Below are 144,179 nucleotides of genomic sequence, written 5' to 3'. Positions count from 1 at the left end.
AAGTGTTATTTAAACAATGGCCAGCAATAGACTCCTTCCACATAATGAGGCAGAGATGGCTAGACATGAGGTTGCTAAAATAATTGAGAATAGCAAAGTTCCAAAAGTAAATATTAGCTCTAACGAGGCAAAAGCCTTAAGAGAGCTGCGTGTAAATAAGGATATCCAAATCCTAGCAGCTGATAAAGGCCGCACTACTGTAGTGATGTCACGAGCCGATTATGATAATAAAATTAGAAATTTACTAGAGGAAAGTACCTACATTAAAATTAAACGAGATCCAACTAATACTTTAGAACGTAAGACCACTGCAATAATTGCAAATTCATTAATCCCTAAAAATGAGCAATACCTAATTAAGCCAAGGGCCTCAAAACCACCTAGACTCTATGGGCTACCAAAGATTCATAAAATCGGCATCCCATTACGACCCATAGTCAGTACAATTGGCTCTGCCACATATCAATTAGCAAAATATATAACCAAACAAATACAGCCCTACATCGGTAAGACATCTTCATTCATAAAAAATTCAGAACATCTTGTGAATGTGATTAAAGATATTAAACTTACTCCTGATGATATTCTGGTAAGTTTTGATGTGATTTCTCTATTCACTAAGGTTCCAGTGGACGAATCGCTTAAATTACTTGATACACTAGTAAAGAATACCGGTTTACAAAAAGATATTCCGAAACTTGCTGGCCATTGTTTAAATAACACTTACTTCTTATGGAGAGGGGATTTCTTTAAACAAAAGGAAGGAGCAGCAATGGGTTCTCCTTTATCCCCTGCTATAGCAAATTTGTACATGGAAAACTTTGAAATAAGAGCACTTGCCTCGAGCACATTAAAACCATCCTTTTGGTTTAGGTATGTGGATGACACTTTGGTTGTCTGGCCACATGGTAAAGATACACTTAATGATTTTCTAAATCATCTCAATGCACAAAACCCGGCCATCCAGTTCACCATGGAAATGGAGGTGAATAACACACTCCCATTCCTAGATATTTTGCTTGGACATGGCCTAAACGGTAAAATAACACACAGCGTTTACAGAAAGCAAACGCACACTGATGCCTATCTGAATGCAGAATCACATCATCATCCAGCTCAAAAATCCTCTCTTATCAAGACGCTCGTACATCGGGCGAAAACAGTGTCAGATGGTGAGAGTCTAGTGAGAGAGATTAAACACGTTAAAGACGCACTACGACAGAATGGCTACAATAATGCTCAAATTAACAGAGCACTGAATGCCAAATCACGATCGCAAAGCAATACTACTGAAAGCGACCAGATTGTTAAAACAATAAAAATTCCATATATCTCAGGAGTAACTGACAAATTAGCCCGCGTTTTGCAAAAGCAAAACATTACAGTAAGATTTGGTACAGTACACAAAATTCAAAAACTAGTATCTTGCACTAAAGACGCATTACCTAAACTATCAACAGAAGGTGTATATCGGATTAATTGTTCATGTGGCAGCTGCTACATTGGGCAGACGGGACGTAACATCAGCGTAAGACTAAAAGAACATCAGAGAAATATTAAATTATCTCAAACACAACTGTCGGCAGTGGCAGAACATGCTTGTCAACAAGGACACTCAATTGATTTTGACAATGTTGCAGTGGTGTGTAAAACTAATTATTACTGGCAAAGACTAATTAGAGAATCCATTGAAATTGAGAGGAACAAGAATAACTTTAATCGCTCTGACAGCTACCGGCTTAGTGCGGCCTGGAAGCGTATTATTAAATAATACACATTACATTTTGATTTAAAGAATTACTAACCTACAACTCATTACTAATCATAACCAATGACTGATTACTAATCGATTATATAATTACATTACCCCCCCCTCCGCCTCTAATCACTGCACCTGATGAGTTAAGTGATGACGTCACCCGGGAGCAAGCGAGGGCTTTACCATTCTGGCGAATTGCCCGATGATGCTGGAAGTATTTACCAGCGAAATGTCGTACTCAAACTGTAAATGTGGATTAACTCTTCAACACACCGGTGGGCTGAAGTAGTGAATTATTTGTCTTTTGTCAACGTGACACTTTTTTTTTGCTGATTGGCCGTGTCGGGTGGTGGAGGGTTACGACACATTTATAAATAAACGCGATCTAACCCAAAAACCTTTATTATGAATAATATTGGTCGCGAAAGCCTACGTGTTAAACTGATCATTTCTTTGTCAGTGGGCAAATGTACAAAATCAGCACTGTATGTGTTTAAATATACATGCACAACCCATAGTCGTAGGAGTTTGAACATGACCACCCTGGTCTCTGGATTGATGAAGGCATGTCGCATAGACTTGTGAGCATAGAATAATCCAACAAAGCATTTTTCTGCATTACTCTCTTTTACCACAATATACCACAGCTTCTCAGCTGCATGTCAACTAATATGTGCATGGTGGTCACTCATCTAAGCACTATCCAGTCTTAATTCTGCTTTGCTTTTGAGGCCTGATGAGATTGGGCTAATTTTTGGGTGATTTGGTAATAGGCTTGTGTGCATATATGTAGTGTATTTTTGTATGTAGCCTTTATGAACCTACACAAGTGTTGAATTCTCTTGCAGGTGTGTTTGAATGCGTGCTGAAGAGCGAACATATGCTGGTGGTGCAGCGAATGTACGCGCACCGCTCCCGTAGAAACCTGCTGGTGCACAGCGTGCATATGCAGCGCACTGGCCCGGACCTATCTCCCCTCCACCTCAACCTTTCCAGCAGCTTCACACCTTTCAGCGAAGATATTGACTTTAAAGAAGGGTCTGCATTTCTTGAAGCAAGGTGGGATGCAGCGTATGATTTAATTGCTGCTTTGCAAAGGTTATACATTTTAACCTCGAGGGAGTTTTAAAGGAGTATTTTTTTTTTATAGATGTACATTTCAAAATGAATGCACACAGGAACAATTGTTTTAAAAATCAACCAAAATGAAGAGCTCATCTCGTCATCGATGCCACCACACCTTGCCGTCGCTTGCTTCCACAATTTACACCCGACCTCCATAAACCACAGTTACTCTATCCATCCATCTAGCTTTGCGTGTTCCCCTTAGTTGCTGATCTCGAGGTGCAACTGCAATGCTTGTGTAGGGACGTAAGTAGCGTCCCTACAAGGTGTATGCAGTAAGCACCCACGATTTATGATTGAGGGCACATACCTCTGCAGGGAGTCGACGGAGACATTGCGGGAAGCGGGCCCTGCTTGGCGGGGCCCCGTTGCTGGAGAAGAGAGGGGATGTGCCGGCTCAGGGGAGTTAAGGGGACCCGGATGTGAGGGCCCGGGGACATGTGACGCTGGCACCTGTTCTTCTCAAGAGACCGAGCAGGAGGCGTGGCCGGGGGCGGCATGGGGCCAGGTTCGGGGGGGAGGAGAGAGGAACGGGGGCGGAGAGGAGGGCTCAGTCCAGCGTGGGAAGCGATCGGTGCGGCGGCGCGGGGAGCCCGGGAGATCGACTATAGGGGCTGAGGGATAAGGCGACCCCTTCCAATGGGTCTAGTATAGATTCCCGTTCCCAACTGTTGCCTTCTAGTGTTGTGTTAAGTGTTGCGTTATCCCTAGGCTAGATGTTATAATAAAGTGTGGTGCCTCCAGATTTCTGCATGTGCCTCGTCTGACACACTACACTTGTCTCAGTAACTTGCTCTCCTCCATCCACAAGTATTCTTCATTTGCTACATATCAATAACCTTACTGTCACCCATTTTCAGGTGGGGAGACAGACATTCGTTATCTTGCTCTTTACTTTCCCAATGTTTGGCACCACCTTGTTAATACAGAAGTAGTCTTTAACTGTACACCCATAATGTATCGGTATGTACGTTGAACTTCTTTCACACCGTACATAGCCAACCATGCTTATCCGAGGTGCAATTAATGTGTCCGCATGTGGCATGGTTGTGTTTATTATGTTATCAAAATTATCTAACAGCGTGTTGACCCATTTAATGTGAGGTTATTAAACATTTAGTATTTTGGTATTTTAAAACATGCTTTTCTTGTGTTTTTTAAAATGATTTATTATGATAATATAATTGTGACATCGGTAATACATGAGAACATATATTCACATCCATTTGAAAGCTGACCAGATGGCCTAGGGGCTCAGAGTGCTGAATTGGCATCGCTGAGACTTGAGTTCGAATCTGTATCTCGGCATTCCGTGAATCTGGGTTCTGAAGTGTCGTGAGTGGAGTTTGAGCTGAGTAACCAATGACTGCGCAGAGAAACATCACATTAAATTTGGTTTTTAACTTAATTGGGTTAAATCGCAACTTTGAGTGTTTCAAATATTGTTTAAAGCTTCATGTGGTGAACATGTGGGGAAGTGTGCTACCTAGTGTGTGGATAAGAAGACTTCACATGAAGTGTTATCAGAAGTGTTATACCTTTTAATGTGAGCTGTTATGTAACACATGGTATTCTGCCACCAATAGCCCAATTATCAATACGTTGGCAAAAATACAAACATACAACATCCATTTGAATGTTGAAGTCATTCTCAAATGTAACAGGGAGAAAAGTTTAGGAGCATCCTTTTTTAAACTATAAATTTATAGATCATGGGGTTTAATTGACAGCATGTTGTGATGCAATGGCTTACGCACTGCGATACGAACTCATTAACCTGGCTAACATCACTGGCGAGTAATATCTGAACCAGTCTTGGGGCCCCCCCATTCACTATCTCGGATTGACCGGTGTGGGGAAGTATGGGCAAATAACCCCCATGCCTGAGAAGGGTAAAGAGTCCTTCATACAACAGTGGATTGACAAAGGGCTGTAAATTATTTCTTATTAGACTGATAGAAAATGCATTGACTTTCTCAGGGACTTTCTCATTGTACATATGATTATCTGCAGGTACATCTATGGTGAGATTCATGCGCCGGAAGGGAAAGAATGTTCAAAGACCACTGTGCATATGGTCTGGACACCAGTCCCCACTTGCTTGGAGCTGCCCGCTGGACAGATCGTGAAAAAGTGGACATTTCTAACAGCCCTGAGCACGGATGAGAGTGAAGCCAAAGCCGAATACCGTGCAGGTCTGCGTGCAGCTGAGACACGCGAGCTGTACCACACCCACAAGGCAGCCTGGTCCCAGCTGTGGGCCGCAAGCTGCATTGACATGACTGGAGACTTTTACCTTACCCAGGTGTTGTATGCGTGCATGTTCTACATGCTCAGCGCATTGCCGTCTGCGAGCACGTTGGATTATCCCTTCTTTGGAGTGAGTCCTGGTGGGCTGTCCAACGGAGAGAGAAACGAGGACTATCTTGGACACATCTTCTGGGACCAGGTAGCTTTGCATGGCTTGTAACCTGTAATAGTGGCCACTTTGGTAGTGTTACGTAAAATTATAATCACATATTTAATGGGACCTCCCTTGCCAATATCAAAATATAAGAATGTTTTACCCTTTCTGTTAATAAACATTGCGAAGGGAGGTCACATGGGTAGGGACATTTATCAAATGATCTATGGAGAAGTGTGAAGGTTCCCTCTAAACCTACTTTCCAATTTGTAATTCGAATTTAACGTGGTTGACGTAAAAAGTGGTTTTGTGTGGTCACATTGTGTTTTCAGGAGACATGGATGTATCCCGTAGCGCTGTTGTTCCACCCCAGGGTTGCGCGCACCATGCTGGAGTACCGTGTGGCACGGCTCGGCGCCGCACGTGAAAATTCTCGCGCCGCTGGACACAGGGTACCGAAACTGCTTGCAGGCGTGCTTTGTTTACTATTTATTCATTATGGATGCATTGTTTGCACTAACTTCACTCCTTTGAATTATAACGTCACTCTATCCACAATAGAGGTTTTTGGGTTAGATCACGTCGTTAAAACTCGCCACCACCCGACACGGCCAACTAGTAAGGGTTGTCACGTAAACCGAACATGCCAATTTGTCACTAGTACAGCGCACCGGTGTGTTGGAGAGCCAAGCCACAACATTTACAATCTGAGTACGACGTTTCACAAGCAATTACAAGTAGCTTCATCAGGCGACAGCTAGATTTGTGGAGAAGTCTTAACTTGCGTTCCTTATATAGAGGCGTAGATGTGGTGACCACGCTTCTGTGCTCTTGCGCAAAGTGGGGTGGGGATGGATTACTGAGTCAATGTACATTATGCATGTGCATTATGCGAGCTCTTTCATCTTGTCCTTCCTGTCTCGCATAATGCACATGCATAATGTACATTAACTCAGTAATTCATCCCCTCCTCCACTTTGCGCAAGAGCGCAGAATTGTGGTCACCACATCTACCCTTTTATGTAAGTGTAGAGGAGTAGTGTGATGACGTCATGTCATGAGCACTGTAAGGAGACAACCTCAAGAAAGGGGGTGGGTTTGAGTGAAGGGGAGGAGCCGCCCAAGGGGGTGCTTAAAGGGGACCCTGTGACGTGAGCGGGGTCGTTGTGGGGAGCCAGAGGTGGATCGGCGGCGAGAAGTCTCTCCCGCTCGTGACCGGACGGTGTTGGTTTAACCCCCATCTGGGGTCGACGAGTGGGTGAGCCGGGGAGATAGCCGAGAGTAGCTCTACAAGACGTCTGGGAGAACCCGGTCGTAGTGAGAGAGCCCGAGGGATAGCCGAAGTTAGGGCGAGTAGAGCCTGGGCGTCCACGGGAAGGACCGAGTGTAGAGAACACCTACCTCTGGGGTAAGCCGAGTGTTACCCTTGTTAATAAACGGCGAAAGTCCTTATATGAAGGTCCGTCTCCGTGTGGTTCTACGCCTCAACATAAGGAACGAAACAGTTAAGACTTTTCCACAAATCTGGCTGTCGCCTGATGAAGCTAGTTGTAATTACTGGCGAAACGTCGTACTCATTGTAAATATTGTGGCTTGGCTCTCCAACACACCGGTGCGCTGTACTCGTGACGAATTGGCTTGTTTGGTTTACGTGACAACCCTTTCTGGTTGGCTGTGTCGGGTGGGGGCGGGTTTTAATGATACATTTATATATTACGCGATCTAACCCCCAAAAACCTCTATTCCGGATGATATGGTCGCGAAAAGCCTACGTGTTAAACATAACTCTAACTGGTCTGTTAACGTGAGCCATCTTTTTGCAAATGGAAACGTTGCTCATTTTTTGTCAACAGGGAGCAAAGTACCCCTGGGAGAGCGCTGTGGCTGGACATGAAGTTTGCCCGGAAGACATTTACGGGCAGCAGGAAATCCACATCAATGGAGATGTGTCCTTTGCTTTCCAGCAGTACTTCCTTGTGACTCAGGTACCATACACAGAACCCAATGGGAGCACAGTGATGGTCCAAACCAGTAACTTTTGTATAGCATGTACAGTTATGTATATTTTCAGAAACATAACGTAATGAATGTCCTTTTAAATTTTGATTCAAAGCTTTCGTGACTGCAGTAATTCATATTCTTAGCTCTTTCGGTAAAGTCACGTTGAAGGGAAACAATAAAATAATAAAATATATATAAAACAATAAAAAATATTTTATTGTTTCCCTTCAACGTGACTTTACCGAAAGAGCTAAGAATATAAATGTCCTTTTAGGCAATGTTTTCCAGTTATCTTCCGTGAAAGACAGACATTTGCCTCTCAATCACCTCCATTTTACAAGTCTATGGTAGGGATCACTGTCTTTAAATATGTAGTGTTTTTATTTCATGCAGACAACTTCTTTCTCCGGTGTCACTTTTATTAAACAGAACTTCTCGCGTTCAACACCACACAACTCCGTCGAACTCTCCCGCCGGCGCTGCTCGCCTCCTTCGCTCTGCTTGCTCCGCTCTCTTAACCTCTCCACTGCTAGCCTGTTCTCTCTCTCCCTCTCACTCTCCTAGCCTCTCCACTGCTCGCCTGTTCTCTCTCTCTCTCTCACTCTCCTAGCCTCTCCACTGCTCGCCTGTTCTCTCTCTCTCTTACTCTCCTAGCCTCTCCACTGCTAGTCTCTCCTTGTTCTTCTGCTGGCTCTCTTCTGCTAACCTATCACCTCACACTCTCCTCGCTGCTTCACGACTAGCCTTCCACTATATATTCTGCTAGCTTCTCTACTGCTGGTCTTCCTGCTATACACTCTGCTAGCTTCTCTACTGCTAGCCTTCCGCTATTCACTCTGCTAGCTTCACTACTGCTAGCCTTCCGCTATTCACTCTGCTAGCTTATCTACTGCTAGTCTTCCGCTATTCACTCTGCGAGCTTTTCTACTGCTAGCCTTCCGCTATTCACTCTGCTAGCTTCTCTACTGCTAGCCTTCCGCTATTCACTCTGCGAGCTTCTCTACCGCTAGCTACACACGCTCACACTTAGGATTCCGCTAGCTCCTCTACTGCTAGCTTCTCTTCCCTCGCCTCTCCTACCTCGTCCTTGCCACCCGTGAGGGTTCAGCCATCACCACGTGTGAGGGCCAGGTGAGGAGAGCGGGGCTTGGGACTTCCCTTGTCTGTGTTTCTGCCTTCACTCCAACCAACTCAACTCCTCTGCCTCACGCTGCCGTATATATTATCCGTCTCCCTTCCGTTGCTCTATCGTCGCACCTGTCTTTCCCGATGCGACCTCACTGTCCGTAACTTCGCACATGCATGCACACAGCTTGCAAGCCCCCGCGCGCGTTATTTCACTACAAATATAAAGGCAACTGTTGACTGCCTGGCAATACGTTAATTAGCCTCTCCAGATGGTTCTAATTTTACCAACCAAATAATTAATGTGCTATTAGCCATAACTTTCCATTCTTCTCACTGATGAAGCTTCACACTCAGGTCAGGCAGCCTTGGATACACATTCTCTAGCTATTGCAATATGAGACAGTTTGTTGGGTTTTTTTGTGTTTTAAATGTCAACATTTTCAGATTACGTGAGCCCTTTAAGGTTTTCTCTTTTGTAAGAAAGACCTGGGTGACATAAGAAAAATATTCTGAATATTTTGCAGCATTGCAGATGCACATCTGTACTGATTGTCATTGTACTGTCACAGGATTTAAACTTCTTTTCACAACTGGGAGGATGGGATGTGGTGAAGTCTATCGCGGAATACTGGAAAAGCCGTGTGGAGTGGAATAAGTCTGAGAAATGCTATGACATTAACAGTAAGTCTTCTGTACACATAAGTATGGACAAGCTGCATGGGGAATTTGAGGTTGTTATTGAATAACAAAGACGTGCATTGTTAGATAATGGTACTGTACATGTGTACTTGGGAAGGCTAAGCAATAGCGTTACCGCAAATGGTAGCAATTGTCCAGTCTATTCGAGGTACAGGCAGTCCCACTCAATCAAAGCTTAGATTGTTGATTTCCTTGCACCTTCGCAAAAGTAAAAAAAAACTAAATGCAACAATCTTTAGTATTACTCTTTGGTTCTTTCGGTAAAGTCACGTAAGGTTTGACAAAATAATAGATCACGACGTTTCGATCACAACGCAAGCGACCGTTCTCACCTCACCTGAGGACGGTCGCTTGCGTTGCAATCGAAACGTCGTAATCTATTATTTGATCTACCTACGTGACTTTACCGAAAGAACCAAAGAGTGGATTCCTGCAGTCACGAAAGCTTCAAATCAAGGTTGAATCGTTCGTATTTTTGTGTTGTCTTTCATTTAAATAGATGTTTGTGTTTGGTGGCAAGCAGTCGTAATTTTATAGATGTCATTGTAACTTTAAAAAAGTCTCCACATATTTTAGCATAAACGTTTCTCTATCAATGGCAACTGACTCTGCCCACTTTGGGCCATTCTGCAAGTGTGCTGTAAAAGTGGAATGGGAGTGTTTGTGTGGAATTTGCCACATGGGTTACAAAATGTGGAATGGATCGAATTTTATCCCAAATATTAATAAAAAAACAGACGCAATTTTTTTCCTGATCCGGTAATTAGTGCAGTGTTATTAAAAGGGGGGCTTTGAGGATGTGTAAAATACAGACTGGTTGGAGTCAACAAGGCTTAGTAGGAATCACACATCATCCATTTCAGAATATATTTCCTCATCAGATTTATTAACTCTTTTACATAACCTGTGACCATATTTTTTAAAATCAATATTTTGATTACAACCATGTCGTTTTCTACAAATCACCTTTTTCACATTTTATTATCACTCCTGTTCTTTGTTACCAGCCTGCATGCATTTTTCTGTCGGATGTGTTTCTCATAATCTACAGAAAGTGTTTAAAAGTGATTTCGAGATATGTTTGTTTAAAGTGCTACATCATATCAGGGGCAGAGAAAATGCTGGAGGAAGTTTGGGTTGTTCAGGGGTTTTAGTTGTTTCAATGCAGTGCAAAGGGTGGGAATGTGGTGTTCAAAATCGGAACCATTTGAATCTGTAAGCCATGGTTCAAAGGACAGTATGAAATAGCAGTAGCTTCCAGTTCTACATAATATGATGATTTGCTTGCGATCGAAGAGGTTGATCCCACTGAGCCACTTGGGCACAACTGCTCTGTCACATTGAATGTGTTCTCTTTATAGATGTGATGCCTCCAGATGAGTACCATAATGGCGTCAAAAACTCTGTCTATACAAATGTCGTGGCTAAATACAGGTAAGGCGCTACTAACTCACGTAGGTAAAGGTGCAGCCTTGCAATTGCTTGCTCATGTCCCCGCTGGCAGAAGGGCCTCCACGAAAGAGAGCTCAAGATACCTTTAATCGAGAGTATTTTGGTCTACTCTTCCACACTGGCCAGACATCTTGAAAGAGGTGGAAATGTATACCCATGTTTTCCTCCCACCACTTTTGACCTTCCACTCAACTAACTTTACACCAACTCACAGAAATATTCTGCAGACCTTTGTATTGTTGTTCATCTATTTAATTTTAGCCTCTGAAATGTACAACTTCCATGAGTGATTAATGACAATGTGTAATGTATTGCTTTGATTAATCAATTACTTATTTCTAAAGCTCGCAGACAATTCATATGTATTAAAGCTTTCGTGACTGCATAAAATTACTCATTGTTTTTTTCGGTAAAGTCACGTATGTAGAAATACAATAAAATTATATTAAAACCAAAAACAATCACGACGTTTCGATCACAACGCAAGCGATCTTCATCAGGTGTAAAGAACAAATCACGGAGGTAAATACAACAAAAAGATGAGAGACGAGAATTCAACAAACCTGAAAAAACATTATGTGAAGCACATCCAGTCAGGCCAACAACACAGTTAGACACTTCCTGGCGGACCACGAATTTCAGAAGAGTGTTAAATTTCGTGTTCAACATTGGATTGCACATACCAGCATAGATAGAATGAAAAATACGAGGTACACGGTCAGTAGAAATACATATACAAGTCCACCAAGAGGTAAGGAGGGAGGAAAGACGGACAGGGAGGCAGAAAGGGGGGGCGGAGGGATGAACAGAAGCTTAAATAGGAAATACATAATGTTTTTTTCAGGTTTGTTGAATTCTCGTATCTCATCTTTTTGTTGTATTTACCTCCGTGATATGTTCTTGACACCTGATGAAGATCGCTTGCGTTGTGATCGAAACGTCGTGATTGTTTTTTGTTTTAATATAATTTTATTGTATTTCTACATATGTGACTTTACCGAAAAAAACAACGAGTAATTCATATGTGTTGTGGTGTAGGACTATCACACAGTAAGGTTCCAAGAACACTATCGCAGATACAAGAAATATGAGATTAAAATTTTAATGAGATTTGAAGGAACTGCCTTGGCAGTGGTATAGGCAGAGGATCCTATTAATTCATAATAACTATTCTGGCAAATTGCCCGATGATGCTGGATGTAATTACCAGCGAAACGTACTAAAAAATTGTAAATGTTGTGATTCACTCTTCAACACACCGGTGGGCTAATGTAGTGAACTATTTATACTCTTTGGTTCTTTCGGTAAAGTCACGTAGGTAGAAAAAATGATAGATCACGAGTTTTCGATCGCAACACAGGCAATCATCTTCAGGTGAAAAAGAAGGGGAAATCTGATGAGGCAGGGAGCTTTTATAAAGGTTTAGAGATGGGTGGGGCAGCTAATGTTAATATAGGAGCGAGTAGGAGAGAGACATTTGCTTGTACATGTAAGCTCGGCGAGGGCTGAGCTCGGCCAGGGCCCGGAAATTTGCTTGTAAATATAAATGTAAGCTCAGCGAGGGCTATTTGTCTTTTGTCAACGTGACATATTTTTACTGATTGGCCATGTCGGGTGGTGGAGGGTTGCGACACATTTATAAATAACGCGATCTACCCAAAAGCCTTTATTATGAATAATATTGGTCGCAAAAGCCTACGTGTTAAACTGGTCCTATTAATTACTACAATGTAACACAAAGTGCCACGTAATACTAAATAGCACCAGAAAATACCACATAGTACAACATTCCTTGAATATCATACACAACAATGCATTTTAAATAAATAACAGACACAACATAATTCGAGGTAATTATTTCAGTACTTTGTGGTACTTTGCGATACTTTGTGGTAATTATTGAGGTGCTTCGTGGCACTTTTTGGTAATTAGTGGGACCCCATTAACATTAAGTGTACAAACCTTGAAGTACAAAACTGCACTCAATACAGATTCTAATTTGAGCATGCACCTCCTAAACTCTTGACATCTTGCTGGCTTTGAGCACGTGGAAGCCTGGAGTTGTCTCTTGCCACATCTCAACTTTGCAGGATCTCACACCTCTGCTTGGTGCAACAGCTCCCGAATCCACATCTTTTGTTGAGACATATAACCATGCATTCGTGTGTCTATACTCCCCTGAAACTTGCTTTTCTCAAGACTAATTCTACAGCATGCGACTTATAGATTCGCATCACCACCATACTCAGATCCCTATGGCTCCTAATTCAACTATGTATCAACTGCAATAATGTTGTGGTCAATTCCGTGGTCTGTGTAAGACACACCTACGTGTTAAGCCTACGTGTTAAACTGACACCTAATCAGACTTGCCATCCCATGAAGTCTAATATTAAATAAAAACTCTCTCTTTACTTTTCATTTATTTTATTTGCTTATGTTATTTACTACTTAGATTTCTTGTGCTATTCGCTGCGCACGGTTGCAATTGACTCTGCTCAGTCAGTGTTAGCCGCTAAAAGGCGTGACGGGTTTCTGTTCTCAATCCTGTTGCTCCGTGCCTCCTGTACTGCTCCCATTCTGTTGCAATGTGTACTGATGCCGAATTTATTGAGGGTGATATTAGCACTTAAAAAATTTTTTGATTTGCTTTACTGTCTTCAAGATCCGTGTCGATTGTAATTTTAATATCCATTTTGCCACAGCCTTGACTTTGCCTCGGATCTGGGAGAACTACTGAAAGTTCCCGTCCCTCCGAAATGGAAAGACATTTCAAGCAAACTAAAAATTCCCATCGACCACGAGAAAAACTACCACCCAGAGTATGATGGATACAATCTCGGTAAAACATCCAAACTGTTTTCAGTATTAGAGGCATTCGTAAATCTTTGTTGAAAACTAGGGGAGATGCTATTGCGATGCAGATTATATTGTCCGAGTTTATCAATGAATTTGACACCTTATCCAAGTGGAAAAACCCAGATAAAGTGCTTAAATTGTTTTTCTTGATACGTTTCAATTGTGCAACACTTTCTGGCTGTTAGGGCCCTATGAAGTTTAATTTGTTCACTACCGCTTTACACAGCCTGGTCTATAATCTGAGGTTGCCCATTCTCACCTGTGATCACACTTTTTTGGGGTCCTTTCGATATGTTTGGCAACTTATGCTTATTTGTGAAAGAACATTACTTTTTATGTTTTGTTTTCTACCACTGCGCAAAAGAGAGCGGCTCGCAATCAGAAGGTTGAGCGTTTAAATCCTGGCTGGGGGTTGACTCAGCCCTTCATCTGCCTGGGGGTCAATAAATGAGTATCAACTTGTGGAAAATCAACCGTGGTTGTCCTAAGGATAGTTTCACTCCTGCCATAAGATTCTGCAGTTTCCACCACTTGCTCAGGGTTGCAAACAGGAGATGAGCACCAATGCCTAAATGTTCATTTCAGCAATAATTGTTTTTCTTTGTCCAATTATACATCTATTAATCAGATTGCTTTCCTCAATTTGCCACATATCGTTGCACAGAAAACTTATGAAAAAATATAGCAATAATAATATACGAAAAAAGTAAGTTCATGGTGAACAAAATAATAAAAAAGATTATAATCTTACCATAGAGACATCAACTTTGAAAACAGGAACAATAACACGTCTGAAAGCACTTTACGTTGAGACATAAATAAATAGCAATCAATGGTTGTGTGTGAAACAGCTTAAAATAAAGTTGATACATTTGTCTACAGATGTGTAAGCTAGGTTTTAAAAATGTTTTAAATCTTGAAAACCCAGTGTTTTCTCAAGCCAGAAGATGCTTCTTTAAACCTAGCTCTTGCGACTCCTACATTAGTCCATTTAAACATGGAGGTGTGTTTGGTGCTGGCCACCCACCCGCTCGTGTGCTGTGCCGACCTTCATAGGTGCTCGCTAACAGCACTTGCCCCAACAGTCTGTTCAGGCTATACGGGGATCTTTGTCTTTGTGGGGAGCGGTAATGTAGCGGTTAGCGCACTGCACTACGAACCCAGTGACCCGAGTTCAATTCCCGCTCACGGCCAACACCAGTGACGATTATCTGAACCGGTCTTGGGCCTCCTCTCCATGGTCGACTCAGCTTCAAATGAGTACCTGGTACAATGTGTAAACATCGCCACTCGGAAGACAGAGGCAGTCGGGCGTGGTGCTGGCCACCCACCCCCTTGTGTACCATGCCGGCCTTCATAGTTGCTCGCTACCAGCACTTGCCCCAACAGTCTGTTAAGGATATACAAGGGATATTTGTCTTTGTTTCGTGTAACATGGCAGGGCTTTAACAACTTCAGTATCGTTTTCACACAGAGGCACGTTCACGGTTGTTTCCTGGTGTTTTGACTCTCAGGCGAGTCTGTGAAGCAAGCCGATGTGATCCTCCTTGGCTTCCCTTTGGGGTTTCCCATGAGCGCACAGATGAGAAAGAACGACCTGGAATTGTACGAGGAAGTGACAGACCATGATGGGCCTGCCATGACCTGGGTACGATTAAACCTGCAGAAATTAACTTTCCATGAGTGGTTTGTTATTAAATATGTACATATGTTTCTTCGTCGGAATCGCATCTTGTACAAGTGGCCAAAACAGTTGCCTTGGCAATTAACCACAATACTATACATATATCATGTAATGTGGGAAAACTAACGATTTCAGTTTCCATCCATTTACCGGCATAGATTAATGCTTTCTTGCATGGTTATTTGCCTAAAATGTACCTGGAACATTGTACAATGTTTTTAAAACCCAGACACGTGAAGCCTAATAAGATTATGTTTAAGTACAAGTCCTTTCAATATTCGATGAGAAACAAGAGCATTGACATTTTGACTTAAAATTTTAGTGACTGCAGGAATTCATATTCTTTGGTTCTTTCGGTAAAGTCACATACATAAATAATAAAAATAAACATCCTGGTTCTTAATCTGAGTGAGTGTACTGGCGTTCTATAATGTAGACTGCAGCCTCGTTATTAAGTTTGGTTAGTGTACTGGCAGTCTATAATGTAGACTGTAGCAATGGTTATTCAGCTGGGTAAGTGTACTGGCAGTCTATAATGTAGACTGTGGCCTGGTTCTTAACTTCGAGCATACTGGCAGTCTATAATGTAGACTGTAGCCAAGTTCTTAACCTCAGTGAGTGTACTGGAAGTCTATAATGCAGACTGTAGCAATGGTTCTTAACCTGAGTGAGCGTACTGGCAGTCTATAATGTAGACGTATTCTTTGGTTCTTTCAGTAATAACGTTTACTACTACCATCACTTATATTAACATTAGCTGCCCCTGCCCATGCTGCTACACCTGAGCTACGCCCATGTTAAACCTTTACCTGGCAGCCCTTTAATTGGTGGAAACCCACCACCAGCACCATCGTAGCCCGCGACTACCATCAGTTATATTAACAGCTGCCCCGCTCATGCTGCTGACACTTGGGCTACACCAATTTTAAACCTTTATAAACAGTTTGCCTTCAGAGGCTAAACCCCCCTTTTCCTGATGACCACTTGTGTTGTGATCAAAACGTCGTGGTTTTTATCTTTTTGTTATTACCGAAAAAAACAAAGAATAAGTCTACATTATAGACTGCCAGTATGCTCACTCAGGTTAAGAACCAGGCCCACAGTCTACATTATAGACTGCCAGTATGCTCATCGAGGTTAAGAACCAGGCTGCAGTCTATATTATAGACTGCCAATACGCTCACCAAGCTTAAAACCAGGCTACAGTCTACATTATAGACTGCCAGTAAACTCACCGAGGTTAAAAACCAGGCTACAGTCTACATTATAGACTACCAGTACACTCACCCAGCTTAATAACCATTGCTACAGTCTACATTATAGACTGCCAGTACACAATCAAATTAAGAACCAGGATTTTTATTTTATTATTTTATTCACTTTATTTTTCTATCTACGTGACTTTACCGAAAAACCAAATAATATGAAAAGCTTTGACAGTTGAATCTAATTAAAGCTCAAATCATTATCTGCAAAGAGTTTGAAAATATAATAGTAATACATGAGCCGTTAGTAAATGTCTCAATCAAAAGCAAATCGCAGATGTGTAAATGTGTTTTAACACACATCACGTCTTAACAGCTTTGCAGTCATTAGATACTGTAAAAAAAAATATGTATAAAACACTCCAGGTGTCTCCTTATGACTGTAAGTGCTGTGAGTAGAGATTTAATTTCTGTCGATGATGTATGTGAATGCTTTTATGTTGCAATGTGTTGTTGTTGCACACAGAGTATGTTTGCAGTGGGGTGGCTTGAAATGAATGATTCCAAAAAGGCCAAGGAGATGATTACGAGGTGCTATCAGAACATTCATGAGCCCTTCAAGGTAACCTGAGCAAAATTCTGGGCTGCTTCCCATGGGAGCCACAGATAACCACAGTCAATTGGCTTTGCACGTAAACTCCCTTTTCGTCAGCAGCATCCGGGCATTCCAGTACTTTCCAAGTGCAACTTTTAATGCAAGTGGTAAAACACATGCATGTTAATATGCTATAATACATTATTTTTGGTGAAATTACATTGGAAGTGGTGAACACTTGCAAATAACCAAACACACGTTTCACACATTCATCAATCATGCTGCCTTAATTGTAAAAATTATATAATGCTAGCGGGAAGTACCCGGCGTTGCCCGGGCGAAAAATATATTTGACAACTTATCTTAAAAACCTTACATATACATACACATAAACTAAGCTATTGTGAAAGCCCGGTGGGCCGTATGTCCATTTCTCCACTAACAAAATTATAAGAGGCTTGCAGAAGTCCAAAAAGTTATAGAAAGTGGGGGGTAAATGGTTGATCTAAAAGGTTACCTAAAATTGTCAACCCCCTCCCCTCAAAATATATATTTACCCCCAAATAGGTATATATACCTACACACCCTATATACAACAGAGCAAGTAGTATCTATTGACTCTGTAGTTGTATCTACTGACTATATAGCAGTACCTACCAACTCGGTAGCAGTATCTACTATCACAGGGGTCGGGAACCTTTTTGACTAAGAGAGCCATGAAAGCAAAAAATTTGGAAATTTATTTCAGTGAGAGCCATATAATATATTTTAAAAGTGAATTCAACTTAATGTCAGTATAATAAGCCTCTGAATTTATTCTTTTAAATAATGTTGTTATAACACTCACCATTAATGCGACTTCTGGTGCTGCATGGATTTGCTGATGTCTTTGTAGTCGGGTTGGTACTTTGTAGTCGGGTTGGTACTTGGTGAGGTTAAGCTTCATGCAAGCGTTGAGGCTTTCATCCGTTAAACGTGATCGTAGGTTGGACTTGATGTTTTTAAGATGTGAGAATGACTGCTCACATGCATACGTAGATCCAAACATGGTCAATACAGCAATACTCACACGCTGCAGTGTGTGGTATGTGACAGGAAGCGCATTCCAAGTTTTGAGAATCAGCTGGTCTTCGGGTTGGAGTTTTTTCATTTCTGTCCACATGTGCTTGCTCGCCAACTCCGCTTTCTGTCGTGTGATTCTTTCCAAATCTTCATTCAGTGACTTGAACTTATTCACCCACATGTCTGAGGCCTTCAGGTCAGCCACTTCTGCTTCAAAATCTCTGACGGAGACACCAGGGATGTAATTCAGGTCGGCTGTGTTCAGTGAACACTCGTTTGGATGGGTGATGAACTTAAAAAGACGAGTGTGCTCACGAAATTCTCCAAAGCGTGCTTTGAAGGACTGTAGGAGACTAGATGTGCAGCCAGCTAGCTGGTGGAGATCAAGGTTTTGAATGGGCTCACTTGCTGTGCATGCATCTTTAAATTGGCTCAGTTTTTCAAAATGTAGTAAACGACCTGTTTCAAGATCCGTGATGAAAAGCTCCAGCTTGTTTTCAAAAGCAAATACAGCCTGTTGAAGGGATAACACTGTATTTCCAATGCCTTGCATTTTCACGTTGAGCTGGTTCAGATGTTCAGTCAGATCTACGAGATAGTAAAACTTGAGGAGCCACTCGGTGTCGGCTAGCTCAGGATGCCCGACGCCTTTCATTTCAAGGAAAGTCCGGATTTCGTTCAGGCAAGCCGCAAAACGGCTAAGCACCTTCCCTCTTGACAACCAACGCACATTGCTGTGCAAAAGCAGACCAGGATAGTTATTTACAACTTCATCCAGCAGTGTTTTAAACTGGCGATCATTTAAGGCTCGGGCAACAATAAAGTTGATCACACGAATGACCAGCGACATCACTTCGCCAAACTGCCTGTCACACATCTGAGCACAAAGTGCCTCCTGGTGTATAATGCAATGGAAACTTAGGATGGGTCTATTTTCATGTTCACGGAGAAGCGCCACAAATCCTTTGTTTTTCCCCACCATACACGGAGCACCATCAGTACACACTGAGAGAAGTTTATCCATAGGTAGACTTTTTTCTTGAGCAAACTCCATGAAAGACTTGAATAAATCCTCACCTCTTGTGGACCCTTTTAATGGCAGAACAGCAAGACTTTCTTCGCGCAGTGTGTCACCAACAGCATATCTTGCAATCACGCTGAACTGCGACAAATGGCTCACGTCTGTTGACTCATCCAAAGCCAGAGAAAAGAACGGCGCTGCATTTATGTCCTTCACTTGCGTTTCCTCCACTTTGTTTGCCATCACGATGGTACGATCATGAACAGTTCTTGCCGACAGAGGCATGTCTTGTATCCGTTTGATTATCTTGTCTTTGTTCGGAAGATCATCAAAAAGTTCATTGGCTACATCCAGCATGAACGTTTTAGCATACTCGCCATCTGTGAATGGTTTTCCGTTCCTCACTATTGCTAAAGAACCAGCAAAGCTAGCCGAATTATAGTCACCTTGCCGGGTCCATACGCGGAGTTGCTGCTGGCTAGCTTGCACCCTGCTCAGAAGCTCTTGGCACGCTTTCTTTCTGCTGTCTCCCGCAGGGTATTTTGATGCAAAGGTAGCGTGGCGCGTGTCGAAGTGCCGCTTTACATTCGACCGTTTCAACGATGTAATTTTGTCATTGCAAATTAGACACACCGCAGAACCCGCTCTCTCCACAAAGGCGAATTCTTCGGTCCATTCGTCCTGAAATGTACGATACTCGTCGTCTTTTTTTCTTTTCGCCATCTTCTTCGTCGAAGGGTTAGCTTTGAGCTAATGACCGAGCAGACGCAGTCTCAGACTGATTCAAAAGGGGGCGTTTACCTGTTTTACCCAGCAACGGCAAACGTAGGCCAGTATCATCCAATTAAAATAATGGACAATTGCTCCTGCAGCCCTGAACAGGACATGCGCAGTGAAAAATCGATGGATGGATTAAAACAAGTGAGAATATTTTGTTTTATCTGTGAGCCATATGCAATCATCAAAAGAGCCACATCTGGCTCGCGAGCCATAGGTTCCCGACCCCTGTACTATCACTACAGCAGTGCATAGCGACTGTGGTGGAACCTGCTATCATTGCAGCAGTGCATACTGACTGTGGTGGAACTTGCTAGCACTGCAGCAATGCATACTGATTGTGGTCGTACCTGCTATGACTACAGCAGTGCATACCCACTGTGGTGGTACCTGCTTTCATGACAGCAGTGCATACTGGCTGTGGTGGTCCTTGCTTTAACTACAGCAGTGCATGCACACTGTGGTGGTAGCTGCTTTCACTACAGCAGTGCATACTGACTGTGGTGTGACCTGCTATGATTACAGCAGTGCATACTGACTGTGGTGGCACCAGCTATGATTACAGCAGTGCATACTGACTGTGGTGGTACCTGCTATGATTACAGCAGTGCATACCGACTGTGGTGGTAGCTGCTATTACGACAGCAGTGCATACCGACTGTGGTGGTACCTGCTATAACTACACCAGTGCATACCGACTGTGGTGGCACCTGCTATCACTACAGCAGTGCATACCGACTGTGGTGGTGCCTGCTATCACTGCAGCAATACATACTGACTGGTGGGCCCTGCTTTAATTACAGCAATGTATACTGACTGGTGGAACCTGCTATCACTGCAGCAGTACATAATGACTGTGGTGGGCCCTGCTTTAACTACAGCAATGTATACTGACTGTGGTGGAACCTGCTATCACTGCAGCAGTGCATACTGACTGTGGTGGTACCTGCTATCATTACAGCAGTGCATACCGACTGTGGTGGAACCTGCTATCACTGCAGCAGTGCATACTGACTGTGGTAGAACCTGATATCACTGCAGCAGTACATACTGACTGGTGATACCTGCTATCACTACAGCAGTGCATTCCGACTGTGTTGGTACCTGTTTTGACTACAGCAGTGCATACTGACTGGTGGTACTTGCTACGACTACAGCAATGCATACCGGCTGTGGTGGTACCTGCTATCACTGCAGCTATGCTTCCCGACTGTGGTGGTACCTGCTATCACTACAGCAATGCATACCGACTGTGGTGGCACCTGCTATCACTACAGCAGTGCATACCCACTGTGGTGATGCCTGCTATCACTGCAGCAGTGCATACTGACTGTGGTGGAGCCTGCTATCACTGCAGCAGTGCATACTGACTGTGGTGATACCTGCTATGACTACAGCAGTGCATACCCACTGTGGTGGTGCCTGCTTTGACTGTGGTGTTATCCTGCTATTGCTACAGCAGTGCATACTGACTGGTGGTACCTCGCTTCACTGCAGCAGTGCATACTGCTGTGGTGGAACCTGCTATGATAACAGCAGTGCATATTGACTGTGGTGGTACCTTCTTTGATTACAGCAATGCATACTGACTGTGGTGTTACCTGCTATGATTACAGCAATGCATACTGACTGTGGTGGTACCTGCTATGGTGACCAGCTAACTACACTATACGTAGGAGTTACAGCTACGAAGGGTTGGACCCTCACTTGGGTCCCCGGCCACGTGTTGATGCCTCGTAGGACGTAGAGCTTCCAGCTTGTAGACGGAGACCTTCCAGCTTGTAGAGCGAAGAAAGCCCGGTCCCTCTCAGGGACCCACCTTATATCCTCCCAGGTCGGGGCCGGCTCTGCCCTCGGCCCCGCCCACCTTCTCGAGCGTTCTAGCTCCCTCTCGATCCCTCTCGAGAGCTCTCCCCGGACACGTGATCACCCCCTAGCCCCCCCCACTTGGGGCCTTCTCTGTGGACACTCCAGATCACGTGTTTACGGGGTCAACCAGAGTGCCATGGCCCGGGGCAACCCTGTCCCTAGGCTGACATTCTCCCGCTCCCCCCTGTGGGAGCCCACACCACACGCTATGCGTGGTGCCCGCGCTATCCCAGCGCTCACCAAGCCCCGCTAGGGCTGGTACTACACCCACCTACGGGGTGTACGCGATGACGTTGCATCGCACGCCGTGCTGTGCTAGAGCCGGCCTCACAGAGCAACCCACACGGTGCTGTCCACGATGTAAGTACATCGCACGCCACGGCCCTCCCGGGCCGGCACTATACAGTGACATCCTTGATGTCACTACAGTTACAATAATCACCTTGCAAATATTACATTTATAATGTTTGTGTGCAGACAACTCATTTCTCTTTCAAGCTTCTTTCGCTAAACTCATGTACATAGAAACTTATTATTTTATTTATCATCTTCAAAATATTACCATATTTTTGTTTGTGTGCTGACAACTAATATTTCTCAATTTACTTGATTAATATTAATCTAATTATTATTGTGTCTAAGTCCTTGTGTGCGTGAGTCCATGTGCGTGTCTGCCATGATGTCTGTCTGTGTACGTCTGTGTGTGTGTGCGAGTCGATGTGTGTGTGCGTGAGTTGATATGTCTGTGTGTCAGTTGATGTGTGTGTGTTAGTCAATGTGTGTGCGTGGTGTGTGTGTGCAACTAATATTTCACAAATACCTTGCTAAATGTTTAAATAATAATGTGTGTCTAAGTCCATGTGTGCATGTGAGTCGATGTGCGTGTCTGCGTCAATGTGTGTGTGAGTCGATGTGTGTGTGTGTGTGAGTCGATGTGTCTGTGTGTGTGAGTCGATGTGTCTGTGTGTGAGTCGATGTGTATGTATGTCGATGTGTATGTGAGAGTTTGATGTGTGCGTGCATGAGTCGATACGTGTGTGTGTGGGGAGCGATAGTGTAGCAGTTAGCGCGCTGCACTATGAACCCGGTCCTGGGCCTCCCCTAGGTCGGCTCAGCCTCAAATGAGTACCTGGTGCAGTGTGTAAACATCACCACTAGGGAGACAAAGGCGGTCGGGCATGGTGCTGGCCACTCACCCCCTCGTGTACCGTTCCAGCCTTCATCGGTGCTTGCTAACAGCACTTACCCCTGTTAAGGCTATATGGGCCATCTTTGTCTGTTTTTAGTGTGTGTGTAAGTGATATTAATAAATAAATTGTGCGTGCATCGAAATCGATGTGTGTGTTTCGATGTCTGTGTGTGTGAATCCATATGTGTGTGTGTGTAGGGCGTTGTGTGTGTCAGTCTATGCATATGTGTGTATGTGAGTCGATGTACGTGTGTGTGTAAGTCGATGTGTGTGTATGTCTGTGTGTGTGTGTGCAAGTCTATGTGTGTGTGGGGGGGGTCTATGTGTGTGTGTGAGTCGATGTGTGTGTGGGTCGATGTATGTGTGTGTGTGTCAGTCGATGTGTGTGTGTGTGAGTCGATGTGTTTGTGGGTCAATGTATGTGTAAGTCCATGTGTTTGTGTGTGTCAGTCCATATGTGTGTGTGTTAGTCAATGTGTGTGCGTGTTATGTGTGTGTGTGCACAACTAATATTTAAAAATTAGGTTACTAAATTTGAAAAAAAAATATGTATGTGCCTCAGTCCATGTGTGCGTGTGAGTCCATGTGCGTGTCTGTGTTGATGTGTATGTGTAACTCCATGTGTGTGTATCTAAAGTCAATGTCTGTGTGTGTGAGTCTATGTATGTGTGTGTGTGAGTCGCTGTATGTGTGTACATCGATATGTGTGTGTGTAACTCCATGTGTGTGTATCTAAAGTCGATGTCTGTGTGTGAGTCCATATTTGTGTAGGGCGTTCTGTGTGTGAGTCTGTGGTGCCGAACGGGCAACACTGTCGTGGGCAGTGTTGTGGGGGGAGGGCCAATTCCGGCCTTTCCCCTCATGGAATTTCTGACCACCACAGCGGCCAAATGGGGGCTCTGGATGGATGTGAGGGGCTGGTAACTCCTCCACCTTCAATTAATTACTGCTAAACCACGACGGAAAATTGTCATTAATAAGCTTGTGCCGGAGGCCCCAGGGAGACAGGTGTCTATGACGTCTCCTGGCCAAACCCCATTTGGTGGAACTAGAAGACTTCCTTACCCTCGGGGCTCCTCCAGAAACAACAAAAAACCACTACGTGTTGTCACGTAGAATGTTCTAACGCTCACTGTGGAGGAGAGGCTGCCACTCCTCTGTCGGGAGCTGGACCGGTACCGCTTGGATATCTGTGGTATTCAGGAGGTCCGGTGGACCAGCTCTGACTCCTGCCACCATGAGGGGTGGACAGTCCTCTTCTCGGGGCAGGAGACTGCCAAACAACAGGGAGTGGCTCTTCTTTTGAACAAAAGAATGAAGGAGGCATGGGAGCGTGGCGGTGAGGTGTGGGAAGCTGTAAGCCCCAGGCTACTTTGGGCTCGCCTTCCTATCAACCAGAGGCGAGGAGTGGTGGCCGTGGTTACTTATGCCCCCACTGAAGACGAACATCTGTGGTGGGATGCAGGCAAGGCCGATGAGTCAGATGCCTTCTATGACCTCCTGTAACAGGTGCTAGCTAAAGTGGCCCCTCGGGATAGAGTCATCTTGTTGGGTGACTTGAATGCCCGAGTTGGTCATGATACTGGCACCTGGTCTGGAGTCATTGAAAGGCATAGGCCAGATCAGCTCAATAACAGGCAGGAGGCTGCTAGATTTTTGTGCAGCCCATGGGCTTGGAATTACCAACACACTGTTCCGGCATCGGCACATCCACACAACATCTGGATGCATGCCGGGTCCTAGCAAGAACATCTGCTGGACTACATAGTGACGGAACAGCGGATACGGGCCCAAGTCCTTGACACCAGGACCTACCATGGAGCTGATCTGCTCACTGACCATCGACTTGTCATCTGTAAGATGTGCCTGCCATTCTTCCACTCCAGTGGTGGGTGTACACCCAGGACCCCATTCAATCCCTTAGTGGCATGGTCTCAGCTAGCTGGGGTTGGCATCGTCCCCCACTCCTGATGTCGAGGGGAAATGGGCGAGGTTAGGACTGTGGCTCATGCAGCTGCAATGGCTGCTTGTGGTACACGGTTCAGACTTCCCCAGAGAACCCTGGCTGAGAGAAAAGGTGTTCAAGCTGGCTGAGAAAAAGCGATAGGCCCACTCACATCGGCTACAGCATCCCACGTCGGAGAATGAGGAGGCTTACCGCAGCCTTCGCTCGGAGGTTCGGAGAGCCGTGAGATGCTGCAAGGATGGTTGGTGGTCGCGGGTTGCTGAGGAAATGGAGTCTGCCTTAATGGCCCGCGATCACAAATCGCTCTTTAATTCCATATAAAAAGTAACCTGCAGCGCAACACCTATTACCATCACTAGGGGAAAACGGTGATCCAATCTCCGACCCCCAGGAACAGGTTTGCAGATTTGCTGAGCATTTCTGTGAGGTCATGGGGGAGGGGACATCCCTCAGCCTGAATAACGTGGGACAAAGTGGGGATGACCCTGCCGAGGCCGCGGTGCCTCAAATATTGGAAGAAGTCACCCCCTGTGAGTGGCTGGCTGAGGTGCCATCTGTTGAGGAAGTACTGAAGGCGATCCGGAGTCTGAGACCAGGAAAGGCACCGGGCATAGATGATCTCCCAAGCGAAATGCTGAGGGAGGGTGGCGTTTGTGCACAGACTGCCCTACATGACATCATAACAACAGTCTGGACCACTGGACGGGTTCCGCAGGACTGGAAGGATTCCTTGGTGGTCCCCCTCTTTGAGAAGGGGGACCGCACAGACTGTAACAACTACAGGGGCATCTCACTCCTCAGTGTGCCAGGAAAGGTCCTGGCAAGGATTATTCAGCATCGCCTTGCCAGGCACGCTGAGGAGAGGCTTGCGGAGCCCCAATGCGGTTTCAGGAAAGGGCGGTCCTGCACAGATGCCATATTTTCTGTCCACCTGCTACAGCAGAGGTGTAGGGAATTCCAACAAGACCTACATCTCTGCTTTATTGACCTGGTCAAGGCCTATGATACCATCAGTAGGCCTGGGCTCTGGGTTGTTCTTCGTGCTTTTGGAGTACCTGACCCTCTGCTCACGATCATTAAGGACCTTCATGATGGTGAGCGGGCCCAGGTAAACTACGTGGCCGGGAGTCAGAGCCATTCCCTGTACACCTTGGGGTGCGACAGGGATGTCCTCTTGCTCCCACATTATTTAACATCTATTTTGACCACGTAGTTTGTGAAGCCTTCAATAGCTGTACCGGGGGAATCTCCATATGGTACAGATATAATGGGAGGCTGATCGATGCCCGGGTGCGGTCAAGGGATGGCTCCCTATTGCTCAACCACGTTATGTATGCTGATGATTTGGTAATAGCTGCTCATTCAGAGGAGGAGTTGGAGATGCTGCTGCTGAGACTGGAGCGTGCCACTAAGAGGTGGGGCCTTACCATCAGCCCCACCAAAACTAAGCACCTGCCTGGGTATTTTGTACCATCGGACACTCCACCCCCACAACTCCCAATCGATGATGGGGCAGTTGTGGAGAGAGTGGAGAGTTTCCCCATACCTGGGCAGTGTGCTTATGACTGGCTCCAGTTTAACAGCAGAGGTCTCACTCCGAATCAGTCGAGCGGCAATATCTTTTCATCGGTTGCGTAACGCTGTGTGGAAGCTACCTGGTCTGTCGCTCCGCACTAAGCTTCAGGTCTTCTCGGCCACGGTCATTCCCTCCCTTCTCTATGCTTGCGAAACGTGGACCCCCCTAATGGAACATCTTCGCCGGTTAGAAACATTTAGGCTGGCCTGCCTACGATCCTTCCTGGGTTTAACCAGACTGGATTGTGTGAGGAGCTCACAAATCCTTGAAAGATCTGGGCAAGGTCCCATCGGTGAGTTCCTCCGGCGGGGAAGGCTGCGATGGCTGGGTCATGTAGCCCGCATGCCCGGCCACCGGATGCCGAAACAGCTTTTGTTCGGCCGGATTGAGGGGGCTAAGCGGGCGCGGCACGGGCTAGAGAAGAGATGGAGTGATGTGGTACAGGAGGACGTGGAGCTGAGTGGACTTGCCGATGACTGGTACGAGCGGTGTCAAGATCGGCCTCTGTGGAGGAGGCTCGTGAAGGACGCTACTGGGCAAGGAGGTAGTCGCCCTCCAACAACAACGGAGGGCGGAGGAGCGACGCTCAGAACAACGAGCGGAGCGCCGGGTGGCTAAAGCACAGCAGGTTGGCACAGTAGGGGGCACAGGTGGTGCATCAACCAGTCATCTCAGTCAGTCGACCTGTGACACCTGGGTCTGCCCCGTGACCTCCTGCCAGCGGGCGTTCGACACTTCACGTGGCCTCAGGGTGCACATAGCCTGGCACAAGCGTCGTGGTGACGTCACCGCCACTTAGTGGCGAATGGCGGTTGTTGTGTATCTAAAGTCAATAACTGTGTGTGTGTGTATCTAAAGTGAGTCCATATGTGTGTGTGTAAGTCTATGTGTTTGTGTGTGTGGGTCAATGTCTGTAAGTGTGTGCAAGTCGATGTGTGTGTCTGTCTTTTTTGCCCGGGCAACGCCGGGTACTTCCCGCTAGTAGAGTATATATATTAAACAACATATATAAACAGAGATGTCGATTGATTGAGTGACTTTAGAGATGCTAGAGACTCTAGCGACTGACTCTTACTCGAGTCACTCTACCACTCTTCCTCTCTGGCCTGTGTGGTGAAAAATTAACATTTCCCAAAATGTCACCTATTATACATTTTTATATTTGAGGCCACAGTTTTATTGAAGAATGTGATGAGTTTGTTTTCCTTGTAATAGACGAATGTGTGACTAACACAATTTTCTGATCGAGTTACTTTGGAGCTGGGCAAATTGTGTAAACGTTAAATCAATCCCTGTGTCCCTCTGTCTCACTATCTGTCAGTCTCAATCTCATCTCTCTCTGTCTCTGGATGTATGTGTGGGTTCTGTCTCTCTGGTTTTCTGACTCCCTCTGTCGTTCTGCCTATGTGCATCTCCCTCTGTCTCCTTTCTGTCTAACTTTCGCCACCTGTGTTTGATACTCTGCCTCTTTCTCCCCTATTTACAGCAAAACTCGAGCATACATTCTAAAAATACAACAGTATAAATAAAAGCATAGAGATAAATGTTTAAAGTATTTATTATCTCAGATTTGCTGATGACATTATTTTTCATAACTTTTGTCATGAATGACAGAAATTGATTGAACTTAATAAAAAAAAAGGCTGCAAAGTGCTGCTAAAAAAGTAATACGAACAAAACTGGAAACACAGTATGCACAACCGATTAGCACGGTTGGTTATGTGCGGCGCAAAAGAAATTCAGCATACAGTGAGGGAAAAAAGTAATTGATCCCCTGCTGATTTTGTACGTTTGCCTACTGACGAAGAAATGATCAGTCTATAATTTTAATGGTAGGTTTATTTGAACAGTGAGAGACAGAATAACAACAAAAAAATCCAGAAAAACGCATGTCAAAAATGTTATGAATTGATTTGCATTTTAATGAGGGAAATAAGTATTTGACCCCTCTGCAAAACATGACTTAGTAGTAGGTGGCAAAACCCTTGTTGGCAATCACAGAGGTCAGACGTTTCTTGTAGTTGGCCACCAGGTTTGCACACATCTGAGGGATTTTGTCCCACTCCTCTTTGCAGATCTTCTCCAAGTCATTAAGGTTTCGAGGCTGACGTTTGGCAACTCAAACCTTCAGCTCCCTCTACAGATTTTCTATGGAATTAAGGACTGGAGACTGGCTAGGCCACTCCAGGACCTTAAAGTGCTTCTTCTTGGGCCACTCCTTTGTTGCCTTGGCCATGTGTTTTGGGTCATTGTCATGCTGGAATACCCATCCACGACCCATTTTCAATGCCCTGGCTGAGGGAAGGAGGTTCTCACCCAAGATTTGACGGTACATGGCCCTGTCCATCGTCCCTTTGATGCGGTGAAGTTGTCCTGTCCCCTTAGCAGAAAAACACCCCCAAAGCATAATGTTTCCACCTCCATGTTTGACGGTGGGGATGGTGTTCTTGGGGTCATAGGCAACATTCCTCCTCCTCCAAACACGGCGAGTTGATGCCAAAGAGCTCCATTTTGGTCTCCTCTGACCACAACAATTTCACCCAGTTGTCCTCTGAATCATTCAGATGTTCATTGGCAAACTTCAGACGGCCATGTATATGTGCTTTCTTGAGCAGGGGGACCTTGAGGGCGCTGCAGGATTTCCGTCCTTCATGGCGTAGTGTGTTACCAATTGTTTTCTTGGTGACTATGGTCCCAGCTGCCTTGAAATCATTGACAAGATCCTCACGTGTAGTTCTGAGCTGATTTCTCACTGTTCTCATGATCATTGCAACTCCACGAGGTGAGATCTTGCATGGAGCCCCAGACCGAGGAAGATTGACAGTTCTTTTGTGTTTCTTTCATTTGCGAATAATCGCACCAACTGTTGTCACCTTCTCATCAAGCTGCTTGGCAATGGTCTTGTAGCCTATTCCAGCCTTGTGTAGGTCTACAATCTTGTCCCTGACATCCTTGGAGAGCTCTTTGGTCTTGGCCATGGTGGAGAGTTTGGAATCTGATTGATTGCTTCTGTGGAGAGGTGTCTTTTATACAGGTAACAAGCTGAGATTAGGAGCACTCCCTTTAAGAGTGTGCTCCTAATCTCAGCTCGTTACCTGTATAAAAGACACCTGGGAGCCAGATTAGCTAGTGACTGGTCACAGAAATGACTATGTTGAAGTCAAGGCCTACACATCTGAGCTATTCACAGTACTATATAGTGAACCAATAAAAACTAAAATATAAATTACCTTAATGTTATCAATAAACTCTATATTCTCCAATCAGCTAAGCTACCAACAATAAGTCGTTATATATCACAATGCTAGATGGCGAAAAAATGGGTGGATTCTTACCCTCAACTTTAGCACCACGGATAGCTACGGGCCCCGTTCAGACGGACGAGTTCGTCCATGGTCGGAACAGAGGAGGGGGAGAGAGACAGCTGCGAGGCGCTATTATGCTCCATGTTGACAAACCATACCATTAACCGTGGTGTGAGAGGTATTAAGAGTCAATGCTGGCGAAGGAGCTGCGGTCTGAAGGTCATCGTAAAAATACAATATAACAGTCATTTCTGTGACCAGTCACTAGCTAATCACTCAGTTATTTCAATGCTAAATTCGCCTAGTTATTTCAATGCTAAATTCTCCGTTTTATTTGTACTAAGTGCCTCGGTGAATGTGTATGCTCTGACTTTAACGTAGCTATTTCTGTGAGCAGTTACAAGCTAATCACTCAGCTATTTCAATGCTAAATTCTATGCTAATTCCATTGTCAAGGGGTGCCTCTGCGGATGTGTATGCTTTAACTTAGCTATTTCAATGCTAAATTCTATGCTAATTCCTTTAACAAGGGGTGCCTCTGCGGATGTGTATGCTTTAACTTTTAACATAGCTATTTCTGTGACCAGTCACAAGCTAATCATTCAGCCATTTCAATGCTAAATTATATGCTAATTCCTTTGTCAAGGCGCTTTGTTCCTCTCACACAGCTTAAAGGCCGTGATCTGAACGTGGCTCTTTCACTCCAGCGCTGTCCTACCAGACAGTCTCGTCCCTTCACCTGATGAAGGCCGCTTGTGTTGTGGCCGAAACGTCGTGAGAATATTATTGTGTTATTTTATTTGATCAATTAATTATTTTATTCTCATTCTACGTGACTTTACCGAAAGAACCAAAGAAGATGAATCATTGCAGTCACGAAAGCTTTAAATCGAAATTTTCCCTACCGCTCACGACCCCGGCTCCTCGCGAAGTCCCCGAACACGTCACCGGTCCTCCCTCAAATACCCCGAGGGGACATGACGTCACTCCTCCCGAGGCGAGTGTGACATTCCGTCACCCCTCTACTCCTCAACATCACCCCGCCCCTGTAAAAAAAAACTCAGCCGACCCGGCTGCAACTACTCCGTGAGCAGTGCCTCCCCCCCTTTTCGGGAACCGACGATACACAACGAACGTAACACAACTAATGCAACTCCCCAAACGTAGAAGCTTGACCGGCAGCTAGAAACCGAACATTAGGGCACGCCGGTACAAGCCAAAGTCCGGGCATAGACGCCACCCGGAACGGCAAGTGGCGATAAGGGCGGGATGGAAGAGGACGGCATCGCCGTCCTTCAGCGTATGCGCCTGCCCCGCGAGCGCATGCCCGCCGCCGGTCCACTCCCTCGCGCGGCGTCAGCCGCCGGAGCCGGCGTTGCACCGTCCCGCCGCGGCCCAGATTGACCCTGGCCAGGACAAGGCGCCGTAGGTGACGCCGCCGCCGGCGGGCGATGCAGCCGGCGCCTCCACCGTCGGGCCACTGCCCCCCGCGGCGGCCGTTTCCGCAACCGGCGGGATCAACGGCGGTAGCTCTGGGGACACACAGGAGGGCAAGGCGACAGTAACATCCCCCCTGCCCCCAGGACCCGGCCCGTCGGACGCCTCCACCGCCGGCCGTCCCGGAATTGGGGATGAATCAGGGAAGGCGGGCGGCACCACCCGCTTGAGCCGCGATGGGTGCACGATCCAGTGACGCTGGCCCAACCGGATGCGGACACACTGAGGCCGTTGGACCCCCACTACCTCGACAGGGCCCTGCCATGGCCGATGTAGTTTAGGGGATGTGCCTACCGGCACCTGAGGGCAGTGCAGCCACGCCAACTGGCCCTTTTTCCATGGCAACCCAAAGGCTTGATGTTTAGGCAAGCGCTCCGTGGCCGCCTGCCGACTGGCCGAATTTTCTAAAGCTGCCTGCCACGCTTCGCACAGCCGATCCAGCGCGATTTTCATCGGAAGGGGAATGGATGACCCCTTCTTGACTGTGCCAAGGTCCAATTGAACGAGCACCGGGGGCTCAGGCTCCCTCCCATACATAAGGAAAAAGGGGGAGAACCCCGTCGAGGCATGAGGAGCCAGTCTGTACGCGGCCAACACCCCCAGGATGAACAGGTCCCAGTCCGATTGGGACGAGCTCACGTGATGACACAACATGGACGTGAGCGTGCGGTTCAATTGTTCTACCATCCCGTCGGACTGGGGATGGTAGGGCGAGGTGCGGACTTTCTTCGTCCCAAGGAGGTCACAGACCTCCTTGAGTAAACGGAACAAAAATTCCGCCCCTGATCAGTTAAAAGCTGTTCTGGTGCCCCCTTATCGAGAACATACCCCTGAACGAATGCCTCCGTGATGGACGAGGCCGATTGGTCCACCAGGGGCCACGCCATGGGCCAACGTGTGAGGTATTCCACCCCCACCAAGAGGTATTTGTGTCCCCGTTGGGATGTAGGGAATGGTCCCAAAATATCAAGTGCCACGATCTCATTTACACAAGAAACCCGGATGGACTGCAGCGGGGCCCGATCCTGACCCACTGGGGCCTTCCTCCGCGCACAGTCATGGCAACCCTTCAAAATCAGTGCCACATCATCCTCCACGCCCGGGCAATAGTAGTCCCGTTTAAGGGTCAAGAGGGTCTTGTGGTAGCCGAGGTGCATAAGCTTCTCGTGAATGGCTCGGGTCAATTTACCTCGTAAGCCAATGGGCACCACCACACAATATAATTCCAATTGAGCATCCCAACGCACGAGGAGTCCGTCATGCATGGCGACCACCGGGCCAGCCGACGGAGCCGAGCTCCGGGGCTTAGACCCAACCCGGCGTCACAGCCGCAGCAGAGAGGAATCCTCCATCTGCATCTGGGACCATACCTCCCGGGGGAGTCCCAGACCAAAATCCCCAGGCAACGCCCCACCCGGAGAGGGCGCCGCATAGGCCGATACAACCAACTGGGCCACGGTATCCACTGGGGCCTTACAGCGGCTGGAACCCAGGGCGCAGGCGCACTCGCCCACCGGGGGCCGCCTGGAAAAGCCGTCCGCATTCCCATGCAGAGTCCCCTTCCTGTGGATGACATCGAAGGGGTACCCCTGGAGAACCTCGAGCCAGCGTGACAGCTGAACCGAGGGCTGGTCAATTCGGAGGGAATATTGCAGGGCTGCATGGTCGGTCCGGACGGTAAACCGGCGACCATACAGATATGGCCTGTACAATTGGACGAAGAAAACAATGGCCAGCAGCTCCCTCCTGGTCACACAGTACCGCTGCTCAGTGGGGGACAAAACGCGGTTGCCGTAGGCCACCTCCCGTTCTACCCCATCGACAACCTGAGCCAGGATGGCCCCAATGCCCGTGTCACTGGCGTTGGTGTCGAGGAGGAACGGCCGGGAGAAATCCGGGTACCCCAAGGGCGGCGCATCTGCCAAGGCCGTGCGAAGCGCCACAAAAGCGGCCTCCTTCCCCCAGCGAAATTTCTGTCCCTTGGCAGAGAGTGCATGTAGTGGCTTCGCAATAGTCGCAAAATCGCGGACAAACCGGCGATAGTACGATGCGAAGCCCACAAAGCTACGCACCTCAGCGACAGATGTAGGAGTCGGCCACGTCCGGACACAAGCAGTCTTTTACGGATCCGTGGCCACACCTGACGCGCTAACAATGTGGCCCAAATACTTCACCGATGGTTGCAGCAGGTGGCACTTCTGAGGTTTGAATTTTAAGCCCGCAGTGCACACTTTGGCGAACACCGCCTCCAACCGCTGCAAGTGTTCGTCAAACATACGTCCAAAAACGATAACGTCGTCCAAGTAAATCAAACAAGACTCCCACTGCAGCCCTGCCAAGACCAATTCCATGAGGTGCTGAAAGGTGGCCGGGGCCGAATGAACACCAATAGGGAGCCGATTGAATTGGAACAGCCCCTGGGGTGTGTGGAACACGGTCTTTGTCCTGGAGGCCTCATCCAATGGTAACTGCCAAAAGCCCGAAAGCAAATCGAGGGTCGAAAGGAACCGCGCACCCGAGAGGGCGTCGAGGGAATCGTCCATGCGAGCCAAGGGATATGCATCGGCCACTGAAATCTTGTTTAATTTACGGAAGTCGACGCAGAAGCGGAGACTCCCGTCTCGTTTCTTGACTAGCACGATGGTGGCTCCCCAAGGGCTAGTGGAAGGAGAGATAATGTCTGCCGCCAACATGTCATTAACTGCGGAGCGGACATTATCCTTTTCCGCTGGGCTAAAACGGTGTGAATTCAGTCGAATAGGGGCCGAGTCGCCCGTGTCGATATGTTCCAGGAGAGTGGTACGGCCCAAATCGAATTTGCTCTGGCTGAACACATCGGCCAATCTGACGATGAGATTGCGGAGCCGCTGGCGCTCCTGGGAGGACAACGAGGCGTTCTCAATGCACATCGCATGATGCGTCGGCCCCCCCCATGGGCAGTACTCCCGCCACCACCCCTCCCGGTGGCTCAAGGATGCCGGGAGGAGGGCCTGGGGTGGCATGCGCCAACACAGCACCAACAGGGACAGCGATCGGCGCGGGCCCCGCAGCTCCCCCAGCCGCCACCTCCCTCGGCTCCAGCCGGGCCACCTCCACGGGGCACGTATCCGGGGCCCCGACCTCCGGGATCTTCGCCAGGGCCACGTCACCGTCTTCCTCTTTGTGCGCCGGTACACCAGGCGCGGTCTTCCGTCTCACGCCAGATTTGGACATGGTCGCGAGCACGGAAGCCACTTCTGACACCAGTTGTTACGGTGTAAATGACGACACGGAAGGCAGACGTTGTCAGGGCTGACGCCAACAGTTTATTAAGGGCTGTCGCCTAGCTTTTGAGGAAGGGCTAACACAGGGCTTGGTGGTTAAGCTAAATCTCCCCAGGGGAAAGGTACTGGCAACCCCTACGCCCCCCCAGGCTAACGGGCTCTCCCCACAGCGCTGACCAACTCGGCCAGCCGGGTCAAGTAGCCCCCCTACCCTGGGTCCCCACTTCCCTACCACTCACGACCCCGGCTCCTCGCGAAAACCCCGAACACGTCACCGGTCCTCCCTCAAATACCCCGAGGGGACATGACGTCACTCCTCCCGAGGCGAGTGTGACATTCCATCACCCCTCTACTCCTCAACACAGGTTAACAAGCTGAGATTAGGAGCACTCCCTATAAGAGTGTGCTCCTAATCTCAGCTCGTTACCTGTATAAAAGACACCTGGGAGCCAGAAATCTTTCTGATTGAGAGGGGGTCAAATACTTATTTCCCTCATTAAAATGCAAATCAATTTATAACATTTTTGACACGCGTTATTCTGGATTTTTTTCTTTGTCAGTGGGCAAACGTACAAAATCAGCAGGGGATCAAATACTTTTTTCACTCGCTGTACATGCACATGCATGCCAAGGACAGTAGTTGAAGGTGGACCAGGTTAACAATGTTGAAATAAAGAGGTCGATGAGAACAGAATGGAGTTATTTTTTTTAACTGAACTTAGTCATGAACAGCAACATAGCAATGTGCATAAAACAAGTAAGTGTTTAGTCATTGTATATTACTCTTTGGTTCTTTCGGTAAAGTCACATAGAAAAATAAAAGAAAATAAATAATATATCACGACGTTTCGATCGCAACACAAGCGGTCGTCCTCAGGTATAAAAAATTATCCAGTAGTGGAACTGCTGAACCAGCGAGAGAGCTGTTACAAGAAGAGGTTAAATATGTGGCGAAGGGCAAGCAGGCGGGGTCTGAGCTGGAAAGGAATTCCAGCCCCGGACGAAAGCACGTCAGTTGTGTTAATGGGGGAGCTTAGGGAGAGAGAGATTAGGGAGAGAGATTAGCATGAAATGAGCTTCCGTTGCCGCATAAGAGTATCGTCCCCGCATATGCGCACAACAGCAGTGTTAATGGGAGATTAGCACTATGTTGATGGGAGAGATTAGGCAGAGCGATTAGGGGGATTAGCAAGTTAATGTCATGTCTATGTGTAACACAAGCTGCTGCGGCGCTGCCAACTGTGCTGTGAGAGGCAAGCGCGCCCACGCAAGAGAACCACCGCAACGGTTTTCGCGCCAGTGAGACACACAGCCCATCACACAGCCAGAACCATCGATACCTCGAGGCTAAGGGAGGAGAGGTGGCCATGTTAGACCCCAGCCCGTTAATGCAGAGGCACCTAACAGGGCAATGCAACTCAGAGAGTCGGAGATAACAGCCAAATGGCAGGAAGGATGGAAGCACCACAGCAAGTTACGATTTTACTTGGTTAATAACGTCCTTCCAATGATTGCTCAGCTTATACCCATCTTCTCGGTTCAAATTGTCTCTGTGTTTATATATCTGGATGGCTTCATGGACAAATCTTTCATGGTAGTCCGAAGGTTTGCAGAGTATCTTGGTCTCAGAAAAAAACAATATAGTGCGAGCCCACTGCGTTATAACAATGATTAGCCACGGCAGAGATATGGGTTCTGCCGTGTTGTATATTACTTTCTATAATATACGGATCATTAACATGGATCCTTGAGAAAGCATGTAGAATGAAAGCAGAGGCGTACAGAAGGAAGCGTGCAGAGGTGTATACTTGGTATTGCATGAGAGGACATGAAGATAGAGCAATGAAGATCGGCTTTTGTGCAGGAGCCAGATAGATTTGTGGCATCACAGAAGCATGACGAATGGAAACAATGAGGGAAGGTCTTCATTCAGACGTGGATTGATAATGCTGACGATTATGATTCAGTGTGGGCATTGGTTTAACGCCTTCTTTAACGTTCATGGGATTTCTCTTTGGAAAGTGTAGGTGTGGAGTGAAAACCCGGATGGCTCTGGAGCTGTGAATTTCCTCACAGGAATGGGAGGATTCTTGCAGGCAAACCTCTTTGGATACTTTGGAATAAGGTACATGTCATGCACGTTACACACTTCTCTGGCAGATGTGATTCAAGCTCTCGCGCTTCCTGTGGAGATGTGCCCCGTGTTGCACGTATGAGTCGCATCAAGCAAGGGACATCCATGTGCACAAACTCACCAAACAAGGGAAGAAAATCTCATGTCTACATAGGCTTGCAAATAACAATTTGTAGGTGTAATAATTTACATTTTTTGAGTTTATAAATAATATTTGACAAATGAATAGTAACTGTAGTATTGTTTATAAAATATATGGTCATTTATTAAATACAGGTTAAACTGACGGTCACGTGCAAATCATGATTACTAGCAATGGCAATATGGATTATTTTAGATCGAAGTATTTTTTTTTATAGGAAACCGGTCACCTAGGTGATGGAGGGTTGTGGGCCAAAGAGGGGGTAGAGCAAGTTGCAGGGCTGTTGGACAGGGAGTTTACAATGCAAGTAGGAAGGATAACACTTCTACCTTTCTCTCTGGTTCTTTCGGTAAAGTCACGTAGATAGAAAAAAAAAATAAACCACGACGTTTCGGTCGCAACACAAGCGTCCGTCTTCAAGTGTGAAAAAATTATCTACTGTTGTGGCTTTATATAGGCACGAGAGGGGAGAGGGAAGGGGGGTGGAAGGAGTTTGGCTGTAGGGGGAGGGTTTGTGGCATGCATGGACAGGTGGGGGTAGAGAAATTAGCAAGTAAATGGACTTGTAGTACAAGTCGTAATCAGACGACGACACCCGGGTGGGTGAGTGAGGATGACGACACCCGGGTGGGTGAGAGAGGAGGACGACAACCGGGTGGGTGAGTGAGGATGACGACAACCGGGTGGGTGAGTGAGGATGATGACAACCGGGTGGGTGAGAGAGGAAGACGACAAGCGGGTGGGTGAGTGAGGACAATGACACCCGGGTGGGTGAGCGAGGACAATGACAACCGGGTGGGTGAGTGAGGATGACGACAACCGGGTGGGTGAGAGAGGAGGACGACAAGCGGGTGCGTGAGCGAGGACAATGACAACCGGGTGGGTGAGGACGATAACCGGGTGGGTGAGTGAAAATCATAGCAGTTAAAATTTGACGTGGTTTATCACATCCTTCCAATGATTGCTCAATCTGAAACCATCTTCTCGATTAAAGTTTTATCTGTGTTTGTATATCTGGATGGCTTCATGAACAAATCTCTGAAGGTGGCCTGAGGGTTTGCAGAGCACCTTGGTCTCAGAGAAAACAATGTCATGTGTGCCCACAGCATTGAAACAATGATCCGCCACCGCCGTGGAGTTGGTTCTGCCGTGTTTCAAATCCGCTTTGTGTTCACGAACCCAGACCTTAATTGGCTATTAATGCATGCCCAAGTAACACCCTTACACCCTAACCTAGTACATTAACAAAAAATTCAGCGCTACTGCATTGGCAGTGGTGCAAAAGCACAAATCACATAACAGTAGTAGTAATAGGTTTTTACCCTTTTATCTGGCACAAAAACTGACACCTTTATACAAGGGATCATGTTTGCAATAACCACAAAACAAGCAGTCAAAATGCAAACAAAAAGAGACAACTCTGATAATGCACTGTCCTTGAATTGATTGGTCCACACCCGAGACAGCTTTTCTTAGAGCCTAGTCTCCACTGGTGTTGGACCAGAAGACGCCAAAAGGCGTACAACTCAAAAACAGCGGACTATCAGAGTATTGAGAGCTCGGGGTAAGCATTTACACTGAGACCCCCTTTGCCAGTAGCACGATATAGTAATAGGTTTTTACCCTTTTATCTGGCACAAAAACTGACACCTTTATACAAGGGATTATGTTTGCAATAACCGCAACACAAGCAGTCAAAATGCAAACAAAAAGAGACAACTCTGATAATGCACTGTCCTTGAAATTGATTGGTCCACACCCGAGACAGCTTTTCTTAACACTTCGTCACAAACCACTGCCTTTAAAGGATATGCAGTGGACCTTCATCGCACGTGATTTAATCGAGTGCATTTCTTATGAGTGACATTCATGGTGAATCACAAAAAGTCTATTAATCGCAGCAGATGCGGGTGGAAGATGAATGTCGATTGTAATGAAAGTTACATTTTGACTCATGGAAATTGTAAAACATATTCAAGGCTCAGTGATATGCATATTTAAAACTGCAGTGGTAGCATTTAACATAAGTTTATATTTACATATTAAGTAGTGATTTTAGACCAGAATGAACATCTCATTTTACTCCATTTCTCAATTATCAGCAACATCAAACTCGTGAGAAATTATATAATTTTGACTTTTAAATACTCTCATTTTATTTTGCTGTCTAGGATAACAAAGGAAGGTTTAAAATTCAACCCGAATATTCCCGAAAACGTTTCGGAGGGTGTGGTGACTGGCTTGGCTTACCTGGGCAACAAAATTACGTTTTCTGCAACAGTAGCCAATGTGGTGCTGACGGTGACTGCAATAGACGAAGCTTCACACACACAACTGGAGGTGGTGGTGAGCAGCACTGAGAAAGTCTTCCCTCTGCTCCTGAGTAAGGCCACACTATTATGCACCAGATATATCTTCACATCTTAGATGACGTATCTTCATCTTTTACTCGGCACACCCTGTTGATCTGGAATGCACATTTTTTCATCATGTTTCGCCATTTTTCTCTCATCATTTTAATAAGGTTCAATAGTTCACAATAGATATCTATATTAAGCTGACCACAGATTAAAGCCATTACCAAAGTATTGTAAAATATAAATTTCATTATCATAGGCAGCGTTAAATGCATTTAGCAGTGTGAAAAGTGAAAGTCCGATCATACATTATTTTTGACCATTAAACCTTTTTATTTTATTCACGGCAGTCTTGAAACTCACAATTTATTGTTACCCAAGGATTTCAAGTGTACAGATAAATCAGATGACCGTTTGGCATTAACTTCTCAACTGTTGTTGTGGCCAGAAACGAAATCCCACACTGGAGCACAGCCCCCATTACTTTACCATTGGTGTTTGGTTTGTGGGGAATCACACTTATCTGTCCACCTCAAATACAGAGCAGTCGTTGCACGTAAAAAATGGGTGACATTGCCCACTTTGTGTATCATCACAAGGGCATGACTCACTGTCTTTCCAGCGACAGAGCAATTGGGGCAGTTTCCCACAGTTTCTAAAGTATAATAGTGACACCCCTCTGATTTCTGCTAATATTGGGAGGATTATCCTATTATCCTATTATTTGTTCTCCTATCCACACATGAGAGAGTGTAATTAAGTAATAGGTTTAATTGGCTGATACTTCCATGGTATCCACACATGAAACCAGACAATAGGATGAATGACGTACATTTGCGGTCAAACCTATGGACAAGCGCAGATAATAAGTCGACTTTGCCACAACTTACAGGTTAGGTGGATATTCCAGAATCTCCATTGTCCGTCCAGAGACTCCCCATTAATATTAATGGAGATTAAATTGAAGTCGATTGGATTTTAATGGCGATTCCACATCACATACAGTGAGGAAAAAAAATATTTGATCCCCTGCTGATTTTGTACGTTTCCCCACTGACAAAGAAATGATCAGTCTATAATTTTAATGGTAGGTTTATTTGAACAGTGAGAGACAGAATAACAACAAGAAAATCCAGAAAAACGCATGTCAAAAATGTTATGAATTGATTTGCATTTTAATGAAAGAAATAAGTATTTGACCCCCTTTCATTCAGATTTCTGGCTCCCAGGTGTCTTTTATACAGGTAACGAGCTGAGATTAGGAGCACACTCTTAAAGGGAGTGCTCCTAATCTCAGCTTGTTACCTGTATAAAAGACACCTCTCCACAGAAGCAATCAATCAGATTCCAAACTCTCCACCATGGCCAAGACCAAAGAGCTCTCCAAGGATGTCAGGGACAAGATTGTAGACCTACACAAGGCTGGAATAGGCTACAAGACCATTGCCAAGCAGCTTGATGAGAAGGTGACAACAGTTGGTGCGATTATTCGCAAATGAAAGAAACACAAAAGAACTGTCAATCTTCCTCGGTCTGGGGCTCCATGCAAGATCTCACCTCGTGGAGTTGCAATGATCATGAGAACAGTGAGAAATCAGCTCAGAACTACACGTGAGGATCTTGTCAATGATTTCAAGGCAGCTGGGACCATAGTCACCAAGAAAACAATTGGTAACACACTACGCCATGAAGGACGGAAATCCTGCAGCGCCCTCAAGGTCCCCCTGCTCAAGAAAGCACATATACATGGCCGTCTGAAGTTTGCCAATGAACATCTGAATGATTCAGAGGACAACTGGGTGAAATTGTTGTGGTCAGAGGAGACCAAAATGGAGCTCTTTGGCATCAACTCGCCGTGTTTGGAGGAGGAGGAATGTTGCCTATGACCCCAAGAACACCATCCCCACCGTCAAACATGGAGGTGGAAACATTATGCTTTGGGGGTGTTTTTCTGCTAAGGGGACAGGACAACTTCACCGCATCAAAGGGACGATGGACAGGGCCATGTACCGTCAAATCTTGGGTGAGAACCTCCTTCCCTCAGCCAGGGCATTGAAAATGGGTCGTGGATGGGTATTCCAGCATGACAATGACCCAAAACACATGGCCAAGGCAACAAAGGAGTGGCCCAAGAAGAAGCACTTTAAGGTCCTGGAGTGGCCTAGCCAGTCTCCAGTCCTTAATTCCATAGAAAATCTGTAGAGGGAGCTGAAGGTTTGAGTTGCCAAACGTCAGCCTCGAAACCTTAATGACTTGGAGAAGATCTGCAAAGAGGAGTGGGACAAAATCCCTCAGATGTGTGCAAACCTGGTGGCCAACTACAAGAAACGTCTGACCTCTGTGATTGCCAACAAGGGTTTTGCCACCAAGTGCTAAGTCATGTTTTGCAGAAGGGTCAAATACTTATTTCCCTCATTAAAATGCCAATCAATGTATAACATTTTTGACATGCGTTTTTTCTGGATTTTGTTGTTGTTATTCTGTCTTTCACTGTTCAAATAAACCTACCATTAAAATTTTAGACTGATCATTTCTTTGTCAGTGGGCAAACGTACAAAATCAGCAGGGGATCAAATACTTTTTTCCCTCAGTATGAGAAAGCAAGCTTTAGAAAATCCTCATAAAAGATCCTGGCGATTCTACGTCTACAAAGATCCCACAATCCCTTTAAGAGTCTTATTCCAAGAATTAAAATTAGTATTACAAGATAGTCATCTTGGGATACGCCCAATACGAACACTCATGTGTTAGTAACAAGTTGATACACTTGTGGGTCGTTCTGGTGATGCGGTGCGGAACCCAAACCACCACAGTTCAGATAACATAGCCCAGGAATAATTGACATGATCAGAGGGCAACTCTCCTTGCTTGTGACTTTTCTTATCCTCGGTCTCATTCATTCGCATTATTGTTTTATTAATGAATTACTAAACACCTTTTCATTGTTACGAATAAATGTAAGTCCAAGGACTTGAGTTTATAAAGTAAATGCTAATATGTTTATAAAATGTATGTTTTTTTTCAAATGTGCTGCGTGAGAGATTCCAACGCAGCCACCTTTGATGTGTTTCAGAGAAGCCAGTTGCCTTCCCGACGTCTTCTGGAAGAATTCAGATGTTGCATTGAGATTATAATTCATGAACATTTACATTTTATGACAAAGTACACTTTTAATTCCTATGACAAACATGCATTGAAGAAGTCATTGGATGTGATCTTGGTATATAAGTTCAAGTCAATATGATTTTGTCTCATGCCTTGCATTGGTTGCAAAGTTACAATCATAACAGTATAATGTTTGAATTTATATGGTGCTTAAATGCCTCTGCAACTCAAAGAGCTTTACATCGTATCTCACGTTATGTTTTTATGGGAGGATTACATTTATGTGTGTACAATATGGAAAATGTATCCATTGTGCCACAATCTTCATCGTGTTATTTTTTTTACAAAAATGTAGATTACTGTTTAACATTCAATACCGTATATATCATGGATAGTCTTTCACATATTTTACATTAACGTTTTATCATTTAATTGTTTAAATTGATATATTATATCAATGATATTATTTGGGTCTTTCGGTAAAGCCACGTAGATAGAAAAATATAAAAAAAATATCACGACGTTTCGATCACAACAGAAGCAATCGTTTTCCTGCTTCAGCAGCTCTCCCGCTATATTTTTTTCACCTGATGATTGCTTGTGTTGCGATCGAAACGTCGTGATATTTTCATTATTTTTCTATCTACGTGGCTTTACCGAAAGACACTTTGAATTCATGCAGTCACGAAAGCTTTAAGTCAAGATTTTTTTAAATCAATGATGTATGTGCTGAGGGGCCGTCCATAAATGAAGTCACGCGATTTTGTCCTATTTTTGATCCCCCCTCATCACACGGCGTCACGAAAAGTCAGACCCCCCTCAAATATGGCGTCACAAAGGTTTGCCCCCCACCCCCCCAAAACACCATATTACCATTTTGAAAATAAACATGCTTCAAATCACTTTAAACTATTGTCATTGTAGTGCACTCTGATGTTGTAGGAGAAAACATGTATTTAAAAGGAGGCGTTAGAAAGCTGAAATTTTGCATAAAATTCACTTGAATATATTAATCGTCTAACTAAAACTGCAGATGTTCAGAATATTACATTGGAATTCTCTTATAATTATCAAATATTAAAAGTAATTATAACTATGAAAAATACTTGAAACTTTGTCGTAGAACGAAGCTAAATGGGGAGTATAATTATAAAAATCACATTCCACAGAATGAAAAGCCCTGGTAGAATCATTAAATTTAAAATGTTTCATAACAATCATTAAACAAATTTACAAAATGTACGCTTCTCCATTCTCCCATGGAGAAGCAAAATGCTCCTTCAAGGAATAAATAGGGAGAGCATGGATCTCTTCATCCTGTGGAATGGATATTCCATTCAGATCAAGTTCTTCGTCTATCCAATCTACACTCTTTATTTTTTCTTTTTCGCGATTACAACCATTAGTTCACGTTGCCGACTTTCACCGACTCTCTGTGGCCTGATGCGTTTGGGCCCTCTGCAAAACATGACTTTGTACTTGGTGGCAAAACCCTTGTTGGCAATCAGAGGTCAGACGTTTCTTGTAGTTGGCCACCAGGTTTGCACACATCTCAGCAGGGATTTTGTCCCACTCCTCTTTGCAGATCTCCAAGTCATTAAGATTTCGAGGCTGACGTTTGACAACTCGAACCTTCAGCTCCCTCCACAAATTTTATATGGGATTAAGGTCTGGAGACTGGCTAGGCCACTCCAGGAGCTAAATGTGCTTCTTCTTGAGCCACTCTTTTGTTGCCTTGGCCGTGTATTTTGGGTCATTGTCATGCTGGAATACCCATCCACGACCCATTTTCAATGCCCTGGCTGAGGGAAGGAGGTTCTCACCCAAGATTTGACGGTACATGGCCCCGTCCATCGTCCCTTTGATGCGGTGAAGTTGTCCTGTCCCCTTAGCAGAAAAACGCCCCCAAAGCATAATATTTCCACCTCCATGTTTGACGGTGGGTATGGTGTTCTTGGGGTCATAGGCAGCATTCCTCCTCCAAACACGGCGAGTTGAGTTGATGCCAAAGAGCTCCATTTTGGTCTCATGTGACCACAGCACTTTCACCCAGTTTTCCTCTGAATCATTCAGATGTTCATTGGCAAACGTCAGACGGGCATGTATATGTGCTTGCGGGTGCTGCAGGATTTCAGTCCTTCAAGGCATAGTGTGTTACCAATTGTTTTCTTAGTGACTATGGTCCCAGCTGCCTTGAGATGATTGACAAGATCCCCCCGTGTAGTTCTGTGCTGATTCCTCACCGTTCTCATGATCATTGCAACTCCACGAGGTGAGCTCTTGCATGGAGCCCCAGGCCGAGAGAGATTGACAGTTCTTTTGTGTTTCTTTCATTTTGCTTATAATCGCACCAAATTGTTGTCACCTTCTCACCAAGCTGCTTGGCAATGGTCTTGTAGCCCATTCCAGCCTTGTGTAGGTTTACAATCTTGTCACTGACATCCTTGGAGAGCTTTTTGGTCTTGGCCATGGTGGAGAGTTTGGAATCTGATTGATTGATTGCTTCTGTGGAGAGGTGTCTTTTATGCAGCTAACAAGCTGAGATTAGGAGCACTCCCTTTAATAATGTGCTCCTAATCACAGCTCGATACCTGTATAAAGACACCTGGGAGCCAGAAATCTTTCTGATTGAGAGGGCGTCAGATACTTATTTCCCTCATTAAAATGCAAATAAATTCATAACATTTTTGACATGCGTTTTTCTGGATGTTGTTATTCTGTCTATCACTGTTCAAATAAACTTACCATTAAAATTATAGACTGATCATTTCTTTGTCAGTGGACAAACGTACAAAATTAGCAAGGGATCAAATACTTTTTTCCCTCACTGCACCTTGTTGCAACACCATATCGATATGGGCGACGCAGCTCCTATTCGACAAAGCTCATATCGGTTCAGTTCTGTAGAAAAGGAACATGTGCAGCAGGCGGTGGAGGAAATATTGGCGGCTGATATAATTTCACCATCAACCAGCCCTTGGGGAGCCCCTGTGGTGTTGGTCAAAAAATATGATGGAAGCTTAAGGTTTTGTATCAACTTTCATAAATTAAAGTTTCAGTGGCAGACGTTTATCCGCTTCCACGTATAGATGATTCCCTGGACGCATTGTTGGGCGCTCGGTTCTTCTTCACATTGGACCTATTGTTGGGCTTTTGTCAACTACCCCTGGATGAGTCATCTAGACCAAAAACTGGGTTCCAAACGCCTCAGGGACTGTACCAATTGAATTGTCTCCCGATGGGATTGCATTCAGCACCTGCTACTTTCCAGAGGCTTTTGGAATTGGTCCTGGCGGGACTGTAATGGGACTCCTGCCTCATTTACTTAGATGACATAATCGTGTTTGGTCGCACATTTGAGGAGCATTGCAAAAGTTGCGGGCTGTGTTCTCTAAGGTACGGTCGGCTAATCTCAAATTGAAACCTGCTAAATGCCATTTGCTACAAACCTTTGTGCGATATTTGGGCCACATTGTCAGTGCAAAAGGGATCGCTATAGACGCGGACAAAACAGCATGCGTACGCGATTGGCCAACCCCCATGTCGGTGGGTGACGTGCACAGTTTCGTTGGGTTTCCTTCATATTACCGAAGGTTCGTTCCGTAGTTCGCGATGGTTGCAAAACCCTTGCATGGCCTGATGGCTAAAAACCAAAAGTTAAAATGGGGCCAGGAGGAGGACACGTTTGTTGCACTGCGAGATCGCCTTTCCAACGCGCCTCCCCTTGATTATCCGGATTTTTCCCTGCCGTCCATATTGGATATTGATGCTAGTGACCTGGGCATCGGAGCTGTCCTCTCACAGGTGAAGAACAGGGTGGAAAGGGTAATTGCATATGAAAGTCACGTCCTGTCAACCGCTGAGCAGTGGTACTGTTACCCGCAGGGAACTTTTGGCCATGGTGTACTTTATTCAGCAGTACAGGCCTTATTTTTATGGCAAGGACTTCATCGTCTGCACGGCCCATGCGGCCCACCAGTACTCTCTGAGAGTTGACCAGCCTTCTGGCCAGCTTTCACGCTGGCTGGAGGGACTCCACGAGTAATGCACTGTAATGCAGATGGATTATCCCGCTTACCTCTAAACGAACGTTGCGCATGCTCGTCGGGCGCGGGCTGGTGTAAACCACCAGCGGCTGGGTCACTAGGGGTTGTAGCAGAATTGAGTGACCCGGCATCAGCCGGGGTGGTCACACACAGGGAGAACACTTGGGCCTCACGCATGCCGAATGGGGCCAGCTACAGATGGAGGATGTTTCCTTGTTGAACTTGCGGCGCCGCGCTGAAACAAACCACAAAAACCCTTCAGGAAGGACTGTTGATGAGATGGGATGAGGTTTCACAACATCGGTGTATAGTGGTCCCCACCTCCCTGCAGGGTAGGTTAACGTGGGTAGTACACGAATATAAATGTATGCACTTCGGGCATTGAAAAACATTGCTAACCCTGCAATGATACTTTTATTGGCCGGGAATGTCAAATGATGTATACCATCTGGTCAAAGGTTACACTGATTGTGCATGCCGAAAGCCACCATCGAAAAAGTCTCAACCCCCATTGCAGTACATCACAGTGTACCGTATGAACAAATTGGTTGCGCTTGACATCCTGGGACCTTTTTCGAGTACACAAAGAGGAATACATTTCTCCTGCTTGGGGTAGAATATTTTTCCCAGTGGCCACTGTCTTGTCCATAGCCCGACCAAACGGCTGCATCCATTGCCGATGCATTTTTGCACGGCTACGTGATGGACAAGGGAGCTCCCAAGGAGCTTTTCACAGATCAGGGTTGGAATTTCTCGTCCAAGCTGCTGCGCAAAGTGTACGAAAAATATTAGAATGTCGTCATACCATCCTCAAACAGATGGTATGGTGAAAGCCTGCACAGAACCTTGACATCGATGGTCTGTCAGGCAGTTAATGAGGCGCAGACAGATTGGGACTTGCACGTTCCGGGAGTCTTGGCAGCATACAGGATAGCCCCACACACCTCTACGGGATTTTCCCCATTTTTTCTTATCTATAAGCGGTAAAACGAACCCCCCATAGAGGCTCAGTTGGGTATGACCCTCGGGGAAAAAGTGATCAGCCGTGCCCCTACAGGTTATGCTTGGTCGTATTTCTGAAGCTCACGAAGCAGCTCTTTGACTTATCCTGGTCCCAACACCAAGCCTAACGGTTACTCCCTCGTTGAAACAAACTCAGGTTACCTAAAGGTGAACCCACCAGGTATGAAGTAATCACATAGAGTTATAAATAGCAGATGCCTCCAGACATAATGGGCACTCCTTTTCACAATGAACAAACACGCTAAATTTGAAGATGTCTCACCTCAGTATAGGTAAACTTCAAAGAAGACATACTATTTTTGAATAGACAACCATCACAATACTATATCTTGCAGGAGGAATGACAAGCCAGGCATACAGCATCACTGTTTAAACATATGGGGAGATATTGTAGCACCTCCTCTTGTTTAACACGTAGGCTTTCGCGACCAATATTATTCATAATAAAGGTTTTTGGGTTAGATCGCGTTATTTATAAATGTGTCGTAACCCACCACCACCCGACACGGCCAATCAGCAAAAAAGTGTCACGTTGACAAAAGACAAATAATGCTGTACTTTAGCCCACCGGTGTGTTGAAGAGTGAATCCACAACATTTACAGTTTGAGTACGACGTTTCGCTGGTAATTACACTTTTTTGCTGATTGGCCGTGTCGGGTGGTGGAGGGTTACGACACATTTATAAATAACGCGATCTAACCCAAAAACCCTTATTATGAACCTCCTCTTGTGTTCACCCCACCACTTCCCGAAAAGTATTTTCAAAGTGAATCCAGAGCATGCGCACCAGCTGGAATGTTGTTAGCAGCTTAGTTGGCTTGGGCTTACGGCACTCCCTAGCCCCTCCCGGAAACTGCTCTCCACCTTTATATTATTTTCGCCACCTAAAACATCCCTGGAGACTCACAGAATGGTGTAAATACGTTCTGGTGAGCCATGGTTGTATTGACATTCTCCTTGTAATCATGCACTGTTTTGCAGGACCCCTGTTACAGCCCTGCAGTGAGCGCCGTGTGAGCACATACATGTAGTTCATCGGTGCTGCCACCATTGTAATGACCACGCCGGGAGCTTGTCAAAGTGGAACAGGTCCATGTTTATTTCATGAAAGGTGTGCATGCTAGAAGAAACAACAGGAGCAGCCCTGGCTCAATGACACTCTACCGCTGCACGCACTATGGCCATACCTACCTCTGCAGGATTGAACTAAACAGCCACTCCGGGCACCACCGCTGACTTACAAGCAATGCGATATATTTTGCCATCTTCGTTTATGATGGACTACCAGGAAAATCACTTTGCTTAAGTGGGGTTGTGGGGTGGAACCTTCACATAGACTCCATCACTCTGCTAGGTGTTTTCATAGCCAACAGTCGGCTTTATTGTTATCTAGCTTCCGTTGTCGGTGGTTTTGCGCAAGACTCTGGACCAATTCTCTCCTCCAAGGTAAACTTGAGCTTTGGATACACACTAAGCAACCTGCTCAGACAAACTATGATGGCGGGGTCTGATATCAGGGGCTATTTAGTAGGTAAACAAGCATGTATGGCATATATACGGTATAAGTGGTGTCGGGGGTGTCTCCTCTGGGCAGCTCCAGTATTGGTCTTCATCCAGCAGTGAAGAGATCATGCCTGATGAGTGACTTGGACCTATGCCAGTCTTGCCCTGATTTCCTTGGCCGGGGAGGTATGGTGTCCTGAAAATGGAAACAAGCGAGGCAGCCTTGTCTCGAGGGCACTAAGTATCAACTGCATTTATGTTTAAGAAAAAACAAGCTTATGTGAATTATAAACGAGATCATATCACCCAATCTCAATTCTTGTTTTTCCTGCCGAGGTCACCGCACCTCCCTTCCCACAGGGACATTGGCGAGGCCCAATTCACCCATCAACACCAGCCATTTAGTGTTTCTTTTCTTTTCTTTAATCAGCTCATAACTCAAAAGATTATGCTAGTCTCATTTGCAAGGGTGACCTGAGACATTAGTCTGCCAGTAGGGGGTAATAATTGCTGAATGATCTCAATTGATTCGTGAATAATTTTCTAATTTGACAAATTAGGACATTGCCGTTGACACAATGGCCTACGCTTGCAAATAACGTCAGGGGACCTTTAATGCTGACTATGAAGCAGACAGCGCATATTATGGTTATTACACCCACAGTGACAATCAGAGCAGCCACTGCATTCGGACTATAAACCTCTGCAACAAGTGGTTAATGTGTTCCAGCTAAGCATCGTTAAAGCCCATAGTGTGGGATTTATATCATTGATTGAAGAGGCACAAGTAATTACAGGTTGTCCCCGATTAACACAATAGCTGCGTTCTGCTAAATATTTGTGAAAGGTGAAACCGTGTTAATCGAACACTAATTTCCCAGTAGAAATAAGGTATAGAATTGCGAGATAAAACACACACACACACACACGTCTGAGTTAGCACGAAACGGAACAAAGACTGAGTGGGGTGCCTCACTGCTGTTGCCCGCTACGGTCATGTTGGAACATAGCAGAAAAGACCGCGTCTGGAAAATTCCACCAAAATTGAGTGAAAAATCGTGTTAAGTTGAGCGCGTTTATCGGGATCTGTACCTACTTTGTAAATTGTGTAAAACGAACTCGTGTTCATCGGGAACTACCTGTATAGTAAAACTCCAGGTAGACAGATTTCACACAATTCAACATTGGTCTGATAAATAATCAAATAGTTATGCGCAACCTCCACTCAGTCTCTGTGGCCGCATAGAGCACACAAAAGAACTGGTATTGCATGTGGAAGTGTCATGCAATGGCTCAGTTTCTGGCCTACTCCGCCTTCTACACTTAGAACGCGGCCTCCCACTCAATAAATAACACCAACACCCGCAGCCCCACTAATACAGCAACCTTAAAGACCGCCGCGCGCGCACACACAACCAGGTGCTCCAATTGCGCTTCGTACTGAATGAGTGGGGCTGATAAGCAAACTATTCATAGTGATACAAAACGTATGTTGTATTTTCTGAAGATAAAATTAACAACTAATTTTCTAGCAGGTTAGGCCCCTTCTTACTATTGTCCTATGGTAAAGGAGGAAACGAAACCAGTTTTGTAATGTTCACAAACTATTGCAAAAGCACATGAACAAAGAGCTGTTTGCTTGCTATGCCGGAGTTGCTACAATAAGTCAATACAATTGTTGGATGCTTACTTAGGGGCATTTACTTAAAAAAAAGATTTACGTAATACCGTTGAAGCTACCTTACTGCAAAGAAGACAATTTGTTTGATTAGCCCTAACTCTGCTACACCTCAGAGCCATTGCACTGTTTGTAATCGCTCTCTGCAGCTCAACACTTCAACATGTTTCCTCATACAAGTAATTTGGTGTCTTAAATCGTTTGTCGTCTCAACTTCAAATTTCATATTTAAAATTTCTATTCAAATTTAAGAATTAATATGGGAACTTTGTAAAGAAACAAACCCTGTTTCTCATCTTCTACAATGGAACATGATGTCCCGAGGTGCTACTTAACCCAACACTTATAACAGGTAATAAAAAGGCATTTGACTTATCAGATTTGTCTCTTCACCGGTGTTCTTCATTGGGAACATAAGTCACCACCACCACCAATCCTTGCCTCTCGTTGATGGGGAGGTGAGCCAACAGTGGAATGGGACTCACATCTTCCCACACCTCACCATCACGCTCCCACAACCTTTTCAATCATTTGCTCAGAAGAACGTATAAAACGACGTGAACATTAAAAACCAAAAAACGTAACGCATTCATCAATAACACTGCCTTAAATATAAACAGTATATATTAGGCGATGATTTAGGGAATGGCATTTCTTCACATGCATTCATATGAACATCTTCATCAACACATGTGGACACACAGTACACACACAACACAAACCCACAATCGCACATGTTCAACGCTGGACCTTGTTAAAATCCACCCAGTTTGGGCATTGAAGTGCAAAGCACATTTCAAAGATATACTTGATAAATGGTGGGTTATTGGATGTTCCGAGGTGTTTTGTAAACATGTCAGGGTCAAAATGTTAGAAATTCAGATTGGCGATAACTTTTCGGAAATGTCCTTAGGGGCCGTCCATAAATGACGTCACGCGATTTTTGACGATTTTTGACCCCCCCCCCCTAGTCACACGGCGTCACATAAAGTCAAACCCCCCTCAAATATGACGTCACAAAGTTCTGCCCCCCCCCCCCAATTTTTTACATGCTTCAAATCGCTTAAAACTATTGTCATTGTAGTGCGTATTTAATGTGGCGCTGGCGCTGCACTGTGATGTAGGATTTTTTAAAATTAAAACGTATATTTAATTAAGTAGAACGTGCCTATATTTATTTAAAGTTGCGAATTTTGATGTGACGTCACATTTCTCAAACCACCCCCCCCCCCCTCGTCACACATCGTCACAAATGTCTCACCACCCCCCCTCCCCTAGGTGCGTGACGTCATTTATGGACGGCCCCTTAGCAAGATAATTGTTTCTGTGTCATTCTGCTTTCCTCCAACGAACCGTTTAGGAGTTGCAGAGCATGACAGATGGACAGACAGACACTACTTATTTTATATATACGATAATGCACATTATTGTATATGTATCTACATCTCGTAATAGTTATTCTTGGACCGAATCCAGCTCTAGGAATTTTCTGTGCCTATGGTAGAGACCAAGTCCCCCTCACTGAGTTGACATGAACTTAAAACATTGCTTTGGAAATGTCAAATCATGTGAAGTATATCCGGTTTATACAGTGACCGACTAATATCAAGGCTACAGTATGCCTGTAAGTAGAAATATCTGAAAACCAACATCTTTGATCCCCCCCCCTATCACTTCCCCCTGAATAATGACAATCATTTAAACGCTTTTGTTTGTGAATTAATAAGTGCAATACTAAAATATCTTAGATGACATTTGATTGCCAGATGCTTATTGAAACTGATGAGGACACTCAACCGGTGTCATTTACAATAAATATTTGTTGTATAACAGATCATGCTCGACAGAGTGATATGGTTACTTATTTTCAACATTAAAAAGTTATCTACGTACTTCTATACATGTTTAGTTCCCAGTGTAATGAAACAAGTTGTTTAATATTGTGTAAGTCACCTTTGTTTCCTTGGCAACAATTGTATTGAGCTGACGCTCGTTGGGTTTGTGTTTATTCACCTTGTATTACCCTTGAACATTATAACAGTAGTGTTGATATAAACTGCCGCAACCTTCTGGAAAGTCCTTGCGAATCAAGGATAAAAGTCGCCCTCCCATCCATCAGGACCTCAATACCGTCCCTCGTCATCACTTGACTTCACACAAGCCCTTTTGGACCCATGCGCTTAACCTTCAACAATGCGAGTTCAACCCCTATGAAACTTGGAGAGCTGAATGGAGTTAAAATAACTCGCAAACATACTCTTTGGTTTTTTCGGTAAAGTCACGTAGGTAAAATGGAAATAAAATAAATTAAAACAACTAAATTAAATCACGACGTTACAGCAATTTTGCTGTGACGGTTTCCACCTGAAGACGGAAGCTTGCGTTGCCTCCGAAACGTCGTGATTTAATTTAGTGGTTTTAATTTAATTTATTTTTTATTTTACCTACGTGGCTTTACCGAAAAAAACAAAGAGTATGAATCCTTGCAGTCACGAAAGCTTCAAATCTAGAACTCACAAACACCTTGTGAAAGACCCAACGCAGAAAATCCTTGGATTTATCTTCCACGAAGCTCATGGTCCACCGTAAACCACATCCACAGAATGCATGGCAGATGCGAATACTGGATGCACAAATGGAAACTTAAAACTCTCCAGTGTGCGACTGTGGTCATTCAGAACAGACCATACAACATATAATAATACAATGCCCGATCCACAAATACAAACAAGACATCATAGCGATACACTCTGTTTTCCTGACATGGTTATCTTGCTTGACCACCTGAATGTGAAATTGTAGTTGTTACTCTGCGTCTACTTCAGCCATACGTAAAAATAAGTTATATACATTTACTTTTCAGTTCCACAATTTTGTCCATTTTTATCTTAATCATTTTCCTTAACATTAATTTTATGGTTTCAGACAATGTTCTCCCTGGTTTCTTTCTAGCCTTTCTCCACACTTTAAATCCACTGCCCATTATTATGGCAGTTCTTTACTTAAGGTGGTGATATCATAACATAATTTTTTTGGCCATCTACATTTCTTTCTTAAAGTCAGTGTCAAATAACCTACCTGATTTTGGTGTTAACTGTCTTGGTTGTGCCCTTGGTTGGTGTTATATTTCTGTAATAAATACAAGTGTTACTTGAATGGTGCATGACTTGAATGTTGTTTCCTATATTGCGTTTGCTACTCAATCTATACAATGTTAAGATTGATATGCTGCAACTACCTTTTTTCACCAAGGTCCTACGTGGATCATTCTTGTAAACCACCTTGAGGCTGAATATGTTTACCCATGCAAACAAATGCAATGAAGCAATCACTCCTCCATAATTGTTATCAAGACTCCCTCTATGGTAGAAAAGGTTTCCACTCTTCGAACGTATGGAGTTCTCCCCTTTCTTTCTCACCCTGCTGAAATCAACTATGTTGAAGTTTCAACAAGGTTTAATTATTCTAGTTGTTATTTATATAGAGTAACCATGGATATTTTTTAAGCAGTAGAATTCGAGGTACTTGGGTTTTTTTATTATCAGAGAATGACTAAGAACTATATATTTCCCCCGAATGTGCTTGTGTCATTACCCCATTGTCACATCCAAGAAACCTAATATGAAGGAGTGGAAGATGGCAGCCTTCACGCGGCCCACTCTGTTAAGGGACACGTCACAATTCATGCTTCAACGCGGCGATCAAACATCGATCATCGATCTCCTGGTCTCCAAAGCAACAACACAAACCGCACCAACGGCCCTCTTTACTGCCAAACTGTTGTATCTATAGGCCTTTTTACAAAATGTGTATTAATAATAATATTTGCCGACAATATTTTTTAAATAAATAAATAACACCAGCTACGACAAGGACCAGCAAACAGCAGCTGGAGATCGTAAAAAGGCCATTAAAAAATAAAAAAATTCCGTGGTCCTCCCCTCACACACCACCGCCAGGAGATGAGTAATAAAGTAATATAGAACCCAAAATCAAAGGAGGAAAAGGGAGGGGGGATTACTAATGAAGCCGAGGGGGGAATTCCTCTTGCCGAGCAGCGTCCAGGACGGCGAAAAACCAGACAGACAGCATTCGATTATTTTTAATTAACGGAAAGTCCAAGGAAAACTCGACAACAAGAATAAGCTGACATTATACGAATAATCTCGGGAAACATAAACCAAAAATGATAATGTGCAGTGTTAAACCGAGGGCCAGAGAGAGAGAGCCTCCCGGCCGTCTTTGTCTTCCCACAGCACTTGAGAAGAATTTACATACGCTCGAGATAGCATCGCCTCTTGAAAATAAAAATTAAATACCACGATGGAAAACCACTACAACATACAGAATCATAACTGCAGGTGTTAACTTTAAAAGCCTTAACCCACCCTTTGTGCGTCGGAAAATATGACACACCGGGGGGAGAGGGCTCGACCGAAGGAGGCTCGCCCCCTCCCTCCAGATTGTATAATGCAGACAAGGGACGCCTTCGGGACGAGTTTAAGCATCTGTTTCCTTTTGATGGTTTATGGCTTGAAGAAGGCAACGAACAGAACCATGTAATAAATGACACACACACGTACACATACACGGACACACACACAAACGGACACACGGACCATTCCCCACCCCCACCAACAGCGGAGATTTTACAGATATAACAAGGGCTCTCGACAGTTCAACTGACAACAGCTCGGCGAGCGCCAGAAGAGGGTGGCAAGCGGCTGGCTCCAAGGGGCCCCGCGATCAACTGAGGATGGCGAGGCTCGCCGAGTAGCGATGTGCCAACGAGCGTGAGGTCAGAGCCGAAAGACGAAGTATCGCTCAAAGACTTTAATTTCTACATCGAGTGCCGGCTCCCAGCTGCAGCACGACCAGCGCCACCAAGCAAGAGCGCCTGCTGCCAGCGGCCAAGCGTGTGCCGACTTGGCTCATCCAGCAGCGGAAAGAGCCTGACCAGCTGCCCGTGAGCAAACGAGTCAGCGAACCAGCGAAGAGCACGTTCGAGCATCTCCACAGAAAGAGCGCGTGCGGCACAGCTACTACAGCAGCGGAAAGAGCCTGCTGCTGCCAGCGAACCAGCGGCGAGTGTGATCGTTCGCATCTCCACGGAGAGAGCGTGTGCGGCACAGCTCATCATCCAGCGGCGAGCGTGATCATGCGCATCTCCACGGAGAGAGCGCGTGCGGCGCAGCTCATCATCCAGCGGCGTAGAGAACCTTCAGTCAACGTCCAATGCTGAGCGATAGAGGGAACCAACCGATGTTCGTATACCCCTCCCCCACCTTCACAAACCCATGACGCTTACGTCATCTGCTCGCACAAGAATTTACCAAGAGACAATCCACCGCACCCACATGATATTAAGACTAATTATAAAGTGCATTAAAATATCAACTGATCGTGAAGAGCATTGCTGCCATTGAGTTACATGGATACGGTCACTTAGAAGTATTTGAGTCGTTCGTTTTTTTATTGCATAAGCTTGCCGATGAATCTATTGACATATATTTGTGCCTTTGGGTATAATAATTGTTTGATTTCCTTTTCGTATGAATATCGTCGAATAATTTTAAGGACTTTTTATTCGTATTTTCCGTATGCTCGTGGTACTCAGAGGGAGTAATCAATTGTTCCGTTACCCAATTAACAACGTGATTATTGAGGGTTGAAGGGATGGATCAATGAAATGAACATTGCCTGTAGTACTGTGCTGACAATTTCAAGTATAAGAATTTGCATATTATAGTGTTAAGGTTTTTGTTTAGAATAGCATGCATGCATGTTTTAACGACTCTCCCTAACATCAATTAGGCTCGCGTTACGCGGTGGTTGCCAAAGTGAAACAACACAATCGTTAATGTTTACTGTGTTGATACTGTGTTGAAAATTCCTAGCTTGAGAGTTCGCACATCATAACGTTAAGGTTTCGTTTAGAATAAAATTTATTAACTCAGGAGTGGTTGCGTGTTTCTTGTCTGAAGTTCATAATAATCTTATTTATAAGAACTGTATTCTGTGTTGAGATCTGAATTTGGAGACCTGACATAAACACACTAATACACTCAGTAAATGTTAAAGTGAGAATAATTGTATTACCGAGCGTTAATACAAACCTAGACAACTAAGCAGAGCCTACTCTGGCATACTTGCATCACACTGGCATAACTTCATACGATTAATTGTCTTATCCCGATTGATAATCCGACCCTCGTCAGCGAGGCAGGGCCTGTTTATAATAACGGCTTTCATTAGCATAATCACACCCACTCTCATAAATCTCTCGAATTAGCATAATTGTACATAATTACATCAATTATGTGCATAATTACATCAACTAACATAATTTAACATACATATGTGTTTCTTTAATTCATTTACCTTTTATTATTTTCATCAACATTTTCACAACCGACATATACAACAAAACAACGCCCCGAGTAGGCCCTGGGCAAGGATCCTCCAACTGAACATTGCGGAACTCTTCCAGGCGAAATGCGAGTATCTTGCTATCATAATGAAAATCTGACATCTGGGTGATGCTAATCCAACAAAATACCGGACAACAAAAGTTATGCCCAATTATATAGCCTCCAAACTCGTGGATAACACGAAATAATCGCCTGACAAAAACATCTAGCGAGAGATCCATTGCCAATTACACCAGACATTGACCTAAATTTCTTTACAAGACTCCACTCCATCAGCACAGAGGAATTGAGGGAAGGTATGGCTGCAACGAAGAAAGGCAAGGCTGCTGGCAGAAGTGTCCCCCAAGAATTCTTCCATCATTTAGGCCCTAGGGGACTCTAATGGTTGGCAAACCTTTACACCAAAACCATGAAAACTGCATACATCCCAAAAGCATGGTGGGAGGCGATGGTCATTGCAATACCCAAACCGGGCAAGCCAACTGACAATCCAGGAAGCTATAGGCCAATATTACGTCTGCGCACGACCTATAAATTGTTGGAATGTATCATCCTACAGAGAATCAGCCCTTTTGTCGAGTCAGTTATCCCTCAAGAACAAGCGGGATTTCAGCCTGGACGCAGCTGTTGTGACCAAGGTGTGGGCCTTGCGATGCACAATGAGGTCGGATTATAGGAGAAATCCGAGAACGGCACGGCCTTTGTGGACTTGTCATCGGCCTACAACATAGCTTAGATAAAGGGCTTGATGTTGAAGCTTGCAAGGACCATTCCTTGCCTTGAAACAATATAACTGATGTAGACGATGCTGAGCGATAGGCTACTGCGTGTCTATATGGGCGTCAAAGTCAGCTCATCCCGGTTGTTCAACAATGGTTTGTCACAAGGTTCAGTACTCGCACAAACGAGTCAATGTCTACACCAGTGACATGCCACCAACCGGGTCATGCAACTTTGTATATGCGATTACCTTGCCCTCGCAACACAAGCAGCCACTTTCAATGACATCGAATCAACTCTGAACAAAGACCTAACACCATAACGGAATATTTCTGGAAATGGTGGCTCAAGCCAAATACCCACAAAACAACGGTCACTGCAATTCATCTTGATAATAGGAGCGCCAAGCGCACTCTGAAAGTGACCTTCTGCGGCAACACTGTGCAACATGACCCCACTCCAACCTATCTCGGAGTGAAGATGGACTGTACACTAACCTTCCATGATCAATTGAACAAGGTTTCCGTCAAGACCAAAACAAGAGTCAACCTGGTCTAGAAACTGGCAAGAACAAGATGGGGAGTATCAACACCAGTGCTACGGAAATCCATGATGGGTCTTGTGTACTCTGTAGCTAAATACTGTGCACGAGTATGGACCAGAAGTAGTCACACTCCACTTGGTGATGTCGAACTGAACACTGCAATGTTGTCTTGCTGTGGTTTGGGATTGTTTTTGCTTTGGTTTTACTGCCTTGAAGCTTAAGAATTGATTAAATTATATACTTTATTATTTAAAGGGTGCCACGGTTGTGTGATGTTATCTTCCTTGCCTGGTATGTAGTGTGGGGGTTTTATCCCAACTCTTACGCCTGTATAATGGGAATTTGCATGTTCTCCCCGTGGTCGCATGCATTTTTTCTTTGGGTCCTGTTTTTCCCTCCACATTTAGAAACATGCGTTTAGATTATTTCGATTATTTTGCTGCTATACATTTACACACAAGCCATTTCGTTGAGTGATCATATGTGGCCTGGTCGCTTTTGAAAAGTCTCATAGCTCAGTGATCGTTACCTGGTAAGACGACAAACATTCTTTAGTTTTATTTGTATATTAAGTGATTTGTTTACCTTTCCTATGCATTGCACTCCAATCGTGTTTTGTATTGTTTGTTGTTGTAAGGTTGTGACATGGCCCTACTGGACCCATCAGATTCATTCTACAGTATAAATAAATATTCTGATTCTGTATTGTGTAGCATCAAAAACAATTTAATAGGTAACGGCCGAGGTTATGTGTGTATGCATTAATGATCTTGGTTCAGTTAATCTACCTCCGAATTGAAAGTGAGTAATAACCAGTCTAGGAGTAAGGATAACCGTGATGAGTAGATTATTAAGCTTCATGATAAAGCATGAAGCAGATACAAAAATGTATTTGGTAAACCCAGTGGTTTTAAAGCATGATTTAAGTTTGATGTATGCAATACCTATGAGGCATAAAGGTAGTAGTCATTCAATTTGTTTATGTAGAAGATGAGAAACAAGATTTGATTCTATAAAACGTTCCCTTTGATTCATCATTAAAACTGTAAATTAAAAATTTGAAGTTCAGATGAGAAACGAATCAGATATTGAGATACTTGTATATGGAAACATTTTCAAGTGTTGAGCTGCAGAGAGTGAATATGGACAAAGTACAATGGCTCTAAGCTAGTGGTTCTCCAAGTGTAGTCCCCGGACTACCCGTGGTCCACGACTGTTCTCTAGGTGGTCCGTGGGCTGTGATGCAAATGCAGGTTGATGTGGAAATCATACTGTTTGTTTCGGACATTCATATTTTACTTATGAAGTTAGGTAATGCGTTTTGTCACCAGGGCTGAGTAGCAGGGCGGTCCGTGAAAATGTTTGCATCAGCTGAGTGGTCCGTTGGCCAAAACAGTTTGAGAAAATTGCTGTAAGCTGTATCAGAGTTTGTGATTCTAAAGTATGTTTTTGTCTTATTTTCATTCAGGTAGACTTTTAAGGGTATTGTTTTTTTCATAGTTTTGAAGTCACTTCGTATTTTTTCTTGCAATGTGACCTTGTTTCCAGAGTCATGAAATAAATTGAAATAATGAAGTAAGCACCCAGCAACTATACGTATGGACAAGCAGTGATGTATTTGTCCTGATGCAACCTATTTTGTACTTGGGAATTTGAATACCTACATTTATACAGTAGCTGTAGCAACCGTGGCTTAGCAAACAAACACCTCGCTTGGTGCAACTACATTTTCAATACAAATATACTTCAATACAGAACATTAAGGGGCTTAACTAGCTAAAACGTTCATTGTTATTTTCATGTACGGAAAATACAATGTACGTTTTGAATCGATATTGTTAATTTGCTTAGCAATGAATAACAATGAGTAATTTCACTGATTTTTCATCCAGATAATTTTGAATATGTTGATGACATTTTTTATTATATTGGATGAGCTTTTCACAGAAAAGACAAACACACAAAATACAGTGCATTGTAATAGGCCTCTGAATATCTTCATATTCATTGATGGACATGAGCTATGTGAGAATTTTCTTTGCTATAGTGGTAACTAAGTCTCCCACATTGAGTCGAGATTACTATGGAAATATATTACTATGGAAGGTTAGTTACTCTCAAAACTATTATTATAGTGATAAATATAGTTACATCAAAATGCATGAGGTTGTTTGTGTTATATTTACGCGATCTAACCCAAAAACACTCAATTCTGGATGATATTGGTCGCGAAAGCCTACGTGTTAAACTACATACATTTTTTTACAAAGTTACTCTATTAATATTCTTGAAGAACAAGAAAGCTGAAATGTGGAACATATAATTACTTCTACGTTTATAACTAGAAATAATCTGAAAAACAACATTTTTCATCGTATGCTCCTCCTGCCATCCTACAAAAGTTTGCATCAGCACTAAGATTTTGGTTAAAAAATCCCAACCATCCAACGTCTAACCATGTAAATTCCAAAGCGTTCAGCAGATGTCAGTAAGACATCATACTAATGTCTATATAAGGTAACATGCTTCAAAGACCAAACAACTATGAAGCAGAGCTCTTGTCAAATGGAGTTCCTATTCCAGAGTACTATGAAGTGAATTATAATTTTATTGACGACAAAGAGCTGACAAGCTGAGTAGACCATATACAGGAATTTAAAATTAGAAACCCTTTCAAGTGTAAGTCAAGAACTCTAACCAGTGCCACCAGACAGAACTTCTGCACAAAGTGTGATGTAACTGACTTGCATCGATTAATAATTTAAACACCAGGGTCCATTTAAGAAGACTTACAAATGGATAAGAACCACAGGGGAAGAAGAGACAGAGGGGGAGACAAAAAATTACAAAAAACAAACAAGCAACGAAAGCAACTCAAGCAGTAACCAAAACACTGATAACAAAATTAATAATTTTAATCATTTATTTCTGTAAATTATAATTTAAGAACTGTGTGTAACATTCATAACACAATTACTATCAGTAGATGACCTTAGATGTCAATTGTCACTTACAGAAATATTCAATGTTCATAGTGAAAGGGATTTGATATGTTTTTATCATTACAATACATGTTAACATATGTAGAAGTAGCAATACAATGCAAAACTCATCACATATTATCCAATCGCCACTTGACAGAAAATAATGAACTGATAATGTACTGCAATTATGGATGGTATTACCAAATCAATGGAAATCAGTGACTCTCATGATTTTTTTTAAAGATGTAGCAACATATTCTTAAGTCTAAAAGATAATTTGCATAACAAATATTTAAGAGTAAACAATTTGTGGAATCGAAACGTGTGCAATCACCCAAGTTGGTTAGCTAACAGGGTCTATGCTTCCTCATTCCGTAACCCCTATATAACTACAAAAAGGTGGGCACTGGAAATGCTCAGGGCAGTGATTCATTCACTGCTCCTCTGATTGCAGCAAATCAAGACCGGGATTCCAGGTGAATTTCACTGAGCTATAGAGGCAACCCTGTAATGTATGGGCATACACACACTTGAGGGGTGGGGGAGACGGGGAACAACGACAATGTTATACACACATCTTGAACACATTTTAAAAGAGACACAATGGGTAACGATATGATTAAAGTTTGTCTACCATGCATTCATCTAGCTCTTTCCCCCATGTATGTGATGAAAAGCTGTGATGTCCATTGCTACACTCTAGGAATTTAGAAGGGGGGCTGAGCGTTCAGCAGTGGCGCTAGGCCCCGTTCAGCCCCCTGACGCTATGGGGCTGAATAGAAGTGTCTAATAGAGGTGTCTAATAGAGGTGTCTGATATAAGTGTCTAATAGGTGTTTAATGACATCCATTTTGGGACAAGAGCTGTAGAACAAAACAAGACTACCTTCAAGGCAGACTACGAAATGTCATAACCAGTTGCATGTCAGAAAACATTTCCACAAAACCTAATGCATAGGACACAATACCTAATCCATGATCGGCAAATTCACTCCACCCCCCATATTCACACTGGCTTGAATTGCTGGAAATAAAATAAAATAGTTTTAAATAATGTAAGTTAAATGTTGCTCTGTTGCTCAGCTTCTTTACTGCTATTGTTCTAGGATCTTGTGCACGTATGCAAGATGAAGCTCTTTATTCTGCTGCTGACAGCCACTGTTGCTCAAAGGTAAGTTTTTTTGGTTTAAAAGTATATTTAATCAAACGCACATTTCAGCTAATCTGTGAGTACATAAATGTGAGTACATAAAAGATTCTCCATGTGTCACATGAATATCCTGGTAAACATAACTTTTCCACGAAAGATAGTTGAAAGCAATTGCATTTTAAAGACAGTCTTGATTTGCTGTTTTATGCTGAATATGTATTTTTCATGATTTGCATTTTTTATGCTTAATATGTATTTTTCCTAAAACATTTAACATTATACAAGCAGTACTGAAGAGATAACCATAATTCAATGGTTATTGCACTTTGTTATGAACACAGTGACCTGAGTTTGAATCCCGGCCTAACAACGCTGGAAAGTGTTATCTGAACCCGTTCTGGGTCACCCATTCACCCACCAGCAGTGTCCATTGTGGTTAAGTATGGTCAGACAGCCTCACGACCAACACCCCATGGGGAGGTCTTCATCCAGCAGTGGGTTAAAAAGGGGCTCTTAATTCTGCTAAATAAAGAATTACTATTAAACAGCACTGAGAATGTTACTTTTACGTAATATATTAGGTTCTGAAAAGAACGTAATTTTTTGGTATTTTATGAGCCCATAAAATGTTATTGTCTTTCCAATATATTTTGTGTGTTGTTCTTTAATTCAATGTTTAAGTCTTGTTGTATTTTCGGTAATTTGGGTGTTCATTAGTTTCTAGTTTAATTCTTTATTGAATGCTTTAAAAATAAGTGGAACGATGGTTAAACATGTTTCATGAGTCCAATTAGCTGCCTACAATTCAAATGACCAACTACTTCATATGTAGTGACATAAAATGGGTCACTACGGTGCGTAGCGCTGGTTACTGGCAGAGAGGGGAATTGTGGGCATAACAGCCGACCTGCCAGCAGAGACGGGTGTAGCAGCCGTTCAGCCAGCAGAGCATGCAATGCCACGGAATGGGTCACTAGGGTGCATAGAGCTTGTTGCTGGCAGAAAGGGGCATATGAGGGCGTAGCAGCCCGGCCGGCTAACAGGGCACGTGATAGGCCGGGGTAAGGGATGTGGGGCAAAGGTGACTGAGGGGACACATGGGGTATAGCCCAGAACCTTCTGGTAGGTTGCAGAGGGCGGAGCCAGGCCACGCTGGGGGGATTAAAGGGAGGCCCCAACTCAGGGTCGGGGCTGTCATCTGGAATGGAACCCGTCGTGCTACCAAGTCTTCATCTCCGTCTTTGTCCTCACCTTCACCTCCTCAGCGTTGTTGGTCAGGCAGTGTGCTAGCTGTCCTGACCATAGTATAGGTATTCCCTGTACCTGTGATGGCTAGAATAAACGAGAGTGCTTCCTACTGTTAGTGCCTCTGAAATTATTCACTACATTTGGTGCCAGAAGTATTAAAGATTAAACAAGAAATATCTTTATTTTATATATAGGGAAATAAAAGATTGCTTTATAGTGTCAAAGTCAACGAGGAGGAAAGCTTTTACGGTAGCGTCCTCGGACAAAGAAGACGATATTGAGGTGATTCCCCAGAGAGCCCCGGAATTCACGACCCCGGTAACTGGTCCCGAAGAGGCCATCCCAGCGGAGCAGCGGGTGGGGAACGACGACTCTGTGCTGCTGCCGTTCGGAGGAGGACAGCGTGTACACAACACGCGCCTCGCGGACCTACTGTCCGCGGAGGTAGCGCTGATTGCGTAGCTGGAGGTGGAGGAGCTAGAGGAAGACACAGCGGTATGGGGGCAGTGAGCAGACAGCCCCACCATCGCCGCCGACCAAGCGCGGGAAACGACGGAGCACCGGCACATGTGAGCGGCCGCCATTTTGTCGATCGGGTGGGAATCGCCAAATTCGACCTGCCGCCAACATCTCGCCCGACGGTGCCTTCCCTCAAGAAGCGGCTGCCATCCGTGAGGGAGTTTGCAGCTGCGGGGGGCGACTGGGCAGCCTTTCAGCACTGTTTCACCGTTACATGTTCACTTGCGAGCTCTTCCTACCACCCTGGATGACAACGCCCTGGCGGCGTTCTATGCTGTTCCCCCAGCGGACAGGGCGATGCTGTCACAGGTGTATGCCCAAATGGCGGCAATTTTCGATCCACCATCCAATGCGTGACAAAAGTTCGTGATGTGAAGACGGGGGGAGGCCGAGATGCCCCTCGCCTTTCGCAGTGCGCTGATGTCACTAGCCCAAGCCGCATACCCAAAGATGGAGCAGGCGGGCCTGGACTCTCTGGTGCTGGAGAGACTGTTGACGTTGGCCCAGGAAATGGATGTTTTTCTGCCCACCACGGAGGATGACCGACTTCAATCAAGTTAGCTCGATGCATCCAGGTCCATTGTAACCTGTGACGGTGAGCCGGGGTGGCCGCCTGAACACGACCCTCGGGGAAGTGGACGAACTGGAGCGTCAGGAGCCCCCTCAAGTCTTTGCTTCGCTCGCCGAGAGTCCACGTAGGAGAGCCGACACGGGACGGCAACTGGAGTGGGAACAATGGAGCGGTACCTTCCCTTCACCGTGGAGGGCCCCCGTCTCCTGTTTAAAGTGTGGCCTGCGGGGCCACATCTCCAAGGGATGCCGCGCCGAACCTGAACAGTTCTTCCCGCCTTTGCCGTCTTCCACCCTGCCGACCTCTGCTCCTCCAGGCCCAAAGGCGAGTCGTGATGCATCACACACCCAGCTGACACAGCCACTTCACACACCTTTATCTTAGACTGTGTCGGATTTGCACATCGCCACTCCTTGTCGTGTCACGGTGCGTGAAAGTCGGAGTTGGCGGGTGGCGGATAGCCACGGGGTCCGGGCCAGTGGACTGCATTGGCACACCGTATTGTGACGGCGGCGGGATAATCCGCGATTGTTGGGACTGTGCAAGGTGTCGAGGTGTGGGTGCTCATCGACATGGGAACATCCGCTACCATCATTTTTGAGTTTATTTACAGGACCTTGCTGCCGAAATTGAGTTGTCTTAGTCCGGTGGGAAGGTCATGTGTCGCCACTAATGGTGGGATTTTAGGTATTGTGGGCCAAATATCGACAACAGTACGTATTGGGGATATTTAACTGACGGGCCCAGTGTTGGTTTCGAAGTCGTTGGTGGTGCCCTGTTTGTTGGGGACTGATTTTCTTGGGAGAATGCCCCTGAAGATTTTGGTGGTTCAGGGATGTGTTGAGCTGCCATCAGGGCGTGGATTGCCATTTTTATCATCCCCAATTCGGTTATGTATGGTCAACGCCACGGTTCAGGCCCTCGTAAAAGAGACTGTTAATTTTCGATTTAAAGCTGTCGTGACTGCAGGGATTCATCTTCTTGGTTCTTTCGGTAAAGTCACATAGAATGGAAATAAAATAATAAAAATAAAACATAATAAAATAAAATTCTCACGACGTTTCGGCCACAACACAAGCAGCCCTCCTCAGGTGAAGAAGCAGGACTGTCCAGAAGACAGCGCTTGAGTGAACACTGCCAAGCATGGATCACGTCTTTTAAGCTGTGTGGGCGGAATTAACATATGAATTAGCATGTTACCCAGCCCCACCTCTGGAGCAGATGAGGGGGGCGTTTGTGCACACAGAAAAAGAAAGAAGAAGAACAGCCAAGGTGCGCTGCTCTGTCCAGTGTTGCGTTATAACTATGCTATAAAATGGACTACTATATAATACAATATTATACCTTCCAATCTAAATTACATGGTATAATATCATATCCATAGACAAATTCCACCTTTAAATTATAAATGCATTACTATACACTACCCTATACTTTAGACTGTAAAATATTAGACTTGTAATATTACACTATGTATTAATCTACCAACCCTACTGTATACCACACTGCTGTATATTCACTATACAATTACGATACTATATATTGCCTTATGAATTATGTTAAACATTGCAATGTTATACTATTTATTGTTATACCACATGCTATAAACCATACCATTGACCGTCGTGTGAAAGGTATTAAGAGGCAGTGCCAGCGAATGGACTGCGGTCTGAAGGTCACCGTAAATACAATCAATTGTATAATTCAAAGGTGGAATTTGTCTATGGATATGATATTATACCATCTAGTTTAGATTGGAAGGTATAATATTGTTTGTATAGTAGTCCATTTTATAGCATAGTTATAACGCAACACAGGACAGAGCAGCGCACCTTGGCTGTTCTTCTTCATTCTTTTTCTGTGTACCCAGCCACCCCCTTCATCCGCTCCGGAGGTGGGGCTGGGTAACATGCTAATTCATATGTTAATTCCGCCCACACAGCTTAAAAGACGCGGTCCATGCTTGGCAGTGTTCACTCAAGCGCTGTCTTCTGGACAGTCCTGTTTCTTCACCTGAGGAGGGCTGCTTGTGTTGTGGCCGAAACGTCGTGAGAATTTTATTTTATTATGTTTTATTTTTACTATTTTATTTTCATTCTATGTGGCTTTACCGAAAGAACCAAGAAGAAGAAACTGTTAATGTTCCCCCCGGTGCACAGATGCTTGTGCCCCTGCGGCTGCAGAAGCAGCTCGATCGGGAAGTCAGAGTGGGAGGGATTATTTTAACCCCTTCAAACAGAGCGGTTCGTGGCCTCACGTTGGTGGGGGCCCAGACGATGGTAAGAAACCCTTCCTACAGGTGTTAAATGCTGGCCTTGGCGCCGCGGTTATACAGGCGGGTACGGTTCTGGCCCACGCGATGGCCGTGTGTTGTAGGGAGACCAGCGATGTGACTGCACAGGTCGTGGCCACAGTGAAGCGAGGAGGGGAGCCGGATGAGTTGTGTATGGATGCACTATGTTCCGAAAGTCCTGATTTATCCAGCGAGCAGCGGGGCAAGTTGCATGCATTGTTCCGGGAATTCTCGGACATTTTTAGTCAGACAAATATTGGTCGCATGTCCTTGATGCAACACCACATTGATATGGGTAGCGCCGCTCCTATACGCCAAAATTCATATAGATTTAATCCTAAGGAGAAGGACCATGTTTGCCAGGCAGTCGACGAGTTGTTGGCCACCGATATCATCTCCCCTTCCACCAGTCTGTGGGGAGCTGCCATTGTCCTTGTTAAGAAGCAGGACGGGAGTTTGCGATTTTGCATAGATTTCCGCAAATTAAACAGTCTTCGTGGCAGATGCGTACCCGCTCCCACAAATGGACGATTCGTTGGATGCCCTGTCAGGTGCGCAGTTTATCTCGACCGTAGACTTGTCAGGGTTTTTTGCAGTTGCCTCTGGATGAGAGCTCCAAACCAAAACCGCGTTCCAAACGTTCCAAACACCACGGGGGTTGTTTTAGTTTAACTGCTTTCCGATGGGACTCCACTCGGCTGCAACCATGTTCCAACGGCTTATGGAACTGGTGCTAACGGGCCTCTAATGGGATTCGTGCCTTATCTATTTAGATGACGTGGTCGTCTTTGGACACACGTTCCAGGAACACCTGCAGCGGTTGCAATCGGTTCTTGTCAAAATGCAGGCGGCCAATCTCAAGTTTAAACCACAGAAATATAACCTCTTGCAAAAAGCGGTTCGCTACTTGGTCACATTGCTAGCGAGTCCGGGATAGCCATGGACCCTGACAAAACTGCGTGCGTGCGCACGTGGCCAACCCCCACGTCGGTGGGTGAAGTTCGTAGTTTTGTTGGGTTTGCGTCGTATTACCACCACCACTTCGTGCCCGGGTTTGCAAAGATCACGAAACCGCTCCACACTCTCACTGCGAAAGGCCAAAGATTTCGGTGGTGGGAGGAGGAGGCTGCATTTGTTGCGTTGCGCGACAGCCTTGTTAACACACCTCCCGTTCGGTACCCCAATTTTTCCTTACCTTTCGTGCTGGACACAGACGCCAGTGACACTGGAATCAGTGCTGTGTTGTCACAGGTGGTGAACGGGGTGGAGAGCGTAGTCGCTTACAGGGGCCGTGTAGTCCCCCCCACAGAGCAGCATTATTGTGTGACGCGCCGCAAATTATTGGCTATTGCTAATTTTGTGCTTAATACCGTCCGTACTTTTATGGTAGACAGTTTGTTGTACGCACAGATCACGCGGCTCTTCAATATGCGCTGTGAGTTGACCAGCCGTCCGGACAGCTCTCCCAATGGTTAGAAATTTTCCAGGCTTATTTGTTTACAGTCACCTACAGGAAGGGTACATGCCACTGTAACGCGGAGGCGCTGTCGCTATTGCCGCCAAAAGAGCCAGTGTGCATGTTTGATAGATGCCGGCCATTGTAAACCTGCAAGTCCAGGATTGCCATGCACCATTGTAGCATTGGTGGACACTCCACTACCCGCAGCAACCATCACTTGCGACAACGTGTCACGCATGCGGAATGGGGATGCATCCAAGCAGAGGACGCCTCCCTGCTAAAATTGTGGCGCCACGTCGGAACGGCAGGGGGAAGAAAGGGACCACAGGGAATGTCCCTCGTGGTCGTCCAGGATGGGCTGCTGATGAGGTGGGATGTAGAGGTGCAGTGTTACTGCATCATTGTGCTGACTGCTCTGGGTGGTAGAGTCACTCGGGCTGTCCATGTGCAGTTGATGCACCTTGGGGTACAGAAAATCTTATCAACCATAAAGCGCGACTTCTTTTGGCACGAGATGTTGGAGGATGTCCATAATGTGCTTAGGGGATGTACTGAATGCGCTCACCAGAAGCCCCCACCGAGGCAGGCCCGACCACCGTTATAGTCTATCGAGGTGTCCCGTGTTAACGAGCTCGTTGTTCTCGACATTCTCGGGCCATTTCCCACCACTCCGAGGGGAAAAAAAATAATTGCTCGTCGGGGTGGAGTACCTGTCCTGGTGGCTGGTGGCATGGCCTCTGCTGGATCAATTGGCTGCGTCCATCACAGACGCGTTCCTTCATGGGTATGTGTTGGATAAAGGGACCCCGGAATGTCTTCTAATGGACCAGGGTCAGAATTTTTCTTCTAAATTATTAAAAGAGGTGTGGGATTTGCTGGGCACTAAAAAAATCAGGACTTCGCCCTACCATCCCCAGACTAACAGGATGGTAGACGGCTTGCACAGGACTCTCACGTCCATGCTGTGCCAACAAATTAACGAGGTGCAGTCCGATTGGGATTTACACGTTCCGGGTATTCTCCCCACCCCCCCCCCCCCCCCCCCCCCCATGGAGGCTCAGTTGAACATAAAGCCAAGCAATAAGAAGGTCGCTGTGCCCGGACCCACCTTACCCTCACTTGACTGACGGAAGCATGGGAGGCATCCTGAAGAAATGCGGCCAAGCGGCAGGCCGCGAATGAAAAGCTTTCAGGGCTCCTGGGATCCAAAAACCCATTGAAACCTGGGGACAAGGCATGGCTGCATTGCCCCCAGGTGGCCCTGGGCAGGTCCCCTAAATTGCATGAGCCATGGCGGGGCCCGGTTGAGGTGATTGAGGTCATGAGGCCACAGTATGTACGAATCCAGGTCGGTCGCAGGCGTTGGTACGTGCACCCATCACGGCTGAAACCTTATTTCCCACCTTGCAAGGTCGGTTTATCCTCACTACCCGAAGGCCAGGTGTCTGATGTATCTGAAAAGCCCGGGAGTATGACCGTGGAGGTTGTGCCTCAGCAGATTTATATTCTTCCGCCCACAGGATCCCAGCACCTGACACCTGCGGAACCGCCAGTTGCGCCGTCTACAAGCCGGCCTGGGAGGACGGAATGACCGCCACCCACTTCCTCTTCTCATTCCCCTCCAAGTCGTCCACGGGGTTTCCGGAATATCCGCTCTCTTCTCCAACCTGGGGGTCCGGCGACAAGGACCTCTTCCAAAACTGTTTGATGCAAATAACCCGCCTTCAGTCATCCTATTTATTCCAATGCTGTCTGGCGGGTAGTCACAGACGCAAGCCGGGCTGTGGTTACCGGTTGAACTGGGGCCCTTCCTGTGCTCGTGGGCTGCGGCATGCTGACGGTCGTTGGGAGTTGTATATATTCTTGGGGGGTGGGGTTATTTCCATGTGTTCGCGAATTTTTTCTTTTTTCCACTCTATCGTTCCAGTTATTTATTGTTCTTATTATTTGACTCGTGAGTGGGTTGATGGTTGTTGTTATTATGGTATGATCCCGCTACGCGAGGTATGGAGGTCAGCCGGGACGGCTGCTTTTTCACGGGGGGGGGGGGGGGTGATGTAGTGACATAGAATGGGCCACTAGGGCGCGTAGCGCTGGTTGCTGGCAGAGAGGGGGATCTAAGGGTGTAGTAGCCCGGCCTGCCGGCAGGGTATGTGATAGGCCGGGGAAAGGGATGTACGGCAAAGGTGACGGAGGGGACACGTGAGGTGAAGCTGGGAACCTTATGGTAGGTTCCAGAAGGGGGCGTGGCCAAGGACGGAGCCAGGCTACGCTGGGGGTATGAAAGGGAGAACCCGACTCAGGGTCGGGGCTGTCGTCTGGAATGGAACCCGTCGTGCAACCAAATCTTGGTCTCCGTCTTTGTCCCCGCCTTCACCTCCTCGGCGTTGTTGGTCAGGCAGTGTGCTAGCTGTTCTGACCATAGTATAGTTATCCCCTGTACCTGTGATGGCTAGAATAAACGAGAGTGCCTCCTACTATTAATGTCTCTGAAGTGATTCACTGCACATCCACAAAATATCTCTTGGGCATGTGTGGACATTTTTACAGATTTGTATGTTTAATACGTGATCGCTAAATAAAATGCATATTATGTATGTTTTTGTTACTGCCATTCCAGTTGCTTTCAGCCAGGAATATTGCCAACACATTCACAGTTACTTTTTAAGTGCATTAAGTTTTGGAATGTGTATTTGGATGTTATATTTAATCACCCAGCTTGTTTGCATATTTGTTTACTGTAGTGAGGCTAATATACATTATCTGTATGCCTTCACCTCCCAGCGCCACGTACCTTGCGACCTTTCCGTATTGGTATTGGTATGCACAGACGAGGTCAGATCTTGCCATGGGCTTCTCACTGTTGCCAGGACCTGGTAATGAGACCCTCGTCAATGTGACCTTCGACATCCCGTCACGTGGTATCAAGAAAGAACTTGACAACCTGAGTGTGGGTAAGAGCTTGGGTGTGTGTGGGGGTGTTGGGAGGAAAGTCCAGTCGGCAGAACAAGAATGCAGTCTGGTTCTGTAAAATGTAACTTGTAAAGGAGTGATTTAACTAAAATGTAACTGTTGTATGTGTTTCAAAACAATTGAATTGTGCAACAGTCCACATATTGAACCAAGGAATGGTTAATTCCAGCCCTCAAGGAGTGCACAATCTTAGCACCCGATTCAGTACTTCCAAGGTTGTGAATGCCTGTGCGCTCTATTTAAATGTTAGCTCTTTTTCACCTAATTAAAAATGCAGGTCTGTCTCCACTAAATTCTGGATTCAAACTAGACATTCAATTTGGCAAAGCAAAGTGCCCCAACACTGCTTTATTTGTGCCCCTGAAAGAATGACAACCGCTATTCTAAACTAAGTGGTGGTGACGTCACCACCGTGCTTGCACCAGGCTAACTGCACCTTGAGGCCATGTGAAGTTAATTAGGCTCACTGGAAAATGAAGGGCCAGATCCAGGGAATATGGATGGACTCACTGAGGTGACTAGCAGATGCACCACCCGTGCTCTCCACTGTGCCAACTCACTGTTTTTATCCATAAGAGGTTTTAAACTCACTGTTTTAGTCGCCCAGCACTCTGCTCATTGTTATGGGCAGCACTCCTCTGCCCTACACTGTTGTCGAAGGACGACTGACTCCAGCTGCTCACTTGTGTCCTTCACGAACCTCAACAGGTCGATCTTGACACCACTGGTACCAGTCATCGGCAAGTTCAGTCAGCTCCACATAATTCAGTACCTAATCAGCCAATCTGTTTTATAGCCTGTGCCATGCCCATTTAGCCTCCTCTATCTAGCGAAGAAGAAGCTGCTTGGGCATGCGGTGGCTCGGCATGTGGGCTATATGACCCAGTCAACACAGACTAGCCTGTTGCAGGAGCTCACTGATTGGATTGTGCCCAGATCTTTCAAGGATATGTGCTCCTCAAATTAATAATAAAGATAAAAATGAATAAATAATATAAATAGGTACACAATGTATAAACGGAATACAAAGTATTTTACAGACATAAATTGACCATGGCTGAAGCACAAAGCCAAGCTCAGTGACCCTTAAAAGCCTGGCCGAAAAGGTAGGAGAGTTCCACTGCTAAGCTGTAGCACAGCAGGGTGACAGGAGAGCACAGAGAGATGTGGTGGACGACCGCCTGATTGTTTCAAACCGGCACAGATGTGCCTTGAAAGACTTCCACGTTTCACAAGCAGATAGAAAGGAAGGCATAACTGGATGACAAGACCCGGAGCTTCATATGGAGCGATAAGCCAGGTAGCTTCCACACAGTGTTATGCAGCCGATGAAAAGATCATGCTGCTCAACTGATTTGGAACCTGACCTCTGCTGCCAAACTGGAGCTAGCCATAGGCAAACTGCCCAGGTATGGAAACTTCTCCACTCTTCCACAGCTGTTCCATCACTCATGAGGAGTGAATGGGATGGAGTATTTGAGACATAAAATACTCAGGAAGGTGCTTTGCATCTTTGGGATGTATCTCTTACTAACACACTCCAGGTTCAGCATTAGAGTCTCTAACTCTTCAGAATGAGTAACAATGAGATCATCAGCATACAGACCATGATTGACAAAGAGGAGGGCATTTATCAGGCCCCCATTGCATCTGTACAAGATGGAAATGTCTCTACTACAGCCATGGATAGTGTTTTAAACTACGTGGCCAAAGAACATGTTAAATAGTGATTTAAAGCTTTCGTGACTGCAGTAATTCATATTCTTAGTTTTTTCGGTAAAGTCACGTTGAAGAGAAACAACAAAATAACAAAATATATATAAAACAATAAAAAAAATAAAAAATTCTCACGACGTTTCGACCATAACTCAAACGGTCATCATCAGGTGTGTCGGTTTGCATAAATTTATTTTGAAAACGGCATATTTATTTATTTATATATATAAAAATAACGTTTGCGTCACGCGCAACGATTGGCTGTTTGCCAGGACTAGTCCATCTATTTTTTGAAAAGAGGAGGGGGGAGACGAAATTTGTTTTTATGTATGCTGTCTGAAAGCCACTGTAAGCGTGAACAATCAATCAAGAACTGAAATGATTTATCAAATCTTTCCAATGATTGCTAAGATAGAATCCATCTTCTCGGTTGAAATTGTCTCTGTGTTTGTATATGTGGATAGCAGACCTTAAACACGGTAGGACCAACACCTCGGCCGTAGCAGATCATTGTTCTAATTCAGTAGGCTCACATGCCATTGACTTTTCCAAGACGGAGGTTCTTTGTAAGCCATCTGGCTTCCATGAGAGATTCGTTCATGAGGCTATCCACATATACAAACACGGTAGGACCAACACCTCGGCCGTGGCAGATCATTGTTATAATTCAGTAGGCTCACATGACATTGACTTCTCCAAGACAGAGGTTCTTTGTAAGCCATCTGGCTACCATGAGAGATTCGTTCATGAGGCTTTCCAAATATACAAGCACAGAGATAATTTCAACCGAGAAGATAGATTCTGGCTTAGCAATCATTGGAAGGATTTGATAAACCATTTCAGGTCTTAATTGATTGTTCACGCTTACGGTGGCTTTCAGACAGCATACATTAATTTTTCGTCTCCCCCCTCCTCTTTTCAGAACATAGATGGACTCGTCCTTCTAAATAAACTGCCAAATCGCTGCCTGTGGCGCTAACGTATTATTTTAATAAATAAATAAACGCGCCGTTTAAAAATAAATAAATGCAAACCGCCACTTCTTTCAAATGTTTCTTGCCGTTGGTTTTTCACACCTGATGATGACCGTTTGCGTTACGGTCGAAACGTCGTGAACATTTTTTTATTGTTTTATATATATTTTATTATTTTATTGTTTCCCTTCAACGTGACTTTACCGAAAGAGCTAAGAATATGAGATCAACATTGTTTCCTTTCAGGCTGGTAACAGGTGTGGTTCTGCATGTTACTTTTTTGATGGAATTAAAGATGAGAGTGATTTATGATTGAGCTCTATTGAGGCAGTTTCCATCTCATCACCAACTCATGACCACCATTCACGGCTCTCTGAACCTCCGAGCGAAGGCTGTGCTAAGCCACCTAATTCTCGGAAGTGGGAAGTTGTAAATAACTTAAATACATCCTTTGTCATCCAGGGTATCTGAGGACGTTTGGACCGCGTACCCAATGCAGCCATTGCAGCTGCATAAGCCACATGAGGTGGAGGGGGGAAGACGACGCCAACCCCACCTGCAAACGATAATGATATGTTCACTTGCAACCTTCATAAAGTAGCTTAGACCATATTTTTGGTTCTTTCGGTAAAGTCACGTAGATTGAAAAAATAATAAAAAAATAATAAAAGATAATTACATTAAAATAATAAATAATAAATAATTATTATTTTAAATTAAATTTGTTATGTTATTTCATTTCATTATATTTTTATTTTATTTTCTATCTACGTGACTTTACCGAAAGAACCAATAATATGAATTCCTGCAGTCACGAAAGTTTTAAGTCAAAATTTTGCTTAGACCAGGCTGTTGTGGTTTTTGAATTGTGTCATAGAGGGATGCTCACCACCGCAATGGAAGTATGGCAGGCGCATCTTACAGATGACCAGCCGATGGTCAGTGGGCAAATCAGCTCCATGGTAGCTTCTGGTATCAAGGACATGGGCTCGCTTTCACTGTTCAGTAACTTTATAGTCCAGCAGATGTTCTTGCTTGAAACTGGCATGCATCCATGGTGTTATGGGCATGCGCTGATACTGGAACAGCGAGTTGTTTATTACAAGCCCATTGGCTGTATAGAAGCCTAGCAGCCTCCTACCGCTGTTAATCTGGCCCTTGCCTTCCAATCACTCTGCCCAGGTGCCTCTGTCATGACCCAATCAGGCATTAAAGTCACCCAACAAGATTACTCTATTCTAAGAGGCAACTTTAGATGTTCGTTCATCTTCGGAGGGGGCATAAGCCACCACCACCATTCCTTACCTACTGTTGATGGGGAGATGAACCCATACGAGCTTGGGACTCACAGCTTTCCACACCTCGATTTCACGCTCCCACACCCCCTTTATTCTTTTGTTCAAAAGAAGAGCTACTTCCTATTTGATAATTTTCTACCCCTCGTGGTGACTGGAGCCAGAACCAGTCCACATGTATTCCAGAGATCAAGTTGGTACCGGTCCAGCTTCCAATAGAGGGATAGCAGCCTCCCCTTAGCAGTGAGCATTTGGACATTCCACGTGGCCAACCTCAGCGATTTCCTATTTTAGTCTTGAGGAACCCTGAGGGGCAGGGGATACAGTTTGGCTCCGCCAATTGAGGTTTGTCCAAAAGACGTCATGGACCCCTATTTCCCCACAGTTTACAGCACAATCGTATTTTGGTATTTCCCACGTTAATAGGTAAGGTATATATGTTGAACGTATTTCGCACCATAGTCAACTATGTTAGTCGGAAGTAATTCATCTGGAGGGGTTACCAGACCCTAGCATACACCTTAGAGCACTGACAGGCTTAAATACATAATCTGACACGAAGCGACACACATACATAGCGAGACGAATGTATACATTAACAAACTGCTACACACGGACAAGAAATACTGTAAACATGCGCTTAAATTTTTTACTGTATCAAAAATATTCATGGCAAAATAAGTAATGATCCCTACATTTTGAAATCTATTTACCTTGACAGATACAGGGTCTCTGAAAAGTCACTCTCTATTTTGAAGACTAATGTAGATAGTGTAACCATCTTGCCATTAATTACAAGTTCAACCATTACCATTCATTTGAGCTCTACCACATTTTTAATTAAATATTCCTACATGGCTTGATGATAATTGCGCCAGTCAATGGATAGGTCATAGAGGGCCAACAGAATGGCTTGCTAGAAGTCTTGATTTAACAACTCGTGACTTCTTTCTGTGCGGTTGGGTCAAAGAATAAGTTTACAAATCGCAAACAAGGACTATTGATGAATTTAAGATTAAAATTTGTGAGGTGCTATTTAACATGCCAGACATTTTTTTTATAAATTTGCCCAAAATGTACCTTTAAGGTTACAGAAGTGTATTGCAAATGCTGGCACCTATGTTGCATTTTAAGTTTGTATAAAGTAAATGCTAATAAAGAATGTATAAAATCAGTAAAATAAATGTATTAATATCTTATTTAGTTTTGGAGGAATGAAGGAATACTACTTTAAAAATCGGATGAAACGACTTCATGAGTATTCTTATTTTCTTACATTTCAGGCACAACGACTATGGTCACCTTTCCAAGTGTAAGTTTAAAACAATATTTTTCCAACAAAAAATGGAATGACAGTAGTAACACATGTGAAATCTTTGAATGTAATGGTGCCTTTGGAATGGCTCATATCACATGCAAAAGCATAGTGTCCAAGATGCTCCTGAGATGTATCGTTGCACTGAATCATTGGTTTAGGCTCTACTCTTAAAAAAACAGCAGTATGAATCCAGCTGCTAGAATATTATATTTTCTTTTTAAACGTTAACTCGAACTTAAACCTAAGAAAAGTTAAATCTTGATTTAAAGCTTTCGTGACTGCAGGAATTCATACTCTTTGGGTCTTTCTATGTACGTGACCTTACTGAACAACCCAAAGAGTATGACTAAGAAAAGATAAATAGAAATCACGTAGATTGCCATGTTTGTACTGATCAGTTTTATGTCTGTGTAAATGTTTCAGATGCTGAATAGGGATTGGTTCATGATGAACCTGGTGGCCAAGTCTGGAAACCAAGAGCTCTTCAGCACGTCGCTGTATACTGGATATTATCCTCGGTTAAACATCATTATTCAATGTGATCGATATTTCTATCAGCCGGGTCAGACAGTTCAGTGTATATTATTTGGTGTCTATGGCAATCGCTTGCCTTACTTGGGACGCTTTAACATCTCTCTGCAGGTTTGTTATTCTCTGAGCTGCCGTAATTGTAGTTATAAACATAACCTTGCATGTAAAGGACATGCACTTGTTCATTTTATACATATTGCTTCTATATATATACAATTATTATCATGATGTTTTAATTGAACCATTCTGGAATATAATCATCAAATGACCAATTTCTAAATTGAAAAATGCATTGTTTAGGCAAGTAACATTGGCTAATGTGTATATAAGGGCTCTCTTGGCTAACTGTGCTGATGCTACTGGTCTTCAGAGTTCTTTGGGGGACGTAAAGAAGACCTGGCAGAATGTGCAGGGAGAGAAGGGAATTGTATCCCTGCAGTACTCACTGTCTGAGACGGCGCTAGAAGGATACTGGTATCTGCAGGTGGAGGCAGAAGAGGTAAGAAATTAATGATACCAACTCCCGCTTTCCTTTGGTGAAAAGTCCTGCAAAATTCAATGAGGAAAGGGCATGCAGATTTTAAAACCGCTCTTAATAAGTGACCTCGTATCTGAAGGTAACCCAGCAGAATAATTTTTTTTCTCCAGATTTGTTTTACTACTAAAAATAGAGGCTCATAGTACTGGTCATCAAGGCTCAGTCTTTAATTTATATTCCTGTTGGAGGGGTTGGGCACAACAAGGTTGTTAGGGTCATGCTCTGCTAATTAAAAATAAATTCCACCCGTTAGAGAGGACTTTGAGCTGTTTCTACCGTTTACAATATCAGGGACACCCAGTGTAAGGAAAGCCGTATGTCGATAATGTTCCTGATATACTGTCTCCTGTAAATTTCCATACCAAAATTCGCCTATTTTTCTGAAACAGTTAAGATACTTAAACATGATCGGAGGCCCTGCATTATGTACCAATGCTGCAACATTGCTGCAGCTGTGAGTCAGAAACTAAGGATAACAATGTTCCTATTATGTACATATAGTAACCTATAAATACCTTTAAAAAATGCATGAAATATGTTCCATATTGAGTAAATGTTGTGTCATGGCATAGCCACCAAAGTCAAACAATATTATAAAAAAATGCATGAATATACTCTCATAACTAAGGGTTGTAGTCGAAATATTGTAAATTTGAATTTGTCATAATCCAGAGTCCTTTACCATAAGGTCTTTCTCAACATTTGGGACAGGTTCACCTAGAAGGTTGGTATGAAAGCCAGAATACCTCTATTTGTGCTGTGTTCACAATGTTGCTTACAGTAGCTTTAATAATTAATAACGAATATGGGAAGGGTCTAGCTCTGTATATGTTTAATTCTGATCATTTTGTTTCTTTTAAAGCACGCAACCAATAGCTACTGGAATGCATTTGAAGTAAGAAACTATGGTGAGTACTGCAACATTTAAATAATGTTTTACCAATCGCAAGCTTCCTATTTTGATGTACAGATTGTAATAATCTCAACATCACTCGGCATTAAGATTTGCATTGAACTGCCCATATAGGACTCACCACTATGATCTCTACATTGGGTCAAACTTAACATCTCTTAATGTTCGACGGCTTGTGCACCAGATCTTATTTATTCATGATGTACTTACAAAAAAATCCGCAGACTACCTACTGGATCTCCTCTCTGTTTCAAAGAACAAATCTGACCTCAGGTATTCGCTCATTTACCAGCTTCACACTCCCTATTGCCGTACAAAAACCGGAGGAAGGGCCTTTGCTATTGATGCCCCCAGGGTCTGGAATGTTATTGCCAATAAACTGCAACTTGAATCACTACCTATGAGATCTTCACTCAAAACTGCTCTAGAGGAGTTGTACACCCCTAGCTGCCACTGCTATTCAGTGGCCTAAAATATGGCTCTAGGGTTTGGTGTTACATGTTATTTATGTAGTTTATTGTTAAAAATTCGGTCACAGTCCCTATGATCACTATTACATTGCATTTATGGCTTTTATTTTGGTGATTTCGAAAAGTTTTTTTGGTTTGGCCATGTTTTTGTTTATTGTAGTACGGAGATAGACTGATGGCCTTAATCTTAGTTGTCTTGTTGTTGTTTTTGTTGTTATTTTGACTTGCATCCCACTGGGATTTTTGCACACAGCGTTGGTGTACGGTGCTATTTCAGGAATATTTTGATGTTTTTTTCCTGGATTTTCTGTTTGCACAGTCACACATAGTCACTTTAAGATGTTTTCTTGTTCATGTTTTAGTTTTTTGTTTGTTGCGGTTGCACCCAATTCAAGAGCCGAATGGCTCATAGGGCTATACCAAATAAATGGAACTATGGAACTAAATGGAACATGTTTGAGCACAGCTACTTCAGCCTCAGATTATCCCATTAATTTTACTCAAGGAACGTTCAGAGTTGAGACACCAACCAAATGCAATACATATGGTGGTTGTTAAATGTGTTGGCAAACAAACACACTTTTTGTCATTGCACCTTAAATTTTGATTGCTTCAGATACCACTCCAGAAAAAGTGCAAATGTGTCTGTCAATAGCTCTTCGTATTTATGCATACAGTAGTTATGTATGAATTAATGTGTATTAATATAGATGTATATATTAGAACGCGACCCAACTGGCGCGGATCATTCTGTTGTCATGTCGTCCAAGCGCAGTGAGGACGAATGCACAGAAGAAACAAAACTTTGATTAGCGCACCATGTCGAGCTCGTTGAGAGGAATAGATTGCCGTATCGTTCGCATTCAACAGACATAAAATGACGTCGCAACGCAGTTTATGTGAGAGCCGGGGGCTTATGGGACCCCGGGGTCCCGCCATAAGGTTAATATATATATAAAAAACAACTATTTCAAAGGGTCTTGGCTTTGGATATTTGGATAATTTAATTTTTATTATGTATGAATGTTGAACTTATTTCACACCGTACATACCCAACCGTGCTAATCGAATAATTTGGCATTTCTGAGAAAACACACAATCGAGAGGATAAGACTCAAAGGTTCAGAATGATGGGCTGTCCACGCAATTAATACAACCTGGCTGCTTATGATGGTGATTAGATACTATCATAGAATATCCATAGACAATAATTTGCTGAAGGAATTATAAAACTAGCTAAAAAGTCACTTTTCTGAAACCAATACCATTAATTTGACATCCTGTACCAACCAGCCTGTCTTACCTTGTGCATTGCCTCCTGTTTGTTAAATGTTACTTTTTATATTTCATGTAGGAGAGATTGCGATTTGTTTATGAAGGGAATTACGTGTAATGTTGCTTTTCCTGTAGGAAATCAAGCTTGCCGGAATGGCATATATTGTTTCTTGCATCATATATTGCTTCTTTCATAATCTATTTTAATATATTTCCGGACTTTAATGCGTTGTTATACCATATGCAATACAAATATTTCTGCTTTGAAGCACAAACACGCCTTCTGAATCAATGTATATACTTAGTCTTACAAAGAGTTTACTATATTTTCTGACATACATGCTTCTTCTCTCTGCAAATCTTTAGTGGATATTGTGCTCATTGACGTCCCACGCTACTTCGATCTCAGTGGAAGTGACGACCTCTCTGGAGTGATATCTGCATGGTAAGTTCACATATTACATAACTCTCAAGGCTGATGCATGAGTAATAATTCTCAGTCTCACAGTACCACAGGGATATTTCACAGGACTAAGAATTTGCTCTCCATCCCAAACAAACGGTTTTAATTTCCCTATATTTCCCCTTATTACTGAACAAAAAATTCGAGACACAAGCGTGTCCAAACTTCGTATGCTGGAGGCCAGGCACAGTGGCACAATAACAGCAAGGGCGGTGAAATGGCCTAGTGGTAGCGAATTTCCTGCTTGGTGCAGAGGTTTACAGTTCTAATCCAGCAGCCACCCTTGAACTTCTAACTTGAACTTCTTTCACACCGTACATATACAACAGTCCTAATCGGAAGTATTAACCCTGGTTATTACTGTTGGTGTTATAACGCACCTTCTGCATTTTAATAATGTGTGCGGTCTGCTTTACAGTGGATGTTCAAGATAATCTAACGTAATTTTCAAGAGTAGGCCATACAATTGTGTGCTGGGACCATGGTCCACATTTGCCTACAAATGAATCAATTGGGATTATACAAATGATCAATATTTTCCCCCTACTGGCAAACTGATGCCTGTTTGCAGGCCAGGTGCTGGGTCACATTGTGCCCACAGGGATATCTGCACATGTGTGCACCTTTTCCAATGACTGAAATGAGATGTGATTTACAGCCCTTTGATATGAGGGCTGTAAATGAGAAATAGGGCTCTCAAGAGATAGCGCTGATACTATTTCTCCAATCCTGGGTGAGATGAAGCACAACTCACTGACTTTCATCATAAAGCTTCTGATTGAGATCTGCCTACACTGGCACAAAGCATGGCAGATTGATGAATGGGGTTGGCATGGAGCCCATGGCATAGACGGTGGGAAAAGGTCCAAGTGGATTCAAACATTAGATATGGCAGAATAGCTTACGCTTGGCTTCAGGAATGGCCAACCAGACTTAAATGAAAGATTCATTTGAAAAACTCGTGGAAGTTGCATGTTAAAACATTTGTTACACTCCATTTAAACAATGCAAAAATCTGAATATCATGCAAGATAATCTGATCTCAGAACATGTAATACAACATGTTTAACTAAAATGGACCCGATTTAAAATTGCTATATCTTTGCAACCACGAACCGCTCATGAATTAATCTCTTACCACTTGAAAGGGCGGGGCATAGAGTTTCAAATGATTACTGCTAGATGCCTCTCCCAGCGCACAAACAGCCCCTAGCCTCAGTCATTCGCCAGATGGTGACCCCGCAACAAAAGGCGTTTTGCGTTCTAGAGTTCAGGGCGACCACGGACCTCAGAGGAAAACGTGAGAAGAGAGGCATTTAGGACGAATTCACCTATCATCTCGATGTTGTCCGTACAGCAGGTGGAAGGCACATAGAGCATTTATAAAATGGTTAGTAAAACTTGATAACTCATTAAACCGTTTGTAACTTTTTGTATAATTGTAACATGTTGCCATCGTGAAATATACTGCTTTAAAATTGGGCCCATCTCTTTTAAACACCCTGTATTTATGTAAACATTTGTAAATGGCATAAAGTGTTTATGAACATGCTTAGGTACCAGGGCAAGACCTTCAAAGGCACAGCAACTGTCACCATCGGTCCATATTACAACTCTAATGCATGGATTACGAAGGATGTGAATGTAAGAAAAACAATTGCATCCTAAACCTTTACATACACACAAAGTATTTATTGAGGTCTCCTTTGCCCTAACATGTATTTGGATAAGGTGTTCATTTTGATGACTAAGCCACTCATGCAAATGAGGCAATCTAGGTCTAATAGCCCTGGCTGCTGAGGGAAAGTGGTAACTGCTGTGTTCGGCAGTACACATGTCAGCAGACGACAGTATATATGGGGGGAAGACAACTAAGGGATAGTTCATGGAGGTGTCTACCTGGAAGCCCCTGGAAGCTGCTAGTAGGTTACAGAAAGGGGGAATGGCCAGGGCAGAGCAAGGCCACGCCAGGAGCATAAGAGGGAGCCCTGAGCGAGAGCTCGGGGCTGTTGCTGGAAGTGGATCCCCTCACCGTGCTGTTTTGCCACCATCATCGCCACCGTCATCGCCACCGTCTTCACCATCACTGGGCGCCGCTACCTAGACAGCCTGCCAACTGTTCTAGCTAGATAGTGCCGCCGACAATAGACGGTTGTGTGTACAATATATATAGTGTGCACCCATGTAGGGTGCCTTTAGACCCATTGTGTGCAGGAATACATGAAGGTGCCTCCAATTACTGTCTCCGAACTGCGTCACTACACTCGTTTAAACAAAATTAACGTGAAACTTGGACAAATTAAGAATAATAATTGGCAACACTATTGTTTGCGATCGTATGCTGGAATTGTTTTACCATTTCTATGTGCAAAAAGGACAAAGGCCACCCGTATAGTCTTAACAAACTGTAGGGGCAAGTGCTGTTAGCGAGCACCTATGAAGGCCGGAACGGTACACGAGGGGGTGGGTGGCCAGCACCACGCCCGACCGCATTTGTCTCCCCAGTGGCGATGTTTAGATACCACACCAGGTACTTATTTGAGGCTGAGTCGACCTAGGGGAAGCCCAGAACCAGTTCAGATAATAGTCACTGCTGTTGGCCGTGGGCAGGTATCGAACTCGGGTGGCCGGGTTCGTAGTGCAGCGCGCTAACCGCTACACTACCACTCTCCACTATATGCACATTATCACTTAACACCAACAATAACTGCCATTCTCCACTCAGTCACGATGTGCCAAACAGAAGCTGCTTGGGCATGCAGTGATTGGGCATGCAGGCTACATGACCCAGCCAAGGCAGCCTCGCCTGTCAGAGGGCCTTACTGATGGGACTTTCCAAATGTTTTAAGGTTTTGTTAACTCCTCACACAATCCAGTTTTTTTTATCTGAGGATGGATCATAGGCAAGGCAGCATAAATGTTTCAACCCAGCACAGTTGTTCCTTGAAATTGGTCAACATTTCACAAGCATATAGAATAGAGGGAATAAATGTGTTCAATATGATTCTCAGTGAAGTATGGAGTGATATGACAGGTAGCTTCTACACAGCGTTATGCAGCTGATGAAACTATGCCGCTTGACTAATTCAGAGGGAAACCTTCGCTGACAAACTAGAGCTAGTCATAAGCACACTGCCCAGGTAGCAAAACTTATCTATTCTTATAAAGAGTAAATTATTTCAAATACTTAGGGACAACCATCACGTACAATGAAAGATCTGACAACGAAGTTAAAACCAGAATAGCTGCTGCAACTAGAAGCCTAGTAAACCTCAAAAGTACATGGAAAAATACAATTATATCAATCACATCTAAAAACTGACTGCTACGAGTGATACAGTGAGGGAAAAAAGTATTTGATCCCCTGCTGATTTTGTACGTTTGCCCACTGACAAAGAAATGATCAGTCTATAATTTTAATGGTAGGTTTATTTGAACAGTGAGAGACAGAATAACAACAACAAAAATCAAGAAAAACGCATGTCAAAAATGTCATAAATTGATTTGCATTTTAATGAGGGAAATAAGTATTTGACCCCCTCTCAATCAGAAAGATTTCGGGCTCCCAGGTGTCTTTTATACAGGTAACGAGCTGAGATTAGGAGCACACTCTTAAAGGGAGTGCTCCTAATCTCAGTTTGTTACCTGTATAAAAGACACCTGTCCACAGAAGCAATCAATCAGATTCCAAACTCTCCACCATGGCCAAGACCAAAGAGCTCTCCAAGGATGTCAGGGACAAGATTGTAGACCTACACAAGGCTGAAATGGGCTACAAGACCATTGCCAAGCAGCTTGGTGAGAAGGTGACAACAGTTGGTGCGATTATTCGCAAATGGAAGAAACACAAAAGACCTGTCAATCTCCCTCAGTCTGGGGCTCCATGCAAGATCTCACCTCGTGGAGTTGCAATGATCATGAGAACGGTGATGAATCAGCCCAGAACTACACGGGAGGATCTTGTCAATGATCTCAAGGCAGCTGGGACCATAGTCACCAAGAAAACAATTGGTAACACACTACGCCGTGAAGGACTGAAATCCTGCAGCGCCCGTAAGGTCCCCCTGCTCAAGAAAGCAAATATACATGCCCGTCTGAAGTTTGCCAATGAACATCTGAATGATTCAGAGGACAACTGGGTGAAAGTGTTGTGGTCAGATGAGACCAAAATGGAGCTCTTTGGCATCAACTCAACTCGCCGTATTTGGAGGAGGAATGCTGCCTATGACCCCAAGAACACCATCCCCACCGTCAAACATGGAGGTGGAAACATTATGCTTTGGGGTTTTTTTCTGCTAAGGGGACAGGACAACTTCACCGCATCAAAGGGACAATGGATGGGGCCATGTACCGTCAAATCTTGGGTGAGAACCTCCTTCCCTCAGCCAGGGCATTGAAAATGGGTCGTGGATGGGTATTCCAGAATGACAATGACCCAAAACACACGGCCAAGGCAACAAAGGAGTGGCTCAAGAAGAAGCACATTAAAGTCCTGGAGTGGCCTAGCCAGTCTCCAGACCTTAATCCCATAGAAAATCTGTGGAGGGAGCTGAAGGTTCGAGTTGCCAAACGTCAGCCTCGAAACCTTAATGACTTGTAGAAGATCTGCAAAGAGGAGTGGGACAGAATCCCTCCTGAGATGTGTGCAAACCTGGTGGCCAACTACAAGAAACGTCTGACCTCTGTGATTGCCAACAAGGGTTTTGCCACCAAGTACTAAGTCATGTTTTGCAGAGGGGTCAAATACTTATTTCCCTCATTAAAATGCAAATCAGTGGGCAAACGTACAAAATCAGCAGGGGATCAAATACTTTTTTCCCTCACTGTAGTTGTTTCTACAGTGCTGCCAAGCAGGGACACTTTAATACAGAGACAAAATAAGATATAAGCATTTGAGATACAAGGCTTAGACTACTATGAGAAATACCACACACACAGATTATTGCGCAAACATATCAGTTCTATCACAAAATATTCGTTGATGAGATTAAAGAAAACTGCAATCGACATGTGATACAGAAAGAGGGACTATCCAGGGCATGGGGGCAGTAAAATTAATGAGGATGACCCAAGATCAATCATATGACAAATGTGATAACACAATCTGATAAGTCAGTACAATGCCTAACAAAGACTATGAAGGGCTGGCAAAAGTTTGAAAATTGATGGCCAAGGCATCAGTGGTACCCTCACCACCATTATGGTCAAATGATAGGTGATGATGATCATGACTTTATTACCAAGCATTGAAATTTGTACTTATTTCACCATTAATTTCAGTAATATTGACTCGTAAATAAAATACCTTAAACCTATTTTTTATTTGTTAAATTTTCAGGTTGATGGAAATGGATACTTCACTTTCCGCCGGAGTGAGCTTACACAGCTGTTTTTTGCCAATACCTCAGAAATATATTATTCACCAATCTCAGTCGTCATTACCGATGACGCAACAGGTATGTATGTTGAACTTTTTTCGCGCCGTATGTAGCCAACCATGCTAATCAGAGGTGCGTATATTTGTCATCTCATTGCACATATAGATTATTCGCTAAATAATTTTTTTGTGATTTTCTTCAACAATTAATCCACCATTGAGGTGATGTAGTAACGTATAAAGTGTTATTTACACAGAACAAAATGTGAATTTTAGTTGCATTGTGGATGCATATATGAGTTTGATCAACACAGCCATAAAAATAAGCTCTTAACTACTTTCACAGTTTCTAGCCTTTCAAAAAAAACTTCATTAATAATGTATACATTGGTTATGGCCGAGGGTTTGTTTATCAAACCTGCATTAAATGTGTCAATGGACAATGCTTAGTGTGTAAATATAAGTGATTAATTGCTATCAAACAATGTCATGTCAAGATATTTTTAAGTAGAACAATATTGTAGATATTTACTAAATTGTGTAGGTGTATCCATGGATAGTGGATAATTTTTAAGTAACAAAAAGAAGGAATATGATGTTATCCATACAATGGCTTTTATTACAAATTGGGCCCTATTTCATCATTCAAATCTATGCTGGATCAATGCCTAATCAAGTCGTCTCAATCTATCACGAATCTATAATATAACAATCCAACTAACTCGTGCACATGTTCTGATCTCATCAAACTATCTCTACAATGGTCAACCTCTGGGGTGTATTACCTCCTTGGCCATTAGTCTTGACGAAGTCATCATTTCCTCTGGTCAAGGCCACTTACTTTTTGTAACAGTCAAGATTATGTTTTTGACGATGTTCTCCAATTCTACTGAACATCGTGTGCGAAAATTTTCCGTCCACCAAGTTGCCAGTTTGATATTTACACGCAAGTATATTCAAGCATATTAATCTCACCATATTTTGAGGATTGTATTTCAATCCAGTTCAAGAAATTACCACGGCCATTGCCATACTACCATAGACTCGCTGCAATTTCCCTGCTTCATCTGCACAGTCATCTTCACGTATCCTGGTGCAACCTACTCTTCTTGACAAGTCTCAATGCTTTCATTGCACTTTATATTATGCACGTATATGTGTCTTACCCTTTCCCATTGGGAGATTCAGTATATCCCCTGTATGTGTACAAATGCACATGCCAGATTTATTTTTCTAGTTTGAGATGTGTTTCTTGACAGCTTTAAGCAGGCGTTAATGTGTCGCTGTATGATTGGGTGAGCTGAAATTTAACAAATCAACTAAAACATGCCTCTAGCCTTTAAATATATGAATTGGCATTCACCAAAGGTGAAACATATAGTTTATTGCTTAACCCCACTTATATATTACAATTATATCACGCCTTAAATATCTTTGTTTTGAAATTTGAATCTGGTATTCAGCTATTTTATAAATGGTTGGCAGTTGTTAAGACGACGTAGCATTTGTGCTGATATTCTGCTTGTTGTTGTTGATCTTAAAGGCATGAGAATGGAAAAAAACACCTGGGTTATTTTTTCAAAGAACAGAGTTGAAATTTATTTCTATGGGTATTGGAGATTCATTCCTGGAATTAACTTTAAAAGTCATGTAAGTATATTTTCAAGAATAGTATTTTATTATTCTAACTATTGTCAATGTGCTTCAAGAACTTTTCTCAAAATTGGAAGTTTTCAGGTTAACATTTATGTTTTGAGTCAGTTCAGTCTATTCAATCTCTGGGGACAATAAAATAAGTACCCCTCTCTAAGAAGCCATAATGAAATCCAAAATGTAGAATGGCTCCTGTCACGACAATGTATAATGTCCACCGCTAGTTCAAGACAGCCATCATTGCTCAAATGAGCAATGCTGGCTATTACATTGCAATACTACAAACTGTAAATAGAAGTTTACATGTTTTATTGCAATGACAACTTACCCATAAACTCAGCTCTCAACAAAGTACCTCGACACTGACTCAAGTTCCGATCCACCTTATGGTATCCCGCTGAATCACACCAAGTTCCAGAGACCGTGTGTTGGTGTAACCATCAACCTCATCAGAACATCAACAGGCTGCTGCACACATCTCTTTCATGAATAAAAAATTTAAAGACAAGCCACATTGCAACTGTGGTGATGTAACTCAAACTATGGACCATATAGTAAACCACTGTAGTCTATGCTGCTTTAGCGGAGGAGTAGCGAAACTATACAAACTCTCTCCTGCAGCCCACTCGTGGCTAGCAGACACATCAACATTTGGTATTTAGCTCCTGAAAACATTGCCATACGTAATAATAGAATTGCTTATTGAGCAGATAACCTTTGGTTATCACGTATTCATTTCATCTTTTTAAATTTTGCCTGAATAAAATTGGCATGATTGAAAGTTACTTATTATTGCTTTAAAATCAAACACTGTAATGCCATAATAAAAAAAATGTGATGTATTGCAATGTAATTTTAAAAAGGAAATTTCAAGCTCTAATTATTCTTTGTTTGCATAATTTACAGATAAGACTTTATCTGGTAGATGGACTGCCACTAACTTCAAAAGACCGAGAGACAAAGCTTACAGTGTCAGTCAAACAGTACATATCAGGTATTGAGCAGATGAGTTGCCCTGGGATCAATAATGGATCTCAGATATTGGATCAAACTGATGCCAATTACACAGTACCAACGAACGGAATTGTTTTCATCGATGTGCCAACTTCCAAAGAAGCAAATTTCCTGACTGTGGAGGTATGAACCATCCCAATGTATCAATAGTTAAATGTTTAAATGCAATGTAATCGAGGGGCTGTATTGTCTTGGTGTGGTCTAAAGATTGTTGTTTTACTGCATTGCCCAAAACTTGCAATTGTTCTTGACAAATTTGCAGGTACAGCAGTCCCTCGGTTAACGTTTTTTTATGTTTTATGACAACTGTTGTTAACCAAAACAACCGTCAGGGGCCGTCCATAAACGACATCACGCGATTTTGAACGATTTTTGACCCCCCCCCTACCTCGTCACATGGCGTCACAAAAAGTCAGACCCCCCCCTCAAATATGACGTCACAAAGCTCTGACCCCCCCCCCACCCCAAAAATATAACTATTGCCATTGTAGTGCGTATTTAATGTGCCGCTGCACTCTGATGTTGTAGGAGAAAACATTTATTAAAAAGTCTATTTAATTAAGTAGAACGTGTTGTCTATATTTATTTAAAGTTGTGCATTTTTAAGTGACGTCACATTTCTCAACCCCCCCCCCCCTCGTCACACATCGTGACAAGTGTCTGACCCCCCCCCGCCCCCGTAGGTGCGTGACGTCATTTATGGACGGCCCTTTAGATCAAATTAGGAATTACATGTTAAAACATTAATCCGTTCCAACACGACCAGAAGTTGACTTTTTTTACCCTAAAACATAGTTTATAAGGATAATTATTTTAATACTCTTTTTTCCTTTCGCGAATTCACTTTAGGGGCCATTGCAACAACTATTAATTCACTTATAAGTTGAAAAATAAGTAAAAACCAAGAGAGCTGTTTCCACTGCCAAAACAGAAACCAATGTAAACAAAGCCAATCGAGGTGTAAACGCTCATAAATGGGCATCGTTGGTTGGCTGAGGCATGCTCAGCCAACTAAACGAGCGCTCGTATTGGCTGAAATTGGCGCCCGCGTGTATAACGTAAACATACCGTTAATCAAAATTTTACTTTATTCGTAACTATAGGGTTCTACAGAAGGCGAAACGTGAACCGAAAAACTGCTAACCGATATCATTGTTAACGGAGGGACTACTGCATGTGTGTACTTCCACGCTCATATATATGTTTTGTGACTGGCTTAACTTTTATCTAGGTTACTCATGTAACCTTTATTGTATTTCTTGTTGATGTAACTTTTTGATCCACCCGACTGGACATCTGTGAAAAGAGCTTCATAACTCATCAGTTTCCTCCAGTATAAATACATATTCTGATTCTGATCTACAGGCAATCCTTCACTCAGGAAAAAGTGACTTTGGCTTTGCTTAGAATTGGCGTTGTTCAATGTGTCTATTCATGGTGTATTTATTGTGCTGCATCTAACAGGGGATTTGTGTTTGTGTGCACGTGTTTACATCAAGGCACGATTTGGTGAAGTCGTTGTTTGTAATTCGATATCAGCATGGGTGAGTTTTCAAAATGGATCATTTTTGCACGTGACAGCCAGTGAAACCAATGTCAAGGTGAGAATCCTGATACTTGACACCATCGATTGTGTCTATTTCTGTGCTGAATATGGAATGTTGCTTATGACTTGTCCTTAAAGAAAGGAATTCTGCAGTGGGTGTTCAAATCACACATAACCAGATGGAGCATAAGTTACTTGCCCTGATGGAATCATAACAGACACACTATAAATTTTGATTTAAGGCTTTCGTGACTGCAGGGATTCATATTCTTGGTTCTTTCGGTAAAGTCACGTAGAAGGGAAACAATAAAATAAAAATATAAAACAATAAAATTATCACGACGTTTCGACTGCAACACAAGCAATCATCATAAGGCGTGAAAACCACAGCAAGAACATTTTCTTGATAATTTTAATGTTTTATATTTTTATTATTTTATTGTTTCCCTTCTATGTGACTTTACCGAAAGAATCAAGAATATAGGCTCACACTATGTTCACAATATGCCTCATTACTGATTTACAGGGTGAGTAATTCACTCTTCTCCCTGCACAATCAAGCCTGATATTTCAAAAATAAACGCACAATTGTTATCCTTCATGTACTCACGTGTTCAACATGTAAACCTACATAATATAGAAGTTCTAGATTTAAAGCTTTCGTGACTGCTAGGATCCATACTCTTTGGTTCTATTGGGTAAAGTCACATAGGTGAAAATAAAATGACTAAAATCACGACGTTTCAACCACAACACAAGCGGCCTTCATCAGGTGAAGGGATGAGACTGTCTGGAGGACAGCGCTGGAGTGAGAAAAGCCACGCTTAGATCACGACCTTTAAGCTGTGTGAGAAGAAAAACACAAAGCGCCTTGACAAAGGAATTAGCATATAATTTAGCATTGAAATGGCTCATTGAAATAGCTAAGTTAAAGTATACACATCCACAGAGGTACCCCTTGACAAAGGAATTAGCATAGAATTTAGCATTGAAATAGCTGAGTGATTAGCTTGTAACTGGACACAGAAATAGCTATGTTAAAGTCAGAGCATATACATTCACCGAGGCACCTAGTACTCATCAAACAGGAGAATTTAGCGAAACACAACCACGCTCAGACAGCGGACCTTTAAACTGTGTGCGAGCAAACAAGGTGTTCTGACAAAGAAATTAGCATAAAAATTAGCATTTGATTGGCGGATTTTAGGAAAGAGGTGGTGTACGTGCCGGTGAACTCCCCCTCCCCCCCTTCCCCCCCCCCCCCCCGCGCCAAACGGCAAGTCCACCGGCACGTACACCACCTATTTCCTAAAATCCGCCAATCAAATGATAATTTTTATGCTAATTTCTTTGTCAGAACACCTTGTTTGCTCGCACACAGTTTAAAGGTCCGCTGTCTGAGCGTGGTTGTGTTTCGCTAAATTCTCCTGTTTGATGAGTAATAGGTGCCTCGGTGAATGTATATGCTCTGACTTTAACATAGCTATTTCTGTGACCAGTTACTAGCTAATCACTCAGCTATTTCAATGCTAAATTCTATGCTAATTCCTTTGTCAAGGGGTACCTCTGCGGATGTGTATACTTTAACTTAGCTATTTCAATGAGCCATTTCAATGCTAAATTATACGCTAATTCCTTTGTCAAGGCGCTTTGTGTTTTTCTTCTCATACAGCTTAAAGGTCGTGATCTAAGCGTGGCTTCTCCCACTCCAGCGCTGTCCTCCAGACAGTCTCGTCCCTTCACCTGATGAAGGCCGCTTGTGTTGTGGCCGAAACGTCGTGATTTTTGTTATTTTATTTTCACCTACGTGACTTTACCCAATAGGACCAAAGAGAATATAGAAGTTCTTACAATTACTTCACCTTTTACAAATTAAACCTCTGCTTTTTTCTTTAGGTTGGGAGCCCAGTTTCCTTCACATTAAAAAGCTCGGACAGCAGCATCACCAAAGTGTCTTACCAGGTAATGCTGTTTTGCACTCTAAGCTACGTTTTTAGCTATAAGCAGTCAAATATTTCAATACTCTGTGGTTTACAACAGCAATCTACCTTGGGCCAACACTACCTGTTACAATAGCATGTTTGACACTTATTTCCTACTAGTGGGAAATACCCGGCGTTGCTCGGGGGGAAAATATATTTCAAAACATCTCTTAAAAACACAACATATATACACAAATACTAAGCTAATGTGAAAGCCTGGCGTTCCATTTGCTTGTCCATTTGTCCAGCAAAACAATTATAAGAGGCTTGAAGAATTCCTGAATGTAAAAGTAATAGAAAGTTGTTTAAAAAGGTTTCTGAAAATTGTCGACCCCCTCCCCATAAAAAGATTTTTACCCCCCCCGTAGGCATATATACCTACACACCCTACATACAATAGAGTGAATAGTGTCTAGTGACTGTAGCAGTATCTGCTGACTACAGCAGTATCTCCTGACTGTATAGTCGTATCTACCGACGCTGCAGCAGTATATACTGGCTATAGTGGTATCTACTGACTGTAGTATTATCTACTGACTATAGTAGTATCTACCGAGCCTACAGAAGTATCTATAGTAGTAACTACTGACTCTATAGTAGTATATCGTGACTGTATAAGTATTTACTGACTGTAGAAGTATCTACTAACTCTACAGTAGTACCTACTGACTGAATAGTACTATCTACTGACTCTATAGTAGTAACTAATGACTCTATAGTATTATCTACTGACGATAGTAGTATCTACTGACTGTAGAAGTATTTACTGACTATACTAGTATCTACTGACTGTAGAAGTATTTACTGACCGTAGTAGTATCTACTAAATCTACGGTAGTATTTACTGGCTCTATCGTAGTATATACTGACTGCAGTAGTATCTACCGACTCTGCCGTCGCATGTACCACCTCTATAGTTGTAACTACTGATGATAGTTGTATCCACTGACTATAATAGTTACTACTATAGTAAAAACAGACAAACACACGATGACAGAGACCACCACAACTACCACCACCGTGTGGTGGTAGTTGTGGTGGTAGTGGTGGTGTCATAGACTGGTGTTAGTTCGTAGCGAGCAGCAGCATCTATGAAGTATGGACACACACAGACACAACAACAACAACCGGCATTCGCCAGTGGTGGTGACGTCACCACGATGCTTGTGCCAGGCTATGTGCACCTTGAGGCCAAGTGAAGTGTCGAACGCCCTCTGGTAGGAGGTCACAGGGCAGACCCAGTAGGTGCTATGGGTCGACTGACTGAGATAACTGAGATGACTAGCTGATGCATCACCTGTGCCCCTTACTGTGCCAACTTGCTGTGCTTTAGCAACCCGGCGCTCCGCTCGTTGTTGTGAGCATTGCTCCTCCGCCCTCCGTTGTTGTTGGAGGGCCACTGCCTCCAACTGCCCAGTAGCGTCCTTCACGAGCCTCCTCCACAGAGGCCGATCTTGACACCGCTGGTACCAGTCATCGGCAAGTCCACTCAGCTCCACATCCTACTATACCACGTCATGCCATCTCTTCTCTAGCCAGTACCGCGCCAGTTTTGCCCCCTCGATCCGGCCGAACAAAAGCTGTTTAGACATGCGGTGGCTGGGCATGCGGGCTACATGACCCAGCCAACGCAGCCTTGCCTGCCGGAGGAGCTCACCGATGGGACTTTGCCCAGATCTTTCAAGGATTTGCGAGCTCCTCAAACAATCCAGCCTGGTTAAACCCAGGATGGATCGGAGGCAAGCCAGCCATGTTTGTAACCGGCGAAGATGTTCCATTAGGGGCGTCCACGCTTCACAAGCATGGAGAAGGGAGGGAATGACTGTGGCCGAGAAGACCTGAAGCTTCGTGTGGAGCGAGAGATCAGGTAGCTTCCACACAGCGTTACGCAACCGATGAAAATATAATGCCGCTCGACTGATTCGGAGTGAGACCTCTGCTGTTAAACCGGAGCCAGTCATGAGCACACTGCCAAGGTATGGGAAACTCTCTACTCTCTCTACAACTGCCCTATCACCAATTGGTAGGGGTGGAGTGACTGATGGTACAGCACCTTTCCTGGCACACTGAGGAGCGAGATGCCCCTGTAGTTGTTACAGTCTGTGCGGTCCCTCTTCTCAAAGAGGGGGACCGCAAAGGCATCCTTCCAATCCTGTGGTCCAGACTGTTGTTATGATGTCATGTAGGGCAGTCTGTGCACAAACGCCACCCTCCCTCAGAATTTCGCTTGGGAGATCATCTCTGCCCGGTGCCTTTCCTGGTCTTAGACTCTGGATCACCTTCAGTACTTCCTCAATAGATGGCACCTCAGCCAGCCACTCACAGGGGGTGACTTCTTCTTCCAATATTTGAGGCACTGCAGCCTCGGCAGGGTCATCCTCATTTTGTCCCACAATGTTTTCTAGACTGAGGGATTTCCCCTCCCCCATAACCTCACAAAAATGCTCAGGAAATCTGCGAACCTGTTCCTGGGGGTTGGAGATTGGATCACCGCTCTTTTTGCTAATGATGTTAATAGGTGTGGCGCTGCAGGTTACTTTTTTGATGGAATTAAAGAGAGATTTGTGATCACGTGCCATTGAGGCAGACTCCATCTCCTCAGCGACCAGCGACCACCACCCATCCTTGCAGTGCCTCACAGCTCTCTGAACCTCCGAGCAAAGGCTGCGGTAAGCTTCCTCATTCTCAGACGTGGGATGCTGTAGCCGATGAGAGTGGGCCTGTCGCTTTTTCTCAGCCAGCCTGAACACCTCCTTTGTAAGCCAGCGTCTCTGGGGAGGTCTGGACCGTGTACCCAAAGTAGCCATTGCAGCTGCATGAGCCACAGTCCTAAACCTTTCCCATTTCCCCTCGATATCAGGAGGAGTCGGGGACAATGCCAACCCCAGCCGGAAGCGATGATGAACTTCTCGCTTGCAACTTTCATCAGCTAGCTGAGACCATGCCACTATGGGTTTGAATGGGGTCCTGGGTGTACACCCATCACTGGAGTGAAAGAGTGGCAGGCGCATCTTAAAGATGACAAGTCGATGGTCAGTGGGCAGATCATCTCCACGGTAGGTCCTGGTGTCAAGGACATGGGCCCGCATCCGCTGTTCCATCACTATGTAGTCAATCAGATGTTCTTGCTTGTACCCGGCATGCATCCATGATGTTGTGTGGCTGCGCCAATGCCGGAACAGAGTGTTGGTAATTACAAGCCCATGGGCTGCCCAACACTCTAGCAGCCTCCTGCCATTATTATTGAGCTGATCTGGCCCATGCCTTCCAATCACTCCAGACCAGGTGCCAACATCATGACCACCTCGGGCATTGAAGTCACCCAACAGGATGACTCTATCCCGAGGGGCCACTTTAGCGAGCACCTGTGAAAGGAGGTCAAAGAAGGTATCTGACTCATCGGCCTTGCCTGCATCCTTCCACGGATGTTCGTCTTCGGTGGGGGCATAAGTAACCACGACCACCACTGCTCACCTCTATTTGATGGGAAGGCGAGCCCAAAGTAGCTTGGGGCTTACAGCTTCCCACAACTCACTGCCACACTCTGACACACTCTTCATTCTTTTGTTCAGAAGAAGAGCCGCTCCTTGTTGTTTGGCAGTCTCCTGCCCCAAGTAGAGGACTGTCCACCCCTCATGGTGGCGGGAGCCAGAGCCGCTCCACCGGACCTCCTGAATACCACAAAGATCCAGGCGGTACCGGCCCAGCTCCTGACAAAGGAGTGGTAGCCTCTCCTCCGCAGTGAGCATTCAAACATTCCACGTGGCCACACGTAGTGTTTTTTTGTTGTTTCTGGAGGAGCCCCGAGGGTAAGGATTCAGCCTCCTGGCTCCGCCAAATGGGGTTGGGCCAGGAGACGTCATAGACGCCTGTCCCCAAGGGGCCTCCGGCACAGGTTTAATTTAAGGTGGAGGGGATACCAGCCCCTAGCACCCGTCCAGAGCCCCTATTTGGTCGCTGTGGTGGTTACACACGCCATGAGGGGAATGGGCAATTTAAGTTGGCCCTCCCCCAACGGCACTGTCAACCACAACGTTGCCGTCCGGCACCACGAGGAAGTAGTGGGTTGTTTTTGCCGGACACACACACAGACACACACACAGACACCACACACCACACAGACACACACAGACACCACACAAACCATACACAGACACACACACAGACACCACACACACAGACACCACACACACAGACACCACACAGACACCATACACACAGACCTAGTGAGGCCTAGTCCCATGCAGAGCCCCCGGCCTCGCCTAGATTGCACAGCCGGCCGAGGTGGCACCTTGGCAGGCTAGGGCTGGGCTGCTACCCCGCACCCCCACACCCACGATCCCCCCGACCGCTCTACAGTAGTTATCAACGGCGTATAGTAGTAGCATGTAGCGACTCTATCATAGTAACTACCGACTATAGTAGTATACACTGACTGTAGTAGCAACTACTAACTCTACAGTAGTATCTACTGACCGTAGTAGTATATACGGACTGTATAGTAGTATCTACTGACTGTAGCAGTATTTACTGACCGTATTGGTATCTCCTGTCTGTAGTAGTATGTACTGACTCTTTAGTAGTGTGTACTGGCTGTAATAGTAGCTATACTAACTCTATAGCAGTGTGTAATGGCTGTAGTAGTAGCAGCTATGCTAGCTATATAATGGTACTTAAAACTTTCATGACTGCAGCAATTTATATTGTTTGGTTCTTTGGGTGAAGCGACGGAGATAGAAAAATAATAATTATAGTAATAACAAAGTGAATAAATAATAATAAATAAAGTAAAAAAGCATACAAAACAAAAACCACTAATGTAGACTGTAGCCTAGTTCTAAATTGGAGTGAGTATACTGGCACTCTATAATTTAGACTGTAGCCTGGATATTAAGTTTGGTGCGTGTACTGGAAGTCTATAATGTCGACTGTAGCAATGGTTGTTAAACTGAGTGAGCGTTTAATAACCATTATAGACTGCGCGTACACTCACCGAGGCTAAGAACCAGGCTACAGTTGACATTATAGATTGCCAGTACAGTCACCCAGCTTAATAACCATTGCTGCAGTGTGCATTATAGACCGTCATTACACTGACCAAACGTAATAAGCAGGCTAGAGTCTACATTATAGACTGCCAGTACACTCTCTCCGATTAAGAAGCAGGTCACAATCTACATAAGTGTTTTTTTAGTTACATATTTTATTTATTTTATTTTTACTATTTTTATATCTACATTATAGACTGCCAGTACACTCTCTCCGATTAAGAAGCAGGTCACAGTCTACATAAGTGTTTTTTTAGTTACACAATTTTATTTATTTATTTTTAACTATTTTTATTTTTAATCACTTCATTTTTTATTATTATTTTTCTATCTATGCGACTTCAGCGAAATAACCTATAATATAGTACTTACCTGACAGTGCAGTGGTGAGGCCTAGTCCCTTGCAGAGCCCCCGGCCTCGCTTAGATTGCCCAGCCGGCCGAGGTGGCACCTTGACAGGCTGGGGCTGGGCCGCTACCCCCCTCCCCACCATCCTCCGGCCTGCTCTACAGCAATAGTATGTAAGCACTATAATATTAGCATTTACCGACCCTAATTGCACACATTGGGGTGGGGGGGGGGGGATAGAAGAGAACATCACACTTTGAGGAATGTACCTCAGTCTTGTGTATTTTTGTTGCATTTTGAACGCAAATGAGAATCCCCCCCCCCCCCCCCCTCCCAGAACGCTTGTGCATTGCTAGGGGCAACCACGTCTCTGCTTTGTCGCACATGCGCAGATGCGTTTGGCACGCGCTCAGTGGCGTAATGAAATAAGTAATAATAAATAGTATTAAATTACTAATTAAGCTACTTTAAAGTTGACGGATGCGAAATCGGAATAGCGCTGGCTCACCACGGGGCTTATCACGTGATACCTGGGAACTTAAACCCCACGGTTCATGAGCCAAATCCTTCGCAAGTCTCGTCCACGCACAGACAGATAGACAAAAATGCCTTTTATAGGTAGGACTAGCGGGAATTATCTGGTGTTGCCCGGGGGAAAAATATATTTCAAAACTTTTCTTAAAAACATAACATATACATACACAAGTACTAAGCTAGTGTGAAAGCCCAACGTTCCGTTTGTCTATCCATTTGTCCATCAATACAATTAAAAGAGGCTTGAAGAATTCCTGAATCAAAAATGAATATAAAGTGGCGGGTAAATAGTTGATGTAAAAGGTTTCTGAAAATTGTCGACCTCCCACCCACCCCCCTCAAAATATACTTTTACCCCATCCGTAGGCATATATACCTACACACCCTACATACAAAAGAGTCAGTAGTGTCTTGTGACTCTATAGTAGTATCTGGCTCTACAGTAGTATCTGTCTCTACAGTAGTATCTACTGACTATATAGTAGTGTCTAATGACCCTACAGTAGTATATACTGACTCCACAGTAGTATCGACCAACTCTATAGTAGTAACTACTAGCTCTATAGTAGTATCTGCCGACATTATAGTAGTATCACCCAACTCTATAGTAGTAAATACTGACTCTACAGTAGTATCGAATGACTATAGTAGTATTTACTGAATGTATAGTCGTATTGATTGACTCTAAAGTAGTATCCACGCACAATAGTAGTATCTACTAACTCTATAGCAGTAACTACTGACTCTATGGTAGTATCTGCAGACTCTATAGCAGTATCTGCTGACACTATAGCAGTATATACTGACTCTACAATCGTATATATCGATTCTTAATTAATTGTTCATGCTTACGGTGGCTTTCAGACCGCATCCATTATTTTTTGTCTCCCCCCTCCTCTTTTCCGAACATAGATGGACTCGTCCATCTGAACAAACTGTCAAATCTCTCTCGGTGGCGCTAATGTTGAAAATAACCGCCATTTCTTTCACATTTTCTTGCTGTGGTTTTCACACCTGATGATTGCTTGTGTTGCATTCGAAACGTCGTGAGAATTTGATTGTTTTATATTTTTATTATTTGATTGTTTCCCTTATACGTGACTTTACCGAAAGAACCAAGAATATAAGATCCGAAATGGTGTATTAAATCCTTCCAATGATTGCTAAGCCAGAATCCATCTTCTTGGTTGAAATTTTTTCTGTGTTTGTATATGTGGATAGCCTCATGAACGAATATTTCATGGTAGCCAGATGGCTTGCAAAGAACCTCTGTCTTGTATAAGTCAATGTCATGTTAGCCTACTGAATTATAACAGTGATCTGCCACGGCCGAGGTGTTGGTCCTACCGTGTTTTAAATCTGCTTTGTATTCACGAATGCGGTCTGAGACATGTCGTTTGGTTTCTCCAATGTAACTACTACCACAGAGGCAACTTAGTTTGTAGACACCAGGGTACTGTATGTCCAGAATCACATCTTTTACAGACGGAACAAATCACGGATTTTATGTAATATGTTGAATCGGACCTGGATCTTGTGTTTATTCAAGATTTTGGAGATCTTTTTTGTGATCCCCGCAATGTAGGGTAAAGTGATGGTTTTGAAAGGCTCTTCAAAAGAGTGGCTTTCTTCATGGTTGGAGTGATAGCTTTGCGGATTGTGTAGTCGGAGTAACCATGAGCCTTAAGAGCTTGGTGTACATGCTTGAGTTCACTGGCTATGTGTTCCTGGTCGGATATGCACTGGGCTCTATGGTGCAGAGTCTTGATGAGGGAATTCTTCTGGGATGGATGGTGGTGGGAATCCGGTTTCAGGTAAGCATCCGTATGGGTAGCTTTCCTGTAGACAGAGTGGCTCATTGAACCATCAGGTCTCTTCTTCTTTGGTTCTTTCACCTGATGAAGGCCGCTTGTGTTGTGGCCGAAACATCGTGAGAATATTATTGTGTTATTTTATTTTATCAATTTATTATTTTATTCTCATTCTACGTGACTTTACCGAAAGAACCAAATAAGATGAATCATTGCAGTCACGAAAGCTTTAAATCGAAATTCATCAGGTCTCTTTTTATTAGGACATCCAAAAAATGTAGCTTGCCATCTTTTTCGACTTCCATGGTAAATCTGATGGCTGGGTGCATGGAATTGATGTGGTCGAGGAATTGGTCTAGAGCAGGCCGGCCATGTGGCCAGATGACAAAAGTGTCATCCACGTACCTCTTCCATAAGGTTGGGTGCAGAGTGGCAGTCTGGATGGCGTCAGTCTCAAATTTCTCCATGAAAATGTTGGCTACAACCGAAGATAGGGGGGGGGGCCCATTGGGGTGCCATCAGTGTTTTTGTAAAAAGTTCCATTCCAAGTGAAGTATGTATTGGTTAAGCAGTGTCTCACCAGGAGGGGTACCTCAGTGTTTAGTCCTTGATGAACCAAGTCTTCAATGATTGTGATGGTGTCAGGTACAGGAACTTTGGTGAATAAGGTAACTACATCAAAACTGACAAGCTGGTTGTCTGGGGATCGGGAAATACCCATGATTGTCGATACCAGGTGAGTAGAATTTTGTACCGCAGAGGTGGTTTTTCCAGTGAAAGGCCGCAGGATTTCAGACAGAAAACGAGCCAGTTTGTAGATGGGGGAGTTGATAGTAGAGACTATGGGACGAAGGGGTGTATCTACTTTATGTATTTTGGTAAGCCGTATAATCTTGGTGGCCTGGCAGCAGAAGGTTTCAAAGAGAACTGTTTGGTTTGATCAATTAATGCGGTTGAATCAGAAATGATTTTGTTGGTTTGTATGACAAAATGCCGGGGGGGGGGGGGGGGGAGGGCAGTGGGCGGGCCTGGGAGTGGGGAGCTGAAGCAACAGAACAAAATGCCGGGGGGGGGGGGGGAGGAAGTGGGAGGGGCGGGGCTGGGAGTAGGGAGCTGAAGCAACAGGAGATGCGGAAATGAAGGTAACACCATAAAGCAATTAAGGTAGTACCTGGTTAATAACATCCTTCCAATGATTGCTCAATTTGTATCCATCTTCTCGGTTTTAATCGGAGCAAATGTACTGGCAGTCTATAATGTAGACTGTAGCCTGGTTATTTAGTTTGGTGAGTGTACTGACAGTCTATAATGTTGACTGTAGCAATGGTTATTAAGAACCAAGAATAAGTCTAAATTATAGACTGCCAGTACGCTCACTCAGTTTAAGAACCAGGCTACAGTGTACAATATAGACTGCCAGTACGCTTTTAAAGATTATTTGGCATAAACAACTATTCCGCTCCCTTTGGTCTTTCTATCCTCCCGTAATAAGTTATGACCTGGGCCTCAGCAGGAATAAACACAATCCCAACAGACATGAGCAGCACTCAGCCAGGTTCGGCACACTAACTGCTTCATTGAATACCAACGAGGCTAGAGCCAGAACACCCCACTAGGACTCGGAATTGCAGTTGCTTGATAAAGCAAAGAAACTAAAATAAATAAATACACCAAACACACATATGACTGCAACACAATAAGTCTAATTACGTCGAAATATAAAACAGCTTAAATAATACTAAAATACTAAAATTGTAAAAAAATGCAAAAAAGTACAAGAAGTCATTAGGTAAAAAAACTAGTTTTTCAATGCACATACTTTTATTTGCAATTAAAAGTAGAAAATATTCTTTTTACCCCAGAATTAATCAAATTTGATGTGTTAAATGTAAGTGGGTGGCTTGCATAAAGAAATGTAAACATATCGAAAGGAAGTACCCACTTTTTTCAAGTAGTGAAATAAGTATTTAAAGCTTTCGTGACTGTAGGAATTGATACTCTTTGGGTCTTTCGGTAAAGTCATGTAGATAGAAAAAAAATTGATCACGACGTTTCGATCGCAACACAGGCAATCGTCTTCAGGTGAGAGAGAGAGAGCTACTGAAACAAGGTCTTATATAGGCCTGAGATGAGAATCCCCTCAGGGTGAGGGCAGGGCTAGAGATGGTCTCCCTGAGGCTGTGGAAGTGGCCATTGTATTGTGAGAGATTAGCATGTCAATGATGCTTCGGTGGCAGATCGAGTAGGACATCCAGCCTGTCAATACAAAGATATCCAACCTAGTGATGCGACTCAGAGAGTCAGCTAACATCGGCAGGAAGGATGTAAACATCACAGTAGGTTAAGACTTTACCTGGTTAATCACATCCTTCCAATGATTGCTAAATTTGTACCCATCTTCTCGGTTTAAGTTGTGTCTGTGTTTATATATTTGGATGGCTTCATGGACAAATATTTGATGATAGCCAGTGGGTTTATACAGTACCTTCGTCTTGGAAAAATCGATTTCATGTGAGCCCACAGCGTTAAAACAATGATCAACCACAGCCGAAGTATTGGTCCTACCGTGTTTCAGATCTGCCTTGTGTTCACGAACATGGTCCGAGACACCGGGGTATTGCATGTCAGGGATCACATCCTTCACAGATGGGATCAGATCATGAATTTTATGTATTGTGTTGAACAGAACCTGGAACTTGTGTTTGTTCATGATTTTGGAAATATTTTTGGTAACCTCTGCTATGTAGGACAAGGTGATGGTGTTGATTGGGTCCTCAGATGGTTCTCTCCCCAAGGAAACTAAACGACATGTCTAACTGCACAACAATGTATTGATTTAATGACACAATAGGCACAGAGTATAATTTGCAGTTGGCTTCAGAATCAGAATCTTTATTTCGACTGGAAGAATCTGATGAGCTATGAAGCTCGTTTTCACAGATGTCCGGTAGGGGCTTGAAAGACATTATGTGGCAAACGCCTCTAAAATTTGCCTCATCTGGTTTTATTTTTTCTTCTTCAAACAAAACATTTCCATTTTTATTACTCCACTTGGTACAGGTTGTGCATTTAAGGCAATTATCTTTGACATACACCATTAATATTGCATTTAATTTCAAGTCTTCTTTTGTACGGCAGATGTAGATGCAGAGCAAAAACTACAATTTCACATTCACGTGGTCAAGCCAGATAACCACGTCAAAAGCAGCGGAGTGTTTCGCTGTCTCGTTCGTATTTGTGAATCGGCATTGCATCATATGTTGTAAGGTCTGTTCTGGATGACCATGGTCACGCACTGGAGAGTTTTTAATTTTCTATCTGGGCATCAAGCATTTGCCATGGTTTGTGCAAATGTGGTTTAGGGTGGACCATGAGCTTTGTGGAAGATCAAACCCAGGGATCCTCTGTATTGGTTCTTTCAGAAGGTGTTTGTGAGTCATTTTGATCTCCATTCAGCTCTCCAAGTTTCATCAGGGTTGAATTTGCTTTGTTTAAGGTTAATTGCATGGGTCCAAAGGGCTTGCATCACTTAAAGTGATGACGAGGGATATTATTGAGGTTCTGATGAGGGTTGCAGCATTGCAGAAGATGGGTGGGGGAGAGGTGTGAAAGTATGAGCAACCAGGGTGTTGGGGTCGACTTGAGGGTTTCGTTGGACATCAACAAGTCAGGTGCACAGTACTTGACTACGGAGTACACAAGGGCCATCGATTATATCTGTAGCACTGGTGCTGATTCTCCCCAGCTTATGCTTGCCAGTTCCATGATCAGGTTGATCCTTGTTTTGGTCTTGGCAGCTACCTTTTTCAGATGGTCATGGAAGGTTAGCGTACGGTCCAGCTTCACTCCAAGATAGGTTGGAGTGGGATTGTGTCACAGTCTTGCCACCGGTCACTATATCAATTGTGATATTACTAAATGCTGGGTATGACATTACGTCCCTTTGGTATGACATTGTCGCCTCAAGGTATCTAAGATCTGGGCATGCAACACGTCTCTGTGTTCCCGACTTTTTTCCGGTTTAGCTCTCAGGCTCTAGAACTCTCTTCTATGAGCTATCAGGATCTATGAGTCTGTGGACATTTTCAAAATACGTCTTAAAATGTATTTATACACTTCCATTTCTTCAAGGTGATAGAAATAACAAAAGATGAGAGAGAAAAGACTGCTGTAGTTCGGTTATGTGGAGAGACAACAGGAAAATGATGTGGGTCAGAAGGTGCAAGTGATGCAAGTGGAAGGAAAGAGATCAAGAGGAAGGCAGAAGAAGAGGTGGGGCGATGTGGTGCGATTGGACAAGGTAGCCCGAGGAGCGGAAAGAGAGATGGCACAGGACATGGCAGCGTGCAGAAACTTGACAAGGACAGCGGACCCCACATGAGTGGGGCAAATTCGTGGAAGAAGAAGATGAATGTTATAAGCATTTTATTATTTTTTCTTAGTTGAATGAGTTATTTTACTGCTGTTTCTCATACAGCCCTTTGACCATTATTATTATACTGCAACTGGTGACGGCGCTACCTAAACACTGTTGAGGAAAGCAAGGGGAAAAACCTCTTGTTATATTCCATAAATACAGCCCATAAGGCCTAGTAGGGAGAGAGGTGTTGTGAGGTAAGGGGGGGCAGTGGGATGGATAGGATAAATGGAACTTGAACCAAGGACGTGCCTTTGCACAGAACCATAGAGGTTGACACCACTATACTATTTAAAACATGTGTGACCACTCAACATGTGTGACCACTCCATGTAATCATCTAATGCTAGACTCAATGCCTTGTTTATAATTCATGGCTGACAAGATCATGTTGAATAATATCTCTTTAAAATGAAGTGATATTTTGAAATAACTATTTGTAATTCCATGCTTGTTAACAGTGCAGTGTTGGTTTGTTTCCCAACAGGTCGTGTCAATGGGCCAGGTGTTAGAGGCTGGTGTGGCTCGCTTTCCACAATTTACGCTGACTCCCTCAAGTGCCTGGGGTCCTGTAGTCTTCATAATCGTATATTATGGAACAGATGATGGATACATCGTCCATGAAGGTGTACAGCTGAGGGTGCAGGACTTGGAGAACAAGGTGAGGCTAGACCATGCTGGACTGCTTCTCTCAAGTGCCATACTTGCTTGAGAGACATGGCCGAATGGTAGGGAGTTTGGTGCTTGTTTCAGAGCTTCGCAAGTCAAGCCTAGCGGCTGCCACAATTAACGTTGCAGGTATACTATCTAATAATACATGCCAACTGCTTTATAATGGGTGTTAATTTTCCTGTGACTTTATTTTAAAGAGGCCACGTGTACTAGCATCATTGTCCAAATTTGATCAATGATAAATGATCTCATTGGGAAATCACTATATACAACATCATGTGCCTATTGGCATAATGCCCATTTATTGGATGGTTCTGCATGCAACTTGTGATACACAGGAACAGCTGTAACTGGGGATTCCCTTGATTAGACTGCAGCAAGAATGTGGAATGTCGAGGTGAGATGTGATGTTAAGGTGATTTGAGTTGCTGAGACATTTTTGCCCTGTATAAATTAAATCCGTATTCTTACAAGGTTATAATTAGCACCAACCTTGATGCCTTAAGACCAGTCCTTGGAATTGGGATCATCTCGAGATTTTATCAGGTCTCATCCTTGGACTGGGGGGGGGGGGGTGTGACTCTGGTCTGAGGACTTGGCTTAGAGACACCAGCCTTAACATTTACCTTCGCAGAGAGGATCTGGCTTTGGATGGATTTGACACTGGCCTTGACCTAAAAGGCTTCCAGACGTTGCCTTGGACTGGCCTCATGTGTCTCAGTCTCAAACTCAGATTCTGGTTTTGAGCATATCTCTTGGGTTCCAGCCTTGAATCCAAGAATGATTAGCACATGCCATATGTTGTCCTGACTGGCGGACACAACTTGACTTAATTGTCACTTTCACAGGTGGAGGTGAAGTGGAGCACAACAACAGCTCAACCTGGGACGAGCGTGAGCCTGCAAGTCACAGCCTCTGACCCCCAGTCATTTATTGGCGTCATTGCGCTTCCAGCAAATTTATTTAGAGACTACCCAAGCCAGTTCTTCTCTCTCCTGGTGAGATACGGAGGTCACTGTTATCATGCACTCTTCATTCTACAGTAGATGCATTCAAGTGATGACTATGTACTTTCAAGTGCGAAATGGCCGCAGTTGTATGATAGCAAATGTGCATTCTACCTATCGCCAGAAAGGGCAGGTTGTATGGGGATGCCAGTTTTTTTTCCCCTGGACACGTTATTGAACCTCAATCTACGTTGTATGTTTACATGATCCTTGGTGTGATAACCACACTTATTTGCCAACCGTGCTAATCTGAGAATTGTAATTACAATTGGACTTGGGTTTTGTAGACTATGAAAAACACTCTGACTCTGAAGAAATTGATGCAGTCATCCAAGCTCTCACAAACTAAGACCTAAGTAAAACATATTTAGAAATGCAATTTCAAAATAGAACAGCCACACTAAGATTACATGAAGAAAGTACCAAAACATATATTAAAAGCAAAGTCAGTCAAGGAGAAGTTGATGATCTACATTAAAATATATTTAATTATTTGTACTTGATACATGAATATATTTATATTGAAAGTTTTACCATTTCATATTTACTGAAGACATTAATCATTTTGTGCAATGGGAATAGCAGCATAATGTAATAACTGGATTAAATGGTTAGGAAATTTAGTGGACAAGTCTGCTATGTTTATTTCCAATAATAATTCCTGCTTCTTTGATGATGTCCACAGTTATACCCCTATTCATACTGCACAATGACACATTTAATTGTTCAAGTGTGCCATATGAAACTGGTTCCGCTTCATCTGAGAGATGGTCATGGTCTCGTGCTATTTGACTTGTTTTGCGAAGGAGACATACATACATACTTCGACTAATTTGAATATTCTATCATTACCATGAGTTATGGGCGTTTTCTGTGGGGAAATATGGAATATTTGTTTCCATTGACCTCATTTTGCTTTTGAACATTCTCGGTTTAAGACTATGTTATCTCTTATCTGCCTAAGCATGTTTCTACCCACTTTTAATGCACTCTATCCCATAGGCATATACATGCTTTATCTACACTTAGCTATGCCCTTTGTCTGCCTATACTGAAGTGCAACTCACATCACACCAATCTGTGATCATTTCTTGTGTTGAATTTGTTCACAACAGAGACTTCTCTGACAATCTGAGGTTTATCCTTAAGAAACTTGTCAATCTCATTCCTAAACCCACCATATTGGCTTCTACGTGTTCATTTTATAGGATACGGTGTAAATTATTCTCATGGCTTTCCTGTTTTTAAACTCTAGTAGATGCTCACCTCCCTTATCCCTCACTTCATTATTGTAAGGTAATTTATTTCATTCATACATTTTCTCTGTTTCTTCTGTTAATGTTGGAACATATATATTTGAATGATATTTAACTTGTGTTTTGAGAGCCTTATTGCAATCTTGATAGCTTAATCTGATTAATTCTTGAACACTGAAACCTTGAATATTAAAAATCTCACTTTTCAATACATGTCCTACCCTTTTTATAGTACTATTTTAATACATTTACTGCTCCATGTCTCTCATGAGAAAACCTCCATTAATCTCTTATATCTAGCAACTGACATATTCCCATCTTCTACATCTCTGACACATCTCTCTGCTATCTGTTTTTACTGTCTACATCGAGCACCACTCATCATGTTCGTCAATATGGCTCTATATGATAAAACTTGACACCCCTGCTGTTAACTGCTATAAAGCCAGACCTCAGAAGTCTAGGCCACAATTTTGTAAAAGCTACGGCATCTAGCAAAAGGAAGTGATGGTGAGATGAAGTTCCATGAGCTATATTGGCTACGATGACCTCCTTACCTTGCATGAAATGATGCATGGTGAGTTAGTTTTGATAAACGTTATTTACCTGTTGTCTTTCCCAACAGAATCAATACTATGATTATAATTATTACTGGTGGTGGACAAGCAACATATTTGAGGTAATGTTTGCATCGCCAGCTGTACCAATAACACATTTATTGATTCCTCTGACGTATGTGCAAATTACTACTGACACAGTTGCAATGTGTGACATTGACAGGCTAGGTTCACATAAAAAATCATGAAATTATTCGCTCATGAAATGTTTAAATCTTACTATTTGTTGCTTAGGCTGCTGGGCTGAGCTATGTGACTAATGGAAACATGGACTACTGGAGTAAGTATTAATTAGGTTATAGTAATAGGTTTTACCCTTTTAACTGGCACAAAAACTGACACCTTTATTCAAGGCATCATGTATGCAATAACCTCAACACAAGCAGTCAAAATGCAAACAAAAGAGACAACTCTGATAATAATATGCACTGTCCTTGAATTTGATTGGTCCACACCCGAGATGGCTTTTCTTAGAGCCTAGTCTCCACTGGTGTTGGACCAGAAGACGCCAAAAGGCGTACAACTCAAAAACAGCACACTATCAGAGCATTTGAGGGCTCGGGGTGAGCATTTACATTATGAGACCTCCTTTGCCAGTAACAAGATATAGTAATAGGTTTTACCCTTTTAACTGGCACAAAAACTGACACCTTTATTCAAGGCATCATGTTGTGCAGTGATTAACATATGTGCCAAGTCTAACGGAATTCACTGTAATTCTACCTAGATCTAAATATATACCTGGTTTTAACCCATGATCTTCCCAATATTTATAATTACATAATTTATGTTGGGGAAATGTTTTCGCTTAATGCGGCAATTTTTCAGGAACAAATCTGTTGTGTTAAACAAGGAATTGATTGTTAAAAAAAGAACTGTATTATGGATGATATTTGTCGTGAAAGCTTACGTGTTAAACTGAAGGAATGAATGGAATACAATTACTATGCCGACAGACTACACTTACATGTGTAGTGACATAGAATCTTTCACATAGCGCTGGCTGCTGGCAGGGAAGGGGATCTGCAGCTTACAGCGGCCCTGACTGACAGCAGGCCAGGTGATAGACCAGAGAGGGATCTAGGAAGGGTCACGGAAGGGGCACACCGAGAACCCGCTTGTAGGTTCCAGAAGGGGGTGTGGCCGGGGGCGGTATAAGAGGGGGCCCGGAAGGGAGCCTCGGGGCTGTCGTTTGGAATGGGATCCCGTTGTGCTGCTGGAGTCTACACCGTCATGTCCGTCTTCACCATCTCGGCATTGCCAGTCAGGCAGTCTACCAGCTGTCCGGACTGGGAACTGTTGTTACTAAGTGTTACTGTCAGGCCGTGTTAATAAACAGAGTGCCTCCTACTCTTAGTGTCTCTGAGTCAGTCACGACACATGTAAAAAGTTTGTGGATAACAGGAAGCAATTTTGCAATTGAGGATGGAAAAAATTCAGATTATCATGGATAATGGAATGTAGAGAACAGACGTTTTCACATACTCTTGATTTCACAGATAGAAGTTGCATGTTCTAGGGCGTCGGTTAGATGAGTTCTGTATAACCACATATTTCCTCATCTGCACCCCATTCTTAGATAAACCACCTATAAATAATGGAAAATCAAGGAAATTGGAAAATCGCTTACTCAATGATGGACTTCTGGATACCTGGTTTTGGCAGAATGGTGTCCTAGGGTAAGTATTATTTGTGTGTATCGTACCCCAGAATGCATGTACTGAGGTTAAACGAAGTTAGGGCATTGCTTATATTTTCACACACTCTTTAGATCCAAGTAGCAGTGTCTATTGTATTGGAACAAAATCTGGGTGAATCTTAAGCAATTATTCAAATGAGGCCACATTATTGTATGGTTGGCGTATTAAATACGTTTCTCAACATTTATTGTTTCCTTAAATATTTGGTTTATAAACGTTTGCTTAAATATAAATACATTTTTAAATGAAAGCATTGGATTGCGCATCTCTTAAAGGCCAGACAAGACAATCACATTCACAGCCACTGCCCCTGAAATCAACTCCCACTGGATTGCCATTGCCTTTTCCATATCAAACACAAGTGGATTATCGGTGGATTATACCAGCACTCCGGTACGTATGCGTTATTTTCTCAAACCTCTTCCCTCATGACAGTTACTTGTTTTTATCATCATCAGCAGCCTAACTAATTTACTGCTGGATAAAAACCTCCTCGTTGTCGCCATCCCATACGATTCTGTAATGTAACACACTTTAACTTGTCGTACGTGGAGTGGGTAGATGGGACAGCCACTGCCCCACGTTATTCTGTGACCTTTCCATCATTTTTTCTCCCGCACCTTGGCCATGAATTTCATTCAAAATTTCCGTGACAAAAATCCCATCCTGAAGTGAATTTGGACGTTGTACTCAATGTGCTCATGTGGGGGGATTAAAATTGACTTTGCTTTTTTAGGATTAACAGGCGACAGCCAAATCTAGCTGTCAGCCAAATCTGGCTGTCGCCTGATGAAGCTAGTTGTAATTACTGGCGAAACGACATACTCAGATTGTAAATTTTGTGGCTTGGCTCTCCAACACACCGGTGTGCTGTACTAGTGACGAATTGGCATGTTCTGTTTACGTGACAACCCTTACGAGTTGGTTGTCGGGTGGTGGTGGGTTTTAACGACAGATTTATATATTTTCGCGATCGAACCCCAAAAAAACTCGTATGTATGGTTATTGTTATTCTTTGGTTCTTTTGGTAAAGGCACGTATATTGAAAATAATAAAAATAATATAATTACTAAATTTACAGGGCGAGAGAAGGGGCAGAGATAGGTGGAGAGAGAGGGGGAGAGACAGGGGGCAGAAATAGGGGAGAGAGAGAGGGGGTAGTGATAGGGGGAGAGAGAGGGTGTAGAGATATGCGGGGGGAGAGAAAGGGGGTGCAGGGATAGGGGGAGAGAGAACGATGGTACTTTGCAAGCCTACTGGCTATCAACAAAGATTTGTTCATGAAGTCATCCACATACAGTGAGGGAAAAAAGTATTTGATCCCCTGCTGATTTTGTACGTTTGCCCACTGAGAAAGAAATGATCAGTCTATAATATTAATAGTAGGTTTATGTGAACAGTGAGAGACAGAATAACAACAAAAAAATCAAGAAAAACGCATGTAAAAAATGTTATAAATTGATTTGCATTTTAATGAGGGAAATAAGTATTTGACCCCTCTGCAAAACATGACTTAGTACTTGGTGGCAAAACCCTTGTTGGCAATCAGGGGTCAGACGCTTCTTGTAGTTGACCACCAGGTTTGCACACATCTCAGGAGGGATTTTGTCCCACTCCTCTTTGCAGATCTTCTCCAAGTCATTAAGGTTTCGAGGCTGACGTTTGGCAACTCGAACCATCAGCTCCCTAAACAGATTTTCTGTGGGATTAAGGTCTGGAGACTGGCTAGGCCACTCCAGGACCTTAATGTTCTTCTTCCTGAGCCACTCCTTTGTTGCCTTGGCCGTGTGTTTTGGGTCATTGTCATGCTGGAATACCCATCCACGACCCATTTTCAATGCCCTGGCTGAGGGAAGGAGGTTCTCACCCAATATTTGACGGTACATGGCCCCGTCCATCGTCCCTTTGATGCGGTGAAGTTGTCCTGTCCCCTGAGCAGAAAAACACCCCCAAAGCATAATGTTTCCACCTCCATGTTTGACGGTGGGGATGGTGTTCTTGGGGTCATAGGCAGCATTCCTCCTCCTCCTCCAAACATGGCGAGTTGAGTTGATGCCAAAGAGCTCCATTTTGGTGTCATCTGACCACAACACTTTCACCCAGTTGTCCTCTGAATCATTCAGATGTTCATTGGCAAACTTCAGACGGGCATGTATATTTGCTTTCTTGAGCAGGGGGACCTTGTGGGCGCTACAGGATTTCAGTCCTTCACGGCGTAGTGTGTTACCAATTGATTTCTTGGTGACTATGGTCCCAGCTGCCTTGAGATCATTGACAAGATCCTCCCGTGTAGTTCTGGGCTGATTCCTCACCGTTCTCATGATCATTGCAACTCCACGAGGTGAGATCTTGCATGGAGCCCCAGGCCGAGGGAGATTGACAGTTTTTTTGTGTTTCTTACATTTGCGAATAATCGCACCAACTTCTCACCAAACTGCTTGGCAATGAATTCTAGATTTAAAGCTTTCGTGACTGCTAGGATCCATACTCTTTGGTTCTATTGGGTAAAGTCACGTAGGTGAAAATAAAATAACAAAAAATCACGACGTTTCGGCCACAACACAAGCGGCCTTCATCAGGTGAAGGGACGAGACTTCCACTCCAGCGCTGTCCTCCAGACAGTCTCGTCCCTTCACCTGATGAAGGCCGCTTGTGTTGTGGCCGAAACGTCGTGATTTTTTGTTATTTTATTTTCACCTACGTGACTTTACCCAATAGAACCAAAAAGTATGCTTGGCAATGGTATTTTAGTCCATTCCAGCCTTGTGTAGGCCTACAATCTTATCCCTGACATCCTTGGAGAGCTCTTTGGTCTTGGCCATGGTGGAGAGTTTGGAATCTGATTGATTGCTTCTGTGGAAAGGTGTCTTTTATACAGGTAACAAGCTGAAATTAGGAGCCAGAAATCTTTCTGATTGAGAGGGGGTCAAATACTTATTTCTCTCATTAAAATACAAATCAATTTAAAACATTGTTGACATGCGTTTTTCCGGATTTTTTTGTTATTCTGTCTCTCACTGTTCACATAAACCTACCATTAAAATTATGGACTGATCATTTCTTTGTCAGTGGGCAAACGTACAAAATCAGCAGGGGATCAAATACTTTTTTCCCGCACTGTATATAGACACAGACAATTTTAAATTAGAAGATGGTTATGAACCCGGCAATCATTGGAAAGATGTTAACAACCACTTTGGGTCATGACTTCGTTTGTAATTTCTTGTCATTCTCCACCAACAGCAGTGTGGATGTGTGGAGCGAGGCGCAATACCCCCCCATCTCTACCCCCCTCTCTCCCCCTATCTCTCCCCCCTATCTCTCTTTTTTATGATCAGAGGAAATAAGAAGATGTTCGGTGTAGTCGGCACTTTGCTTCGTTCATCATTTCTTTTTTTAATGCTTTGCTTTATATAACCCCCCCCCCCCTTTTAAATGAAAGATTTAACAAAAGATTTCTCGCACTGCTCTCCTTACCCCTTCCCTCTCTCTCTAACCCCCTCTCTGCCCCCCCTCTCTCTCTCTCTACCCCCTCTCTTCCTACTCCATGTCGCTCTCGCTCTCTCTCGCTCACTCTCTCGCTCTCTTTTTATAACTACGACAAGTGCTGCATCTGCACGCAGCCCTCACAGTCAAATGGCCTCCGACGGGTAGCTCATATCTGCATGCAGAGCTCTCCGTCATCTGCCACCGAGCACACGGCCTCCTCCAGCGCCCACTGCTCCTTGAAGGCCGGCACGGCGTGGGTCAGCCGCGCATGGCGGAACTCCAGCCACACCCTGGCTCCGACCAGGGCGGAAGATGCCCAGACTGCTGGCCAGACGTTTCCCTTCCAGGGCCACCTTCCTCGCCCTGTATATGGCGAGCTTGGCGTAGCCGACGAGCATATTGACCAGCCCCTGAAGATGTTGGGGTCCGTCACCCTTCATGTATCCAAAGATGAGGACCGTTGGTGAGAAGTGGAGGCTGAACCTTAGGAGGATGTTTCTCAGGACCTTGAACAACGAGTCCAGGCTCTTGCACTCCGCGTATTGGTGCGCCACCATCTCCACTTTACCGCAGAACCGGCACTCCGGGGACGTGTCGGTGAAGCGCGCCAGGGAAGCGTTGGTGGTGACGGTGCCGTGGGCGATGCTCCAGCTGAGGTCGCCGATGCGGTTGTACGTCCGGCTGGAGTAGAGTTGCCTCCAGCGAGGCCCCTCCTAAGAGATGCAGGGCAGGGCTTTCCTCCAGGCATGGTCCTCGTGGCTCCTCAGGGTGTCCTGTTGGTGGAACCGGACCATGTAGGAGTAGAGCACCTTCCTCTTTACATTTGCGAAGGCCACCTCCGGTAGGTCTCCCAGCCGGCACAGGTTGTTATCCGCCTTCGTTTGTCGGCATTGGCGATGCAGTGGCACGACTGAGAGCTCCGGTGGAGGGGGACCGAGAGGGGCCTCGTCATCCCCAACGCCGATGGGGGGCGTTCTCCCCGCTGCCGCTGAGAAGGCCCCCTTGGCTCTCCCCCCCCTCTCTCTCCCCATCTCTACCCCCTTCCCCCCTCTCTCTCCCCCATATCTCTACCCCCTCTTTCCCCCTATCTCTCCCCTCCTCTCTCTCTCCCCTATCTCTGCCCCCTGTTTCTCCCCCATGTCTCTCCCCCTCTCTCTCCACTTATCTCTACCCCTTCTTTCTCCCTGTCTCTGCACCCTCTCTTTCCCCTTCTCTGCCTCTTCTCTCTCCCCCGAGCTCTGCTGCCTCTCTCTCCCCCTTTGTCTTCTCCTGCATTTCCTGCCCCGCCCATGCTGCTGACACACTTGGACTGCGCCGCTCGCCGCTCAGGGCTGGCTCCACGGCTGTTGTGCCCCGCCCACTCACAGCTTTGGCTCGTCCATTCATGCTGCCTTGCAGCACTTGTCCCCCCATTCCTTCTGACACTTGGGCTGCACCCATTTCAAGCCTTTATAAACAGTTGCAGTTAGAGGCTTGCCCTCATTTTCCCTCTGCCTGATGACGACTGCTTGTGTTGCGATCGAAACGTCGTGAGTTTTTGTTTTTTGTTAAAAGTGTATTATTTATTATGATTATTTATTATTATTTTAATATTTTCCATCTACGTGACTTTACCGAAAGAACCAAAGAATATGAATTCCTGCAGTCACGAAAGTTTTAAATAAAAAATGTATGTTTATGATTGTCAGTTTGAAGTGACCTCACCATTGCAAGTCACCATAAATGTACCCAGCGTTACCTTTCTTGGAGAAGAGTTCATTGTGGAGGCAACTGTCTTCAACAAGCAGACACAGACAGCTCAGGTAACAATGAGGCACCTTTAAGATAAATTAACACATTTGAAGTTTCACAAACCTTGCCACTCAACATTGTGCATTATAATTTAAAATAATGATAAATGTATAGTATTTAAATAACGTTTCGATACTTATGTCTCTTCCAAACATTGGTCAGCATGGAAGAGACCAAATGTAGTACATCAATTATCCGGTGCCTTCGGGGGGGAGGGGGAGCCGGATAAAAAAAAACTCCGGATAATCACATCATTATTTAAAATATCAATTTTTTTCACATTATTGAATGACATGTTTTTACGTGTTGTTATGTTTTTTAGTGTTTTAAATGTATGTGTTGTGTGACATTGGCATAGACATACAAATAGACACAAATAAATACCCTGTACAAAGTTACTGTATTTACTGTACCGTACTTACCACTCCAATCTCGAAGACTTTGCATGGGGTGATGTACAGTATATACATGCAGTATTTTCATTTTTTGGAGTTATATGTAGTGTATAATTAACTGAATATAATATTTAACACTGCAATCAAGCATAGCTACTTTTTGTCATGCACATGGTGAGATCACCAGACTGGCTACGGCCTTCAGAGCGGTTTTGCCGGTTTCGCATGATCGGCCCTGGGACAGCCAGATAATGTTGGAAACCGGATAATCGATGATCAACTGTGCTCTCGAGAGGGGCCCGAAAGCGCTTTCTCCAGAGGAGGTGTTTCTGCCAGCAGTGGTGTGCACAAGCAATTACAGGGCTTCCGTTTTTCTTTTATTGTTTTTAATAATGATGTTTTATTGTGAGAATCATTTTAATCTGATTCTGACGTTATTCCTTCCATCAACATTTACCTATTGATTTCTAGGTCCTTGCAAAACTGATGGAGAATGAAAACTTCACGATTCTGTTCCAAAGCAACGGTCTCTCCCCCAATGAACGAAGCTTGAATGTGTCTGGACAGAGTTCTGCCACTGCCTTCTTCCCTGTTTCTCTGAATGTTGACGGCAAAGTTTCCTTCGCTGTAGTTGTCTCCTACCAAAATGTGGATTACACAGTGGTGGGATACACATTGGTCAAGGTAAGTGTCTGCTAGCGTGCGTGCATGTTCTCAGATACAGCTGCAATGGGGCCACGTGCTGTCTGCAGTGATTGAAAATTGGGTTGTGTCAATCATGCCATGAAGGAATGGCTTGTGAAGGGAGCACTGAAAGGGAATAATGGCTCATTCCACTTCGTTTCATCTGGGAGTTCAGTCGTTCCATTTAGTAATAATTTGCAGAATTTCTGTGAATCTCCATATATATAAAAGGCAAAGTTGTGAATGCGTCTGTTCAAAATGTTTGCCATGTGGGTACTTTCCAAACTGTACACCATGCAAAAATAAAAAAAAATCACTTTTGTTTTTTTTAGGGGGGGAGGGAAGAGCTCAATAATGCATATATTTTTTGCACGGCAAGTGAGCTGTGACGTCAGACCCTCGCACGTGGAAGCGTAACGCATGGTAGTGTAACGGTTAGTGCGCCGCGCTACGAACCCGGCTTACTCGAGTTCGATTCCCGCTCACGGCCACCACCGGTGAAGATTATTTTTACCGGTGCTGGGCCTCCCCTAGGTCGACTCAGCCTCAAACGAGTAACTGCTGTGGTGTGAACATCGCCGCTGGGGAGACAAAGGCGGCCGGGCGTGGTGAATTAAGTCCCGTGCGAAGCCGGGTAGTAAAGCTAGTACTTCATAAACAAATCATGATTGTTAAAATTTGATAAGCAACCATGCATATAAAAAAGTAACCAAATAATGCTTGATACAGCAATTTTGCTGTGATGGTTTCCACCTGAAGACGGAAGCTTGTGTTGCCTCCGAAACGTCGTGATTTAATTTAGTTGTTTTCATTTATTTTGTTTTACCTGCGTGAATTTACCGAATAAACCAAAGAGTATTACGTTGAGCAGTCACACCAAGGAGGGAGTTGTTAGAATTATTATGGCCCCCCTTCTTAAAAGAGGGTTTACATCCTTCCAATCTGTGGTACCAATCTTATGGTCCAGTTAGCTGTGATTATGTCAACACACAATTGCCACCCACCCTCAACCGTTCTCTTGGGACGTAAGCGCTGCCCAGCACTTTATCTGGCCTTAGGTTTTGTATTTCCCTACACACTTCCTCAACAGATGGCACATTAGCCAGCCACTCACAGGGGGCACCTACTTCCTCCAATATTCGAGGCATGGTAGCCCCATTAAGGTCAACTCTATCTCCCCAAGTTATCTGAGATGAGGGGTTTCCCCTCCCCCAAGATCTCAAAAATATCCTCAGCAACCTACAAACCTCTTACTGGGTTCTGATATCGGATCGCTGCCCTTGTTTTATTTATTTCGAAAAACACAAATATCAGGGACCCACTATTTCACAACTTAATAAGAAACACTAGAAATAATAGCATACAAGGGATCTTCCCATCCAATCAGATAATTTTCAACACATGTATGTTCACAGTAACCAATCCGCAAATACAACCGGAGCACCATTTGTGATGCACAATAAGTTTACTTCCACCTCCACCAATTTGGTTCATTACATCACACACAAACACTGTGGCCTCCACTACATTGGAGAAATGGCTAAATGCCTCGATGATAGTTTCATGGAACATCTTCTGTCAGAAATGTTTGTTTCATGGGTGTACCTCACATTTATTTTATCAGACTTCTCTACCTCAGGAATGTAGGACACTTACATTTATTTTATTGAAATGGTGATTGGGCCCAGGAATGTATTTCTGGATGGATTGTGCCTTGTTCACACAAGAACAAACCTTCCAACAATGCAAGGTGACAGCAAAATTTTATAATTTGAACATAAACTAGTTTACATCGTAATACATTTTGAAAATTGTAGGGTTTGTCCCGTACTTAATGTATATTTTTCGGTAACTATTAATCTGCCTGTTCAAAACTGCGCATCAGATTTTAGTGTGTTATCATCAGGTCCTATGGTGTAAAGTGCAATCTGCAATCCGTTTTATCTCTCTGGCCTCATTTTGTATGTGCTGTGAACAAGGGCTGTTGCCTGAATGTAGCATTTATTTATTTTAAGGCCGTGTTGCTGACGAATTTTCTGTCTCAATGTCTGACAAGTGGTATAATCGTTTGTGTCGTGCTTTTCCCATCATGCAGTATCCAGGCTTCCCACAAACGTACTCGGAGAGTGCCCTCCTCAGCCTTTATGAGAATAAAAAATTCACAAGATCATTTGTGTTCAACTTCCCACCCAACATCGTACAAGGAAGCAGTTCAGCCGTCCTTTACATCTACGGTACATGTCCATTGGGCACCATGCCGATTCATTCTCACAGATATATACAGATGGCTATTGTTGGTGTCTGTGCTTATATATGATTCTACATCAGGGCATACTACAATATTTTTCTGAGTATTACCATTGTTATAGTCATAGATATGTATTATGAAACCTCCTTTGCCAGTAACAAGATATAGGAATAGGTTTTACCCTTTTAACTGGCACAAAAACTGACACCTTTATTCAAGGCATCATGTTTGCAATAACCACAACACAAGCAGTCAAAATGCAAACAAAAAAGACAACTCTGACATCACTACAGTAGTGCGGCCTTTATCAGCTGCTAGGATTTGGATATCCTTATTTACACGCAGCTCTCTTAAGGCTTTTGCCTCGTTAGAGCTAATATTTAGCAAAATATATAACTAAACAAATACAGCCCTACATCGGTAGGACATCTTCATTCATAAGAAATTCAGAACATCTTGTGAATGTGATTAAAGATATTAAACTTAATCCTAATGATATTCTGGTAAGTTTTGATGTGATTTCTCTATTCACTAAGGTTCCAGTGAACGAATCGCTTAAATTACTTGATACACTAGTAAAGAATACAGGTTTACCAAAAGATATTCCGAAACTTGCTGACCATTGTTTAAATAACACTTACTTCTTATGGAGAGGGGATTTCTTTAAACAAAAGGAAGGAGCAGCAATGGGCTCTCCTTTATCCCCTGCTATAGCTAATTTGTACATGGAAAACTTTGAAATAAGAGCACTTGCCTCGAGCACATTAAAACCATCTTTTGGTTTAGATATGTGGATGACACTTTGGTTGTCTGGCCACATGGTAAAGATACACTTAATGATTTTTAAAATCATCTCAATGCACAAAACCTGGCCATCCAGTTCACCATGGAAATGGAGGTGAATAACACACTCCCATTCCTAGATATTTTGCTTGGACATGGCCTAAACGGTAAAATAACACAGCGTTTACAGAAAGCAAACGCACACTGATGCCTATCTGAATGCAGATTCGCATCATCATCATCCAGCTAAGTAATCCTCTCTTATTAAGATGCTCATACATCAGGCTAAAACAGTGTCAGATGGTGAAAGTCTAGTGAGAGAGATCAAACACGTTAAAGACGCACTACGACAGAATGACTACAATAATGCTCAACTTCTTTGGTTCTTTCGGTAAAGTCACGTAGAATGATAATAAAATAATAAATTGATAAAATAAAATAACAATAATATTCTCACGACGTTTCGGCCACAACACAAGCAGCCTTCATCAGGTGAAGGGGACGAGACTGTCTGGAGGACAGCGCTGGAGTGAGAAAACCACGCTGAGATCACGACCTTTAAGCTGTGTGAGAAGAAACAAAGTGCCTTGACAAAGGAATTAGCATATAATTTAGCATTGAAATGGCTGAGTGATTAGCTTGTGACTGGTCACAGAAAAGGCTATGTTAAAGTTAAAGCATACACATCCGCAAAGGCACCCCTTAACAAAGAAATTAGCATAGAATTTAGCATTGAAATAGCTGAGTGATTAGCTTGTAACTGGTTACAGAAATAGCTATGTTAAAGTCAGAGTATATACATTCACCGAGGCACCTAGTAAAAATCAAACAGGAGAATTTAGCATTGAAATAGCTAAGTTAAAGTATACACATCCGCAGAGGCACTCCTTGACAAAGGAATTAGCATAGAATTTAGCATTGAAATAGCTGAGTGATTAGCTTGTAACTGGTCACAGAAATAGCTATGTTAAAGTCAGAGTATATACATTTACCGAGGCACCTAGTACAAATCAAACAGGAGAATTTAGCATTGAAATAACTAGGCGAATTTAGCATTGAAATAACTGAGTGATTAGCTTGTGACTGGTCACAGAAATGGCTATGTTGAAGTTAAGGCCTACACATCTGAGCTATTCACAGTAACTGGGTATACAATACAATATATAATGAATACTATATAGTCAACCAATGAAAAATACTAAAATATAAATTACCTCAATGTTATCAATAAACTCTATATTCTCCAATCAGCTAAGCTACCAACAATAAGTCGTTATATATCACAATGCTATATGGCGAAAAAAGGGTGGATTCTTACCCTCAACTTTAGCAACACGGATAGCTACGGGTCCCGTTCAGACGGACGAGTTCATCCATGGTCGGAACAGAGGAGGGGGAGAGAGACAGCTGCGAGGCGCTGTTATACTCCATGTTGTAAACCATACTATTAACCGTGGTGTGAGAGGTATTAAGAGTCAATGCCAGCGGAAGAGCTGCGGTCTGAAGGTCATCGTAAAATACAATTAATTAAGAACGGAAGTGGTTTAAAACATCTTTCCAATGGTTACTGAGCCAGAATCCATCTTCTCGGTTGAAATTGTCTCTGTGCTTGTATATGTGAATGGCCTCATGAACGAATCTCTCATGGTAGCCGGTTGGTTTGCAAAGAACCTCCGTCTTGGAGAAGCCAATGTTATGTGAGCCCACTGAATTATAACAGTGATCTGCCACGGCAGAGGAGTTCGTTCACCGTGTTTCAAGTCTGTTTCTCCAATGTAGCTACTACCACAGAGGCACTTTAGTTTGTAAACGACCGGGTACTGTATGTCTGGAACAGCATCTTTTACAGATGGAACTAGATCACGGATTTTATGTACTGTGTTGAATCGGACCTGGATCTTGTGTTTATTCAGGATTTTGGAGATCTTTTTAGTGACCCCTGCAATGTAGGGTAAGGTGATGGTTTAGAGTGGCTCCACAAGGGGATCCTTCTTCATGACTGGAGTGATGGCTTTGCGGATTGTGTAGTCGGAGTAACCATTAGCCCTGAGAGCCTGGTGTACGTGCTTGAGTTCACTGGTAATGTGTTCCTGGTCGGAAATGCATTGGGCTCTATGGTATAGAGTCTTGATGAGGGAGTTCTTCTAGGATGGATGGTGGTGGGAATCTGGTTTCAAGTAAGCATCTGTATGGGTAGTTTTCCTGTAGACAGAGTGGCTCATTGAACCATCATGTCTCCTTTTAATTAAGACATCCAAAAAGGGTAGTTTGCCATCTTTTTCGACCTCCATGGTAAATCTGATGGCTGGGTGTATGGAATTGATGTGGTCGCAGAATTGGTCTAGAGCAGGCTGGCCATGTGGCCAGATGACAAAGGTGTCATCCACGTACCTCTTCCATAAGGTCGGGCGTAGAGTGGCATTCTGGATGGTGTCAGTTTCAAATTTTTCCATGAATACGTTGGCTACAACCGGAGATATGGGGGAGCCCATTGGGGTGCCCTCAGTTTGTTTGTAGAAAGTTCCATTCCAGGTGAAGTATGTGTTGGTTAAGCAATGTCTCACCAGGGGGGGTACATCAGTGTGCAGTCCTTGATGAACCAGGTCTTCAATGATAGCGATGGTGTCAGGTACCGGGACTTTGGTGAAAAAGGACACCACATCAAAACTGACAAGCAGGTCGTCTGGGGACAGGGAAATGCCTTTGATTGTCGATACCAGGTGAGTAGAATTTAGTACCGCAGAGGTGGTTTTTCCAGTGAAAGGTCGCAGTATATCAGCAAGAAAACGTGCCAGTTTATAGGTGGGGGAGTTGATAGTAGAGACGATGGGACGAAGGGGTGTATCTTCTTTGTGTACCTTTGGAAGGCCATATAATCTTGGTGGTCTGGCTGCAGAGGGTTTCAACGAGAACTGTTTGGTCTCATCAATTAATGCTGTTGAATCAGAGATGATTTTGTTCGTTTTGATAACCAGGCTGTTGGTGGGATCTCTTTTTATTTTTGTATAGCTGGCATCGTTGAGTAGTTCTTGAATTTTATTGTTATATTCTGTTTTGTCCATGATGACAGTGGCATTGCCCTTGTCGGCTGAGAGGACGACAATATCATCTTTCTTTTTTAATTGAGATAATTCAAAACGTTCGTCTTTGCTGATGTTGCTGGGTGGCAACTTAGCGTTTTTGAGGGTTGCAGCGATTTCAGATCTTGCTACGTCTGCAGCGATGTGACTCAAGCCCTTGAGTGCAACGTCGACATGGGCAATGATATCATTAACCGGTAAGTGTCTCGGTGTGACAGCAAACTTTAGACCTTTAGCTAAAACGGATTTCAGACCACCAGAAATGGAACTGTTACTGCGATTATTTACGACTTTGTTGACGTCTATCTTTCCATGTGCCTCTGTGGTAGTAGCTACATTGGAGAAACCAAACGACATATCTCGGACCGCATCCGCGAACATAAAGCAGACTTGAAACATGGTAGAACGAACTCCTCTGCCGTGGCAGATCATGTTATAATTCAGTGGGCTCACATGACATTGACTTCTCCAAGACGGAGGTTCTTTGCAAACCAACCGGCTACCATGAGAGATTCGTTCATGAGGCCATTCACATATACAAGCACAGAGACAATTTCAACCGAGAAGATGGATTCTGGCTTAGTAACTATTGGAAAGATGTTTTAAACCATTTCCGTTCTTAATTAATTGTATTTTACGATGACCTTCAGACCCCAGCTCTTTCGCTGGCATTGACTCTTAATACCTCTCACACCACGGTTAATAGTATGGTTTACAACATGGAGTATAACAGCGTCTCGCAGCTGTCTCTCTCCCCCTCCTCTGTTTCGACCATGGATGAACTCGTCCGTCTGAACGGGACCCGTAGCTATCCGTGTTGCTAAAGTTGAGGGTAAGAATCCACCCATTTTTCGCCATATAGCATTGTGATATATAACGACTTATTGTTGGTAGCTTAGCTGATTGGAGAATATAGAGTTTATTGATAACATTGAGGTAATTTATATTTTAGTATTTTTCATTGGTTCACTATATTGTATTCATTATATATTGTATTGTATACCCAGTTACTGTGAATAGCTCAGATGTGTAGGCCTTAACTTCAACATAGCCATTTCTGTGACCAGTCACAAGCTAATCACTCAGTTATTTCAATGCTAAATTCGCCTAGTTATTTCAATGCTAAATTCTCCTGTTTGATTTGTACTAGGTGCCTCGGTGAATGTATATACTCTGACTTTAACATAGCTATTTCTGTGACCAGTTACAACCTAATCACTCAGCTATTTCAATGCTAAATTCTATGCTAATTCCTTTGTCAAGGGGTGCCTTTGCAGATGTGTATGCTTTAACTTTAACATAGCCTTTTCTGTGACCAGTCACAAGCTAATCACTCAGCCATTTCAATGCTACATTACATGCTAATTCCTTTGTCAAGGCGCTTTGTTTCTTCTCACACAGCTTAAAGGTCGTGATCTCAGTGTGGCTTTCTCACTCCAGCGCTGTCCTCCAGACAGTCTCGTCCCCTTCACCTGATGAAGGCCGCTTGTGTTGTGGCCGAAACATCGTGAGAATATTATTGTGTTATTTTATTTTATCAATTTATTATTTTATTCTCATTCTACGTGACTTTACCGAAAGAAGCAAAGAAGATGAATCCTTGCAGTCACGAAAGCTTTAAATCGAAAAATAATGCTCAAATTAACAGAGCATTGAATGCCAAATCACGATGGCAAAGCAATACTGCTGAAAGCGATCAGATTGTTAAAACAATAAAAATTCCATATATCTCAGGAGTAACTGTAAGATTTGGTACAGTACACAAAATTCAAAAACTTGTATCTTGCACTAAAGACGCATTACCGAAATTATCAACAGAAGGTGTATATTGGATTAATTCTTTATGTGGCAGATGCTATATTGGACAGACGGGACGTAACATCAGCGTAAGACTAAAAGAACATCAAAGAAATATTAAATTATCTCAAACACAACTGTCGGCAGTGGCAGAACATGCTTGTCAACAAGGACACTCAATTGATTTTGTTAACGTTGAAGTGTTGTGTAAAACTAATTATTACTGGCAAAGACTATTGAGAGAATCCATTGAAATTGAGAGGAATAAAAATAACTTTAATCGCTCTGACAGCTACAGGCTTAGTGCGGCCTGGAAGCGTATTATTAAATAATACACATTACAATTCCTTATAGGGGAAACACATACGAATTAACGGATTACTAACATAGCATATAATCACTAACACACATTACAACTAATTACTAATCTACAACTCATTACTAATCATAACCATTGACTGATTACTAATCGATTACATAATTACAATACCCCCCTCCGCCTCAAATCACTGCACCTGAAATGAGTTAAATGTTGACGTCACCCTGCTGCTCTATTTAAGACCAGGAGCAAGCGAGGGCTTTACCATTCTGGCGAATTGCCCGAGGATGCTGGATGTAATTACCAGCGAAACGTCGTACTCAAACTGTAAATGGTGTGGATTCACTCTTCAACACACCGGTGGGCTAAAGTAGTGAATTATTTGTCTTTTGTCAACGTGACACTTTTTTGCTGATTGGCCGTGTCGGGTGGTGGAGGGTTGCGACACATTTATAAATAACGCGATCTAACCCAAAAACCTTTATTATGAATAATATTGGTCGCGAAAGCCTACGTGTTAAACTCCTATATCTTGTTACTGGCAAAGGAGGTCTCATAATGTAAATGCTCATCTCGAGTCCTCAATACTCTGATAGTGCGCTGTTTTTGAGTTGTACGCCTTTTGGCATCTTCTGGTCCAACACCAATGGAGACTAGGCTCTAAGAAAAGCTGTCTCGGGTGTGGACCAATCAAATTCAAGGACAGTGCATATTATTATCAGAGTTGTCTTTTTTGTTTGCATTTTGATTGCTTGTGTTGTGGTTATTGCAAACATGATGCCTTGAATAAAGGTGTCAGTTTTTGTGCCAGTTAAAAGGGTAAAACCTATTCCCATAGATATGTAGTTGGATAAATAACGGAAAATTGCTTTGCCATGTAATAAAGAACTATAAATGGAATATGTATGCGTTAACCTTTTTAATTGTTATTTGTTGTGAGCAAGCACATAATGAAAATTGAGCCATCTGGTAGCAGCATATGACCACGTCTCAATAATAAAGTGTGATTACATGCAAAACATCAACTAGATAGGTGGATTTATATGAATTAGGTGCAGATGAGCCAGCCACAAGTAAGTCAATGGCATCCACAAGTATTCCGTAGCGAGTGCTCAGTGCTCCACCACCTAGGAATACTCAGATGGTTTATGGATGAACAAGTTATTTGTAGAGTACTAAAGCGCGACTGTGGCTTTAAACAGTGGCCTTGACATGCGCTTGTGTGAAACGTGCAGGAGACATCATTGGACCCTCCCTCACTGGGCTGGACCAGCTCATTCAGATGCCGTACGGCTGCGGGGAGCAGAACATGATCAACTTTGCACCGGGAATCTACATCCGAATATATCTGGACGTGTCCCGCCAGACAACGCCAGATATCGCTGCTAAATCCTTGAATTACATGAATTCTGGTAATGTAACATGTTTGAATTGTTATCCGTGGGCTGTTGTGTAGTAGATATTCTGTTGCTCTTCATTCCAGTATCCCCACTTTTGCAAATTTACTTGTGAACTGCTGAATCCCGTTCGAAGGTGATTTAAAAAATTCAGGTTCACCAATCATTGTATGTGCCAGCGGCGAGATCTTCGGTGACAATGCATTTTTATACCCTTGGTCATTTTGTTTGAGTTGAGTTTCAGTTGTGTAGCTGTCGGTGGTTTTTCGAAGCGATGCCATTGTGGCTCGGAAGCTTTTCTGTGATTTATTTTCACCCTTGAAGGGTAACCACTATCGTTTGTTATATGACAATAGGAAAACTCACGAACCAGATTGAATAGCTGTAGACATTATAAAAAAGCAGAATCAGTGATCTAATTAAATGTTTATACAATTTAAATACCTCAATCTAGAATTATGCCTCAATTATTGTCCTATTAAACAAGTGAGACAAACCTAACTTGAAGAATTAAAGTTTTCATTGATGCTGTTTTGGCAGTGGTTCATTAGCACAAATAGTGTCTAGATTGTATATTTTTTGTTTGTCTATAATATTTGTAAACTATTGATACACATGATAGGAGGCTAATCATTCTCTAATTCTTCAAATAACAAAATCTCATCATGGGACCTCCTCTGCCAGTACCAAAATATGAGAATAGGTTTTCCCCTTTTTTTCTGGCAACAAAATAGGTGTTAAGATGTTAAAACACCAAACTGAAACTTTTTACAAGGAATCATGTCTGCATTCACCACACTACTTGTGGTCAGAATGCAAACAAAAACATAATCTGATAATATATGCATTGTCTTTGAAACTGATTGGTTCACACCAGAGACAGCTTTCTTTTGAGCCTAGTCTAACACCAATGCGGGATGGTGATGGTATGAGGAGGCTTTCATCAATCATATATTATCAGTGTTTTTTTTGCATTCTGACCACAAGTATTGTGGTTAATGCAGACATGATTCATTGTAAAAGGATTCAGTTTGGTGTTTTAACATATTAACACCTGTTTTGTTTCCAGTAAAAAGGGGAAAACCTATTATCTTATAACATCTCATTAATCAAAAACACTCCCATAAAAATAAACAAATATAGACAACCGTTTGGACAATGGCTCTTCTTCATAGTGGAGAAATCAATATTTTTTTTTAAAGTATCACACAGGTTAAGAGCAGGAAAATAAACACTTTCAGAAAAAGAAGTCAGGAAAGAGGTCACCTCGTTTCTCACGAGCCTTGGGTTTAAGTCTCGTGAAGGGAGTTTATCGAGTAGAGAACACACGCGCGAGATCGCCACAGAGGTGGGGCAATGAGGACAGGGCATGGGCAGGAGTGAGATGGATGGTACCATCATGCGACAATGCGGGATGGTGATGGTATGGGGAGGCTTTTATCCAGCAGTGGATTAAACATAGCTCATGATGAATATGACTCCTATTTGTGTTACATAGGTCATAGGTTCATGTTTGCACTGACTTGTTTCTCCTGTTACTCTAAAGAAACACTCGCATATAATGTACATCCGATTTGCATTAATCGTAAATTGCTTTATTCCGTAACTGTGTATTTATTTTTATTTTGTAGTAACAAGCTAAGGATGCCGTTGTGTTTATTCAGGCTATGAACGAGAGCTCATGTACAGGAGAAGTGATGGCTCCTTCAGTGCATTTGGAAACTCTGATCAACAAGGCAGTACATGGTAATAGCCTACAGCTAAGAAACTAATACAGTGGTCTTTCAGTTTTACTTAATGGTTTTGTTTCAAAATATTCAGTATTTTATGCTTTCATTAAAGCTTTTTTACTTGTCACTTTGTTTTTAATATTTTCCCGTTTCTGTTGTGTAATCTTAAACATTGCAATACAATAATAAATTGATAAAATAAAATAACACAATAATATTCTCACGACGTTTCGGCCACAACACAAGCCGAAACGTCGTGAGAATATTATTGTGTTATTTTATTTGATCAATTTATTATTTTATTCTCATTCTACGTGACTTTACCGAAAGAACCAAAGAAGATGAATCCTTGCAGTCACGAAAGCTTTAAATCGAAATTGCAATACAATGTATACATTGAACAGTGAAAGAAAACTGAAATAAAATTATTTTGTGTTATGTAAGATAGATGACCAACAAAATACAATTGTTGAAGGCTTATTTTTTCTAATGTTTGGATGCAGTACTACAATTGAAACCACTATTTTTTTAAACTGTTTATTACACATTCATATAATCGACCCATATTTCTGTACACGGTCTTAATACTAAAATCTTGGCAGCCACAACAAGTACGTTGCAAACTCTGTCAACAGAAACGTGACCTCTTTCCTGGCTTCTTTGGGTCTTTTGGTAAAGTCTCATAGATAGAATACATTTTAAGAAAACCATTCCTGGTTTCTTAGCTGAAATACACGTGAGAGTCTCACAAACATAGCTAAAAGTAACATCATCCTCATATTCACGTCTCTCAGGTACAAATCTGTAATGGGTGTTGTACCCCAATGGTACATTCACAGATCGTTCTACACATAGCCTTTAGCAATAAACTGCACTGAATGATAATTATTATCAGACACATGTGTAAACTTGTTTTTGGTTGGCACTTTCTAAAAAAAAGAGTTCTTAGCTGATAATTCCAAGCAAATATACAGGACAGTAGTCATGAATGCCACGATGGGCAGAATGTGAATCTTTCTTCTAAGTGTGTACGCAGCACACATATGAACGTCAACCACCTTGTTTATTATTTGTGCAATATTCCCGAAGAACCCTGCAGTCGTTCTCTCCAAAATTCATGTATTTGTTTTTGCTTTGTTGTTACTGTGTTCACACACCACGAATGTGCCTTATAAAACAGCCAGGCAACTAGCTAAATTGGATCATCCTTATAAAAAAAATAATAAACTCAAAAACTTAAAATATAGGATGAGGTCAAATACTGACTTCCCTCTGAGGGTATGACGTGTTTTCTTGGGCTATTGTCCCAAGTGGAATTTTTCAATGTTGTCTTTCTCAGAATAAGACTTCATTTATACTGGAGGAACCCGATGAGCTGTAAAGCTCTTTTTCACAGATGTGCAGTAGTTTTCACAGCTGTCTGCATGTGTCCTGCGCTCTCGTTCCAAATCCCTAGGCTGACAGCGTTCGTGCTGAGGACTTTCCTGCAGGCACGGAGTTATATCCCTGTGGACAGCAATGTGATCGACACTGCTCGCAACTTTCTGCTGAACTCTTTGGCACCATCTGGTCAGTTCACGGAGCATGGCTACGTGATTCACAGGGAGCTGCAGGGCGGCTCTGCCAGCCACATCAGCCTGACGGCCTACACTCTCCTCGCCTTCCTGGAGGACAGTACGGTAGGCAGATGATACACAATCAAAGTATGGAAATATTTGGTTGAGACAAAGATAAATTTCGTCTTCATTTTACATAAAGGTGGTTGACCCAGATAATTGCATCAGGAGTAGTAGAATGTTTGACTATGATGCCTCCTCCTTATTTGTGAATCGGGCACTCAGTCCGTTATACATTCCATGGTCTGTTCGGGGTGACCATAGTCGCACACTGGAGAAGTTTTAATATTCCATTTGTGTATCAAGTAACCGCATTTGCCATAGTCTGTATGGATGTGGTTTTGGGTATCTCATATGCTTCATGGAAGATAAGCCAGGGATTTTTTGCATCAGGCCTTTTATGAGGTATTTGTTTGTATTATTGTGAACAACATTCAGTTTTCCTAGCATCATCAGGGTTAAAATTGCATTTCTAAAGGTTAGGCGCATGGGTCCACAAGTGCTTGCATAACTTGATGCGGTTTTCCATGATTATCTCCACTTTTCCCTGAGGGTTGCAGCATCGCAGTGATTGGATCTATGAGCAATGTGCAAAAACGTGGAAAGAGTCAGGGTGTTGTGGCCATCTTGAGGGTTCCAGTATTCAGATGGACATCAACAAGTCAAGCCTGGCTATTTCTGGTTAATACCGGTGTACCGTACACTGTTAAAGAGTACACAAGCATCATCAATGCTGTATTCCTACGTATGCAAATTTGATGCCGATGCTCCCCAGCTTGTGCTTGGCAATTTCTGAACCAGGTTGACCTTTGTTTTCTTTTTAGCGGCTACCTTTTTCAGTTGGCCATAAAAGGTTATCCTGTGGTGCAACTTCATTCCTAGATTGTTCAGAATTGGGTAATGTTACACAGTTTTGCCACAAAACGACACTTTCAGGGTGCGTTTAGCATTTCTGTTATCAAGATGAAAGGGAGTGACTGTTGATTTGTGCAGGTTTGGTTTGAGCCACCATTCCAGAAATATCCCATGGTGTTTAGGTGCCCGTTCAAGGTGGAATTTATGTCATTCAAGGTGGCTGCTTGTTTTACCAGGGCGAGGTCATCTACGTATGCAAATTTGTGTAACTTTTTTGGTGACACACTCATGAAGACATTGGTGAGCATTTCTGAGCATTTAGCCTTGTGGTAGTCCATTGTTGAGGGACTGGGGTGAACTGGCATTGTCACCAAAAGGGACATGTACCTGCCAATTACTCAGCATCATCCATAGCAAGCAAAGTGTTTTGAAACGGTGGATTATCCTTGCGAGCTTCATCATCATACTTTTAATCCAGACTGTGTCGTAGGCAAATGGGACAGTATTCCAAAGTGGAGCAGTTCAAGCAACTAAGTAGAAAAATAAGCGTTTTAACCTACAGTATGGCGGTTGAACAGTACATGTTTCCTTCGCTTTATGTGGGTTTGATTTGTACAATTTTACATATATGAGGCAAACTTATTTCTACTCAAAATCCGTTAAATGCTACTTGAATTCACTGATATGCGGCAATGAGGTCAGACCTGTGACAATAAAGTAGATGTTATTTAATATAAATTTTGTTATTTGCATATATTTTATAATTCTTGCACGGGGTGTCTTTGTATTTTTACTTTGCATAGGCAGGTTATACGTTGTGTAAGCTGTACATGCAGTTGGAGTGACATGACCTCACTACCGTGTTGGGTCTGTTTGCATGATGTCACTGCTATGTCGGGTCGGTACGAATGACGTCACTGCCGGGTCGGGCAGTGTGGAGGCTGTTGACGAGTGCCACGGGGGTCGTGTCAGGCCATGGCATTCTGAGTGAACCCGACGGGACACGTGACCGGATCAAGGTGGGAGCCAGGGGCCCCAGGGGGACCTTGGGGGTCACGTGGTCGGGGAGCAGAGCCTTCTTTAGGGTTCGAGAAGGTGGGCGTGGCCTGGGTGCGGCCGGCCACGCCGAGGCGCATATAAGTGGGCTCCGCACGCAGAGCGGGGCTGTTCGTATCCGGGATGAAGACGCCTCATGAAGACTGAAGACAGAAGCCTCAAGTCATCGTGGCCAAGCAGAAGCCCTCCTGGCTTGGCCACGTTGAGTAGTACCCGAGTGTTCGAGTGTTAGCGAGATTAGGACGGTGGTCACCACCTTATATATAGTGTGTGTGTTACAGTTGTATTGCAGTTGTGTTATATAGTGTTGCCTCCATACGTGTGTGTGCACCTCTGTCGAACCATTACACAGTTATTAGGGCTTGTGGATGAGGTGGAAGGCGAGGGGTGAAATTGGGACCACTTCTGTGGATGTCTCATTGTTCAAAAGGTAGTGTTCCTGATCTTACTTTTGACTTTCAATGCCTAGAGGGTCACTTTAATTTTTTCTATCCCCTAGATTGTGCTACCTTGAGCAGGTGCCAACGGCACTCTTCTTACAGACTCAAGTGTTTCACTCTCTCTTCTTCCTCTTTCTCTCATTAATTTTTACATTTTTATTCCCTCTGTTTCTCTTTCCCATCTTAGATCATAACTCGGGGTTCCTTCAGATCCATTCGTTTATACTAATTGTGCTAACGCATGTATCCTGTTTCTGTTTTCCTTGGTTTGCATTGATGAAATAGATAAATGAATGCAACTTTAGAAATTATTATGCTGATGTGCCATAAGGGTAATAATTCCTTGTTCATTTAGTGCAGTTAATACTGATCATAAAATGTACACATTACATTTTTCTTTTGCATGAGACTGCATAGGGTTTTGGTGAGATCAAATAACACAATGACAATGGAAGAATCATTGAATATCCTGCAGTGGTGATCAGCATGCATTGTTTGGGATCTACATATTGGAGTGGTTGACCTGAACACATTGGTTAAAGGTGCTTTGCTTTGATTATCCCAAAATGATAATTCTGGTGCATGTGGATTACAGAATAACAATGTGAACATCTCAAGTGCTATCCACTTCCTGGAGGCGAATGTGAGTGGTGGCGGTGTGGCAGCCAGCCTGCCCTTGGCCCTCACAGCGTACGCCCTTTCCCTCGCCAACAGCAGCCACGCCGAAACTGCCCTGACCCTACTCAACAGCCGCTCCACTTTAATAGGTCAGGCACTATGGCAACACATGCCCACTGAACCCACAACTTCTGAATGCGTGATATTTTAGTTGCACATCATACAGGACCTGTCAACTGACAACTGGAGTGTGTTCCCCATAGTGTGTTATGCTAACTTTTGAAAATATTCCAATGACTTATTTCTATTAACCTGATAATATTGTCTCCTTCACATTCTGTCTCTCCACATAAAACAATGAAATAATTTCTTACACAACCCATCAGCCGCATGATCTTCTGATAGTGCATAATTTCAACAGTATTGAATCAAGACAAGCAAAATCTGGGCTGGTTTTGACATGTGTCTCATCATCAGAGTCAGGGTGACAAGCTGAGTTTTGAGTAAAATACTAAATTAAATAAAAACGTTAACTTGTACATTCTACTTTGGTTCTTTCGGTAAAGTCACATAGAATGAGAATAAAATAATAAATTGATAAAATAAAATAAAACAATTAAAATTCTCACGACGTTTCGGCCACAACACAAGCAGCCTTCATCAGGTGAAGGGACGAGACTGTCTGGAGGACAGCGCTGGAGCGAACACAGCCAAGTTCAGATCGTGACCTTTAAGCTGTGTGAGAAGAAACAGAGCGCCTTGACAAAGGTATTAGCATATAATTTAGCATTGAAATGGCTGAGTGATTAGCTTGTGACTGGTCACAGAAATGGCTATGTTAAAGTCAAAGCATACACATCCACAGATGCACCTAGTACAAATCAAACAGGAGAATTTAGCATTGATATAGCAGAGTGATTAGCTTGTGACTGGTCACAGAAATGGCTATGTTAAAGTCAAAGCCTACACATCTGAGCTATTAACAGTAACTGGGTATACACAACACTATATAATGAATACTATATAGTAAACCAATAAAAAACTAAAATATAAATTACCTCAATGTTATCAATAAACTCTATATATTCTCCAATCAGCTAAGCTAAGCTACCAACAATAAGTCGTTATATATCACAATGCTGAGGGTAAGAATCCACCCATTTTTTCGCCATATAGCATTGTGATATATAACGACTTATTGTTGGTAGCTTAGCTGATTGGAGAATATATAGAGTTTATTGATAACATTGAGGTAATTCATATTTTAGTTTTTTATTGGTTTACTATATAGTATTCATTATATAGTGTAGTGTATACCCAGTTACTGTTAATAGCTCAGATGTGTTAACATAGCCATTTCTGTGACCAGTCACAAGCTAATCACTCAGCTATTTCAATGCAAAATTCTCCTGTTTGATTTGTACTAGGTGCCTCTGTAGATGTGTAGGCTTTGACTTTAACATAACTATTTTTATGACCAGTCACAAGCTAATCCCTCAGTTATTTCAATGCTAAATTCTCCTGTTTGATTTGTACTAGGTGCATCTGTGTATGTGTATGCTTTGACTTTAACATAGCCATTTCTGTGACCAGTCACAAGCTAATCACTCAGCTATTTCAATGCTAAATTCTATGCTAATTCCTTTGTCAAGGGGTGCCTCTGTGGATGTGTATGCTTTGACTTTAACATAGCCATTTCTGTGACCAGTCACAAGCTAATCACTCAGCTATTTAAATGCTAAATTCTATGCTAATTCCTTTGTCAAGGCGCTGTTTCTTCTCACACAGTTCAAGGTCGCGATCTGAGCTTGGCTGTGTTCGCTCCAGCGCTGTCCTCCAGACAGTCTCGTCCCTTCACCTGATGAAGGCCGCTTGTGTTGTGGCCGAAACGTCGTGAGAATTTTTATTGTGTTATTTTATTTTATCAATTTATTATTTTATTCTCATTCTACGTGACTTTACCGAAAGAACCAATGAAGATGAATCCTTGCAGTCACGAAAGCTTCAAATCGAAAAATGTGTACATTCTATTCCAGAGAATGGGCTGAAGTTCTGGTCAGACTCTGCATCAAGTGAGCAGTCCTACTACTGGCAGCCGTCGGCCATCACCATTGAGACCACAGCGTACGCCCTCCTGGCTCATCTTCGTCAGAACAAAATTGCAGAGGCGGTCCCTATCATGAATTGGCTGAGTCAGCAGAGGAACCACCTGGGAGGATATGCGTCCACACAGGTAACGACACTACCTGGGGAACATTCGTCGACAGAGTTGCTTGAAAGTGACACAATTCATAATTTATATTTTAAGGGGGTTTTTTTGTTTAAGGCAGTTGCGTGATTTCTGCGATAGCATGTCTGATTTGCAAGGACGGGTAGCATACTTCAATATGGATTACCGTTGATTCGGCTATTTTAATACACACAATAGACAGGAAGGACAAGATCTACTGTAAGGGCTCGCATAATGCATATTAATAATGTAGGTTGACTCAGTATCCCCCCCCCCCCCCTTGGCGCAAGAGCGCAGACGCGTGGTCACCACACCTACACCTCTATATAAGGAACGAAACAGTTAGACTTCTCCACAAATCCTGCTGTCGCCTGATGAAGCTAGTTGTAATTACTGGCGAAACGTCGTACTCAGATTGTAAATGTTGCGGCTTGGCTCTCCAACACACCGGTGTGCTGTACTATAGACGAATTGGCATGTTCTGTTTATGTGACCACCCTTACTAGTTACATAGGTATGTCGGGTGGTGGGTTTTAACGACACATTTATATATTTACCTGATGTAATCCAAAAAAAAATCTCGATTATAGATGATATTGGTCACGAAAGCCTACGTGTTAAACTTTCAAGGAAGACCGGGAAAAGACAGAGTTAGGGTTTGAAAAAAAAGAATATGAAGATTGTAATTTTTTGTGAAAGGTAGCATATTTATGATTTGGTCTTATTTGGTTATACTGTTGGCAGTAGTGCAAAAGGACACGTAACAAACTCAACACATTCATCAATAACATTGCCTTATAAGGAAAAACAAATATAGTAGGTGGAATCTTAGGGAATGGTCCTTCTTCATTCCACATAGATAAAGGGCCAGTTTCATGATGAATAATTATATTCTCAGCAATAAAGTATGGACAATAAAGTAGCATTGAATATACATTTTTATTATATGTAATCGTATGTAATTTTGCACAATATTATTATTGACAGAATATGTTGTGTATTTAATTAGACATTTAACATTTACATTTATAAAAAATATATTTGTCATAAATATGTCAACGTCATGAATGTAACATACCATGACATAAAATTGGGAAGGCAGAAGAATGTATCAATACATATTCTAAATATAGTTCGAGAAATATTAATAATCTTATTCTTCAAAGTGATTAACAATAAAATTGATGTAAAAATAAGTTAAACACTGGATGAAAATTACATGTAGATTTCTGGTTGTGATAGATGTATAAATATTTGTCATGGAAATTATCCTTTACTCCGGTGAACAGAGAAATATCTGTATGGGCAGTGCTCGACTTTTTCGAACGGGTTACTTTCCTGAGATTCTTCATAAGTCGATTTGTTCGTACCTCAAAATACAATTTTTTATTGTAGGTACTGTACATACTATACGTAAAATGTTATGGTTAAACAAAAAATTGCATTACATTAATAACTAAGAAAAAATTACGTACATTTCCATGTCATACCATAATAAAGAGTATATAGTAAATTTAACAAAATGAAATAACATTAAAACACTTTTATTTTCACTTAGCTTGAGTCCTGATGTTGGCTTGCTTGCTGGAATGGGTGTTTCTAGCATTCTGGGACTCATTACATCTCGCGGAGGATCGATTCGCTCAACAAAATAGTTTTGCGGTTCGGTTCATAAGTACGACCGAACGCTCGCAAGTCAGATGGTTAGAAAAAACAACATCTTGTGGCAGTTCATTCATAAGAGCGGATGTTCATAAGTTGGGGACTGTCTGTACAATATTTACACAAATTAACAGAAATTCAAGTAACAGTATTGTTGGCTCTGGGTTCACAGGACACAATAGTGGCGCTGCAGGCTCTGTCCGAGTTTGCCGTGTTGCAGTTTGGAAAAGTGTCTGGGTCACTAACTGTCTCTACCGCATTGCCGAGCAGCTCCATCACCGTGCAGCTGTCCGGCATGAATGCCACGGACAAGCGCATTGTGAAGGTACCACACCCTAACCCAAAAAAACCCTTTATTATGAAAAATATTGGTCGCGAAAGCCTACGTGTTAAACACACCCTACCATGGCTGGCACTTAGGATGCATTCAATAAATCTCAGGGATAGACAGGAAGCCACTCATGGTGAATGGCAGGAAGCTGCTCATGGTGAGTGACAGGAAGCTACTCATGGTGAAAAGTGGACAAAGATGGAGAGGTGCTTGCTTGGAATTACACTGGGAGACAGGAAGAGGAACAAACAAATAGAGAACATATCTAAGGTAAATATGTAAATGTGACTGTTAAGAATAGTGGGCTTGGGCAGGACACATCGCTCAAAGGGATAAAGGATGGTGGCTGAGACTAATAATGGAGTGGAAGTTAAGAAATAATGTATACCGTAGATATGGAGTGCTAAAATCAGCTTGTGTGCAGGAGCTGAATGGATTATTAGATCACAAGACCATGAGAGATAGTGATGATGTTGGTAACTTTTATCCAGCAGTGCAGAGATCATCGCTGATGATAGATTCATGTGTTTTTAATGGCATTTAATTCCTTCTATTCCAACAGATTTCTACAAGCTCGAATTTAAATGTGACTCTGTCTGGAACTGGTAATGGACAAGTTATTGCACAGGTATTGGCTGCCCTGAAGTGTAATGATAAAACAGTCATTCTCTCAAGAATGCAGCGTACCACATGGGGCTCTTAGTTTTTGCTCTGTGACCATAATATATCATACTACATTTTAAGATAGAATTTGGGATAAATTAGGTTTGTGTGGTGCCATTTTAGAGGCCTGTATAGTGGCTGAGTAAAGGATTAATTAAATAATGTTATTCTTAAGTTACCATCTGGGATTGTCTCCTGCAAATAGTGTAATTGATTTTGATTTAAAGCTTTCGTGACTGCAGTAATTCATATTCTTAGTTTTTTCGGTAAAGTCACGTTGAAGGGAAACAATAAAATAATAATATATATAAAAAATTGTTATATATTTTATTATTTTATATATATAAAATATATATAAAATTGTTCCATATAAAATATATAAAATTGTTTTATATATATTTGATTATTTTATTGTTTCCCTTCAACGTGACTTTACCGAAAGAACTAAGAATATATAGTGTAATTTATGTAGGTACTGTATTTAGGACCTGGGACACTTCTTACTTGTTTCCGAAAGTACAATTTGATTATTATTCATGATGTATTTATATAAATATGAATGTATGTTTAGTTTTAAACGCTGCATTCTAAAACATCCACATTATGATAAGACACACATGTATCCACCCGATTATTTTGTGATGAGCTGAGTCAATACCAGGTTACACTAGTGGGTGACGGAGTTTTTTTTTATGTAGACAAATATAATCTTTGTATAGATCGACTCAGTTAATGTCATGTAACATGGGCTCATTCTGGAGTGTGGTTTGGATGAAATTAAGAGTGTCGTGCTGATAAGTTTTGCCGTGCCTTCGCAGCTGAACGTGTTCTACAACTTGCGGGATTCCCCGGTGGTACGCAGGGCTCGCTCGGCAGCCCCCAGCCCAAGCTACGAGCTCGATGTGTACTTCGAAGACACCGGGGTTAACGGTTCCATCGGGGAGCAGGTGGTGCTGACAGCATGCACAAGGTATGGAGGAGGCTTGAGAGGTGTTAAAAAAACATCCGAATGAGCAGATGCTCTCGTACTTTGTGGTATGTCAAAACATGTTGTGGAATTGGTCAAGTTTATTTTCACGGCAATCCAAATACAGATGGCTTTCAATTATCTGTGGCCGATTATCTGAGATTTGGATTAACCGTGCTTCAGGGGTGACTGACTCATTGCCCATGCTACAGCCACGTGGTGATGGCGCACGCCTGTAACCCAACACTGTGAATTACTTAAATGTTGTGAAATTCCTTCCCATGGTTATTGAGGTACCATACACTGTCTTGCCAGGAAGTGGTGCAGGAAATGGATAGATTGTTTCCACCTTGCACCATGTCAGTTTTCTCTGAGTGCTGCTGTTTAACCTCACATGTATAAACTCATTAATTGGCTGAAAACATTTTAATATATAGAAGACCACAGAGCTTGGACAATTGTTTATGCCAACTCACTGCCAGGCCTCTGTGATTCTTGTGAGTCGTTCTCTGTATATGAGAGCTAAGTAAGTAGTTTATAAACGAGCAACTCTTATAACCAAGGTTATCATAAGTGTGCAATATTCATACATTGTAAGCTCTGTTAACCAAGTCTGTCTTGCATTTTCTACTGAACCGGTTTAATGTCTGTTAAGTTAGAGAATACTATGCACATTACAATTTGAAAATAATTTAAATATTTCATTGTCCAAAAGTAAACCCAGACTGACACGTGCTACATTTTCACCTTCATTATATGTTGGTAAATTTACTTACGTTTGGCGCTATCTCCCATTGCACCTGATAATCGAGATTAACTGTTTTGTACATGCACATGAGACAAAGACACCTTTTAGAGATTGTTTGCAGTGTTATTTTAATGTTGGTTGCTTGAAACGAGATGGTGACTTGGCTCAGGTGAAGGTCGCTGTGGATAGGCTCCAGCCATGGCCATATGTGCACTAACGTGTTGTCAGTTGTGCAAGTACCCAACAGCATAGACATAACACTGTGTCGTGCTTTGATTTTGTGTCCACAGATGGATGGGCCAGGATGCCTCTGGCATGGCCCTCATGGAGACGAACCTGCTCAGTGGCTTCTTGGGTGATGACAAAATCGCCCTAACTGACAACCTCAAGCTCGTGGAGACATCGACAGGAAAAATCCACCTCTACTTTGTCAATGTACGTGCTCTCTGCAGACCAGCCAATCACAGTGAAGTGCGACCTGACATCTTATTGTGCCTGACCAATTTATTTGCATTTTTAAAAGAAATAATTACAGTAAATGTTTTCTTTTCCCTTTTAGCTAAATGAGAATTCAACTTGTGTGAACATCACACAGCATAGAGTTGCACCAGTGGCAAAAACAATGGAAGCATTGGTTTCAATTAGTGACTACTATGAACCAAGTAAGTACAATAAATCTCTCAAAAACTTTAAATTTGCTAAAACCTACCTTTAATTTTGCAGTATGATTTATCTTCACACTACTCATCACTGTGATCTTTAGTCAAGTTATCACACTCTTTCAACTTGGAGGGAAATTCATTGGACCAAATGTATCTTTAATACATACACACTCAGTCTCTTACCTATACAAATAATTTATTCAGGATCAATATCTTCAACATCTTAGACATTTCTGTAGCATAGTTTTCTAATTCGGGCGGTGTTGTTCAATCAGGAGGTAATCTGCCCAATCCGCTTTGCACTGATGTGAATTATGTATGCAATCTTTTCAATTCCTCATATGATAGTTAATTTGTTTTGCATTTGTTATTTATTATTATATAGATCACGAGAAAATGAGGCTATCATGCTCTAATGAGTTCTCACCTGGTTAAACAAAATATGTATACTTTTATATGAGCTAAATCTTCTGATGATGAAATCGGCAACTATCCATTGGAATTGCTGTTTTACTTAAGTATAATTGAAATGTTGGACTTGTTAATATCATAGGGTGCTAGATTTTCACGTAAGAATGTTTGATTGTATGGATACTTAGCTTAATGGTTTAAGTTGTATATACCATGATTTCACCAGAATATAAACTTTCCAGTGTAGCTACCTTAAATCCCTTTATATCATCATCTTGTGGAATATTTTCTTTAAAATTATCAACAAAAGCAAGCAGTAAATGTGACAAAGAGGATCCTTTCGTGACTGCAGGAATCCATACTCTTTGGTTCTTTCGGTAAAGTCACGTAGGTATAAAATAAAATAAATCACGTTTCGGGCACAACACAAGCAACACAAGCGTCCACCTGATGATGGACGCTTTTGTTGCGCCCGAAACGTCGTGATTTATTTAATTTTATACCTACGTGACTTTACCGAAATAACCAAAGAGTATAAATACTGAATGTAAAAATCGAATGTTAAGTTTTGCTGCATTTCTATAAAGTATGCTACAGTAAGACTTATACCAAAATCCTAAGTAAACGTATATGTTGCTTACCACTACATGTTAACACTACATCTATTGAACTTCCTTATTGCATCAGTACTTTTGAGGAAATGCAATTACTGTACGTTAAAATCTTGATTTGAAGCTTTCGTGACTGCAGGAATCCATACTCTTTGGTTCTTTCGGTAAAGTCACGTAGTTAGAAATAAAATAAAACAAATCAAGACGTTTCGGGCGCAACACAAGCATCCCTCATCAGGTGGGACAACCTCCCCTCTTTCCTACCTATATAACCTCTTGCCACAGCAGCTCTCTCGCCCACTTCAGCAATTTTTTTCTTGCTGTGGTTGTCCCACCTGATGACGGACGCTTGTGTTGCTCCCAAAACGTCGTGATTTGTTTTATTTTATTTCTAACTACGTGACTTTACCGAAAGAACCAAAGAGTATGTACGTTAAAATTTTAATATATATTTAATGACATCCTACCAATCATAAATCCTGCTAGAGTTTGGTGAATGATTGAAGGTATTATCTTTTAAATATGTTTTGGCAATCCGTGAGTAAAATATATTCATAGTTCTGAGGTGTTACATTTTAGACTGAACCTTAAATGTATATCTTCTTGGTTCTTTCGGTAAAGTCACGTAGAATTGAAATAAAATAATAAAAATAAAACATAATAAAATAAAAATTCTCACGACGTTTCGGCCACAACACAAGTAGCCTTCCTCAGGTGAAGAGACAGAACTGTCGGGAAGACAGCGCTTTCATTGAACACAGCCAAGCTTTGGCCGCGTCTTTTAAGCTGGGTGGGAGGAGCAGAGTGCCTTGACCAAAGAGTTTACATATCAACAGAATAATTTAGCATTGATTAGCATGATGTTAAAGTCAGAAATTAGCATGTAACTGGGGGATTAGCATGATGTTAGTGTGAGGGATTAGCATGTAACTATATCGGAACTATGTCGGAAAAAGTGGCGGTTTCGTTTTTCCTTTCAATGTTAGCACCACTGTGGTTAGCACCACGGAGAGTGACGAGCTTTGTTCAGACGGGCGAGTCCATCTATGCTCGGAATGGAGGAGGGGGGAGAGAAGAAACAGCAACGATGCGCTGCTCTGTCCTGTGTTGCGTTACTACTATGCTACAAACTAGACTACTATACATTACAATATTATACCTTCCAATCTAAACTACATTGTATAATATCGTATACACAGCCAAATGTAAGCTCTAACATTATGCATTATATTGATATGCCTCCAACTAAACTTTTTTCTAAAATTACACGACTATACACCTTAATAGACACTGCCATAGACAAACCCCACCCTTGAATTATACAATGTGTTACTATACACTACCCTATAGTTTAGACTATAAAATATTAGACTTGTAATATTACACTGTATTATTCTACCAACCCTACTGTGTACCACACTGTTGTATATTCACTATACAATTACGATACTATATATTGCCTTATGAATTATGTAAAGCATTACACTGTTATACTATTTTATTATTATACAACCTGCTATAAACCATACCATTGACCGTCGTGTGAAAGGTACTACGGGGTAGTGCCAGCGAATGGACTGCCATCTGAAAGTCACCGTAAAATAACAATCAATCAAGAACCGAAATGGTTTATAACGTCTTTACAATGGTTACTAAGCCAGAATCCATCTTCTCGGTTGAAATTGTCTCTGTTTTTGTATATGTGGATGGCCTCATGAACGAATCTCTCATGGTAGCCAGATGGCTTGCAGAGAACCTCCATCTTGGAGAAGTCAATGTAAAAGCGCTCATCTTTGCTGATGTTACTAGCTGGCATCTAAGCGTTTTTGAGGGTTGCAGCGATTTCAGATCTTGCTACGTCTGCAGCGATGTGATCCAGGCCCTTTTGTGCCATGTCGACATGGGCAATGATATAATTAACTGGTATGTGTCTAGGTGTGACTGCAAAGTTTAGTCCTTTAGCTAAGACGGTTTTCAGACCATCAGAAATAGAACTGTTACTGCGATTAATTACGACGTTAACATCTAGCTTTTCGGTGGGTGGGTCCGATTTCTTGTTGGAGAGGCGGTTGAATTTGGAAATCAAGTTGTCCTTATATTTGGTCGACATAGTGGCAGTTACATGCTAATTTCTGACTTTAACATCATGCTAATCCAACACATTAACATAGCTACTTCAATGCTAAATTCTTCTGTTATGTAAACTTGGTCAAGGCACTCTGCTCCTCCCACCCAGCTTAAAAGACGCGGCCAAAGCTTGGCTGTGTTCACTGAAGCGCTGTGTTCCCGACAGTTATGTCTCTTCACCTGAGGAAGGCTACTTGTGTTGTGGCCGAAACGTCGTGATAATTTTTATTTCATCACGTTTTATTTTTATTATTTTATTTCAATTCTACGTGACTTTATCGAAAGAACCAAGAAGATGAATCCCTGCAGTCACGAAAGCTTTAAATCGAAACTTAAATGTATAATTACGTATTGAAATAGCTTTATACCACCATGCAATCAAAATGTCTATAATATACCTACAGTCCACGTAATACATGTTAACTACTGAAGTTATATTATTTAAAAAGTATTCTTCCAACTGAGAGTGTTTTTGCCCCTCTGCCTCTTTCTTCACAATTAGGAACAAGAGTGGAGATGCAATACAAATCCCTAAAGCTGTCTAATATAACCTTGCAGTCCTTATGTGTTGAAAACTGCACGTTTCAAAGCAATGTACTTGCTAACACCACTACTGCAAAGGCTAGCGGCATTATGTCAGGTAGTGGTATGAACCCTTTTCTATGGTTCCTGATGCCTGCTGCCTTCTACCTGTCCTGGATGGGGCTCTGAAGAATAATCCTCTATGACTAGGGGGCCTTGAAAGCACTCGCTCACAGCTATGTTATTTGTATCCACTTCACAATGTGTGCCTTCTAATCAAATAGAAAAAATATGTAATAAAACATAAAACAAATCATATGATACTTTATAACTGGTATGTTTCAGTTGCTAATGTATGTGTAGCCAAAGATGGCTGAGCAGGGGGTTAGGAATATTGTTTTGGAATACCGTTATTGGTGGTGGCTGTCAACTCACATTTGACATTTTTCAACATATAACAAGAGCTCTCCTTTAAACTAACATACATAATCAGGATGTATTATAGCATTACACTCCACAAATATATAAAGGAGAAATGCAAGTTAATAAACATGCAACTTATGGGCCTGCACTGATTAAAAATATCAAAACCTGAATCACTTTGTTCAACAATCATGAGATACCATTACCATATTTGCATTCTCTTTCTGTAAGGGCACACTTTTCCCAGTACTTTTTTAATTTCTTGGAACAACTGTTGCTTTTGTGTTTATATCTGTAACAGTGCCATAAACATTCCTTTCAGAGCAGGTCTTTGTTTAGGGAAGTATGTGCACAAGATTGATAACGAATCATTGAAATCAAGAAAGAATAAACACGATTAATTGTGAATAAATGGTTTACTGGGTGTATGTGGTATGTTTCAATGTTTATTTCTGTGCGATGGCGATGTGCACCGTTATGTTCTAAACATGTTTTTTGGGTCTTGTGTGCATTTAGAAGAGACATAAGAATGGCTCGAGTTAAAAGCAGGTATTCAATAATGGCTGAAGTCATTTCCAATGTCCACTATCTTCACGAACCCACCCTGCCCAGCGTGGTGAAGTATGGCCATATATCTTGCCCCAATGGTAGTGCAGCCTTAAACTTGGTCTTCAGTCACTTGGTGCATGATGACAGCAGGGTTTGTATAGGTGTAAGTAATGTTATGAGCCTA

The 144,179-nt window shown here is 43.1% G+C and overlaps 2 protein-coding genes across 12 annotated transcripts in view; both read left to right on the top strand.

The window, feature by feature from the left end:
- Positions 1-44,930, top strand: part of PGGHG (protein-glucosylgalactosylhydroxylysine glucosidase) — a 58,303-nt gene extending 13,373 nt beyond the window's left edge. For all 11 annotated transcript variants that reach the window (XM_032959823.2, XM_032959822.2, XM_032959819.2 and 8 more), the window contains 12 exons: positions 2,608-2,818; positions 4,898-5,333; positions 5,621-5,740; positions 7,142-7,273; positions 8,987-9,098; positions 10,478-10,550; positions 13,274-13,410; positions 14,942-15,075; positions 16,843-16,938; positions 36,464-36,561; positions 38,884-39,095; positions 42,143-44,930. In XM_032959823.2, the coding sequence (XP_032815714.1) occupies positions 2,608-2,818; positions 4,898-5,333; positions 5,621-5,740; positions 7,142-7,273; positions 8,987-9,098; positions 10,478-10,550; positions 13,274-13,410; positions 14,942-15,075; positions 16,843-16,938; positions 36,464-36,561; positions 38,884-39,095; positions 42,143-42,195 (1,814 nt within the window). In that variant the 3' untranslated portion in view covers positions 42,196-44,930. The remainder of the gene's footprint in view (positions 1-2,607; positions 2,819-4,897; positions 5,334-5,620; positions 5,741-7,141; positions 7,274-8,986; positions 9,099-10,477; positions 10,551-13,273; positions 13,411-14,941; positions 15,076-16,842; positions 16,939-36,463; positions 36,562-38,883; positions 39,096-42,142) is intronic.
- Positions 44,931-61,273: 16,343 nt separating this feature from the next.
- LOC116945483 (CD109 antigen-like) lies at positions 61,274-143,874 on the top strand. Its single transcript, XM_076069292.1, has 34 exons — positions 61,274-61,580; positions 62,210-62,274; positions 71,128-71,297; positions 76,585-76,613; positions 77,043-77,261; positions 77,521-77,649; positions 78,551-78,596; positions 80,713-80,791; positions 82,366-82,453; positions 86,148-86,265; positions 87,730-87,836; positions 88,746-88,976; positions 90,353-90,454; positions 92,296-92,361; positions 105,027-105,200; positions 106,060-106,209; positions 108,100-108,153; positions 108,326-108,371; positions 109,671-109,770; positions 110,067-110,184; positions 114,969-115,082; positions 115,938-116,150; positions 118,246-118,384; positions 125,613-125,789; positions 127,439-127,520; positions 128,961-129,183; positions 132,067-132,238; positions 134,126-134,322; positions 136,154-136,306; positions 136,875-136,940; positions 137,794-137,945; positions 138,981-139,125; positions 139,250-139,352; positions 143,004-143,874. The coding sequence occupies exons 2-34, from the start codon at positions 62,231-62,233 to the stop codon at positions 143,210-143,212; spliced, it is 4,215 nt and encodes a 1,404-aa protein (XP_075925407.1). The 5' UTR covers positions 61,274-61,580; positions 62,210-62,230; the 3' UTR covers positions 143,213-143,874.
- Positions 143,875-144,179: the final 305 nt, after the last annotated feature.

This window comes from Petromyzon marinus, chromosome 24 (genome assembly GCF_048934315.1).
Source record: "Petromyzon marinus isolate PM22_M1 ecotype Great Lakes invasive population chromosome 24, UKy_Petmar_22M1.pri1.0, whole genome shotgun sequence".
NCBI classification, from domain to species: Eukaryota; Metazoa; Chordata; class Hyperoartia; order Petromyzontiformes; family Petromyzontidae; genus Petromyzon; species Petromyzon marinus.
Note: the sequence above shows the minus strand (reverse complement) of the source record. Positions and strands in the feature narration are given on the sequence as shown.

Excerpts from the sequence above, each read along its gene's own strand:
- LOC116945483 (XM_076069292.1), top strand. The coding sequence starts at position 62,231 with ATGAAGCTCTTTATTCTGCTGCTGACAGCCACTGTTGCTCAAAG. Across the intron at positions 90,455-92,295 it reads CCAGTGAAACCAATGTCAAG|GTTGGGAGCCCAGTTTCCTT; the intron begins GTGAGAATCCTG and ends TTTTTTCTTTAG. Across the intron at positions 92,362-105,026 it reads TCACCAAAGTGTCTTACCAG|GTCGTGTCAATGGGCCAGGT; the intron begins GTAATGCTGTTT and ends GTTTCCCAACAG.